The sequence below is a fragment of the Trichosurus vulpecula genome, chromosome 8 (genome assembly GCF_011100635.1).
Source record: "Trichosurus vulpecula isolate mTriVul1 chromosome 8, mTriVul1.pri, whole genome shotgun sequence".
Taxonomy (NCBI): Eukaryota; Metazoa; Chordata; class Mammalia; order Diprotodontia; family Phalangeridae; genus Trichosurus; species Trichosurus vulpecula.
In genome coordinates this window covers 225970532-226114710 of record NC_050580.1, presented here as the reverse complement: position 1 = coordinate 226114710, position 144179 = coordinate 225970532, and the positions used below count along the sequence as shown (strand labels likewise).

Sequence of the window (144179 nt, the reverse complement as noted above, 5' to 3'; positions counted from 1 at the left end):
AGGTCTACTTACAGGAGGTATCCAGGAGCACAGGGAAGAAGAAACTCACTTTTTTTCGAAAAAAGATGAATGCAGCTGATGTGTCAAGGTAGTATCAAAATCTAGGGAAATTTCAGCCTGGGGCAGGAAGATGGGAGCTACCTGGATTTCAGTGTTTGTTACTTCAAGAAAGCCTTGAAAAATATTGAGCAATTTTCCCCCATTTCCAGATCTTCTGGGAGAAACAGTTCTCACTGTAGAAAGACTCAGGTGGTCATTTCTATCCCAGAGACTGGAGAAACTGCAGAGGGGGACTGGAAGGGTTAAGACCACAAATTCTCCAGCTCCAAAGTGCCATTAGAGTGCCTGTTGAGTGTCATAGGAAATCTGTTTTTGTCCTCCTGTAGACTCTCAGAAAAATGTACAGGTGGATATTTCTTTTACCTCCAGAACCAAATCCTATGCCCTTTCTATTCTTACTGCTGATGCTGCTTCATTTCCAGCCCCAGTTACATTATGCCTAAGAAAACAGGTGGTGACTGACTATTGCTTATGTATTGTATAATTTCAGGCACATGAATACAGTTGGCCTGCAGCTGGAAGTTACCAGGTTTCTACATCGGTGTGAGAGCGCTGGGACCTCCCAGATTACAGCGCTGCCCCTGCCAACCCTGTTTGGAAACAATAACATGAAAATGGATGTTGCCTGTAAAGTATGTGCTAGTTTTTACAGCCTATGCCTAACAGAATAAACCATTCACACATGTCATAAGATCATAGACCTGAAGATGGAAGGAACCGTACAAAGGGCACGTAGTACGGCCTGCTCATCCTCTACATGAGGAAACGAAGGAAAAGTGACTTGTTCAGGGTCATGCAGTTTGTCGCTGACAGAACTGAGATCTGATTCCAGCTCTGACTTCAAATTCAGTACCCTTTCTGTGCTCCATGCTGATTTGCTTGAATAACTGGCCCTTCCAGCCATGTCACTGATTTCCTTTCCCTTCTAGGTAATGCTAGGAGGAAAAAATGTGGAAGATGGCTTTGGGATAGCATTTCGTGTCCTACAGGTACGACTTGGATTATAATGGGTTTGTACCAAGGGGGCACAGTACCTAAACCCAGCCCTGCAAGAGTCATAGGGAGTTATAGGGAACCTCAAAAGTCATCTGAGCCACCCCAGGCCTGAACAGCAATCCTTTCTGCAATATGTCTGACAAATGCTCAGCACCCTACACTTGAAGACTGTCAGTGAAGGGAACCCCGCCTTTCACACCTTCTCTTTTGTCCTCAAGTCTACCGCAGCATCTTCTCACTCTACCCTCTCAGCCGGGAATCTCACATCATGTTTTCCTGAAAAGATTGAAACCATGTGTTGTGTTGGCAATCAAAATGGGCTCTTAGCATTTAGTTCAACCAAGTGCCCTTGAAGTGCCTTTATTTCCTTGATTAAATTAGGAGTCCTTGATGACCTCCTTGCCTCAAGGGAAGGCCTAGTTTACATGGATTTGAGTGACATGTTTATGACATCTTAGTTCATGGTGGTTTAAGTCGCCTCTTTGCAACAATTTTAGGTCACATGGGTGAATTGCATGTGTGACTCACCCTTGACCCTGAAAAAGATATAAAACCAGGGGTTGGCTTTCTCTTTTTCGGAGCTCTGACCCACAGCAGTGGTGAAGCATGTGACTCTGGGCCATCCATTGTTATGAGCTCCCAGGCTGAACTCAGATGTTGGTAACTATGAATTGTATTTGGTCTGTCTATGTTTGTAATTTGTTTGTATTTGCTCTGAAGTTCAGGGTGCTGGCTTTTTCCCCTGAACTAAGTGAATGGTATTTGTATGCTGAATTAAAGTAAACTTGTCAACCCCTTAACGTTGCTTTCCTTAGTAAAGCAGATCAAAAGAACGTGGGCTTTTGCAGCGTTCTGTGAGCTGGTTGTTGTTGATTTTACACCCCCCACAGCAGCTGCTAGCCGGATTGTTGAAACGTGTCAAGAGGTTTTCTTCCCCTCCTTCTCATCTCACATCACTCAGACATCTTCCTCCACCATTTTTTCCTTTAATCTTAGCTGAAGACCTTAGACCTTCTTCTTGTCAAGAAAAAACCTTTCTGTATGCACCCTTGATGGCCTCCCTTCCCAACCTCCCCAGAAAATTATCCCCACTATCATCTCTTTCTCCTCCCTCTTTCTCGCTCTCCCTCCCCCCTCCCATCTGCTATTTCCGTGTTGCTTACAAACATGCACATGTTTTCCCCATCCATAAAAGATCCTCACTTGTGCTAACCATCCCCAGTAGATATCATTAGTAGTAACTAATCTACTTGGGAAAGCTGTTTGCACCATGCTGTGCTTCTCCTTTCCGTCTTTTCTACGTCCTCTGCAATCTGGTTTTTGGCCTTGTCCAAATAAAAATGTGCTCTCCAAAGTTACCAACGATTACTTCCAAATCTAGTGGCTGTTTCTCAATCCTGATCCTCCTTGACCTCTCTGTCGTATATGAGACTGTCAGTCACCTCCTTGGGTAGCTCTCCTCTACAGGTTTTTCTGATATTACTCTCTATTTGTTCTCCTATCTGTCCAATCATTCCTTCTCAATCTTCTTGGCTAGTTCTTCATCATATTATGCCCACTAACCATGCGTGTCCTCCAAGGCTCCATATCCAGCTTGCTTCTCTTTGTGACCCAATCGTATGTCTCTCAGGGCCCTCATCAGCTCCTATGGGTTCAACTACATTCCATATGGATGACTTCTATATCTACATATTCAGTCTTGGTCTCTCTACCAAACTTCAGTCCCACATCTCTACCTTCTTTTTGGACATCTCAAACTGAATATTTCATGGGCGTCTCAAACCAAAATGTCCAAAGCAGAACTCGTTCTTTTCCCCAAAACCTTCCCCTCTTCCAAACTTCCCTATTGCTCTTGAGGACACCACACATCCTTCCAGTTACTCAGGCTCACAACTGTGGAGTCATCCTTGACTCCTCACTCTACCTCTGCACGTCCAGTCTTTTGCCAAATATTGTCATTTCTACTATCATAATATCTCTTGTATGCATCCCTTTCTCCCCATTAACATAGCTACTAACCCAATTCAGAACATCATCACTCATCCTGGTCATTGCCATCTACTTCTGCCTTTTCTCCATACCTCAAGTCTCCGCCCCAGTCCAGTACATCCTCCACTCATCTGCCAACATGATTTTTCTGAAGTGCAGGTCTGACCTTTTCACCTCCCTGCCAAGAAGCCCCAGTAGCTCTAGCTCTCTTCCAGAATTATATGTGCACTCATTTGACATTTAAAACCTCTTATAGCTCCCTTATGCTTTACTCCCTTCCATGCATTCCTCAGTCCAGCTAGACTGACCTACTTGTGGCTTCCTAGACAGGGTGCTCCATCTCCCACCTCTATGCCTTTGTTTTTTCTGTGCCCGTCCCCCCAACCCCACTCCCAAGTGCTCTCCTTCCTCAGTTCTCTGCCTATTGATTTGTTTGGTTTCCCCAAAGACTCAGCTCAAACCCCACCTTCTAGAGGAAACCTTTCCTGAGTCACTACCCCCATACACACACCACTTATGCCTTCCTCTTTTAGATTGCTTTCTATCTATTCTATCTATATCTTGTGTGTTCCTAGATACTTACATGTTGTCCTCCCTATTAGAATATAGGCTTCTCGAAATTAAAGATTCCTTTTTTGCCTTTCTTTGTGCCTCTAGAGGTTAGCACAGTTTCTGGCACATCATAAGGGCTTAATCAATGCTTGTTGACTGATTGTTGCCTGACCATCACCCAAAGTAGCCCATTCTACTCTGGCCAGCTGTCACTATGAGGAAAATTTTTCTTAACTCAAGCTTAAATCTATCTCTCTGCTACTTCTACTCATTCTCCTTAGTTCCACCCTCCTTGCAGAATAAGTTCAGAATAAGTCCCTCCTTAAGATATTTGAAAACACCTATCTAGCTAGGTGTCATCTAGGTAGTACAGTAGATAGAGTGCCAGGCCTAAAGTCAGGAAGACTCATCTTTCTGAGTTCCAATCCAGTCTCAGATGCTTACGAGTCGTGTGACCCTGTTTCCTCATCTATAAAATGGGCTGGAGAAGGAACTGGCAAACCACTCCAGCGTCTGTACCAAGAAAACCCCAATTGGGGTCAGAAAGAATCAGACATGACTACAAAAATAATAGAACAGTGATTGCCCGTCCAGACTAAACAATCCAACCAGTCCTCCAGTGTTGTCGACTTCAGGCCTCACAGCATCCTCACTGCTCTGTCGTCCTCAAAGCACAGCTGTGTGCCTAGAATGCAGCCCAGTATACCCGATGTGGTCTGACCAGAGCAAAGCAATAGTAATCATAACAATAAAAGAAGAGCTGGCATTTACATGGTACATTTAGGTTTGTAAAGCACTTTACACAGGGGATCTCTTCTGATCTTCACAACAGTGCCTCAAGGGTAGATGCTGTTATTATCCCTATCTTACAGATGAGGAAACTGAACCTGAAAGGTAAAGGATAAGTGCCTTGCCCAGGTTCACAAACCTCTAGCTCAGGTTTGCACAATCTTCGGCTCTCGGGCCTCTTGCAGAACACCAGAGGATTTCGGGCAGCCCGTGAAACATGTAGAGGAAAATGTCCTCCACATTTTTTGGCCCCCCCGGGCACACCAAAGGATTCAGCATGTTGCCCAAAATCCTTTGGTGTGCCTGCGGGCCAAAGGTTATGCAGGCCTGCTCTAACTTTACGTCATTCTTTCAAATAATATCCCTCCCTTAATACAGTCCAAGATTACATTAGCTTTTTAGGGTCCCATGTCATACTATGGACTTCTCCTGATTTTGCGTCTCAGGAAAAACCCTAGATCTTTTTCATCAGAACCTAGGCACACCTCTCACATCCTGTGCTTGTAGAATTGATTCTGTGAGCTTATGCCTAGTGTTTCACATTTGTCTCTATTAAATTTCATCTTCTTACATTCTTCCCATCATTATAGCCAGTAAAGATCTTTTTGGATCCCTACTATCATCCATCATGTTGAATATCCCTCTCAGCTTTGTGCCACCTGCAGATTTGATTAAGCATGTGATCTATGTCTTCATCCAAGGTAGAGTTAAGAATGGACAGGTTATATAGTATAAGGTGTGGATCTGTACCTAGTTTCTGCAAAACTCCTTCCCAGTTTTCCCAGTAGTTTTTGTCAAATAGTGAGCTTTTGACCCAAAAGTTTGGATCTTTGTATTTATGAAACACAAGATGATTATGGTCTTTTACTACTGTGTATTGTGTACCTAATCTATGCCACTGGTCCACCGCTGTATTTCTTAGCCAGTAACAGTTCATTTAGATGATTGCCACTTTGTAATACAGTTTGAGATTTGATATGGCTTAGGCCACTTTCCTTCACATTTTTTTCCATTAATTCCCTTGATATTCTTGACCTTTTGTTCTTCCAGATGAATTTTGTTATTATTTATTCTAGGCCTATGAAATAATTTTTTGGTAGTTTGGTATGGTACTGTATAAGTATATTAATTTAGGTAGAATTGGCATTTCTGTTATATTGGCTTGCCCTACCTAGGAGGAGTTGATATTTTTCCAGTTGTTTAGATCTGACTTTATTTGTGTGAAAAGTGTTTTCTAATTGTGTTCATACAGTTCCTGGGTTTGTCTTGGCAGGTAGACTCCCAAATATTGTCTATAGTTATTTTAAATAGAATTTCTCTTTCTAACTCTTGCTGCTGAACTTTGTTGGTGATATGTAGAAATGCTGATGATTTGTGTGGGTTTATATTATATCCTGAAACTTTGCTGAAGTTGTTCATTATTTCCTAGTTTTTTTAGTTGATTCTCTGGGATTCTGCAGTTCTACCATCATATCATCTGCAAAGAGTGTTAGTTTTATTTCCTCATTGCCTATTCTAATTCCTTCCATTTCTTTTTCTTCATATATTGCTAATAGCTAGCATTTCTAGTGTAATGTTGAATAGTACATAATTTTTTTAACAGATCCCTAGGGCCCTTATGTATACCCACCAATTTGATACAAAGCTGTTAATGATTATTCTTTAGGTCTAGTCATTCAGCCAATTCAGTGTATACCTAATTGTACTATCATCTAACCTAATTGTGCTCACCCACATCTTTTCTTCAAGAGCTTCCTATCACAGGAGAGGCAGGATTATGTTTGTAGTGCCTTGTTTGAGCTGAAGCAGAAAAACACCCTTGGTGGAGATAACTATGTAAGCCCCTCATATCAGAAAGTCATCTGTCTGAGACAGCAGTAGCTAAAGGCTACTTCCTAATGAGAGACAGTGATTCCTTAAAGACTAAGTGAGGTGGTCCTGGCTTGAGAATTCTGTTAGATAGTGACCCTGGGAAGAAGGCAGAGCATTCCTTTTAGGCCCTAAGCTTGGAGTACATACAGAATTTTAAGGAGATGCTGCCTAAATGCCAGCTTACCTCTGTGGGTACACATATTTTAACTAGTGTTTAAAAAACCTAAGATCCATATCTACTGCTTGTCCAAGGAGTTATAATCACAACTTGTAGCCAGTCAGGACTCTTCAAATCATGTTCTGGGAAGCCTTTCTGTTATAGCTTGAATGGTTACAAAGCACTTCCTGGAATCAGTGTTTCCTCATCCTGTTATACATGTCCTCTGACATCCCAAATCCTTTACTCTCATTTTTTTCTAGGACTTCAAGCTGGATGCTCCTGCCACTTATTGTAAAGCCGCCCAGCAACTAGTAAAAAGAGAGAAATACAATGAGATACGCCAACTACTCAAGTGTGTGAATGAGTCTGGTGTGGCAGCCAAGAGTGATGGTGATACCATCCTCCTTAGTTGTCTGGAGAAATTTGGGAGTATCCCATCCCAGGTAACATTCTTCTCACCCACTTCTCTCTACAATGTCCTAATGTCTTATTCTTTACTCTCTGCTTGCTTTGAATGCTCTTAATGCCTTTGAGGATGCCCTTGTTTCTCTAAACCCTTTACAGTGATGGCCTTCTTGTAATAGGATCCCTCCATGTAAAAACTGCTAGTGCAGCACCTAAGTAGAACTGGGATACCATTAGGTCCTCTCCTCTTGGAAACAGAATTCTGCTAGTCTTATGCCTTGGTAATCTTGTGTTGTTTTTATAAGTTCTAGGAGAAGCCGCAAATCTCTGTAGCTACTTTGGATTGCCCTGGACATGTCCTTGGAGCCAGCAAAAAGTTTTGTGTCTCCCCAAGGTGCCAAAGGGGACAATGTCCTGGCACTAGGCCTTCATGAAGAAAGTGGCTGCTTTAGTATGACTTTGTAAATAGTCATTTTTATAACCACAGAACAGTGTGTTTTTTGTGTGATCAATTCAGAGAGGCAACATAGTGTAGTCAGAAAGGCCTGGGCTCTGGTACTGCCTCTTACCCATTCCTGCTCTGTGGTCCTGAGCAAGTCTCAGTATTCCAGGCAATTCTGTAAGGTACAGATGTATTGCCAATCTGCATCAATGGAGAGAGTTTCCATATAGGGAGCTCCTTACATTGATGAAATTTTAGATCTCAACTAAATTATTTTAAAAGTCTAGTCATGCATCAGAGCAAGAGCCCAAAACTTCTGGATGGACTAGGCCTTTTCTGGTCCAGAGAAAAGTAAATTAAACTATTTCACTGCCTCTTACGTCCTGGTGTCCCGTAAGAGCGTACGTGGTATTTTGATTTTGTCCTGAGCAACTGATTGACCTTAAACAAGGCAAGACAGTACCTTCTCTTAAGCACTGTTGAAGAAATAGGGCCTTCTTTGAGCCTTAAATTAAAAATTCTCTAAAGTGATTCTATTTAGTAGTCTTTGGGGCATGGTTGTTAATCTTGAAGTTAGTCAAAGCCCACCATTCTTTTTTTTTTTTTTAATTCATTGACAAACATTGTTTAAAGAATTTTTCCTATAATGATCATCCCGTTGGGGTAAAAAGATTACCTTTTCCATTCATGAAGACTAAGCACAGTTTTTTTAGGAACCATTCTTTCTTCCTGTATCTCCCAAATTGCCCAGAATTGGTGTTACCAGTTATTTCCCTTTTAGCTACCCTTTATAATTGAATCTGAGTTAGGAAAGAAGAGCTAGAAAGGCATTCCCAGTCCTAGTATCAGAATTGCTTAGCTGAGAAGAAAACAGACTCTTCCTCCACCTCCCCCCACCTTATGATATCTGTATTTTCCTTCTTCACAGGAGTTAGATGGCCTAATCCAGGCAATACACAGTGATGACAACAAGGTGAGCAGAGAAACCCCCTGCCTCCCCAAATCCCTCTGGATGGAATCATCCTTAAACCTGAGTTTTCTGAATTTCTGGCCCAAGTTGATTAGAAGCACTTTAAGCTCAATGTCGTCTTCCTTACCCCTGGTCATAACATGATAGGAGCTGGAAAGGACCTTAGCTGCCCAGTCCAAACCTGTCTTTTATATCTGAAGAAAGTCATACTCAAAGAGGTTCATAGATTTGCCCAAGTTCACGGTCACCCAGGTTGTACAACAGAGACAGGATTTAACCCAGGTCGGTTCTCTAATTCCAAATGATCTTCCACCCCTACTGTGTATATCTCCTTGTCCCTCTCTTGTTTATCTCTGTTAGCTAAGTACTGATGGGTTTAGTAATAGGGAGTGGGGACAGAGAACACTTTACTATATGAGACTGCCTTATTCTGCCTCATCCCTGACACAGATATATTTGGGACTCTAAGGAATTCCTAATCTTGTGTTTTTATATTGAGACCTATTTCTGAAGAGCCTTCTTCAGTCTCTCAGTCAGCTAATTGAATCTAGTTCCAAAAAAGTTTCCTGTGTCCCCTTACTCATAATGAAGGAGTACCTTCTTGGATATGAAAGAAAACTCCCTACCTCCATCCATTCTGATTACTCCTCATTCCCTAAAGTGGGTTTCTTCCCTTAAGAACATTGGAGACAAGCATGGAATAGCTAGAAATTAGTGGACTTTTTCTCCTCACCTTGGTCAGTATGAAGTTGGGTGCCTATTTGTGTGGGTAGCAGAGAACTCTTGTTGCTAATGAGGCATTCCTCCAAAATCTCCCTAGCCACTAAGGAAGTGAGCTAGATTGTATCCTGCCTTGGCCCAATGCAGCACAACCATTTTGTCTTGGTTTATCCATCAGTCCCTTGTGAGCAAAGTTGATATTCAGAGAGCTGCCTCCTGATCTCACAAACTGTGATCAGGATGATGTTACAGGTAATTTATAGGATAATTTCCCATCAAAGGATGCTCAGTATTCCCTCATTTATTCCCTTAACATCCTGGTGAAATAAAGAAAAGTGGTATTCTAAGTTACTTTCCTAAGTTGAGGAGATAGGATTGTGTGGAGGTGGAAGAGGTTGCCGTGTACATGACAAATGATTTTCCCACACTCTAGAGTGGCAAAGCCAAAGCCACAACTGCTGTGCTGACTGTTCTGTCTGATAGACTTCACCCCCTACCTTCCAATTCTTTTTGGTATTACACAGGCTCTTAATAGGTCCATTGAGGACAACACTCATAGTTCTTGATCACTGGTCTTCCATCAACCCTCGGGATGTAATTTCCTCATGAAAAGGGGCAATGTGATCATTAGCATGTATTGAATACTTGGGTAGCGATGATTCTAAGGCATCAGGGAGCCTGACTTTGGAGAAAAATGCCCCTTTTCTCTTGGGAATTTTATTTATGTTGCTTTTAATATATGTTTAAAGTATTTTGACATTAACAGATAGTAATGATGTGATTCTAGAAGACCGCTCATGGGTTGAATCATTAGCATTCCAAAGGAAGTGAGCAAACCTAGTAATCTAATAATGCTTGAGGTCAGGACTTGTCAGTTATTTCTGTTTTACAAATCAGCTAAAAGTTAGAGGCATTCTTCAGACAACAAATTGGTGGACAGGGCAAAAGGGAGCACAGAGGGTTTTGACATTGCCAGAAAGAGAAGTGTCTCCTTTTGAAGCTACTGTGCTACAGAAAAGCTCTGCGTAAAGATGCTGCCTCTTGGAAGGCATTGTCACTAGAGAGGCTAATCTTAGATCTAGAAAGGCAGTCCTGTCAGCCTGATCAATGAATGGCAAGGGAGCTGGTCATTGCCAACCAGGTGTAGCAGCAAGCACCCTATATGGCTAGTAGGCTCAGAGCCAGAAGGCATCACAACCCTCCTGACACAGTGCCTAATTAGCTTAGTACTAAAAGGTGTGAAAGCCTTTCTGCAAGCAAGCCTCCCCCTAAACAAGCTCCTCCTTAGGCAAGTTTCTCCCCCAGTGGGCTCTATGTGACTCAGGATGTATCATAGCTGTGATTGAAGCATGTGGTCACATAGGCTTATTAATGGACAGGGAAGATCTGCCTATTCCATTAACATTACACAATGTGGGCAGAGGCAAAGGAAAGGGATCAGACTCTGTGTGATCTATAAGCTGTTTGCCAAACTATTCTGTAACTGTCTTTTTAGTTGGGATTAGAAACTTGGAACTCATTCTTTCTAACCTCCTTAGTTTCTTGGTGAAAGTTCCTTTTGAAAATCTATAACTGTTTTTTTAGGAAGACTCAATAACCCAAAGTAGGTTTTTCCCATAAGTCGGACAGTATAGAGAGAGGAGATCATTGTGCCCTAGTGGGTAGGCCTCATGGTCTAAGAAGTGACCCCTAAGCAGTAAGGTTGGTAAGAATGCAGGCCAAGGGGACAGTGTGATTGGGGAGGGATGGTGCCAGTGGACATGCTAAGTCCGGTCCGAGGCAGTCTTGTGGCACTGGTCTCAAGATACAGAAAGAGAGAGGATTGGCACAGTTTTGGACACCAGAGCCTCTTCGTTTGCAGGTGCTTTTGATTTAAAAAATGATAAACTGGACTCCCCACTGACCACCAGATCTTACTAATGGACTTTATTTTCTCCCTCCTGCACATGTGACTCCAAGGTTCTGGCCTATCTGATGTGCAGCAAGCTGCGTTCTGCCTACCTGATAGCAGTGAAGCAAGAACACTCCCGGGCCACAGACCTCGTCCAGCAGGTGCAGCAGGCAGCCCAGAATAGCGGGGACGAAGTGGTCCAGGATATCTGTGCCCAGTGGCTTCTCACCTCCCGTACTAGGTGTCCCCGTGGCTTCAGTTCTAGGAAGTGACTGTTGGGCAGGGCAGCCCCTGAGAAGCTAGGCAGCAAGAAATAGTAGCCCTGCTTTGTACATTTTCCCAAAGCACGGCTCTTACGTGACTCTGTCCTCAGTTTTGAATGAGTGGAGTTGAAAGCCCACTTGCCCTCTTCACAGAGGACAGGTCTCTTCACACAAGTGCCATGTATTTGTGGGTATGGGTGTCCTGATGGCCACTTCTTTCTACCTCACATTGTGTGAGTGAGTGAGTGAGTGAGTGAGCGAGTGTGTGTGTGTGCGCGCACGCGCGCGCCCAGGCTTTTTTGAACAAACTAAACTCTCTTCCAGTGAGAAGAGGCACTTTAATTTTGCCTTTTTGCCAATCTTGAAACTCTCCTTGTGTGCTTTAGTTCTTAACCCAGTACATCCTCTTTGTACACAGTCCCATTGGTGCAGAAATGTTTTTGTATTGTCTCAGCTGGAATGATTTTACAAAGGATTACAAAGGATTACAAAGCACTGCAAGAAAGTTTACTCTGCTTCCCTTCCAGTCCTTCTATGAGATTCACAGACTTTATTTTGAGGATCATGTTTATTGCAAAATAAAATTGATTTTTTTTCCATAGGATGCTCTTCTGTCATGAGCACAAGTTGTTAACATGAAGCTTTGGAAGTTTATGGAGTAGGAAAAGGATTCTCATGGTCCTTGGATCTGAGAATTGTGGCAATGAATGTCAGTATCCAGACATGCCACTCATCTGCCTGACAGTTCATGATGGGGGCAGGAAGTGCATATCAGTGCTAGGCCAGCATACTAGAAAGGAAACAAACCCTTTTTACTAGATGTTATGCTAAGTCTGAAAGCACAGTACTGCCTTTCACAAATCAGGGATTAACACTTCTGAAGGAAGGAATTCACAGGCCTTTGTGAGTTCCACAATTTAGAACACTCTTTTTAGCAAGGATAATTAGGTAAGAGAGCACCATTCCCCTCTTAGGGTAGAGGAAGAAAAACAGCAGCCTGGGATTGGACATCTGCTTTGACCAAATAGAGCGACATTTCATTTCCGATGCCAGAAAATGCAGCTTCGCACCTTCAGATAGGGTTGGGGAGCCATGAGGACTGGTATCCCCCTTTCACCCCACTTCCTGGCATCTCTTCATAGCCAATGTATGGGGTACCCTGACCAGCAGGGAGTTTGCCTGTTTCTTCCCTATGTTGTAACAGTGAAAATAATCAAGGATTTATAAACAAAGTACTTATTTCTTCTTGAGTCTCTGGGGGGAAAAGTCAGAAGATGGAGGAAGAAAAGGGAAAAAGATAGAGAAAAATCACTCAGTACAAAGCTGCTGCCCCTTTTTTTTTTTAATGCTTTCCCTAAGATTAAAAAAAATTAGATTCCAAATAAAAACATGGCTTCAGTAAGTAGAGCCTATGGTACCTACTGACTTGGGTCCAAAAATGGCATTTCAGTCAAGACTACCTATTCTCCAGCTCCTAAAGAGGCTTCTTGCCAGCTGGAACTCAGTCTGGTCATCTCATTTGGGGCAGAGGTGGGCGTAGGTGATGTTCCACACTCAGGTGGATGTGGTGTTCAGAGGATCCATGTGTTTTCCTTCTGAACCGCCTTTTAGAAATTAAACTAACATCTGCTTTGGTTGTCTTTCAGACACTGCTTCTATCTAGTTAGAGGAAATGTTAGACCTTTTGCAGAAGACTTCAAAGAGGATGAGCAATTTGTCCTTCCCTTTTATTAAAGAATGAGCTCTTTCCATGAAGCCAGTGGTACATCCCACTAGAGATGTTTCTATCCCCTTCAAACTCTTATCTCTTTGCACTGAACCATATGCACTTTACACTAATGAGTTACAGATTTTACTGCCCAGTCCTGGGTTTTAAACTCACACTGTCCCCCTCTAGTGACTAATTAAACCAGACGGTGGGTGGCCCAGTATTCGAAAGGGCTAAGGATTTTTGAGCACGATGTGGGATCTCCAGTGAGAAAGTACATTCTTATGTGTTGTGTTTTTACAAACTAATCACAATAAAGTGTCTGCCTCTTATGTGTCTTTCTGTTCTCTATTTCCCCCTTTTGATGCATACTTGGAGAAGAAGGTCCAGTGACCTCTGGCTCTTGGACCATCGTTGAATAATTCTTATCATAGAATATTAGATCCAAAAGGAGAATTGCTTTCTCCAACCTCAGCAGGTAAGGAAACAATCCCAGAGTCACTGATGGCCAAGGCTGGAACCCAAGCCTGTTTACCTCTGCCATTATTCTTTCCACTATACTATTGTGCCTCTCATGATTAATACCATTTCCATTATGACTGCACCCAGGTGATGTGCTGGCTCCACGCTGCCACCCTTATCTGCTCCCCACCAGCCAGCCCCAAAACTCAGTTGGCCCAAGGGCAGCCTCCTGTGGTATGGATTCTAGATTTGTTTCCAGCATTCAGGATTTCGATAAGAAGCTTATAGAGGCTGAAGCATACTGACAAATCTTGGTAGATTAGCTTAAGTTCTTTGATAACAAGCTACAAAACTGCAAAGACGGTGAACAGAAAAAGAAAACACTCAGATCATAAATGACTGCAGAATCAATTAAATACTGCCTTGTGCTGTTACCAGCTGCCAAGGACTAGAATCATGAAGAAAAGCATGCACCCCTGTAGGTGCAGTATGTCAACCTAGTCCCTTGGAACCAGTGATCCACTCACTGCCTATCCAGACTACCTTACCTTCAGAATCTGCTCAGTTATATAGCAACAAAGATTAGTTCTATGATCCTCCTAAATTCCAACAAAGCAGCACCTCTCTAAAGTTCTCAAGAGATTCCTCTAGGTCTGCCTCAGTCTTGACACACAGCAGTTCAGAGAATAGTTTTAAACGCACCAATACCGCAGATTCCTGTATTTCTTCCACATCTAATAGAATGAGTGATACTGACCCCTCTGACTCCCATAATGACTGAGATGACAACAGAGGGGCTGGTTCTGTCGAAAAGCAAAAGAACATCATCATGCATCTTATCTGAGGATAGGCTAGGAACAGATCTTAGCAAGGTAACTCTCCCAACGTTTATTCTCAAAGGAAGATTGCTTTTGGAAATATATGCTGACTTTTTTTCACCCATCTGGATTTGTTTGTGAGCATCAGTGATCAGAAGGATCTAAAGGACCAAATAGTACAGGTCATACAGTGGTGTCTTTATGCCTTCTATGCAGGAAGGATAGAAACTGTCTCTAAAGAGATTTACAATTCCATTTTGGATGAGATCTTTCAAGGCCATTGTACACTGCCCACGGAGAATGAAGAGAATGCAGAGTCAATGTCAGAAGGTCCTGTGCTTTGGGCTTCCAAAAACTGCATTGGTTGTAGCAGAACAAGTTTCCCATCACCCATTTCAACTTCTTATGTCAAATTGCTTTAGCAAGAGGACCTAGTTCAATACGTATATGGAAATCCAAATTCTTGAAGATCTCCATTGGCATACCTGACATAGGTCTAAGTTGTGTCTCATCTAGTTTATGATGAGCCTTATGTTCTCAACTTTCCCATGGTTATAGAAGGTTTATTCTCTTGTGCCTTCAGTGAAGCTAGGAGGAGAATGCAATATTAACAGCTCCAAGACCAGCTATAGTACAAACATTATCACCAAAAAAAAAAAAAAAACTATAGGTAATAGGGGCAAGAAGCACCATGTCATAGCTGAAATTTTCCCTCCAAATTAAAAGAATAGCTCAGTCGAAGGGGAGTGAGATACTGTGGACATGAAATATAAAACGGGAAAGAATACAATATTGATAGGAAGAAAATGCCTATAATCAAGAAAGTGCAAAAGTAAGTTACAACATCACACCTTTCAGATTAGCTAACATGAAAAAACAGGAAAAGTATAAATGTTGAAGATGTGAGAAAATTGGAACACTGATAGATTGTTGGTGGAGTTGTGAACTGATCCAACCGTTCCTGAGAATAATTTGGAACTATGCCCAAAGGGTTATAAAAATATGCATACCCTTTGACCCAGCAATACCACTTCTAGGTCTGTATCCCAAAGAGATCATAAAAGTGGGGGAAAAAGACCCACATGTACAAAAATATAGCAACTCTTTTTACGGTGGCCAAGAATTGGAGAAATTGAGAGGATGCCCATGGCTGAACAAGTTGTGGTATATGAATGCAATGGAATATTATTGTTCCATAAGAAATGATGAGCAGGCGGAATTCAGAAAAACCTGGAAAGATGCATATCAACTGATGCTAGATGAAGTGAGCAGAACCAAGAGAACATTGTACACAGTAACAACAACATTGTGTGATGACTTTGATAGACCTAGCTCTTCTTAGCAATGCAAAGATACAAGACAACTCCAAAAGACTCATGATGGAAAATGCTGTCAACATCCAGAGAAAGAATTATGGAGACTGAATGCAGATCAAAACATACTATTTGCTCTTTTTTGTTTGTTTCCTCTTTCTCATGGTTCCTGTCATTGGTTCTAATTCTTCTTTACAACATGACTAATGTGAAAATATGTTTAATGTGAATGTATGTGTCGAGCCCTGTATCAGATTGCATGCTGTCTTGGAGTGGGGGAGGGAAGAAAGGGGAGAAAATTTGGAATTCAAAATCTTACAGAAATGAATGTTGAAAACTAAGCATTATTTTTTTTTAAATTGCCGTAACTGCTTAGTAAGATCAGAGGATTTTGAGCTAGAAGAAATCTTAGAAACCATTTTTTCTATTTTTTTTTGTTTGTTTTGGCAGGGCAATTGGGGTTAAGTGACTTGCCCAAGGTCACACAGCTAAGTACATGTGTCAAGTATCTGAGGTCAAATTTGAACTCAGGTCTTCCTGACTCCAGGGCTGAAGCTTTACTCACTGTGCCACCCAGCTGCCCCAAAACCATTTTTTCTAATCCTCAGTTTAGAGATGTAGAAACTAAGGACCCCAGAGAGATTAATTTGTCCATGGTCTCATAGTAAATTCTCTGACTCCTACTCCACTATACCACAAAAGCAGACCTTGAAAAATAATTCGCATAGAGTCACTGATAATTAAAATCCATCAGAGGCTAAACTAACCATTCTGGAAGGCAATTTAAAATTATGCTAACAAAGTGACTAAAATGCCTGTGCCCTTTGACCCAGAAATCCCACTGCTAATGCCCATGTAGCTACATATATGTCCAGATAAATGCCCATATACTGCAAAAGAACCACAGCAGCATTTTTTTGGCAGTAACAGAACTAGAAACAAAGTAGATGCCCTTTGATTGGAGAATGACTAAATAAATTTTGGTCCATGAATGTAATAGAATATCATGGCACCGTATGAAATAGAATTCAGAGCAGCTGATAACAAAAGGAAGCAGAAACTAGAAAACAGTACACACAAGTGCCACAACAATGTAAATGGAAAGGACACCAAGAGAAAATGAAACTGCTGTACAATTAAACTTGGTCCCAAAGACAGGATGAGAGAATTCATCTCCCTGCCTACTTTGCAGGGGAGGAACACTATGAATGTTGAATAATGCACATCCTGTTAAACTCAGCTGATTTATATTGGTTCGTCTGGCTATTGCTTCTCCCTCTGGTCTTAAAAAAAAATTGTTACAAGAAATGACTCTCTAGAGGGGAGAGGAGTAGATATATTTGGAAATGAAAGTGATGAAAAAACAAAAGCTAGCCATTTTTAAAAATCCGTCAGAGGGGTGGAAGACAAACACAAAAGCTGAATCTAGGTCAGACATCTTGTGATGCTTAGAAACTTGAGAAACTCAGAGGTAACTTAAGATCTTGTCTGGACATCTATCACACTCGCCACATGGGTTCCAAACCATTTCTTCTCTCAAGCCCCTTCCATCACTCCTCCCTCTCAGCAAAGGTTTCATCTCACACTTCACAGAAAAGCCTGAAGCTGTCTGTTGCACACCCTCTTTTCCCCAGTTCTAAACTTGCAAATGACTTCAACCTCCAGGATCTCGACTTTTGTGCAGTCCCTCAGAAAGAAGATACACCTTTTGCGAGTGCCGGCTCCCCTCCTTACACCCTTAATTCCGTCCCAGGAGGCTCCTTCCCCTCCTGAATGCTCACTCCTCACTGGCTCTCCAGGACACCTCAATCAGTTTTCCTACCTATCTAAAAAAACAGATATTTGATATGGTTTCCTTTGCTGCTGCCAAAGTCATATTCCTAAAGTAAAAGTCTAATCTTGACCATCTCCTCAAAAAGCTCCTGTGGGTCCCTACTGCCTCAGGATAAACAAGCAAACTCCTCTGGCATTTAAAGCCCTTCACAATCTGCCTTCAGCCTACCATTCAGGATTAATTACACATTACTCCTTTCCCTCACTCTATGACCGACTAAACTCATCCACTGGCTGTTCCTGGTACACGATGTTCTATCTCCCTTCTTCATTCCTTTGTATGACTGTCCATCCATGCCTGCAATTCCCTAAGCTCCCTTTGAAGCTCTCTTTAAATACCACCTGCCTATATGGCCTTTCCTGATTACCCCTGCTAGGAACCCCACCGCCACCACACACACACACTACTCAGGATTTACTTTGCATATATTTTGTATTTAGTCCCCCAAGTGAAGGTAACCTACCTGAGGATAAAGACTATTTTATCTTTACCTTTTCAATCACAGTGATCAGCACATAGTAGGTGCGTGTTTGCTTGCTTTGATGTCCCCTATTAATTAACGTACTTGAGAAATCTTTCCTGGAGTCCTGGACCCTCATCTCTTTCTCTGCCAAGAAAATCCCAAATGGGCTCACTAAGTGTCAGACACAACAATGAAGAAGGAAGCTAGGAGCTGGAAATGAGGAGAGAGAACGTTCCAGGAATGGAGGACAGCCAGAGAAAAGGCCTAATCATGAGAATAGAGACTCAAGCCAATGACATTAGAGAAAAATAATGGTGCCCTTAGAACCCAGAGGGGGAGATGTAGCTTTTAAAGGCCGAGGCATCAAATACTTCAGAGTATGGCCGTAACCAGATTAAAATGTAATTGGGAAAATTTAACAAAATAAGTAAAAATACAATAAAACAGATAATACTACATTTTAACATTAGGTCAATATACCAACTGCAGGGATCCCTATGTATAGATTATCGGCCTCCATTTCTATTTGAGTTAGACACCACTGTTCTAGAGGACCTGACCCATCATAGTAAGTGTGAGTTCAGATAATCAGTCTTTATAAAGGCTACACAAAGTAGTTGCTTTAGTGACATAGAATATCATTCTCAACAAAGAGTACAAGAATACATAGTGATGATGACTTCCCACAGTTCTTCCTATTGCTCTGAAAAGGCATACTTGGTGACCTCCAGGGCCTACAGGAGACCTTAATATACTCCTCAAGGGACCTCTCCTTACCGAATGATCCCAACCCAAGGCATGAAGCTATGCCTTAGATTATCCACATGGGGGATATTGGGACAGCTATGTGCTCTTTGTTATCTAACCCTCCCATAATCTAATTCAACCCACTTTTGGAAAAACCCAGACACAAACTATATGTTTGATTCCCATGAGTACCCTGGATTAAAACTCTGAGATTGGGACAAGGCCAAGCTTCCAGGACTGGATCCTGTGTGTGGGGTCTATGTGAATCTGAAATCACAGCCACAGGTTACACATCCTTCATACAGCTGCCACAGTTGGGTGATGCAGTCAGTGGATTGGAGTACTGGGCCTAGAGTCAAGAAGATTTGAATTCAAATTCAGCCTCAAATACTTGCTAGATATGTGTCTTTGGGCAGGCCCCTCATACCTCTACTCACCTCAATTTCCTCAGCTGTAAGATGGAGATGATAATAGGAACTACCTCCCAAAGTTGTTGTGAGAAACAAATGAGGTAATACGCAGAGAGCATGGAGCATGATACGCAGCACACAGTAGGTACCATACGAATGCTTTTGTGGGTAAGTTATTTTTCAGTCATGTCCAACTCTTCACGACCCATTTGGGGTTTTCTTGGCAAAGACCCTGGAGTGGTTGGCCATTTCCTTCTCCAGTCCATTTTACAGATGAGGAAACTGAGGCAAACAGGGTTGGGTGACATAGCTAGTAAGTGTCTGAGGCCAGATTTGAACTTAGGTCTTCCTGACTCCAGGCCTGGCACTGCACCACCTAGCTGCCCCCATAGGAATGCCAGTTTTTTCTCGTTGATTGTTGTTGTCATCTGCACTAATGTAGAGGCCTGACCATGTACCTCTCTCATTGAAAAACTTTCAGTGGCCTCTTACTGCCTCAAGGATAAAATACAAACCTCTGACAACCATCTCACTATGTCCCACTGTCCTGGACTTAGAATAGCTAACAATAATAATAATAATAACAGCTAGAACTTCAACGTTTGCAAAATGCTTTAGAAGGGTCACTTTATCCTCACAAAGACCGTGTGAAGTAGGTGGTATTATCCCCGTTTTACAGATGAGGAAACTGAGGCTAAGAGCATTAATTGGTTTACCTAAGGTCACACAGAGACAGGATTTGAACTCGTCTTCCTGACCCCAGATCCAGCACTCTATCCACTGCGTCATCTCACCATCCCTACTACTCTCCTTCACATCCAGCCAAACTGGACTGCTAAGCTATTGCTGCTCTCCTCCTGCCCTCATGCATCCATATATTCTCCTCCACATGCCTAGAACACACTCATCCTCATTTCCAGCCATTGAAAGCCTTCCTTTTTCTTTCAAGACTCAACTAAGATGGGCGTGTTTGGCTATTTATCGGTGCCTCCCTGAAGCACTGCCTGTGATTCCAACAGTGTCCCACCAACTGAAAGTTTTCTTTCCTCCCTCAAAAGTTCTTAAAGAACTTTTAGTGAATCTCTCCTTTGCCTCCAGCACATTCTATTTTGCATTATATTTTTGCGTGTATAGTTCCTTACCCCACATTACTTTTTTAAAACCTTGCACATATTTTATATGTGCTTATTTACAATTATATACATATTTACATGTTGTCTCCCCTCATGGAATGTAAGCAGTTTGAGTTCTGGTACTGTTATTGTATTTATGTCTTTGTAACTCTGATGTTTATTACAGAGTCTGGCCCGCAGTAGTCACTGAAATGCCTACTGATTGATTGATGCCGTATCCCTGGTACTAGATTATGCAATCTGAGCTTCATCAAAGGATGGATAACTCCAAAGACTTGGTGCCATAGAGACTCTCCGCCCCGCTCCCCCAAGATAGGACTAAGAAACAGTGTGTTTCCACTAAGCGATATACCTGCCAAGACAATCTATGACTAGACAATATCTCACACGTGGTACCTTGTACTTAGTAAGCCTTTATTAATATGTTGACCTAGTTAAGGAATATATACTTCATACATTTATTTGCTAGATGGCACTGGGCCTAGAGTCAGGAAGACCTGGATTCAAATTTGGCCTCTGTCACTTACTAACTGTGTGACTCTGGGCAAGTCACTTAGTATCTGTTTGCCTCTGTTCCCTCAACTGTAAAAAACTGGGGCTTTTTTTAGAGGTAGGATCATAATAGCACCTACCTCCCAGGATTGCTGTGAGGATCAAACAAGGTAATATTTGTAAAGTGCTTAGCACAGTGCCTGGTAGGTATTTAATAAATGCTTTTTCCCTTCCCCCTTACCTTCCTTTTTGTGATTCTGCATTTTTTCCCCTTCAGTTTTGTTTTTCCTTCAGTTTTCTAGGGAAAATTCCTTTGGGAAAATACCCACTTTGTCTCAGTTGAATTTAATGGAAAAGGATATTTTGCCCTCAGTTATGAATAGCTAGAGACAACAACATCTCCCACGAAGGCAGACATGGTAGTATGGAACAAAGAGAGAGAAGGGAAGGATGAGGCATAGGGGAACCAAGGAAGAGCTGTGATTGTTGTTCCCTTGCCACCTGGGTATTTTTCTCTCAGCTCCTAATAGTTGGTGGTGTTTGGAGGCCTGCCTATGACACTTGGAGATGGACTAAGAAACAGTATCTCGGGTCATACTAGTATGTGGAGAAGAAAGATCAACAGATTGGGCCACGACTCGGGGCATCAAGATTTGCAGAGTACTTTGGGCAAGTCTCTTCTGGAGTTACTACCTTGAGCTGAAGGCTGGTACTCTGTCCTACAGGAAGAAGAGGACCTCTACTCCCCCAGACAAGCAGTACTCTGGCTGAACAGGCTGTGCCTCAAGCCTTCCCACAAATCTGTGGGAATGACAGCCTATGATTCCAAGTTGAGTCTCTTCCAGAAGAAAACTGGGGAAAGGATGGGCAGTGTGGGTGTTTTGTATAATATGGAAATTGTGAATATTGACAACCTTGCTTTTCTTGAGGGTGGAGCTGTATGATGACAGCTGGTAGATTTAGGGTTCATCCTGCTGTGTGAAGGGTAGAACCTATCCAAGGGGGAATTTTCTCCATTAAATAACCTGCCTGTGGTTCCCGAAGCACCAGGACAAGCATTTACCGGTAGGTAGTTGCATTTTGATCTAAAGTGCTTTTCTGTTTGGATTCCAGGTATACACAACATAGGCTTTGGGGTAAATTTCTTTCTCTGAAAAACCACTTACCTACCTCATGACACAGAGTCATATAACTTCAGAGAATCAAGGGAACTTGGAGGTCATCAAATAGTATCTCTCTGGAACTGCCCCTAGGAATACTCTTTTCTTTATGTGTTCTCTATTTTCTCTCTGCCCTCAGACTTTGTTCTCAGGCTCTTCCCTAATCCCAGCACTTCTGATTAAACATTCTAGATATCTTCTGAACAGGTCTGCCTGTGTTTTGCTCATCAGCTCTTCTCACTAGCTCTGCCTCCAGCTCAACACTGCCATTTTCCCCTTCCCTTTTTCCTGTCCTCTCTCATTCCTATACAGCACTGTCCCCAGGACACCTAGCCCAGATATGTCATATCTGAGCAAAGTCATCACATTCTGATATAACCAATCCCTATCCTTTTATGGGAAATGCCTAGTCTTCTCTTTTAGCACCAAAAATCCTGAAGATCTCACAATGACATTTTAGCAGAGAAATCAAATCACTTTCATGGAAGAGGACTTGATGTCACAAGGTTTCCATGGAATTGTCTCCAGGCTAGAGTCAGGACAATGTGGCTTCCTTTTAATACTTGGCTAAGAGGTTAGACACTGCTGTCGTCAGGCTATTATGAAGGTCTAGAAGGGCATTAATTTGGAAGTCTGTGGTCTCTAGGTTGTCAGATCTGATCTGCCTGGGATGATACAGTTGGCCACCCCCTTATGGGGCTGTAACATCTCCTTTCTTCTACATCTTGCCTACAAAAGCAGGAAGGTAAGGATCTGGTCATGCTTGAGCCGAAGCCATGATGAAAGTTTAGATAACCTAGATCAGGGAAGTATCTGGGTTTGACTGTTCTACTAAGACCCATGCTATCTACTGGAAGTCTCTTGTCTTAATCCGTGGGAGAGGGCAAGAGCTGTGTGATTTAGACCACTGCCAACATGGGTTTTTACTCTGAATCATCAATTATTAGTATCTGACGGGACCCTAGAGACCCATTCACAGACGAGAAGACTTCTGTCTTAATGCTCCTAAAGGTATGTGGATCTGCACACATGCTAGGTCTCCTGGGAGCCTAAGGATCCCAGTTTCAGTAGTGTTAAGAATGGGCGGAGGGATTCAAGTCCTGACTCTGAAACATGCTGTCTAACCCTAGGCAAGTGGCTTCTCAGTGCCCCCAGTCAACTTCCAAGACTGCAGATAGACCAGCAAATGCTGGTTCTGCACTGATGAAGGGAGTTAGTTTCCTCATAGATTCTCCAGTTGGACGAAATCACAGATCAATGGTGAAATAAAAATAAAGAGGGCACATTGGATGTGAAGCCAGAAGGCCCAATCTCCCCATAACAACCTCTTTTCCATGACCTTAATTTCTGAGAAACAGCAACAGAAAAGCAGAGATGTAGAACTTATTTGATCTTTATTCCAAAAATTGAGGAGAAAAAACAAACAAACAACCAAAACCCTTATAAAAGGAAACTATCCCCATGCCTAGAGATGGGAAAAACTGTCTTTCTGGCAGCAATGCGAGGTGGTTCAGAGGAAGCAGCCAAAGGGGAATCCAGATTTAGGGAGGATTTTCTAGAGGGTGCCCTGATATCATTGACCATGGTCTCCTGCTAGTTTGAGAGGTATAACTCTAGGCCCCTTTCAATTCATCTGAGGCCAAGTAAAGGATGCTTCTAAAATGGAAGACTAACCAGCTGCAACCAAGTAGGATGAGTGTGGAAACCAATGTTAACTTCCCTGGAAGCCCTTCAGCGACTGGTATTTGTGAGCAGGGGCCTGCCCTTTACCAGATAAAGCACTGGTGCTACTCACCACACCCTTTGGTAAGAAGATTATGTAAATGTGAATGTCTACCCAAAAGAGCCAAGATGGCAAGAGGGCAAAGAGGACAAAGGTTCTCAGACAGGTGACGGAGGTGGAATAGAGGAGGAATGTGTCCACAGGCCACAGTTGATCCTTCCCATGTCAATGTGCCTTCTCCTTTGGGAATTGTTCCTGGCTGTTTGGGCTCAAATAGTCCAGGCTAAAAATATGAAGTCACCTTCTCTTCTGCCACCACGTATTCCCACTAGATGCCTAGGAGTTCACAGCTGACATCCCATAGGCGCTTGGCTGTTTTGTTGTTGCAACCCTTTGGTGACACCCATGCTTTCCTGCAATCGCTGGTTGAGAGAGAAGATGTTTAGAGTATGAGAGAGAAGTGTGGAGGTCCAGCTTATGGTACCCGACCCAGACACATGTCCAGTGAGATTTCTATTTTCTCTGTGGACAGTGCTATTCTTAGCAAGGTTAATTGGTAAGAACAGAGCACATATCAGGATGGACCAGAAAGAACAGTGACTCTGGACTCGGGAAGATCTGGGTTCATAAAGTAGATGTCCTCTGAGGTCCCTTTTAGCCCTAGATCCAGGCTGCTATGACTGACCTTCACCCAATGCTTTGTATTACATGCAAATAAACAAATCAGAAAAGAAACTAACAAGGAACCACAAGGCTGAAGGGGAAAACACAAACTGGCACTGACATATAGCTAGTCAATCTAGTGAATCCACTTGCTGAACCCTGATGAGTAAATGACCGAGCCCAGTGTGGCAGGGGGTGACTCAATGGCATGGAAAGTACCCCAGCTATTTCTGAATTGTGCTTCCACCCCTGTCATCAGTTTGCTAGGGAAACAGCCCTACGGCACCTGGCCAACAGGTCCTATAAGTACTTGACCAATGGGTGACCCTATCTGGAGCTGCCTAATTCCCCTTCATTTTACAAATGAGGAAACTGAGGTCCAGAAAGGACAAATGACTTGTCTCGGGTCACATAAGTAGTAGATGACCAAGCTGAGATTTGAACCCAGTTCCTCTGACATCAAATCCAGTATTCTTTCCACTGTGACAAAGAGCTGTCGCTTCCTCCCCAGAGTTTACAGCCTTCATGTCCTCCATACAAACAGTCAGGCTAACACCCACCTAAAATATCTGCCACTCTGAGACTCGATACCCTCAGCCAAAGCACAATGGAGGCTTGTCTGAGCTCCTTCTCGGGTTGACTTCAGGAAAGGGGTAAACAGACGCCACAGCAGACACATGAGGAACGAGTGACGCGTCAATTCAGATCGGACGATGCCTGGGTGGACGGCGTATGTGGTGACACCAGTCCCTGCGACACAAAGGACAGGGGTTATACGGGAAGAGGATTCATGAAACAAGACCCTACAGAGGGACAATGATGAAAAGGGACGATGCACACGAATGATGGCAAGGTTTGATAGAAGCTACCTCCCACCAGAGTATAGACTGATAAATAATCTCTCCCTCCCAACAGACAGAATCACTGACTCTATCCTATAATCATTTAGAACCTAGGTGGTGCAGTGGACACAGTGCTAGGCCTGGAGTCAGGCAGACCTGAGGTTAAATCCAGCCTTGGACATTTACTAGCCATGTGACCCTGGGTAAGTCACTTAACCCTGTTTGCCTTAGTTTCCACGATGGGGATAATAATAGCACCTCCTTCCCAGGATTGTTGTAAGGATCAAATAATATACATACACACACACACACACACACACACACACACACACATATATACAAATATATTTATACTTTGATCCTTATAACATTCGATCCACATATGTGTACATATATGTATATATATACATACATATATATACATATATGTGTATATTCTTGTAAAGCCCTTAGCAGAGTGCCTGCCACATAGCAGGAGCTTCATAAATGCTTGTTCCCTTCCCCAAGACCTACAGAAAGTCAGAGTCAGAATTTTCTCAAACTTCAGAGAATCTTAGAATTTTAGAGTTGGAAGCAACTTTAGAGACCGTATAACATCTAGACCCTTCATTTTACAGATAAAGAAACTGGACCCACAGAGTTTAACTGGCTTGTGGAAATTCACAGAGTTAGTAAGTAATCAAGACAGGACTTAAACTACGGGTCTCCAGTATATCTTTCCAGGACTCCACCCTACTACCTTACTCCTATTAGATTTTAAACAATTTAGGAGCAAGGACCGTCTTCTACTGTGGTACTTGGCGTCAGGAAGACACTAAAATCCTGCTCGTGATACTTACTATCTACGGGACTTTGGGAAAGTCACTTAACCTCTGAGTCTGAGTGTCTTCGTCTGTAAAATAGAAATGCTACGCCTGTAAAACCTTCGTGTAATGTGATGTAAAACCCACATCACAAAATAGTTTTAAGGTTCCAGTGAGACAATGCATGTAAAGTGTTTTCCAAACTTTAACGCGTTATCACTGTATAAATGTTAGGTTGTAGCAGTCGTAGTCATAGTCGTAGTAGTAATAAAAATGGTGCTAGCAGTACTAGTAGTAGTAACAGAAATACTAGTAGCAGTAATTAGCAGTCTATTTATGCCCAGCATTCAACACATATTCAGGGAAATGTTCTTGTCTGGTTTTTCTTTTCTTTTTTTTCTTGGGCATTGGGGGTGAGGCGAGGGTAACATGGGGAAGGTTGTTCTGGGAAGGGAGGGCAGCATACCGAGCTCCGACTTCATTCGAATGAGGCCTCCCACTGTGGAGCATCTTTCCTACTTTTTCGATGCTTACTCCTGCCATTTTTTTCTTAAATTTGAATACGCACCTTCTACCCCCATGTCCCAGGTCTAGGCTTACCTTTTAGCCGATAAGCCAATTCGCGGGTAAAAAGCACATTGGCCAGCTTGCTATGGCAGTAAGCAAACAGACGATTGTAGTACTTTTCCCCTTCCAGGTTACGGAAGTAAATACTGCCCAAATGGTGAACCACTGAAGATAAGTTCACCACACGGGATGGAGCTGACTCTTTCAGTCTCTCCAAAAGCAGGTGAGTCAGAAGGAAGTGGCCTATGAGCAGAACAGAATGATGGAGAAAGCTATGAAGATAAAAGCAGCTGTCCAAGAATGGGAAATGAGAAGCTGAACTGCCTAGATATACTTGAGAGTAAAAAGAAAGCTGGATGTTGAGCCAGGAGAGAACCAGATTCAGATCCTGACTCTTCACATTTATCAATTGTACAATCTCCCTGCCTCAAGTCCTGGGGTGGGCTGGAGCCAGCTTGAACCAGTTGTTAAATTTTCAGTGTGAGCACTTAAACCTCGGAAATCAGCAAATGCCACAAATCAGGGTTATGTTGATTATCCAGATTTAAGAAAGTGATAGAGAAAATGTTAATAATGCAGATTAAAGTTAAATGTATACATTTAAGCTGTGCATACATTTTGTTTTAATTGGGTTTTTCCTGGAGAGCTGGTTGTTAAACATTTACCAGCAGACCACTGAGTCAAGATTCTCCCTATTCTAATCCATCTTCCATACAGCTGCCAAAGTGATTTTTCTTAAGCATTCAAGTCTGACCACGTCACTCCTATACCTAATAAACTCTAACAGTTCCCTATTGTTTCTATAAACTCCTAAGGATGGCTTACAAAGCCCTTAACCATCTGCCCCAACCTATCTTTCCAGCCTCATTATATATTCCTCCCCTTCCTATATTCTGCAGTCCAGCTACCTTTTCCTCACATGTGATACCTCATCTCCTACCTCCATGCCCTTGTACCAGCAGCCCTCACGCTTAGAATGCCCTCACTCCTCACCTCTGCTTCATAGAATCCTTACTTCCTTCAAGTCTCAGTTTAAGCCCCATCTTCTACATGAAGCTTTTCCTGATTTGCCCAAGTCTTAGTGCCCTCTCTCCATAACTACCTCATATTCATTTTAAAATTCATTCTGTGTGTGTACAGATGTATATACATGTATATATACATGTTTTTACCTACATATATATGCTTCATAATAATAAGAATCATTTTTTGCTTTTATATATCCAGTGCCTATCACAGTACTTAGCACCTATTAGGCACTTAATAAATGCTTGTTTATTTATTTACTGATTGACCTTTGGTATGATCTTTCCAGCTTTATTATACATTACTACCTTACATGTATCCTAAGGTGCCATCAAAGTGGCCTTCTTACTCTTTCTCATATATAGTACTCTGTTTCCCATCTCCATGCTTTTGCACTGTCTGTGCCCTATGCCTGGCATGCACCCCCTCCTCACTGCCAGCTCTTAGAATCTCTAGTCTCCTTCAAGTTCAACTGCCACTTTCTACATGAAAACTTGATTGATTCCTGCCCCTGTCTACCCTCCCTCCCACCCCCAGATGCTAGTACCTTTATATCTATTTTGTATATAATTATATGTGTATATATTGTTTCCACCAATGGAATATAAGCCCCTGGATGGTTGGAAATTTTTTACTTTTATCAGTGTATCTCAAGCACCTAACACTGACCTATACCTGGCAAACAGTAAGTACTTAATAAATGTTTATCGACTAATTGGTCAAAGTCACTTTGACGTGAGCCCAAGTTTCCTCATCTGTAAAACGCGGATGATGCTGCTTTCAATACCCATCTAATAGGGCTCTTGTGCAGAAGGCTTTCTGCAAACTTTAGAATGCTATACCAACGTTATTGCTACCCTGCCCCACTGTTAAAGGAGGAGATCAGAGAACAAGTCCACGAGGGAATTTTTACCATGAGGCAAGCAGTCTTTCCCTTTTCCTCAAACCAATGGACAAGGATAAGGCCACGCAATTTTTTCACTTCTCCTGTCCCTCTCTGTAACAACCTCTTGATAATTCCATCACCTTTGCTCCTATCCAATCAGAAGCAGAGAACACTAACAGCCTTTGCCTCTCTCTCTCCGGCCATGATTACACATGTGTGGACCCTAGCCATAGACAAGAAGGATAAAAGAGGGCAGAGGACACACAGGCCTCGTAGGGCCCTAGACCGAGAGTTGGAAGTCATCTGTGAGGTCACCCAGTTCAACCCCCTCACATAAAGGGACACAGACAAGGGAACAGGCCCGGAGAGTTTAGGTGACTTGCCCAAGTCCATTCAGGTATCAAGTAGCAGGTTGTTGTGCAGTCATGTCTAACTCTTTCGGGACCCCTTTTGGAAGGTTTTCTTGGCAGAGATACTGGAGTGGTTTGCATTTCCTTTTCCAGGTCATTTGACAGATGAGGAAACTGAGGCAAAGAGGGTTAAGTGATTTGCCCAAGGTCACACACCTCAGGAAAATGAGTCTTCCTGACTTCAGGCCTGGTACTTTATCCACCAAGCCATCTTGCTACCCCATCAAATAGCAGGGCTGGGATGCAAACCTAAGGGCCCTCCCTCCAAATTCAACACTCTTGCCAAGAGCTCCCACACCGTCCATTAGCACAACAGCCTTGACCTCTCTTCCTGACTGGCTTTTCAACCTACGAGGCTGTCCAATATTCTTGAGCGTTCTCTCTGGACTTGACCTATAACCTGCTCTGCCTTTAGCCTGATCTTTCTAGCCATACCTGGCTTCCCAGGCCTGACCTTGCTCAATATGTCCTGCTCTAATGCCACCCCCACACTAGACTGACACTATTCACCCCAGTATCTCCTGAAATTCCTGGTTTATACGGAGGAAAAATCCCATCTTAGAGAACAGGTCAGGACAGAGACATGAATCAGCATTAATCAATCTGCTTGATATCAGTTTGTCCATTTTATTGTGACCCTGATTCAATGTGCCATAGCCCTATATAGTCCTTTCCCTGCCACAGAGCTATTGAGAATTCATAGAGCTGGCTTTGGGGCATCCCCACATGGAGAATAGTGAGGAGTATGCTGAGAACCTTAAAGGGTCCACAGTTAGGCTGATGCTTATAAGCTACCCTGAGGCCATGCAGTACAGTCATAATATTCTCTTAACTCTGGTCATTAATTGGTGGAACAGACACGTTAGGAAGTTGACTCCTGAGTATTTGTGTTGAATATGGAGCAGTTATTGAATGAGTACCAAAAATGAGAGTAGAATATTAGTGTAAGGATGAGAGAGGGAGAGAGAGAATGATTTAGGGAATGACATGAATGTGTACAAAGCACATGCATCTGTGGAAGTATTCATATGTAGATGCCTGGGCAGTGTAAAGGTGATCTGTCTGGGTGTAAATCCCCAGTGGGTTCCGGTTTGTCCCAGGGATGAATCTTGATTCGTTGGAGGAGCATGGGAAGAGTGAGAATCACTTCCAGCTTATGTGTTCAATATATAAAACTGAGTGCACATTAGTGTTAATACCTTCCCATATCACAATCCTAGCATTTGGGGAAAAGAGTTCTGCCAGATGCTACGGCTGGATGTCATGGTTCTAAGCCCTTAGCATTATCCATACAGGAGAAGAGAATGCTGTGGAAGCGTGAGTGTGAGCTACGGGTTCCAGTCACAACTGGCCCATGCTCCAGGTACACCTGGGTACACCTAGGTACAGCAAAGGGAGGTAATATAAATGGCCTCATTTCTCTGGATGTGAGCTTGAGAACAGGAAGAGCATGAATGGGTCAACATTCACCACGGGAAAACGACTTACCCAAGTGGTTGACTCCAAAGTGGGTCTCAAAGCCATCTGCCGTCTTGGAGTAGGGACACATCATCACCCCTGCATTATTAATTAGTATGTGGAGCTGTTTTTCTTCTGGCAAAACACAATAAAAGCAGAATGAGCCATGAGTGAGGGGGACCCATACCAGCCTGCCACAATCCTCACTTTTAAGACCCTGGGCACCTGCCCTATGCCTTTATTCATGACTATACAATGTTGGTTCCACAGAGGATTCACTCAATCCAATCTAATCCAATACACCTACTATGTGCCTGGCACTGTGCTAAGTGCTAGATATACTTCCCTGCCCCCAAGAAACTTACCATCTAATTGGAGGAGACAACGCACAGTAGGAAACATGAAAGTGTGCTCATTGACAGTTACAAATATTGGAGTAACCTTCCCCACCAGTGACTGTCTAGGTGCCACATCATCTAGGACCCTTCATCTAGAATTGTGCTCCCCGCCCCCAAGTCTCGCTCATGAACCTTTTTGAATAGCAGGTGAAACCTGGTTATCCATCTTCCACGATCCCAAAGTGCAGTGCCAGCTGATACGCCCCACCTAGTATGGCCACAAAATGTTGTTGGCTCACTGACCATCAAATAATAAAGGACAATGTAGGGCCTCTGCAACACTGGTTCCACACCTTTATGTCATCATTCAAGCCCAGGCAAGGAGCCTAGCATTTCCCATATTCCCATAAGTGAAGCTAGAGGAAAGTAAGGGGCCCCACCCAGTTTGTCTGGCTATCCTTCTCCTGCCTCCGAATCCTGCCCTGCAGGTTCTAGTAGCAGAACCAGTTAGGTGGGGACTCAGTGCTGATGCAAGGGGAAGATCTCTGGGTGGACCAGTCACTCCTACAACCTGTATCCTTTCTTCTCTAGTTTACATCTTGGGGGTTAAGGACTAGCTTTCTTTCTTAAGCAAAGAACCTCACACCCAAATCACTCTGGCTGTCACTGATTGGTCAACAATAGGTCCCAAGCCTCACTTGGTCATTGTTTGGGCCCTGATTGGCTCAGAGGGAATGTAAATAGCAATTGTTTCTGTTTTGGACAGAAACCCTGAGGGTCTTTCCCTCCCAGATAGTTATTGGGTTGTTTTTTTTTTTTAAACTAGGTAAAAGAGACCATTCTTTGCCTCATTTCTTACCTTAGCCTTAATCACTGAATGGACTTTACCTCAGTCAAACTGAGACCTGAGAAAGACCTCAAATTAAAAAGGCCAAAAGGTCCCTTACTGTATCTGGGGCCATCTCTGGTCTTCCTGATCTATATCTTGCCACTGGACCCAGATGGCTCCAGAGAAGAGAGTGAGTCTGGTGACTTTGTACAGCCCTCCCTCATTAAATCCAGTTCACTTGCAAGTCTTGGCATCACTTTCCTGATGTCATGATCCTCTTCAAGAATGAAGGACAAACAACAACCCTGCTCCCTCATCACCTGCAAGGAATCCTTCGGCAAATGCTCGGATTGACTTGGTGTCAGACAAGTCCAGCTTCCGAACGAACACCTGCTGGTTTTTTGTTGCAGCCCGGATCTCACTGGCTGCCGACTCTCCTTTTAGTATATCCCGGCAGGCAATATATACTCTGGCTCCTAGGCAGAGGAAAGAGGAAAAAAACAAGTTAGAGCTGAGTACTCTCAAAGGGGATAAGTGGACTATGTTCTTCAACATAATGGTGACAATTTTATCATCTTAGGGTTTTCAGGAACCTGTGCACTCAGGTCTGTTAACATAAACATGATTCCAGGCTATGTTTAGTCTTTTGAATGCTGCACTTATGGGAAGGAGAGGAGAAATACACAGATGTTGAATGTATGTTTCTGGTAAGAGATAGTAAAACTATATAAATGTACTAGTAATTATGCCCATCATGCTTGTGAGAAAGGGCAATAGGGAGAGGTTTTCAGAGGGAGACATTAAAACAAGTGGTCTCACTCAATTTAAACCTCCCAGTTCTGAATCATTATAGTAGAGCCATAGAATTCTATTTCTAGAAGAGACTTTCAAGATTATCTAGACTACAGATTCCCATTAAGTTGTCCCCAACTTTTATGGTTTTCGACAATGGTCTAAGGCAAAGGTGTCAAACTTAAATATAAACTGGGGCCACTAAATTATACATAAGGATCCCTGAAAAACTCCTATTGACTTTGAAAACTACATATTAACATTATCTATGTTCTCTTGCATTTTCATTTATTTTATGAAATATTTCCTAACTACATTTCCCAATTACAGCCTCACTCATGATCTTGGACACAATGTGACTCGGGTCCTATGTTTGATACTTTTAAAATTATTTATTGGTGCCATAAAACTGTAAAAAATTGTAAAGAATATTATCAGTAATATATTAAATCACCCTGGAGATTCATAACACATTTGTTTTGCTTGAAAGGGACTTTACGAAACAAAAAATGTTGAGAAGCACTGACTTAGTCTAACCCATCTATTTTACAAATGAGGAAATTTATTAAACATGTTCTTGAACTCCTAGCCACATGCCTCCAAAACAAGAGTAGCTAACAGCAAAAATAGGTGAAATAGGAGGAAGTGGGGGACAGTAACAGGAAAAAAGACAAAAACTGGGAGAGCACGGACTCGCCTCTACGAGCAAGATCTTTGGCTGTCTCCTTTCCGATGCCTGTGTTGGCTCCGGTGACCACAACTACCTTTCCAGGAAGCTCCACAGTTGATGTACAAACTCCGCCAGCAAAGTACTTCCTACAGATACAAGAGGAAAGGTTATTAACACTCATTTTCTTTCTCAGTCCCTATCTGACTTGCTTAAGAAATGACTATAGATTTCTTCCATTCTTTCTGTATGCAATCACCATGACACAGAGAACATGCTCCTTAACCTTAATTGCCTTCTTTAGGTCAATATGTTACTTTTGGCTCAGCAAGGCAATCTGTTGGAATTCCTTGCTAGAAGGTGATACATACCTATGAACAAGAGAATCATCTGGGCAAAGGGGATGAGGACTTTGTTTGATTTGTCTTGTTTGCACTTTTCCTTCGTTATTGTTCCTTATGCTTATAATGATTGATATTAAAAAGAAAATGTACTAAAATGTTTTTAAGTTAAATCAGAAGAAAGTTGCCTGACTAGGAACAGAGACCGTGAAAACTCAAAAAGAAGTCCATGAGGTAGCAGAGGACATAGAGTCACAGGAACCTGAGTTAGAAGTGACTTTAAAGGACATTTGGCCAGATCTGTTGAGCAGGAATCGTCTGCGCATCGCTGAGATATTTATGGTTATCCCTGAGGTCCTTTAAAAGTAGGTTCCCTTCTTTATCAATATTCTATAAATAATACACATCATGCCAAGTATAATAATACACTTAACAAGCCTTAGCTGAAAAATCTAATCTGCCCAGGACCGTTGGAAAAAATTTTGAGCAGTATGCTCAGTGGTCAGACTTTGACCATCCTCTGTAGGAATACTCTGCTCTGGCCACCTCTCTATTTCTCCGTGGGTCCAGGAGGCTAGCCATCTCAAGTACAATGCTGTTATTCCACTACAGTGGTAATTCCAACACTTTATAAATACTTGTCAACTGACTGACAGAACTCGAGACCAGAGCTCCTCCCTATTGCCCATAGCTGCTCATTCATGGTTCAAATGAAAGTGGAATATCAAGGCCCTAAAGGGATGCTTTGGCTTCAAAATGGGATGTGGTTGTTCCTTCTCTTTAGACTTTTCAATTATTGACAATCCCCAGATTTTCTCTTTAGAACAAGCAGCCCTTGACATCTACAACAGAGAAATCACAGAACAGAATGAGAAACTAGGTTTGTCGAGATATGGGGAGTTTCAAAGGAAACAAGAGTTTATTCATTTCTTCCCCAGAATTCCCCTAAGCATTCACTAATTAATCCCTCAGCAATCATGACCCATGTCATTCAAAAGTGCCATCTGGACTAGGGATGCTTAGTAGACAGGGAGGCATGCATCATTAAGAGTAATCAATACAGTTAGATTCCAACAGCAAGTTATCTACTAAAGTCATCCACTCTTCTTACCAGTCCCTAAAGGATTCAAAATCACCCATCCTCCACTTGCATGATGCACTTGGCAAATTGGTTTTATCTCCTTTCTCATCTTTCAGGGTGGTTGGTATCCATAACCACTGCCTTCCTGTAGTTTCTGCCCCCACTCATTTCTCCCAGTCTGGCTCCATCTCTTTTCCCTCTCTCAACAGAAGTGGCCCCTGATTCAGGAATAAGTAAAGATTTCTAGTGAGTCAATGAATGAACACAGACCTGATGTAGGGAATTGCCCCGAACAGGAAGGAAAGGAAGGAGGTGAGCAGCACCAAAGTGCTTATCATTTTTCCAACCTGCTGCTCCTGCTCTCACTTCTCTCAGGTTCTTTCTTGGCCGTCTGCTTTCTCTGCTACTCCCAGCAGACTGGATCTGAGCCTGACTCAGAATCGGATTTAAATTTGTGAGCTGTGAGAGCATGGCCTGCTGGGAGATGTAGTCTAATTTCTAACTGCTGAAATGGTACTGGGAGGACCGGTCAAAACCTTCAGGGAAGGGAATATGGGGAAACTGGAGAAACTTCTTTGCAGCTCACGCATCCCACCACATTCCCTAAGTTAGGATGGTTCCTTTTTTTTAACCCCTCTCTCTGGGTCTTATCTTGAAAGGTAACTTTAAAAAAAGCTTTAACAATAGATTGATCACTGATATTTATATAGCACTTACTATGTGACAGGCACTGCGCTAAGCACTATTATCTCAATTATTATCTTATTTGATCCTCACAACAACCCTAGGAGGTGGCAACTATTACCATCCTCATTTTACAGATAAGGAAACTGAGGCAAGCAAAGGTTAAGTGACTTGCCTAGGGTCATACAGCTAGTAAGTGTCTGAGGCTGGATTTGAATTCAGGTCTTTCTGACTCCAGGTCTGGTGCTCGATAAATAGATAAAACATTTATTAAGTCCTTACTATGTCCCAGGCACTGTGCGAATCAATGGGAGTACAAATACAAGCAAAAATTGAGTGTCTCTCATCAAGGAGCTTACAGTTTAAAGGGAGAAAGATGACATAAAAGGGGATGTTATTTGAAATACAGTAGAATGAAAACAGTGTTACATATTTACACATTAATTCTTCTTTACAGAATCATAGAGCTGGAAGGGATCCTAGCTAGGGGTTCTCTGCTCCACTTAATCTCTGAACAGAAATCTCTTCTACCCTATTTGAATAGTGACTGCTTTCATCTTCTGCTTGTTTTTCTAAGAGCATTATGTGGGGAAATCAGAAGAAATGCGCAAAAATAATAATAATACCTCATATTTTATAGCACTTTCCCTTCCATCTCTGTGCCTAGATTCCACTTCTTTGTTAACTCTTAGAGAAGAGTTCCTTCAAAGGTGGCCTCCTAGATCAGGTCCTCCTCCCATCCCAAATTACTTTGTCTTTACTTATCTTTATGAACATTTTTTCCCTTAATAGAACATAAACTTTTTTAAATAGTATTTTTTCTAATTACTTGTCCAGACAATTTTTAGCATTCATTTTTACATTTTGAGTTCCAAAATTTTTCTCCCTCGCTCTTCCTAAAATGGTAGGCAATTTGATTTAGGTTATACACGTGCTATCACGTAAAACGTATTTCCATGTTAGTTAGTTATGCTTCAATCTGCATTCAGAGTCCATCAGTTCTTTATCTGGATGTGGATAGCATTTTCCTTTGTGAGTCCTTGGATCATTGTGTTACTGAGGAGAGCTGAGACATTCATAGTGGACCACCACACGGTGCTGCCGATATTGTGTGCAATGTTTTCCTGATTCTGCTCTTTTCACTTTGTTTCAGTTCATAAAAGTCTTTACAAGTTTTTCTGTTCACCATTCCTTACTGCACAATGGTGTTATATTACATTCATATAGTACAGCTTGTTCAGTCATTCCCCAATTGATGGACATTCCTCAATTTCAAGTATTTCTCAACACGAAAAGGGCTGCTATAAATAATTTTGCACATATAAGTTCTTTTCTTTTTAAGGGCAGTGACCATTTCCATTTTGTCTTTATATTCAAAGTACTTAGTAGAGTGCCTGCTGTATTAATAAATGATGAATGAATGAATGAGTAACTCAAAGAAATAGTATCATAGGATTTAGACCTGGAAGGAACTTTAGTTCCTAGCCCTTCATTTCATAGTTGAAGAAACTAAGGCATACAAGCACTCTCTCCTCATTTTACCAATGAAGAAATTGAGGCTCAGAAAGAGTGACCAAAACAAGGTCACAATGGTAGTCAATGGCAGAGCTTGGTCTTGAGTATGGTTCACCTGGCATTTAGTGCATTTTCCTAAAGAGTGCAGTTTTGCTCCATACTACCCTAGCTGCATGTTGACATTCCTTTTTTGTGTTGTTACGGAGAAGGAGGGAAGCAAAAAGAAAGCTAACAAACTCCTTGTCAGCTAAGAGAAATAACATTTTAGAGTTACCTGCCCACTCTGAGTCTGTCTTTTCCAGTCAGAAATGGTAGTAGTGGGTGAAGTGAAAAAAGAGTATTAAATAGGTGAAGAAAGGAGCCAGTAAGAGAACAGTGGGGTTAGGAGGAAGAGAAGGGAGGATGTACACAGGGTCAGAGGTGCCAAAGGTCAGAGCAGCCACTACAGCAGTTCTGCCGCACCCCAGCAGAGCAAAGACAGTCATAAGGGACTAAAGGGATGAAGAAGGAGGTAGCTGTCACCCTGGGTGAAATCATGTCCCCATACTAAAATCTACAGTGGCTTCTGATTGTTTTCTATATTGAATCCCATCTCCTCTGATCATGATTCAATGGAACCCAGGAACAGGATAGTCCAAGAGAAACACATTGCAGTATCATGAAGTAATAGGTGAAAGGGATATAAAACATCCCAGTCATCTCGTGTTTAGGTTTTATGATAACATCCTGAAGAGGAAACACAGAAATAACTTGACAAAATTGGTATTAAACATGATCTTCACAACGCAAATACCCTATTGGTTTGGTAGAATTCTTTTTCTCAAGTGAAAAAAAAATGATATCAAAAGGAAAATGTTTCTCAACCCAGTATTGGGACGTTCTCATATTGGTATTACAACATAAGGAGGACAAGCATCATCACTTTCGTCATTACCAAAAAGCATATGCCTACTTACTCATAGTGGTACTAGACCCTAAAGAGCCCTTACCAAATCCCAGCCCCCAAAGCAGCTTACAATAAAAGCCAGATAACACTAAGGCAAAGGGCAAGGATGACTTCACATTACTCCCACTCTTTCACCACCCTCTCCCCAACCCTACCCTACAGTCCAAACAAACTAGCCTACTTTATGTAACCTGTTATCACAGGACCAATAAATCAATACTTGCCATGATGTTGGGTTTCTGTTATCCTATAACCCCTTCTCACAATGGACTTGTTACCTAGAATTTTCATAACTTCTGAACCAGTCTTCCTGGATATTGCTTGATGGAGGATACATATACCCACACTCACATATATGGAACATATATATGTGTGGGTGGGTGTGGGTGAGTGGATGTGTATGTATATATATGTGTGTATAGGTATAAGTGTATATGCATATATACATACATACTACATATATATGATATACATAACGAAATTGGTAAGGAGAAGCCTTTTGTCTTTAATATTAGAATCCTGAAGAAATCCTCCTCCCTCATTCCTGTCTAGGTTGGCTTTGTATATAGAATTTGTATATAGAATCCAACGGGAAAACTATAACTTCTTGAGCAATTAACCTCAATGTAGTTCTCCCTGTCGTTGATCAAACTAGTTAGAAACAATTTGTTTCCCACTTACATATGAGATTTATATCAATTTCATTATTTGTTGTATAGCCCCAAAATACTGGAGAAATTTTCCTGTGTTTCCAAAACTGCAACAACATTCAGCTCAAGAGAAGCAGTTCTCTTAGCACACAGATTCTTTTTTCTTTTATGATTTTCCTTTTTTTTTATTATGGACTTGACAGACATCAACAGACCTAATCATTCCCACATACAATGAAAAGCAAAAGCTTTAAGTCCTTTGGGTCCTTTGGGTCAGTTTTCTCAACAGTCCGAACCGCTGGAGGTGCAACTGGTCCTTTTACTTGGGTATGGTGTGTCCAACCTCTTTCCAGAGTCTGCATGTGCATGTGTGGGTGTCTGAGGTTAGCAGGATCTGGAACAGCCCTTTCCAGCTGGGAATGAGTTTATCCTCTTTCCAAAATATGATCAGAACCCAGTGTCCTGGTTTGTACCTCTGAACTACGAATCCCAGAGGTGGGAGTTTGAGCAATTAACCCTTTAAGCTGTAAAGAATGCTTGTGCCTTGTCAGGGAAGATATATATTCTCTCAGAAACTTATCTTTCTGGTCACACAGTGGGTCCTAACTCCCCTTACCTCTGCCAGCGTAGGGTTGTCCAAAAAGGAGCTCATAAGGGGAGAGTCCCTTGTCCCTTTGAGGCTTGGTTCAAACTCTGAGGAGGGCTAAGGGTAGACATTTAGTCCAGGGTAGCTGGCTCTCTAAGGCCAATTTAGCGAGTTGTTTCTTAATCTCCTGATTCATCTTTCGACTTTGCCAGACGAGGGAGGCCGCCAAGGAGTATGGAACTCCCAGGTAATATCCAAGGCCTTGAGCCAAGGACTGCAGTATTTTAGCTGTAAAATGGGTCCCTTGGTCCAAATCTGTGGGGAGCCAGCTATATCCTGTTTAGGCCTCTTAGACCTCTGCAAGGCAGGGTCAATTGAAAATGGGCCTATACACGGCAAGGCCAGTTTCAGGATAAGAAGACGTGGCAAAGAAAACCTGCCTTTGTAGCTGACTATCTATATGGGAGATGACAGAAATGTTTCAGTCTGGTTATCTATATGCAAGAGAACATAAATGTTTCAATTTGGTTAGCCTTGAGTAAAAATAGTGTCTCACTTCTAGGAACAAGGAGATAAAAAACTTTATCAATGCTTTATTGTACTTTTCTTTGAAGTCAGGATGACTCAGTAATTAACCTGTATAAAATACTGTCAGTAACTCCATTAAAATCAGTCTATAGCTTGACTATACGACTCGCCTAGCCCCATGTCTTTGTCTTTTTGTGTCAATTGCTTCATCATATATTCACGCCACTGCGGGTACACGAATCAATCCATTCTACCATCCCATACCTTTGAATTATCTGCTCCAGCATGACCTTACTGACCGCCCGGAGCAGTGAGCCCCAGGTAAAGGAAAGGCCTCTACCCAGGAGGTCAAGTGGTCCACTATGACCAGCAGGTATTTAAGGCAACCTATAGGGGGCAGCTCAGTGAAGTCCACCTGCATGCTGTGGAAAGGTCTGAGACCCAGGGGCCTGCCTCCTGCCGGAGCCTGACAGAACAGACTTGTTTGTCCTTTGACACACAAGGCCCCCGTCTACCAGCTGTCATGCTAGAGTGTAAAGGCCAGGCGGTACATACTGGGTCAGGACCACATCATGCAGGTTTTGGACATCCCAACAGCTGCCTTGTTGTAGGTGTTGCAGGACTTGCCTCGTACTTGCTTTAGTCAGGACCTCTCTTCCATCTGGGAGTAGCCACCGGCCCTCTTGTTCCCGGGCTTCTAAGGTCAGTACCTTCTGCATTTCTTCCTCAGTAAAGGAAGGAGAAGGGAGATTCGGAGGAAAAGAGGGGATTGAGACCAATAACTGGTCTGATAACTCAGATTCCATTATTCCTGCCTTCCGTGCTTCCTCATGGGCAAAGCCATAGCCCCTGACTTCAAAGGATTGCCCAGTTTAATGACCACCTAAGTGGATTATTGCTGTATTACCAGGCAGCAGTAGGTTCCCTAGTTGCATGATTAAGGTGGTATGGGCTAGCTCTTTCCCCTTTACTGTTAATCATTCCCCTTCTGCCACTCTAAAGGAACCATCTATAAATAAGTTTATCCCCTCAGGGATAGGGGACTCTTGTAGATTCCCCTCCCCCCCACCCCCCGGGGGGCTAGTGAACTAGCTCCTGGACATAGCTTACAAGGGGTCCCAGCAACTTGACACAATAGTGAGATTTAACATGGACCCCAAGGCGGGTCCATGCTACATACATACATGTACATAGTAGTAGCAGCAGTAATAGTGGTGTTAATGACAGTAGTGGTAGTAAAGGCAGTAACGCTGGTGCCCCTTCACCTGCTGCCCTGCATGCATACAGGAAGTCTGTTCCGTATGGGCAGAACCAACCTGGTAAGACTTTACACAAATCTGTTCTTTTCACATATGGTAATCAATTAACCATTTTAGGTTTTAGCACTAAAACAATAATCAACAAAATAACCAAACCGTCCTTTACTAAAAGTAAAGAAAATATTTCCTATTCTCAGAAACAGCTTACAATTTATTCTGATATTATTATTAATTCCTAAGTACTAAACAATTCTTAAATTTGATCATAAAACCTCTTCTACTCAATTAAAAATAAAGAAAACTAAACATACCTCTGTAAACACTTGATTTAGACAATGACTCCCGTAGCTCAGTTAAGTCTCACAAATTTCATAAACGACAGCAAAACAATTTTTAACCGAAAATCCCCTTTAAATAGAAACAAAACTTGATACAATTGTTTATCAAATGATGCAACAAAGGAAATTTTTAGAAATACAACAATAACATAAACAATTATCATCTATTTAAACTTTTAAAACCAAAACCAATTAATTACCACTCTGGGGGCTTTACTTTTAGTCGGATGTGTTCTGAAGTTGCCTTACAACAGAGAATTATTCATTTCATCACCACAGACATAAACTTCACATCGAAGAAAATCCACATAAAGTTAATGAATAGGAAGCAATTATGTTCAACTTGAAACAGTTTACATTCACATAGAGATAGCATTCATTTCATGCCAAGCATTGTGCCAAGTATTTTCACAATCATGTGACTCCTATAATATCCCTGGGAGTAAATTCCACCACCATCTCCTTACTGAACAGCGAACTAAACTAAATAGAGCTTTCTTGGAGCCATATAATTAATACATTTCTTAATGCCAAATATGTACTTTCATGTCCACATTTTTTTTAAAGTTTTACAAAGTTTTTGGAATCACCTGTTGTAATCAGGTCAGTTTAAAATGTGCTAGACTAGCATTCCAACTACTTCTTTTTGGCCCTGGTAAAAAGCAAACCTAAAGAATTTGAATCAATGATGACAAAATATGATCAGCTTTCCCTCCAGGTAGACAACTCTAGAGTTTGACAATTAATTAAACAGTAATAATCATAACTCACAATAACCAATATCTTTACCATAGCCAGTGTCTACATTAGATTTAATAGAACCCACCCACGGATATAGGCCAAAAGGTGGGTGGGTACAATTCCTTCCATCTCTCTATAACCTTATTTATTGGTCTTTAAATTAGGCTATCCGTCTTTCACTCTAAGCCTCCTGCTTAAGATCATTGTTTACTAAACTTGCTTTAGTGCCAAATAGTAAAATAAACTCTAACCTTTCTTAAGCTTTAATTTGGGAGTGCCACATTACACTTCTATATTTTTAAAACAACCGGAATGAATTCAATTTCTTTCCGGTTTTGGGTCTGTTTCATAAAAATTTTCTCTTTTAGGTAAGGTAATGGTTAAAGGCTTATTTAGCCTGCCTCCCTTTGATCTGAGGGGAAAAGATTCACCCCCCTTCCTCCTTAGCGGCTTTTCTCCTACATTCAACAACTTGGCCGAAGTTGGAATGCAGCAGAGGAAGAGAATATTTTCCAAGAACTCTTTAAGAGTTTCCAAACCTTGTTTACTCTTCCCTTTGGGTTGACTTTGATTAAAGCCCCTTCAAAACTATATAATCTAGACAATAAAATACTTCTCTCTCTCGTCTCTGCCACCTACATGCTCCTCTAAGGAGACTGGAGTCAGAGACAGAGAGACAGAGATAGTGGATGTTACGGGGTGTCAGATCACACACTCACTCCACACAGAAACAAACACAGAAACGGGTACAAACAAAGGGTGACAAGATGGATCCAAGAAGCTAATTTATTTAAAATTTTGGGGTCCCCTTTTCCAAATATATTTTGGCTAAAACTATATTTAACCATTTTCTTCCTATCCTTTTTCCCTTATGCTTTGGCAATTCATTCCAATTTTATTTCTGCAATCGATTGCCTAGAGGACTATACATAGGTACCTCACACTTATGCTCTGACTGCACAATTTTAGACTGCTCTTTCCCCATCCTCAGGGGTTTTACGGGAGTCGTCACTGAGGTCCCTGAGTCAAAAAAGACTCAGCCAAAACTTCCGAGGAAGGTCACCTTTCCCCCTCAGTCACCTGTGAAGCCTACTCAGCGGGCATCCTTTCACTGAGGTATTAACTCCACCCTTTGGTCTGTGGACTACCAGAAGTTCACTGCAATGCCAATTACCTCCAGACCCCTCCCTCACCCCCAGAACTTACCTCCGCCTTGTATGCATACAAGTTTCCTGACACTCACTCACTGGCCGGCCGGAATTTCGGTCTAACATACGTAAGCTGAATTATTGTCAGAGTTTTAATTAGCAGTCTGCCTTACCGAGTCCCTCTCTCCGATTGTTTCCCTTGGCCAGGCAGCTCCACTACCTTTGGGTCCGAAACCTCCGGGGAATCCCAGTGCATACTAGGTTGTGGCTCCAATAAAAGGGGTCTGCCTCAGTCGAGGGTACTCCCAGGTTTCAGCACAAAAACTGTGTGGGACAATAATTTTCCCGAAATGAAATAGCAATCAAAGGCCTCTCAAGGTAAAGAGAGAGGCTTTATTTGCAAGTCTCCAGTGAGAATTGGGCATCACCTACTCCAGTGGGGACTGGGGTAGGGAGGCCCCTTACAAAAAGCAGGCAGGCATTTACATACCAGAAAAACCCAACAAAAACAATTCAGAGAAAAACCTTTTTTTAATGCCTGGACCTCCATCTCTATTGGTGGAGACAAATGGCCTCACATTCTACTATACATTTTTCAGTTAGTTTCCATATTTGGCTAAAAGAGATAGAGATAGCAGTTGCAAAGTTTGTAATCATGTGTGTGTGCAGGATGTGGGTGTATCTGACTATATGGCTTTTCTCTTCAGAGAGCCTTCATGTGGGTGCAGGCTTAAGGTGGGGGTGGGGGCGGATTCAAATCTTTATGATTTAGGGTAACAAGTCTTAAGCTCTATAGAGACTAAAGTATTAGGTATCTTTTCCCCTTAAATGAGAAACTTCCAGCCGTTCCACTCAGAAGCATTATACATTGTGATGCAATAAAGCAGGAAACTAAAACATATCATTCACAACAAAACAAAACATATCATTCAGTGTCATCCCCCAAAATACTTGTTTACAATACACCATGATCCACCCTTAGGTCCCAGCAAGTAACAATCTTCTTCAGTGAATACAAAGTATCAAAGTAAAGTATTTCTTGAGCATGGGTCCTTTTACACACACACTGCTTTGCAGGCTTCCTCCCAGTACCCTGTCAGGCACGGGCATACTTTAGTTAGTAAAGTCCCAAAGCAAACAAACAAACAAAAAAGTCCCAATAAAGTTCTTTTGGGGATATGTCCTCCCCACACTGTTGCTGCAGGCTTCCTCTTGGCACCCAAAGTCCCAACTCAAAGAAAAAGTCCAAATAAAGTTCTGTTGTGAGTCTTTCCTCCTCATACTGTTCCACTTGCCACTTCCAAGTCCTGAGGGGGAGCTGGGCAGTAAAGCCAACAAGGTGGGGTCCAAGGCACTTCCCCGACCCCACCATAAACAAATCCTCCCCTTCCTCCTGGTCCCAAACAGGCCCAGGGGGAGGCTGCAAAAAGGCACACTTATCTCCTTGCTATAAACTTTCCATCTTGCCCCAGGGCTTAATCCCAAGCCCCTGGGTTCCTGGTCCTCCAGCTCTGGCTGGTCTCTCCTGGCTTCTGCCAGAATCCAGATCTAGATGTAGGCTGTTCTCCATCTTTGCGCTCACCTCACCAAAGTCGGCTAGAAGGCAGCTCACTGCTCTCACCTTTCCAAAGTTCTCGTGCAGGCAGTCCTCTGCTCTGTCTGGGTCAATATGTTGGCAGCCACCGTCCGCTTCTTCTCTCTCCTCACCAGCTGCTCCCGCCAAATCTGCAGGAAGGCCATTCTCTGATTTTTCTCTCAAGTCTGTATGAAGGCAGTTCTCTGCTCCTGTTTCAAAACTCTGAATACAATACAATCGCGAAGCATTCACCCTTTCAGCACAATCCCCCAGAGCCAGGCTTATCAGCTCAAGCCCTGGGAAGGAGGGATTGTCTCCTGCTCTGGGCCCTACTTCCACGGGCCTGTTTTCCTTCAGGGCTTTGTTGCTCCTGGGGCTCCACAGAAACATAGTCACCCCAAGTACAAAGAGCAATCCAAAAACTGGGAAACATTCAACCAACCCAGTACCCCAAAACATCATACTTTCCTTTTAAAATGCAGATCCCGCCACGGCTATGCCATTTGTTTCAACAATTTGGCTAGCAGCTACTGTGGCAGTGTAAAACCAACAACAACCAGCACACAGAATGCTGCAAGCCCAAGTTCTTTTGATCTGCTTTACTAAGGAAAGCAATGCTAAGGGGTTAACAATCTTACTTTAATCCAATATACAAATATCATTTACTCAGCTCAGGGGGAAAAACCATCACCCTGAGCTTCACAGCAAATACAAACAAATTACAAACATCAACAGACAGACCTTGTCTGATTCAAATCTCAATGCATAGTTACCAGAGTTTAACAAAGTCCAAACATCTGGGTTTACAAGCTGGAGGGCTCTTAACTACAGCTGCCCAGAGTCTCCACATCAGCACTCCGCCAAGAGTGAGAGCCCTAAGCAAATCATTCTGTTCTCTCTTTTTATACACTCTTTAGCCATCATCAAACATCTGAGCGACCAGAACTCAGGCTCCTACTATTGGCTCTGGTCTTAGGACCCTGAGGGTGTCATGCCCACACAGGCTTAGCACCTGGTAGGTAGGGGGTTTAGCACCTAGTAAGACTCAATCAGAGACACTTAATTAATCATTTTAAAATAGTAAGAAAGTCCCACCTTAATTTACATTATACTAGCTGGCCTCAAAGCCAGGAAGACCTGAATTGAAGCCTTGTCTCTGACACATACAGGTTGTGTGAACTCAGTGCTCGGGAAGCAAAGAAGTTGCCCAACTGCATAGATGAAGAGAGTTTCCTTACCAGAGTCCCCTGTACCAATGAATCTAAGCCTTGTTCCTATCCCTTTATAACACACAAAACAAATCTTAAACAAGTGTAGCTTCTTCTTCATCCTGCACCCCTGGGTGGGTTTGGTCTTACTGGCTTATTGGTCTTCTGAAGGTCAGCTCTAAGATGCTACACAAGAACAGAGAGATGTGATTCCTGATTGGCTAACAGAATTCTGGGAGAGAGAAGATGGGAAGAGGAAGCATGAGGCAAGAAAAAGCAAGGTGTGGATTTTAAATCTTGAATGGAAGACAATCATTCCCTTATCCCCCACCAAGCTGCACCATGTGGGGAAAAAGGTGGCACTCCAACTAGTTCCTTGAATCCCAGGTCTTGTACTATCAAAGACTACTAAAGGTGGACTCTTTGGCTGAAGTAGTTCCCTTCCTGGTTGAGCTGAGATTTTATCTTGTTCTATATAACAGAGCCCCCTAATTTTGAAGTATAGGTGATTAAAAGTATTCCTTCACCTAAATTAATCTGTATGGTTCTCCCAACTATCCTTGTGCATGCTTGTCTTGGCAAATATGTTTTCTCATTATTCCTGACTATATTTTGTGTGATAAGCGTATGGGGGGAGGAGTTGCTAAACTAGTTGAGATTAAACTAACAAGTATTCAGTGGAACTATTTTCCACCTTCTTCCCCCATACTTACATGGCAGGAAAAACAATGACCAGGGAAATAGTTTTTAAATCCTAAACCCCCAAATAATCATAATAGTGTTACTTAGTGATTTCAGTCAGGTGTTTCACTCTCTGTGACCCCATATGGGTTTTCTTGGCAAAGATACTGGAGGGGCTTGCCATTTCTTTCTCTAGCTCATTTTATGGATGAGGAACTGAGGCAAACAGAGTTAAGTGACTTGCCTAAGGTCACACAGGTAGCAAGGGTCTGAATCAAGATTTGAACTTGTGAAGATGAGTCTTCCTGACTCCAAGCCCAGGATTCTAACCACTGCATCACCCAGCTAGTAGCATTTATGTATGGATCTTTAAGATTTGCAAAGCACTTTACATATCTTAACTCATTTGTTCATATTTCCAATACCTGATGTTTAATATGTTCCCAAAGTGGGCAATACCGGCCCCTAGGGGGCGCTGGAACACTTCAGGAGGGTGGTAGTAGTTCGAAATGATGCAAATTTCAGAAAGACTATTAAAGGGCTAAAGAAAGCTGAGTGGTTTTGTCTTTTTTTTTTTTTAGGGGGCAGTAGGCCAAATAAGTTTGGGAACCTCTGAAGAAGTATAATTCCAAGTCTAATACTCCTTTAGCTACGAGACTGAGGGACTGAGTACCCAAATCCAGTCTCTTTGGAAATGCGAGATGGGGCAACTCCATATTTGTCTCTATATCCCTGCTATAAGTGGGCTGCCCAGGGGTTTGTTATATATTGTTGTTGTTGGTGGTGGTGGTCCTTTGGTCTCGAAAAGACTCAGTGGCATCACAGGTTGATGTTTTGACTTGGGCATGAATTGGATTTAAGTGAGGCAGAGTTGCACAAAGTTGTCAACTTCACTCTCTCTTCTAGAGTCATTGAAGTCCAGTGGCAAGACATAACATCAGTGAGAGCTGTATTACATTAATTATCATAGAATCATAGATTTAGAGGTGAAAGGGAAGGGAAGGGATTAAGTATTTACATAGTGCCTACTATATGCTAGCATATTATTTCATTTTATCCTCACAACAATCCTACAAGGTAGGAAAGGGACTTTCAAGATGGATCAGTCAACCCATTTATTTTACTCTTGAGATGCAGAGCAATCTAAGTGACCAACCTAAGATCATACAGGTAGTAGGGAGTGGCAGAGACAGGATTTAACTTCGAATCTTGTATGTTTTCCGGTATACTATACTGCCTCAAAAAAAGTGAAGAGGAAAACAAGAGAAATAGGTCCCCTCAAATCTTTAAATCTCTTAGGACCTGGGACCAAAGGCAAGAGAACAGAACAGCACAGTGTCGCTGCCTCATTTGTGAGTGGCTGCCCAATCCTGCTCCAGGAAACTCCTTCATCTCCAGGGATCATGGGAGACCTAAGATATGTAGTGGACAGAGTGCTAGGCCTGGAGTCAGGAACATCAGAGTTCAAATCTGGTCTTAGACACTTACTAGCTGTGTGACCCTGGGGAAGTCCTGCCACCTTCTTTGCCTCAGTTTCCTCATCTGTAAAAGGAGCTAGAGAAAGAAATGATAAACCACACCAGTATCTTCGACAAGAAAACCCCAAATGGGGTCACAAAGTATTAGACATGACTGATCAACAACAATAAAAACACTTCAGGCAGACTCTGAAAGGGGTCTGACCATTGGGAAATCTTTGCAGGTTTTCATGTTCATAAGGGCATAGTAACATGGACTTAGTGAAGGGCATAACATCTGCCAGAAAACTGCCTACTCTTGCTCTTCAGCAAAGGGTTGTGACCTTCACCCACAGATTCCCTTCCCTAGTCAAAGGAGGAGTTGGGTGCTCAGCCTTTTGGGCCAAAGGTGTAGGGGCAGGAAGGAGGTGAGGCTCCCTTACTCCTGGCACCTAGGTCTATTGCTTGCTGCATCCCTCCTCCAGCACACTCCCATTCTGCCTACCCAGAAAGAGTTACAACAAATTCATCTCATTAGACTTAACTCTTGTTGACTTAGGTTTTCTTTTTTTTTTTTTAAGTGAATGTATGTTCAAATCTGGTCTCCAACACTTAGCTATGTGACCCTGGGCAAGTCACTTAACCCTATTTGCCTCAGTTTCCTTATGAGCTAGAGAAGGAAATGGCAAACCGCTCCAATATCTTTGCCAAGAAAACCTGAAATGAGGTCGTGAAGTGTTGGACATGACTGAATAATGACTCAACAACCACATTTATATAGAAGCTGACCTAAAAAATATTCAATAATTTGTGGTGTTTGCTTTATGAACTTCCAGAGGACATGACCCACAGTTTGGAAAACTCTTTCTCTATGGGATATTGTTTTAAAAAAAAAAAACCAGAAGAAAAAAATCAAAACTAGAACAAGGGTTCAAACACTAACAATTTGGTTTATTTATAGTATTGGAAATTCTGAGGACTGTTAATGCACCTTCATGAAGGTCAGGGTATTGATCTCCACCAAAGAGTAAAGAGTTTCCGTACCAATGGACTTTGGGACTAAAGTTACATGTAGAGAATCCACCCCATATGTTCACGTAGACTATTTGTGCCCAACCTGTGGTAGAACATTCTGGGCTTGTATAAGGCTGATCAACCCCCGTCAGACACACTGAAACTTGACTCTAGCATAGCGATGTCATTTTGGTCTTCTTCAAGAACAAAGGACAATAACCAACCAACCGACCTGTTTGTGTTCCCATTAATTGAGAAATTGCTTAGCATATTTTGATAGATCAATGTGATGAGATATTACTGCACCATAAGAAATGTCTGGACAATTTGCTCAAGGTCTACATTTTCTGCTTGGGCTCAGACTCCAGGAGGTGGTCATCTTCTCCTTCAGGAAGCTGTTTCAAAGATCACCTCCTGCTGAAAATCAGCACTCAGACCCAAGAGCTCCTGACCTCTTGAGGCAGTCACTAGGATTGCTATTTGGTCACCTGTGCTCAGGCAAAGAAACCCAAAGCACAAAAGATAATCAGAGATTTGAGGTCCAATCTCAGGGACATCTACACAGGCACATATACCTGCTGCCGTGTACCCATATTTCACAGTGGGAGGGAGGTGTAGAGGAAAGAAATCCTTTTCTCCCTTGATGAGAAGTTCAAGGAAAGATTTTGGAGTCCAAAGCCACGTGTTCAGAAGAGAAAGAAGAGAGGAAGAGTTGAAACTGCCTTTCCCTTTAAAGTCTATTCAGTTGGGGGTAAGGGAGAGAGTTAGAACTGAAAATAAAATTAAACATTTGTCATTTTCATCTTTTAAAATCTAATTTTTCATAAGTTTATGTTTGAAAAATCTAGAAAAGAAAAACGAAATGCTGACTACACAGAACAATTATGCCTTTAAAAACACACATGTCAAATTGCTTGCCTCCTCTATGGGGGTGGGGAGAAGGGAGAGAGGGAATTGGGAACTTAAAATTGAAAAAAGGATGTTAAAATTGTTTTTACATGTAATTGGGGGAAATAAAATATTAAATTTAAGTTAAAAATAAAAACAAATGATTTGTATATCAGACTGTTGCAGGATTCAAATGAAGTAAGTGAAAGCACTCAGCAATCGATAGTGATCAGTGGGTATTGCATCCATTAATTTGTAAGCTCCTTGAGGGCAGGGACTGTCTTTTGTCTTTCTTTGTATACCCAACAAATGCTCTTAATAAATGTTTATTGATTTGAATTGAAGATCCATGTCAAACCAATGAAAAATTTTTAATAGACATGTCACTAGAAACTGTAATCAATCCAACTTAATCTTGAGCTTTCTGACTTTGAATGATATAGGGATTAAATTCAATATTTTTCCACTCAAGAAACAAATTAGTTAAGTGTTTGCTACAGACAATGGAGAGGCTGTATGGTATCGTGGAAAGAATGCTAGGCTTTGAGGTGGAAGGCCTGGATTCAAACCCTGCCTCTGAAATTTCTCTGGGACCAAGGGCAAATTGCCGACCCTCAGTTTCCTCATCTATAAAAGGCAGATGGTAATAAATAACACCGACTTATTGTGAAAGTCCAGTGAAATAATGTTTGGAAAACACTTGACAAACTATATAAATGGCAGCTTTTTACTACAGAGCACTGTCCTTGAAACACAGACCACTCTTCCCCTCTCCCCCAAGTTATAGAATAATGAGGATGGTCAAGATAACTTTTTGGGGGATTGATTAGTTGTGTCTGACTCTCTGTGACCTGTGACCCCATTTGGAGTTTTCTTGGCCAAGATACTAGAGTGGTTTGCCATTTCTTTCTCTACCTCATTTACAGATGAGGAAACTGAGGCAAACAGGGTGGAGGGGAGAAGGAAGGAGAGAATTTGGAACTCAGAATTTTAAAAAATGTTAAAAATTGTTTTTACATGTAATTAGAGAAAAATAAAATATTAAACTATATATAAACTAATATAAAACTATAAAATAAAATATAAAATAAGCTAATATAAAAATTAAAAATAAAGTTTAAAATTTTTTTTAAAGTTTAAAAAAAAGTCTTTCAGTCAGTGATCTCATCAGCTCCCATGTATTCAATTATCATCTTATGCAACTGATTCCAGTAAGTATTTTTTCAACCCTAATCTCTCTCCTGATCTCCGGTCATACATTTCCAACTGCCTATTAGACATCTCCAACTAGCTGTCTCATAAATATTTCAAACCCAACATCTCCAAAACTAAATTTATCTTCTCATCTAAACCCTCCTCTCTTCTTAACTTCCTTTCTACTGTCAAGGGCACCGCCATCCTCCGAGTCACCCAAGCTTTTGAAGCCCTTTATAATCTGACTTCTTCCTGCCCTTCTAGTCTTCTTACACTTTACTCCCCTCCATGTACCCTGCAGTCCAGTGACACCGGCCTCCTTGCAGTTTTTTGCACAAGATACTTCATCTCCCAAATATGGGCATTTTCCTTAACTGTTCCCCATAGTTGGAATTTTCTCTCTTCTTATCTCTGCCTCTGGGCTTCTCAAGTCGTCCTTCTTAATCTTAATGCCTTCCCTCTGAGATTATCTCCAACTTATCATATATGCATACATATGTATATATATACATTTATCCTATATATATATATTCATTTATCCTAAGATTATCTTCCATTTATCATAAATATGTTAAGCAGCATGTATATGTGTTTGTTTTTTAAATAGGCCCTATATTAAGCACTGGGGATACAAAGAAAAGATATGTGTATATATATACATACATACACACATACATGAAAATCTTGTTTGTACATAGTTGTCTGTTGTGCCGTTAGACTGTGAGCCCTTTGAGAGCAGGGACTGTATTTTGTTTCTCTGTATATCCCCAGTGTTAGACACAGGGCCTGGAAGTACTAGGCACTTAATAAAGATTTGTTTACTTGAATCAGTTTATCGTAGGGGAACATAAGAATCATGGAACTTGAGAGTTGGAAGGAAAGCCAGAATCTAACCTACATATATACTCAACCAAGAATCAGAGGTCATCCAGTCTTTGCTTAAAGACCTCCAGTTAAAAAAAAAAAAAGAGTTCCAGTACTTTCTAAGACATCACATTCCACTTTAGTATGCTTTGATCATTAGGAAATTTTACCTGATCTAAGTGTAGAAAGGCAGCATGGCATTAGTGAATAGAGAGCCAGCCTCCAAGCCAGAAAGTCCTGGATTTAATTCCTGCCTGGGATCACACTGGACAAATCCTCTTAGTGTTCTAGGTCAGTGGTGTCAGACCCAAAGAGAAAAGAGGCCACAACCATTAAACCTCATGTAAGGATCCCTGTGAGCCGTACATTGTCTTTTAAAACCACATAAAAACATTATCTATGTTCTATTGTATTTTTATTTTGTTAAATATTTCCCAGTTACATTTTAATCTGGTCCTGGCACACAATCAGGACTGTTTCAGCCTGGTCCTAATGTCTGGCATCTATTCTAGGTAATTTTTCTAAAATAAGGGAAGTGCCCTTGAACTGGAAGCAAATTAAAAACCTCCTTTTTAGTTTCTCTAGAAATATTAAGAAATAATTTTTTTCCCTCTAAAACATTCTCCAGAATCCTTGGAAAAGATGGAACAAAAGATTGACTTAGAAAGTCAGAACAAAAGGGGAAAGAAATGGGTGTGGTCCAAGAGGAATGAGATAGTGACTTGATTATTCAGTACAGGAATGTTGATCCAGACTGAACCAGGTATTTAATTCAAGATTCCTATCCATAAATGTTAACTGAAATTTTGGGGCAGAGTCATGCTGGTGGACATGGAGACAATCCCAGTCTGGACATCTCTCTCCAAGCTAGAGATGGCTTGTATATAGATAAAATGATAAATAAAATTGTTTGGGAAAGAGAAGCAAAAAAACATAGATTTTGGATTTTGTTTTCATTAAGAAATATTTTTCATTAAAAATTTTAGATTCTTTAAAAAAAAAATTTAGATTTTTTTCATTGGTATTAGTAATATTGTTTCTTGGACACCAGCACAGATCACATTATCCACGGCTTTTCATTTTATGCATCTCTTGTCCATGTGTTCCCATAAATCCTGTAGGTCATCTGGCATGCTAGGTGGAGGCTTGGGGGGGCGTGCCTTTAGATCTCTTGACATTGCATGGATACACAGCAATGGAGCATAATGGTGATCCACTGGTGATGCCCCATTCTCACTACCTGACTATCCCACTATGTTTCCTAATCATACATCTCACCATTAATGGTAAATCTTGTATTCTTAGCTTTGATCCAACATTCTAGCCTGACAAGTTTTTTTCTGGATCCTGTCCCTTACCCAGTGTATGTTTACTATTTGTCCAAGATTTTTATCATCTGTAAATCCGACAGGTATATTATCTTTGCCTTTATCCAGGTCACTGATATAAATGTTAAAAAAACAGAAACAAAACATGTGACCAGGCACAGATTCCTGAGGCATTCAGGCACTGGATGATTCCTTCTGCAATGACATATAACCATTAACAACTATTCTTAGGGACTAACCATTCAACCATTTTTAAATCTACCAAATTGTTTCAACAATCTGGCTAGCAGCTGTTGTGGGGGTGAAAAACCAACACAAGCCCAACAACAAGAATGCTGCCAGCATAGGTTCTTTTGATCTGCTTTACTAAGGAAAGCAACGTTAAGGGGTTAACAAGCTTATTTTAATCCAGCATACAGACATCATTCACTTAGTTCAGGGGAAAAATCCAGCACCCCAAACTTCAGAGCAAAATATAAACAAATTACAAACATCAACAGACAGACCTTGCCTATTTCAAATCCCAATACATAGTTACCAGAGTTTAACAAAGTCCCAACATCCAGGTTACGAGCTGGTGGGCTGTTAGCTACAGCTGCCCGGAGTCTGCACATCAGAGAGCCACCAAGAGTGACAGCCCTGAGGAAATAGCTCTGTCTTCTCCTTTTATACAGTTTCAGGAGTCATCAAACATCATCTGATCAACTAGAACATAGGCTTCTATGATTGGCTCTTGAGTTAGCTCCCCTTAGTACCTGGGAGCTTCACACCCACATAGGCCTAGCACCTAGTAGGGGTTTGGGCCTGGGGTTTAGCACCTAGTAAGACTCAATGAAATACACTGAATTAATCAAAGGAAACAAAAGCCAAACTCTTCAAGGCCACTTGGTTGAACTGAGTGCTAAGAGCCCATTTTGTATGCCAACACACAAATCTAACCCACCTCTCTCCATTTTTTACCCCATAGGAATAGCATGAGAAATGTTGTCAGATGCTTTGCTAAACTTTTTTATAGCATTCTCTGAGTTACCAGTTTAGCAACCTTATCAAAAAAAGAAATAAAGTTAATCTGATGTGGCTTTTTAATTTATTTTCCAGTTATTGAGCGTGTATTTTTTTCCTCTATGACCTCCCCCAGCTTACTGGAAAGAAAAAGAAAAATAAAACCCTCATAACTAACAAGTATAAGGAAGCAAAACAAAGTCACATAATGGCTATGTCCAAAAATGTGTCTCTTTTTAAAAAAAAAAATGATACATTGGCATCTGTTCTTAATGAAGAATGATGATGGTGATGACCTGCTCTGGTTCCTGGCAGCCCACATTCTAATGATGAACTTCTATGAATTTAGCTGGACTGTTTATTAGGCCACAGACTATTCCTCTTCAGGCCCTTTCTTAAAACCTTTCCAACTTGGTAGGAGCTACCTGAGCTTGTACTGCAGTGGCAAAGCCTACAAGAATCTGTGATTGTGCTTTGATGAGGCATCATAATAGGATTTTATGGTAGGTTACATATTCATAGCCCATAATTTTACTAGTAAAACATACTTCAGAATATTATAGTCAAATCAGAGCTTATTTAGTGCTGCAGCTCCCAATAGTTCTTGTTCTAGCTTACTATAAAAGCCATGGGGAAAAAGAGTGAGAAGGAAGGACATGGAATGAGGTTATCTACTTTCTCTGGGAAAAGAGCCACTCCTCTCCACAACCACATCCCCTGCTTGGAGGTGGGGAGTTGTCAAATGAGATAAAATTTTATAAAGCACTTAACACAGTGTCTGGCACATAGTAGGTGCTTAATAAATGCTTTTCCCCTTTCCCCCATCTCTACCTACAGAAGCTGGGATAGGATGGGAGAGAGTAGAAATTGATAGAGCTTCCATTAATCCTCAATAGAGGAGTGACCCCATTAGTAACCAAGATAATGGGGCTAAGTCCAACCTACCTTCCTGACTGGCTCCTTAAGGGCAGGGACTGTCTTTTGCCCTTTTTTTGGTTTCCTCAGCACTTAACACAGAGCCTAGCCCTTAGTAGGCACTTAATAAATGCTGATTGATTACTTGATTGAGAAGCACAGTAATACAAGCACCTTTCAGGGGACTGGCTTTGTCTTCTTTGGGCGCAGGTACCAGCAAGTTTTTCCTTCCTTTTTTTTCCCTCATAAATTTCTCTATACAGGAAATTGTATCCTTCTTGCGAAAGTACTACTTCTATTCCTGTTAGAGCTTTTTTCAGAAAGAAGGTACAATATCTGGATCTCTGCAATATATGGATCAAGGGAGAAATTAGAAAATAAGGAAAGAGAACTTTGTCATGGGATGAGAAAATTTAGCATAATAATAGCCCAGCCTTCAACATAATCCTCATTATCTATAGACCTAAATTTATATTGTTTTTCAAGTACATGGTAATCTAAGGCCTTTCCTTAAATAGAAGTCTTACTCAACCTTTCTCATTGGATAGATAAGAATCTTTGGAAACAGAAACCATGGTATAGTATATAGCAGTTCTTGAAGTGTGGCCCGCAGACCCCTTGAGGTCTCCAAGATCCTTTCTGGGTGTCCTCAAGGTGAAAACTAGTAATAATACCAAGATGTTATTTGCATACTTAAAAACTCCCTTTTCCAACTGTCTATCTATGTGAGGCCAGATTTTCTTCAGGTATTTCAACCAAAACACCATATCACAACAGACTGAGTGTAGAAGCAGATAAAAGAATCCAGCTGTCTACTGTTAAGCCAGACATGAAAGAGATTTGCAAAAAAATATGTAAAACAAAAACACTAATTTTTTTTTGGAAAATATAGTTATTTTCATTAAAAATGTTATTTAAGATACAATAGATTTATTATTGTTACTTTAAAATAAATATTTTAAAATTTAAATACTGATAGATATAACCCACATAAACAAAAGCTCTTTGAGTTCTTCCATAATTTTTAAGAGTATAAAGTACTTTTTAAGAATATAGAGGGATCATGAGACTGAAAACTTGGAGAACTGCCAATATAGTGGCCTCGAAGTCAGGCAGGCTACCTAGAGACTCTCTGCCTGTGGGAAAATCGTTCAAATTCCCCAAGTGGCGACAAAGGCAAAGACTATATACCTAGTGGAATGATTACTGAAATGCATTGGTGGAGGAAATTTCCTCACCAGGACTTTCTACATCAATCAAAGCACAAGTTCAGTCAAAAAACAATACAGAATAAATAGCATTTCTTTTTATTTGTCGTGGGCCATTCCATATAAGTTAAAAACCAGTGTTAATTCAGTTGCTGTACCATAGTGCCTCATACAACAGAAAAACCCCCTCGGCAGCAGCAACAAATCCATTTTCTAGGCCAGGATGATGACAATAAGGAAAGAGATGACAAATGCTTAAATATGAAGAATCATAACTAGCATCATAATTGTTCCTCTTCAAAGCTAAAGATCTGAGACATCAGTACAGGATAAATAACATCCAAATTCCAGGAAGTCACCATACTCTGCATAGTTGAGGCAAACACTTCTGAATTCCCATGTTTTATTTTGTAAACATTAATGTTATAAAAAGCTAAATTCCATAAATAGCAGTTCTACCTTCCCTACATAATCCCAATGGAAAACAAATGCTTTAAAATAATAATTACTATTATAATAGCCAATATTTACATACCACTCTATGCCAAGCAATACTCTGCTGCACACTTTCCAATTATTATCTCATTAGATACTTAACACCCTGGGAGGTAGGTGCCATTATTATCCCCATTTTACACATGAAGAAACTGAGGTTAAATGACTTGACCAAGTTCCCACAGCTAACAAGTGGCTGAGGCTGGATTTGAACTCATCTTCCTGACTCTGGATCCGACACCTAGCTGCCTGGAAATTGAATAAAATGGTGCATAATCTCAGTATGACTTAATGTGGGTCATAGGAAATGATTTTTTGCAGTATGAAGGTGCTTTCCCCAGCTATACTAGTGCCGGCTGGGACTGCCATTTTAGTTTATCCTCTGTCTTACAGACAGGTTTTCTTCCATTCCTTATAGCCCTCCACTTTAACCCCACAATCGGCCCTATCTCCTACCATTCATTCAACTTCTAATAATCTCCCTCCCCAGCCTTTTCTAGGCTGCCCACTTCCCTACCATCTGCATGAAGATACACCTGAAAGAAGATCCAGTCATTTAACTGATTTGAAATCCTCAGTGACACAGAAGAGCAAAACTACAAAGAAAAATAGCCTGTCGTAGGTATGAAGATCGAATGACATTTGTTCCTCCTCTCACTCGTATTATCTGTTGTGTATCAATGTCTCCAGGCTGCTCAAAGGAAAGAGCCAAAGTGAAGTCTAGATTTAATAAAGATTTTCCTGAATGAGTCTAGGCATCAGTCTTGGATTGGTTTTGCCAAAGGGGGAACCTGGTTATGGTCTTGATGAAGGATCTCCAGACCAAGTTTACAGAACTATTCTCCCAACGATCAGCTCGGTAGGAACTAGATACTACCCAATAATGGTCAAAGAGGGCTAACTTTCAGTATAATCCTTCCCTCTCCATAGTTTGGTCCCATTCACCTAGAGGTGAATAAAAGGAAAGAATTATAAGCACATGTAATATTGGGGTCTTACTGTCCTGTAATATTACTGATGGCCCTGGAAGTGACAGGGACGAGGCATACAAATAAAAGATACTTAGAAAGACCTGGCAGTGCATTGGGTTATTACCCTGAAGTCAGGCAGGCAAATGTATCATCAGTGGAAGGATTGTGCTCCCTTTCAACCAGCCTTGTAGAAACCCTTTTGGCACATTACAACTGAGCAGTCTAAAGCTACTCTTTGGTGATGGGCTATTCCCATCTACCAGTCCTGCTGGATCCCCAGCAGATCACAGCTGACATCCCATAACCGCCTTGCCGTTGTCATGTTCCGTCCCCGGGAAGAAATCCATGCAGGACTGCATTCGCTAGAGGAGAAAAGAGAGGGGCTGATGTCACTGACAGTGCACATGAAGCAGAGTTGTTTGGTCCGTACTCTGGACAAGACATAGCAATAATAAATAGCTAACATTTATATGGTGCTCTGTAATTATAATTTCACTCAATCCTCTCAACAACCCCGGGAGGTAGGTAGGTGCTATTATTATCCCCCCTCACTTTACAGATGAGGAAACCAAGGCAAACAAAGGTTAAATGATTTGCCCAGGGTCACATAGCTAGTAAGTATCTGAGGCCCGATCTGAACTCAGGTCTTCCTGACGCCACACCCAGTGCTCTATCCACTGCACCACCCTACCTACTGTAGTAGAAAGAGCAATGCATTGGGTTTCACAGGACTTGAATTCAAATCCTAGTTTGAGTCCTGAAACAAGCCCAGAGGATTGAAGATGAAACATACCACCCACTTCCTGCCAGAGAGGTGATAAGCTTAAAATACAAGAGGACACATAAATTTCTGGACACGGCCAATGTGTAAATTTATTTTGCTACACTATATATATTCATTATGAGGAACTTACCTTATCTATTTATTTATGAAAAATTGTCCCAATGGGGTGGTGAGGGAGGGATTAGACAAAATCTTGTTTCTTTTACATATGTCATGTCACCTCTCTAGCACTCAGTTTTCTCATGGGTAAAATGAGGGGGTTGGATAAAATGACCTAAGGTCCTTTCCAGGTCTAACATTTTTTGACTGTTGGATGGTAGTTGAAAAGGTAGTCTGCTCTCAGAAACAGACTTTTACATTTACCTCTTGGTAGTGGTTGGCACAGTATACATTGTCACTATCTACTGATCAACGACTAATAAGCCTTATTCATGTGCCAGGCACTATGTTCGGTACTGCAGATACAAAAATGAAAACCATCTTTGTGTTCAAGGAGCTTCCATCCTCTCAGAAGAGACAACGTATTCATTTAAGAAAATAAAAAATATATATAGAAAGTCATTACAAGGTGATTTGAAGGGGAGGGTTAAACACAAGCATTTGGGGAAATCAGAAAAGGCCTCACGTAGGGGGTGGTCCTCAAGCGGAACTCTGAAAGACATGAGAGACTTTAAAAGAAAGAGGTATAGGGGAGTGTGTTCTAGGCATGGGGTACTGTCAGTGAGAAGGGAGACAGAATTGTTGTGTAAAGAACAGAAAGGTGGGTTTGCTTGGCCACGGAGTGCATGAAGGGGATTTATATATAATAATTAGATTTTGAGCTGCTTGAGAGCAGCTTTTCTGTGTATCCCTAATGCTTAGCACAACACCTAGCACAGAGAGGGTGCTTAATAAATGCTTTTTTGCTTGCTCGCCAATAATCCTGGAAAGGTAGACGGGAGCCGTCCTTGAAATGCCAAACAAAGGAGTTTGATCCTAAAGGCAACGGAACTTATTCGACAAGTAACTGCAAAGGTTAGACCTGTGTAAAGCATGGATTTGGAGGGGGGGAGGTGAGGTGGAGAGACTGAAGGCAAAGAAGCTGGTCAAGAGCCTATTGCAGTAGCTCATGTGAGAAGTAAGGAGGGTCTTCTGAATGACAATAGTGGTGATATTGTTATAGAGAAAAGGAGATGAATGATAAAAACACTGGAGGTAGAATTGATAAGCCTTGGCAATAATTGGATCTAAATATATTATCTAGAGTATAAGCTCTATGAGGGCAAGGGCTGTGTCTTATTTATTTTCATTACACGTCCTTGTGCCTAACACAGCATGCCAGAGGTACCTGATAAATGCTTGTTGAATTTAATTGCGGCAGTCTGACCCGCAAAATCAGACCAAAATTAAAAGTCCATTGAACTGAAAAGGTCCAAAGACCGTCTTTGTCTCAATTACAAGAAGGCTTTGCTCCTAAGCCGACGGAAATAAAGATTTATCTATTTTCTTTTAAAAACAGTTTATAGAAAAGGATATTTGGAAGCCTGTTCTAGTGTGTAAGTGGCTGGAACCCTAAATCTCTTTACTCAATGTAAATGCCCATACTGCTTATAGCCATGAGCTCTCAGCTAAACCAGGCCTCTGGGAAAACTGGCAACTCCATAGATGTATGGGAGAACTCTGAGGGGAGATGTTGGAATACAGCTTAGATTCATAGGAACACTGGAGCTGAATTACCCAGTCCAGTGACTCTCAAAGTGTTGTTGGAGGACCCCTTGGGATCCTTAAGACCTTTCAGGGAATCTGCAACATCAAAATCATTTTCATAATAATATTGTAACAGGAAAAATCAATAATTCCTTGAGCACTTTGCTTTGCTAATCATCTAACAGCTACAATCATCTTAGGATAAGAAGGAACTGTGTGATTTATGGTAAGAATATAGTCCCAGGTGAAAACCTCTGTAACAAACTGTGATGTAGTCCTAGAGGAACACTCCTGGGGTTAACTGACTCGGGTGTTCTTGCTGTATATGAATGCAAGTTTGCTTGTGTTGACTGACCTTAGGAGTGTGAGTGCCTGTGTTAGTTAGCTTTAGGAGTATAAGTATAATCATTATAAAATGTAATAATAATAAAATCTTTATATGAATCTTTATATTAAAATAGTGAAGAAACAAAGCCCTATGGCTTATTAGGACACCAGGCCTTATGGGAAAACTTTACATCATAGAGCCCTGCAACCTTGTAAAGGACAGTTGCACAGGACAAGACTGAGCCATGCGTAAATCAAGAGAACATAAATAACCATGATTTTTGTAACTCGTGGTCTCAGATCATACTGGGCACACTGTACACAACCACCTTTGTTTCTCTTAATAAAGGTTGGTTTCTTCACCCAGAAAGGCTTGCCACTTTCTTTTTTTTATTACTAAGATATTATTTGGCTATTAAAATATTCCTCCCTTTTCCAGCTCTCTATTTGTACAAGGCTGAATTTTCTTCAACCAAAACAACAGATTGAATGCGGAAGCAGATATGAGAATACAACTGTGTTTTACTAAGTCAGTCATTAGAGATTTGCAACAACCATACATACATACATACACACGCATATATATACATATATATGTAAAACCATGTCATACAGATATATACACATATACATATATATGTAAAACCATGTCATTCTCTCAATTTTTTGTTTTAGAGAATGTTTTCATAAAAAATGTCATTTATGCTAATGTGTAATATATTTATTATTATTTTAAAAGAACGAATAAATAATTTTAAAATTATCCATTTTAATTTCGAATATGGTTTCATTGTAACTTAATTTCAATAGTGGGCAGCTAGGTGGCACAACGGATAGTGTGCTGGGCCTGGAGTCAAGAAGACTCATCTTTATGAGTTCAAATCTGGCCTCAGACACTTATTAGCTGTGTGACACTGAGCAAGTCACTTAACCCTGTTTGCCTCAGTTTCTCATCTACAAAATGAGCTGGAGAGGAGATAGTAAACTACTCCAGTATCTCTGCCAAGGCATCCCCAAATGGGGTCACAAAGAGTCAGACACAACTGAAACAAATGAACAAAAACAAAAATACCAGTAGCTAATAATCCACATAATCAAAATCTCTTTGAGGACCTCAATAATCTTTAAGAGTACAAAGGGGTTCTGGGACCAAAAAGTCTGAGAACTGCTGACCTAGTCCAGTGTCCTCAGAGATGAAGAAATTAATGAGGCCTACAAGTGATCTGCCCAATGCCCTGCCTTTGGGCAGGGATATCTAAGGGGGTGGCTAGCTGCCGATAAAGCCCTTGTTCAAGTCTGCATCTCCAGTGTGATTTGCTGAGGAAAAACAGCCCCATCAAATGAACCGTGATACAAGAGGCAGCTGTGTTCAGTGGATAGAGCTCTAGGCCTGGAGTCAGGAAGACCTGAGTTCAAATCCAGACTTGGACACTTCCTAGTTGTGTGACCCAGGGCAAGTCACTTAACCTCTGATTGCCTGACTACATCCACTAGATCCACTGGAGAAGGAAATGGTAGCCACTCCAATATCTTTGCCAAGAACACCCCATGGACAGTATTGGTATACTATGGTCCACAGAGTCACAAAGGAGTAGGACACCACTGAATGACTGAACAACAACAAGGTTGAGGATGTCAACAAGGTAGTACCTTAGCGGGGGGCTAGAATTCAGGTCTATTTAGTCCAGCGCATTTTCCTCTGCATCACAATTAAGATGCAGAAGATCCAAGCCACTAACAGTTCAAATATGACTTGGTAAAAGAAATATGATGGACAAGCCATTTCAGGGACTACCCAGCTCTATCAATATGCAAAAAAATTATCATTAATATTTATAAATAACATGAAAATCATTGAATAATTTATATTTCCATCAAAATATTAAAACTCTGGATATGTTGCCATACAACTGACATCCTTTGAGGGAAAAACTTTACCTCTATAAGCCAAATTATACCTGAAATGTTTGCCACTCAGAGGTTCAAGGCCCTCGGTCAAGGCACAGTACAGGCTGGTCTGAGCTCCCTCTTGTGGGGTCTTAATGAAGGAAGAGAAGAGCTTCCATATCAGTTTCATGAAAGTTGAATGCCGAGTCAGTTCAGAGTGGACAGTTCCAGGGTGTACAGAATATGTAGTAACCCCTGTACCTAGAATTAGAAGACAGGAGTTATAGGAAGCCATATGTAAGAACTGAAAATCTCGATGAGGGCAAAGAAGGTGGAAGAACTCTCAGCATGTAGGTTTCCCATCACTGGATTATTACCAGCACCATCTCAGAAGTCTAGGGCGTAAGGCAGGCTCCTGAGAGATATCAGTGGGACTCATCTTTACACAGAACAGGCCTGGAAACCAGCTGCTCTACTTTACTTGGAGATGGTGAGAGTCCAAGCTTCCACCTTGACCAATGAAGATCCAGTCCCCGAATACCTCAGGTTGTGGGTCCCTATCTATTTTCCAGCTGGCCGCTGAACGAGAGAGGCTTGAGGGAGCAGCAGGCCAGGCCCAAATTGCAGTACTCTTTATCCTATACATTTTGGAAAGAGAGATTCTGCCTAGGTGAAGAGAGAGGAAAGACAAGTTTCCCTATTGCTGTCCTCCACCTTCTGCGCCACTACTTCCATTCTTCTGCAGGCCTACCTTTTAGTCTTCGAGCTAACTCCTGGGTAAAAAGCACATTGGCCAGCTTGCTGTGGCAGTAGGCAAGGCTCCGGTTATAATACTTCTCGCCATGTAGGTTGTAAAAATGGATCCTGCCCAGGTGGAAAGCCAAGGAAGACACATTCACCACCCTTGATGGGGCTGATTCCTTCAGCCTCCCCAGCAGCAGGTAGGTCAGAAGAAAATGACCTGCAAAGGGATGCAGAAAAGGAGAAAATTCAGAGGCAATGATAGCAGGGGGCCAATTAAAGAAAATGGGACGCTCAGGCCAAGTTAGTCATTTTATCTCACCACCAGCATTTATTTACGTAGCGTTCTAAGGTTCACAAAGTGCTTTATGTACATTGTCTCATCTGATCCTCACCAAGAACTTGGAAGATTGGTACTTAAAGGTAATATCCTCATTACAGATGAGAGAACTAAGTTTCTGACTTGCCTGATGTTTCCAACTAGTAAGCTGGGTCAGAAGTGGAATTTTAACCTTCTAAATCCAAGTTTAGTATGGTTTCCTCTGTGCCATGCTGTCTTTTTAAAGAAAAATTAGGACTATCCCCAAAGATATGTGTGGAATAGCTGGGCTTGAGGACAGGGAACAAATGTATCGGCCCAGGTGGAGTACCAGACTCCAGTCCTTCAAACAAACAGTGGGTCAAATCTTTTTATGTATGGCTTGGATAAGGTGGCCTCAGAAGTCAGATGCCAGAGAGCAGGTTCCATTCAACAGGAACAGCCTGAGACAAGGGATTTTTTCCTTTGACAGGTTTAAAACATGGGTTCTCTGACATGGACCTGGTGATAGGGATTATTGCTGAAGCAACCCTAGGTGTCAAAGCAATGTGGTAATTGTGAAAATCCTAAGCAAAACCAAACCTAAATCAGAGAATTGTACGAGCGACTTAGTGATATCTTCAGCTTTCTAGTTACATCAGGTTTCTTACCTAAGTGATTGACTCCCATATGCATCTCAAATCCATCAGCTGTCTTAGAGTAGGGGCACATCATCACTCCTGCATTGTTGATCAGGATGTGAAGCTGTTTTTCTTCTGCAAAGCATAGGGGAGAAGATGAGGACTTTAGGGAGTTTGGCAGCAGCTGGCCAAGGTTACCCATGGCCTAGATACCTGCCTGGCCTACCTGCATATAATTAGCCATGGAAAAAAAGAGACTCAAGAATCAAGTGTTTCCTTTCCTTTCACTTGCATAGGTCACATTCAATCAATAATCAATCCTGTATCCTACTGGATGTCAGACTTTATGTTAACTCCATATGCTACAAAGGAGATAGATTTGCATGCAGCATGCATGAAATTCACAGATACAGGTGACCTTCAGACCTTTAAGAGAAGAATCAGAAGTCATCCCAGTGAGAATGGCTTCCAGGGGACAGAAGAGACTTGACATACCTACTGGTGATTCAAGATTAGAGCCCAATTCAAGTTATTCCTCCAGCTTACTGTTCCTTAAATGCATGCTTTTTTTTTTTTTTAGAACAGGATAGATCTGATAGGAGCCACATAGTGAGCGTGCTATTCCCACCCTTACTTCTTGCCCCGTCTTTGACCCTAATTGCCTAGTTTGACTCACCTGCCAGGAAGGCCTCAGCAAAGGCTCGGATTGAATTGGTGTCAGACAGGTCCAGCTTCCGCACCATCACCTGCTGGTTCCCTGTCTTAGCCCGGATCTCATTGGCTGCCAACTCCCCCTTTTGCAAATCCCTACAAGCAATATATACTCGAGCTCCTAAGAGTAAAGATGTAAATAAGTTCAATTTTTGTGCATAGTACAATTTTAATTTGATTTTGAAAACAAATCTAATGGTGATGCCTCTGATGGGCTTAGAGGAGGTTCTTAAATAGTTGGAAGTGGCATCATCTCATAAGCCCTATACACTATACACACAACCCCCTATCCCTAATCCTTCATCAAGGAGAGAAGGGAATCATCGGCTGAGGTCCAGAATATGCGGGAAGGCTAAGAGGGGAAAAGTTAAGTCATCCTGTCTTGGGGACGGGGAGATGTCCCACTCAGTTCAATTCCCACCAGGTATGGGAGTCCCATGGCACTGAGAGTAGGGGCAACAGGGCAACGCTAAATAGTAACTGAATAATTCTAAGGTAAGCAACAGAGATAGGAAAAGAGAGGAGAGGACCAGAGTCCAGGATGGGTATAAGCGGGAGTAAAATGAGAGGGTATGACAACAGGGATTCTCAAAAGGACGACTAGCTCAGACCAATCTGACTGACCAGGATGAACTCAATAATGCTTAACATTGGTCTTTAATGTTTCCAGGAGGAATCATTAGCCCTACTTTACAGAGAAGGTAGCTAGGCACGAAGCATCAGAACTATACTCAGGAAATGACTAACATTCATAGCCTGGTAAAGCGTGGTAGTAGGCATACGGTCAGAACTCAATGGGGCAACTGAAACACAGATTCCAAGAATATTCGTAAATTCTGAGTCATAGGCACCTAAAATGAAGAGTGAAAGACAGAATACAACAAATAATAAGAGAAAGGAAATGGTAGAAGCTGAAGGGGACTGGAGGAATATAAACTTGCCTCTCTGAGCAAGGTCTTTGGCTGTCTCCTTCCCAATGCCCGTGTTGGCTCCAGTGACTATTGCTACCTTTCCAGGAAGCTGCACAGTTGATGTACAAACTCCTTTGGAAACTGCTTTCCTACAGAGGGAGAAGAAAATAATCCATATTTTTTTTCCAGTGAGCTTCCCACCTCAGCCTGGGTTTCTTGTGCTTCGAGTCTCCACGGCTCAAGACTAGAATTTGCTTTGATTTTTTTCCATTGCAGTGGCTCTCAGATAATAAACAACCTTTGTTATCCTGTTAAAGATTTTTTGAGGGTGGGCTTTTTTATGGAGGGGAAAATTGGAGGATGGTACAGAGGCAAGTGGCCTTAGTGCTCCCAGTTAAGTGAATTGCATGTATTTCATATTGGTAGTAGAGGTGCCTACACGGCTCAGTGGATAACGCATTGGGCCTGGAGTCAGTAAGACCTGAGTTCAAATCCAGCCTTAGATACTTAACAGCTATGTGACTCTGTACAAGTCACTTAACCTCTGTTTACCTTAATCCACTGGAGAAAGAAATGGCAAACCACACAATTATCTTTGCCAAGGAAACCCCATGGACAGTAAGTATTAGCATTCTGTGACCCATGGGGTCAGAAAGAGTCAGACCAACTAAACAACAAAGCATGCTGGTAGTAGCAATGCTGTAGAGGTGGGCAGGAAACTCCTTTAACTCTTTTATAGCTTAAGAACTATGACTAGAAAAAAAATGGAACCCAAGTGGGTGCCCATCAATTGGGGAATTGTGGTATAGGATTGTGATGGAATGTTATTGTGCTATAAGAAATGAGCAGAATGCTTTCAGAAAAACCTGAGAAGTCTTATATGAACTGATACAAAGTGAAGTGAACAGTGTAATAATCATAGCACACTGTAATAATAAACACAGCAATATTGTCATAATAATCAACTGTGAAAGACTTAACTACTCTGATCAAGACAATGACCCAAAACAATTCCAAAGAACCCACGATGAAAGATGCTATCGACCTCCAGAGAGAGACTGATGAACACTGAGTACAGATTGAAGCATACTTTTTTAACTTTTTTCCTGGGTTTTTTGATGTTTTATTTTGCAAATGGCTAATATGGAAATATGTTTTGCATGACTTCACATGTATAATCAAGGGTGGAGGAGGGGTGAAAGGCAGGGAGAGAATTTGGAATCCAAAATTTTTAAAAAATTAATGTTAAAAAATTTTTAAATGTAATTTGGAAATATTTAATGAAATAAATAAAATGTACTTTTAAAAAGAAGTAACAAACATGAACAAAAACATAGAAAGAAGTATATGAACTGATGCAGAGTAAAGAAAGTAAAACATGGTGGAGGTTTACAATAATGTAAACAGACAGCCAAAATTGGGTTCACTGGAAAGACCATCTTGGTCCTAGAGAACAGGCTTCGAAGGATACTTTACACCTAAGCAGAGAGTTTGAAGTACCCTGGGTATAGCATGTCTTGTAAGTTGTTTAACTTTTTCTTTATTACAAGTGAGGATTCATTATGGAGGCATATTGGGGAAATAACTGTGATGTGAAAATGAAATTAATTTTTTTTAATTTTAAAATTGCAATAAAAAAAAGAGCTCAGGTCAGAACCTCAGTTAGCAGGGCACTAGGCTTCAGTTTCAACAATTGTATTCTGTCTTTTGTATCCCTGACACAGCATTTGAAACATAGTAGGAGATCACAAGCCTTGTTCTGTAGAAAGATTACATCTCTGTTTGTTCCATCCTGGGCATGCTTAACTTTAGGGACTGAAACACCAGAGTGCTATGAGAAATGAAGGGAGAGGACCTGTTCTCTGTAAAGTGGTTTTTTTGTTTTGTTTTTTTTTTTAATCAGCTCATTGAATAGGGAAAGGAGTTTGTTACAACCCTAAACGGTGTCTAGGAGTAAGTGTATATGTTATATTTGTATTGTGTTTTAAGCTTTATAAAGCACTTCCCAACCCTTGAAGTAGGCAGTATAAGTATTACCCCACTTTTTGCAGTTATGACTCAGAGAGTTTAGCTGCCTCACCCAGGGTCACACAGCTTAAGGCAGCACCAGGCTTCAATCCCAGGGATCTCACAGCTGTGTTTCAAACCCTAAAGTTAAGAGTGTTTATCTGCCTTTTTTCTTTGTTTAGATCTGTGGTTTCACCAGTTTCATCAAATTACCTCTACCAATGCTAATCTGTAACTCTTGAGAAATTTAAAAGGTAAGAGCCTGTGACATTGAATTTAAGGAATTTTCCCATTGTCACAAAACTATGTGCCAGAGGCCAAACCTGAACCCAAGTCTCTCAAATCTAAGGAGCCAGACTGTGAGAGAGAGAGAGAGAGAGAGAGAGAGAGAGAGAGAGAGAGAGAGATAAGAGGAGGAGGAGGAGGAGAGCCGGGGAGAGGGAAAAGGAGGAGGAGAATATAGGAAGTTGTTGAGTATCACCAAATATGTCCTCAAGTTCTATTTCATGCCATTAGTTGCCCACCATCTTTTGATCCTCCATAATCATTCTTGGTTAATCATTTAGACTGGGTCAAACCCTGGACACATAGCTAACTAACCCTCTTTGTTTAGAGGAAGTTTGTGTCCTCCCCTACAATAAAATTCTTCAGGAAGATTTAATTGGCCTTTGGTTTGGAGTAAATGGAGTCCCTCAAAAAAACAAGCAGTTATGTTTCTGGGTCCTTATGGGAGGAGATGCAATGCAAGAAGTTAACACATGTCCTCCTGAGTGTTACTATCACATCTATGAACTTTTTTACTTAACTCTGAGACTAAGAGAGCAACTGAGTATTTTTTTTTCCTAGTTCAAACTCCCAGTGAATAATGGAATGGGTCACAGCTCTTTGGAGCCTAGATCTTTCTCTGAGATTGTAAGTATACCAAAGGTCAACAGAGGATAACAAGCAAAATGTAACAAGAACAGATAACAAAGTGATTTTGCAATTTATTGGAGGGGACTACGGTCTGGGAAGAAAATGTGCTCTCTCCACCTGAAGCCCTTGGTTAAGAATGTTTATCTCAATTTTTTTTGTGGGGGGGGGGCATCTAGATCTATGATTTCATCAAATTACTCCTACAAAAGAAAACAGCTTTGTAGATGTTTTGTTAGGACTAAGGGGGACATAGGCTATTTTCTGCATTGTATCTTCTCCCATGAGGACTCTTCAAAATCACAATTGCTCAGATCGAGCCAAGCACCTCTTTGCAGGGACCCGCTGACTCCAAACCGGGAGTAAATTAAACCTCCTGGATGAAGGGGATGCCCTGATCTCCTAGAACTCTGGCCATTTCCAGGGGATCAGCGGTTTCTTAAGGCCACTATAGTACATACTGCTCCCCTCCAAGCATAGCCTTCCTTTGCATTTGGCTAGGACCACCCTTTACAAGAAAGCACCAATCAGGCTCAGCTCTTCAGCACCTCCACTTAGGAGTTTCATCCTTCCTGTGCAGGGAGAGCTCTCACCTAACTTTAAGGAGAAGAAGATGGCCTGAAGGAGAGGTGGGGAAGAAGACAGCTAACAGAAGAGCCGGTCTATCAGCTGTCACTCACCTGATATAGGGAGCTGCCAAGATCAGGAGGAAAACGAGCAAAGCCAACAAGGCCAGGGTCCCAAGCATCTTTTCCTAAATTTGCAGCCACCTGAGCCCTGCTCAAGGATGCTGCCGAAGCCTCAGCTGTAGCGGACCCCAAATACTATGGCTGACTCTCTGTGGGCACACCCCATTTAAATTGCAATAAGTTCAATTGGGAAAGAAAGCAAAGGCTTCTGGGCAATGTAGTTTAATTTAGACTTCCTGGAAGGCCCTGGAATGAGATTACTGCTACAGGATTTTTCTAGTAAATCCCATGCCAGAGGTCTTTACCTGCTTACCTGGGGAGGCAAAGGATAAATTGGCTTTTTGAGCATATTAGGGTATAATTGTCCAACTGGGTTTCTTATGGAAAAAAAAGTTTTATCAGTTTCATTTGTCTGTGCTTTAATTACATATAATTTAAATCACTCAACCTCCATGACCCTCAGTTTCCTCACCTGTAAAATACCCTCCCCCCATCCCAGGGTTGTCATGAGGATCAAACAAAATAATAATTGTAAATCGCTTAGTACAGTGCCGAACACATAATAAGCACTATATAAATGTTAGCTGTTATTATCTTTGGTCCAGCAAGGTGGCACAGTGGATAAAGTGCCAGAGCCAGAGTCAGGAGGACCTGAGTTCAAATACAACTTCAGACATTTATTAGCTGTGTGACCCCGGGTAAGTCCCTCTAAAGAGGTTTTGGGGTATAGGTTTGGGGTGCTGATACCCCGAGAGTGTCAAGGCAGAGTTCACACATTCCAGACATCTTTCAGTCAAGAGGCAGTTTATTGGGGATGAATTTAGAGCTTATATAGAAAAGGGGCATGGGAAAGGAATGCCAGGGATACTAATTAGTTAATGCCATGGGTTCAGGTGTCTTTGGGAATTATGGATGGGAAAGTATAGGAAGTCTACCCGACAGTGAGGGGGTTGTCAGAGGTATGGACCTAGGGGATCTATCCTTGGGCCAGCAGGGACAAAAATCTTTGGGCCTGGCACCCCTCTACCTGTTCTGATAAGAGAATGTGTTCTGCAACAAGAGAAAATGTTCTCACGGGACAGGGGCTTGATGGGGTGCTTGTGCTCGGACCCTGATTCTAACATCACATTTCCCCTTAGCCTCTGCCTGGGTGCCTGTGCCTTCGGCAGAATTCCAATTTCAGAACACATCTACTTCTCAAACATATTCTTTCCTAGGCAGCCTCTCTAGCTAAAGGGCAGTGTGCCCCAAAATTATCTCTGCTTCTTTCTCAGTAAGCAGCTATGCCCAATTATAGATTGATTCAGGATGCTGATAACTGATTATACACTGAGTCTAACACGTATCCTAGACATAGTCAAATCTATACTCCCTTACATTAATCTTGACTAACAAGGCACTTGATGGAATCTAACCAGTATCTCCAGCTACCCCTGAACTCCTGGAGACTTAGAGATGTTTCACAGGCAAAACCACACCTCCTCCTGGTCCCCCGAGGGCTATTTCCCTGTGAACTCTGGGTAAGATACCTGCACAGTAGGTACTAAAAGTGCATGTTCCTTTAAGAACTGACCAACCCCTAATCACGCCCTGACCACTCCCTAATCCCACCCTAACACACCTGATTGACAGGTTTCATCCCTAAATCTTGTACTTAAAACTTTCCCAGTAGCCCTGTATGGTTGCAGGTTCCCTAAGAACTCTTGCCCACCTTATTTACTTAAAGCGTAATAAATCTTTGCCTCCTTGACTGAAAGAATGCTTGGGTCCGCGAATTCATTCCAGGCAGCCTTGCCTTGGGAATTTTGGTTTGGGATTTCTACATTCCTGGGTTCATTTCTCCCTCTACAAGCGTACTGAGAAATTGGGAGACTTCTTGTCACACAGAACATATTTCCATATTAGTCGTGTTGTAAAAGAAAGCACAGAACGTGTCCCTCCCACCCCCACCTCCCCCAAAACCAAGAAAAACAAAAAAGTTATGCTTCGATCTGTATTCAGACTGGAGGTGGACAGCATTTTTCATCACAAGTCCTTCAGAATTGTCTTGGATCATTGTACTGCTGAGAATAGCCAAGTCCTTCACAGTTGATCATCATAGAATAGTGTTATTTTTATGTACAATGTTCTCCTGGTTCTGTCCATGTAAGTCTTTCCAGGTTTTTCTGAGAGCATCTTGCCCATTATTTTATAGCACAATAGTATTCCATCACAATCATATACTACAGTTTGTTCAGCCATTCTCCAGTCGATGGGCACCACCTCAATTTCTAATTCTTTGCCATGAGAAAAAGAGCTGCTATAAGCATTTTTGTACATATAAATCCTTTAGCTTTTTGTTTTTGTTTTTTTATCTCTTTGGGATATACCCAGTAGTGGTATTGCTGGGTTAAAGGCTATGCATGGTTTTACAATCCTTTGGGCATAGTTCCAAATTGCTCTCCAGAATGGCTGTATCAGTCCACAACTCTACCAACAGTGTATCAGTGTCTCAATTTCCCCACATCCCCTCAACATTTGTTATTTTCCTTTCATATAGTATTGGCCAATCTGATAGGTATGGGGTGGTACTTCAGAATTGTTTTAATTTTCATTCTTCTAATCCATAGTAATTTAGAACATTTTTTATATCACTATGGATAGCTTTGATTACCTTATCTGAAAATTGCCTGTTTATAGTCTTTAACCATTTATCAATTGGGGAATAGATTTTATTTTTATAAATTTGAGAAAGGAGGCTTTTATCATAGAAGCATTATAAAATTTTTTTCACAGTTATGATTAATAACTATTTTCCTCCATCCTGTTTACCCATTTATCCTATTCTCTCTCTCCTTTCACTTTGCCCATCTTCAAAAGTGTTTTGCTTTTGACTACCACCTCCCCCAATCTACCCTCCCTCCTAGCAGCACCCCTCTACTTTTCTCTCATCCTCTTCCTCTCCTACTTTCCTGTAGGGTAAGATAGATTTCTATACCCAAATGAGTGTGTATGTTACCAAGTGAAAACGTATAGAGAGAGAAGAGAAGAGAGGCCAGGATAGAGCTTTGGGTAATGTCCCATCCAAGATTAGTGTGCAAGACATGTATGAATACAGCTATTCCAATGAAATTATTGGCAGTGGCATAAAAATAAATTCCAAATCACTCTGCAAAGCTTTTTAAGAACATCTTTCTTTTTCCTTTTGTCAAATTGCAATATAAATATGTATCTTTTTTGGAGGGGGGAAAGGCAGGGCAATTGGGGTTAAGTGACTTGCCCAGGGTCATACAGCTTGTGTGTGAAGTGTCTAAGGCCGGATTTGAACTCAGGTCCTCCCGACTCCAGGGCTGGTGCTCAACTCACTGTAACACCTAGCTGCCCCAATATAAATATTTTTAATAAAAAATTATTTCCTAATAGTTCTGAGATTGTTTAGACAGTATTGATACCTATCTTGTGCTTAAAAAGTCTCTTGGAGACTTTTAAATACAGTATATGGCTAAAAGATTGGCTAACTAGGTTGCCAACCCGAAGCAAATTATGACTGACCATAAGAAATGAAACCTGTTGATCCTGATGGCTAAAATACCAATGTGAATTTAAAAGAATGTAACTTTATCATATAAATCAGTTGAAAATTAAACTTAATTTATTACATGCCAAGTGTGATGATGGAGTTCTACTTGCTAAAGAAGGATTTTCTGAGGGTTTTTAAGCCTGCAATGAAGTTTTTTTTGTTGACCAGATTTAAATTAACTCAAGCAAATTAAATTAACTAAGCAAACACTCAAACTAATACAAATTATTATTTTTTTGTACATCTGAAACATTAAATTCACTTTTGCCCTAAGTCATGTGGGGGAAATGGCCTGCTTCAAAAAAAAAAGAACTAAAGGCTTATTTACATATTATCAGAATTTAAAGGAAAGTGTAAATACTTTTTAAGATATTTTTTTCATTGAATAAAAAGATGAAAAATACCTATTGTCCAGACTATACTAGGCAGTTGGATGGCCAGTTCATGGAGTTAATATATCAATACATATGTTTGGGAGAGGTACTGTAGCTGGATCATGAATTGGGATGAGATCTGAGTAGGAGGAAAGAGGATTGGATTCCATTCCAGAAACTGCAGTGCTTTTAATGTTCCCAAATTGCTTCCTGGCACAAGACCTATCTTTCATCTTCTCGTTCAGGTATGGAATAGATAGTTTTATTCCCACGCAGGAAGGGAACTTTTAAGTCACTAAGTAGGCTTTGGCACATTTTCTTAAGGTCAGGTCTCCTGCGTTGCTTCTCAGGTTTCTAGGGTACCCTGAGGGTTGGAAAGAGTCTTTTTCCTATTGCCATGGTTAACAACCCCTACTGGAGACATCCCTGCATTGTTAGGGGCCAGTGGCTAGCATCCAAGTTCTATTTAGCCACTGAACATCAATTAATTTTTATAAAGTCATAGTTACTTTAAAGGTATAGCAAGGACAAATGTTGAAATATCTTCCCCAGTGCTTTAAGGCATACTCTCCTTTACACAACCTTGGTATCTATGGAAGGAAGTGAAAAACTTAGCTCAAACTGCTGTATCTTTCCACTGGACTGGGGTCCCAAATCCCGAAGATCATCAGGTCTTTGTCCCTCAGGACATTATCCTGAACTAGTGTGTTGGTAAACAAAATGAGCTCTTAGCACTCAGTTCAACCAAGTGCCCTTGAAGAGTTTGGCCTTTGTTTACTTGGTTAGATTTGGGAGTCCTTGGTGGCCTCCTTGCCTCAGGGGAGGGCCTATTTTACACACGAGTTTGAGTGACATGTTTGGGACATCAGAGGCTTTTAGTTCATGTGGGTTTAAGTCACCTCTTTGTGACCATTCTAGGTCACGTGGGTGAGTCGCATGTGTGACTCACCCTTGACCCTGAAAAAGATATAAAACCAGGGGTTGGCTTTCTCTTTTTCGGAGCTCTTACCCACAGCCATGGTGGTACTCGTGACTCTGGGCCAGCCCTTGTTATGAGTTCCAGGGCTGAACTTAGATGTTGGCAACTAAGAATTCTATTTGGTCTGTCTGTCAATGTTTGTAATTTGTTTGTATTTGCTTTGAAGTTCAGGGTGCTGGCTTTTTCCCCTGAACTAAGTGAATGGTATTTGTATGCTGAATTAAAGTAAGCTTTTCAACCCCTTAACGTTGCTTTCCTTAGTGAAGCAGATAAAAAGAACCTGGGCTTTTGCATCATGCTGGTAGTGTGCTTGTTGTTGGGCTTATGTTGGTCTTTCACCCCCACAACAGCTGCTAGCCAGATTATTGAAACAACTAGCTGTAAAAATTGGCCAGGATTCTGACTACTGGATTGCTGTGGCCTGCTCTCTAGACCTCTGAAACTCCTAAAGTGGGAGATGTCACTCTCTTCACCTAAAAATGGAAAAAATAAATGAAAAAGCTAAGGATGAAGGCCATTTTTTCTCATGGCCACACAAATGAAGCCTTGGAGGTGGTAAGGCTTCTCTCCTTATGGCACAGTCTCTCACCATGAGTGGAGGAGTCAGCAAATGAAGCCAAATGAGCAGAAGAGCCTAAGACTCATCTTTTCAGCACATGTTCTCTCAGCAATGCTATATGATTGTAAATCTTGGCACAGCTAGGAATTAAAGTTGTGCATGACTCAAAGGATTCAAGCAAGCTGTAGTATATTTCCAATGATAACATATATTCAAGAAGTGACATAAGGGGCATGACTCAAAAAACCAATGTCTGATAGGGCAAGGAAATGGGCTGATCCTGTGGGAAGAGTATAGGATAACAGATAGATAGCCAAAGGTTATTGTAAAAAAGACCTAGAAGAAAACCTCCAGAAAGTGTTGGACCTTTCATGTAAGATCTATTGAAGAATACGAAAAAGAATAACAGAAGATGAAAAGGCATGGATGGGTTACATTCTGTATTGGAGAGAGGAGAATACCTAGCTTGAGTGGGTGCATCACAGATTCCTTGAAGTATACATTAAGTATAATCACATGGCTAAGAACTGGAAATCAATGGGATGCCTATCAATTAGGGAATGGCTAAACAAGCTGTGGTATATGATTGTAATGGAATATTATTGTGCTGTAAGAAATGACAAGCAGGATGATTTCAGAAAAACCTCGAAAAACTTTTGTGAACTGATGCACAGTGAAGCGATGAGATCTAGGAGAATATTGTACCTAGTAACAGCAATATTGTTCAATGAAGAACTTCGAATAACTTAGCTATTCTCAGCAATACAACGATCCAAGACAATCAATCCCAAAGGACTGATGATGAAGCATACTATCCACCTTCAGGGAAAGAACTGATAGATTGAATACAGACTGAAGCATGATGTTTTTCTTTCATTTTTTTCTTTTATTCACATCTTCTTGTACAAAGTTACTAATAAGGAAACGTTTTACCTAATTGCACATGTATAACCTATATCTGATTGCTTACCTTCTCAGGGAGGGGGGATTGGAGCAATGGAGAGAGGGATAGAATCTGGAACTCAAAACTTTAAATAAAAATGTTTAAAAATTAAAAAGTATAACCATCTGTTCATAACGGAATAAGCTTAAATGCTAGGTCCCTGAGCTTCTAGAAAAGGTTCCTTTAACCTTTAACATATCTCTATATATCTATATCTATATCTATATCTGTTTTACTCCTCTGCATCATGCTGTTCTATATACTTCAGTAGATGATTATGAAATGGTTGCTTAATTGAAGTAAAATTATAAAATTGCAAAACAGTGCACAGGTCTCCTTATGGAAGGATGTTTATTCTGGGATACCTAGATCATAGAAGCTGCTTGGACAACATGCTTGGTCTTGGTGGTAGGTGGTGGGGTCCAATGTGCTCTGGTCCATAATGCTTAGCACTAACACTTATTGCCTGATGAAAATGTTATGCTGAGTCAATTGTACCAGTAGACAGCTAAATGGCTCAGTGTCTAGAGCTGTACCTGGAGTCAGGAAGACCTGAGTAGAAGTACTGCCTCAGACACTTACTAGCTGTATGACTGTAATGGTAATTTAAATTTGAAGATCCTTCCCACCCATTAATAGGCCCATGTGACCTGCTTATGTCATAGAAAGCCTAAGTCACATGTGGTGAGAGGAGCTTGCTGAACAAGAGGAACAGGAAAGGGTGGAGCAGGAAATGCTCAGAGCTGTTAGAGCTGAGGGAGAGAGATGATGTGTGCTAGCTGTGTTGTGAGTGTGTCTGTGGGAAGGCCCCAGCAGGGGGGTGGGAATGGTTTTGAGATGGAATCATTCTCTGCTGTGATAATGTGTATTAATTTCTTTGCTGTTATGATGGACTCAACTTATTGGTTTTGGGATCTGGTTCTCTGATGTCTGAATAAATGGTTTACTTTTTCTACCTTCTATATGGAGAGTCTGTTATATTTTTCAATACAGAATTACATAGGCATGTTTACAATTGTCATCTATATTGTGATTATTGCCTTGCTAATAGTGACCTGGGTCAAGTTGCTTAACCTCTGCCTCAGTTTCCTCAACTGTAAAATAGGGGTAATAGTAGCACCTAGCACCCAGGGTTGTTGTTGTGAGGATAGCTGCAAAGCAATTAATGCAGTGTTTGGTGCTCAATATTTGTTTTTTTCCTTCCTTCCTAGCATCTTAATAAGAAGCAGCTTGGTGCAGTAAAAAGAAAAAAAGAAAGTCCCTGTTTGTTGATGTTTGTAATTTCTGTTTGTATTTGCCTTGAAGTTCAAGGGGCTGATCTTTTCCCCCTGGACTGTGAATGATATTTGTATGTTCAATTAAACTGAGATTGTTAACCCCTTAATGTTACTTTCCTTAGTAAAGCAGATCAAAACAACCTGTGTTGGCAGCATTCTTGCTGTTGGGCTTGTATTGGTCTTTCACCCCCACAGTAGCTATTAGCCAAATTGTTGCAACAAATGGCATAGTCGTGGCAGGATCTGCAGATTAAAAGGAAAGTATGGCATTTTGGGGTGCTGGGGTGGTTGAATGTTTCCCAGTTTTTGGATTGCTCTCTGTACTTGAAGTGACTATGGTTCTGTGGAGCTCCAGAGCAACAAAGGCCCGAAGGAAAACAGGCCAGTGGAAGTGCTGGAGGCGGAAGTGCTGGGAGTGGTTTCCTGGGGGCCCACAGCACGGGCCCTGGGAGGTAATCCCTCCTTCTGAGGGCTTGAGTTGATAGGCCTGGCTCTGGAAGACTGTGCTGAAAGACTGAATGTCTTGAGACTAGATTGTACGACAAGTTTTGAAAGAGGAGTGGAGAATGACCTTCCTGTAGAATCAACAGGAGCAGGAATTGCTGGTGAGGAGAAAGAAGAAGCAGAAGATGGTGGCAAGGAAAACTGCCTGCGTGAGAAGTTTGAAAAGGTGAGAGTTGTGAGCTGCCTGAATCAGGATTCTGGCAGAAGCCAAGAGCAGCCAGCTGGAGCTGGACCAGCAGCTTAGGAACCTGGAGTTCAGCTCTGCCCTCAGGGACATTAGTCTACTAAAGGATATATCATATCTATATAACTATATAGAAGATACATATAGATATACACTTGCAAAGAAGCTTCAGTGGGGAGGCACTAGAAATTGAAGGAATCAGGCAAGGCTTCATGTTGGAACACATGTGCTTGCAAGGGCATGCTTTAATTAGCAATTCAAATTCTGCTTCAGAGAGCACAACTCCAAAGGGTTGGCCATATTGTCAAATGCAAAATGTATGCTTGCCAAAAAGACTATTTTATGGAGAACTCACACAGGGCAAGCCTTCACATGGTGATCAGAAGAAGAGATACAAGGACACTCTCAAGGTCTCTCTTCAGAAATTTGGAATTGATTGTGTGACATGGGAGAAACTGGCACAGCACTGCTCAGTATAGTGTGCCCACATGAGAGAATGTACTGTGCTCTATGAGCAAAGCAGAACTGAAACAGCTCAAAGGAAACACAAGATGCGCAAATTTAGAGTATCCACCCCAAATGTTCACATGAACTATTTAACCGATCTGTGGTAGAGCATTCCGAGCTCTTATTGGTCTGATCAGTCATAGCTGGACACATTGAAGTTTGACTCTAACATAGTGATGTCATTTTGGTCCTCTTCAAGAAGGAAGGACAACAGCCAACCAGTAATAGGTTCTAAAAACTGGACTGAGGATTTTACTTATAAAATTGAATTCATAATTCTAAAGAAATTTTTAAATCATCTTTTTCCTGTTTGGAGGTCTCTGATTGTCCTTCATTTTGAAAAAAGGATAGCAATGTTATGGGGGTGATGTCATGACAAGCATGAATTGGATTTATGTGAGGCAGAGTTGCACAAAGTTGTCAGACTCATTCTCTCTTCCAGAATCATCAAAGTCCAGTGGCAAAACAAAAGTCCAGATGACTGGCAATGGCCTGAGATGCAGTGGATAATCTTGACATCCTGGATGTCTGACCAAGTTCTAAGTGCTCCACAGTACCTGCTTCTTCTATCGTCATGGCTATTGGAACAAACTGTTCTCATCTGCCCATTCTGCCTGGGGATGTTCTCACAGAAGACAGAAGGGTTCATTTTCCAAGTCAGGCCCTCATAGATCCTTAAAAAAATTTTTTTTATGCTTTATTTTCACCAATTACAGATTAAAACAATTTTTTAACTTGTGTATTTTTTTTTTAAAGTTTAAGTTCCAAATTCTATCCCTCTTTCTCTTCTTCCTACCCACCCCTCCCCCAAGACGGTAATCAATTAGATATAGGTTAGACATATGCAATCATGTAGTTATTATGTACAAGAAGTGAAGGAAAAAAGGAAAGAAAAAATAGCAATGCTTCAGTCTGTACTCAAACAATATCAATTCTTTTTGTTCTCTTTTTTATTTGATATTTTTTAGTTTTCAGCATTGATTTCCACAAGATTTTGAGTTACAAATTTTCTCTCCATTTCTACCCTCTCCCCCACTCCAAGATGGCATATATTCTGACTGCCCTGTTCCCCAATCAGACCTCCCTTCTATCACCGCCCCCCCCTCCCTTCCCCTCCCTATCCTTTTTCCCATTACTTTTTTATAGGGCAAGATAGCTTTCTTTTTTTCTTTAATTTTTATTTTTAGTTTACAACACACTGTTCTACATAATTTTGAGTTCCAGATTTTCTTCCCTCCCTCCCCCTCTCCCTCCCCAAGACAGCATGGAATCCCATATAACTTCCACGTATAACTTCACATTGAATTAATTTACACACTAGTCAAGTTGTGGAGAAGAATTATGACCAATGGAATAAATCATGAGAAAGAAGAAACAGAACCAAAAAAAAAACACAACCCAAAAACAAAAACAAAAGAGAAAAAAAAGGGTGAGAAAAAGGTGAGCATGAAGTATGCCTCAATCTGCATTCATACCTCATAGTTCTTTCTCTGGATGTAGATAGCATTCTCCATCGTGAGTCCTTTGGAGTTGTCTTTGTACCTTGTGTTGCTGAGACGAGCAAAGTCTGTCAGGGTTGGTCCTCACAGAATCCATATATCTGTGGTTGTGTATAATGTTCTCCTGGCTCAGCTCTGCTCACTCAGCATTATGTCGTGTAGGTTTTTCCAGGTCCGTACCATCCCCATTTCTTATAGCACAATAGTATTCCATTACCTTCATATACCACAGCTTGTTCAGCCATTCCCCAATTGATGAGCATCCCTTTGATTTCCAATTCTTAGCTACCACAAAAAGAGCATTTCCCTGTTGCATGCAAAAACAACCTTTTTTTTTTTTGAGCATCTGCTTTTAAAACTTTGAGTTCCAAATTCTTTCCCCTCCTCCCTCCCCACCCACTCTCCCTAAGAAGGCAAGCAATTCAACACAGGCCACACATGTATCATTATGCAAAACACTCCCATAAATTGTCATGTTGTGAAAGACTAACTATATTTTCCTCCCTCCTATCCTGTGCCCCTTTATTCAGCTTTCTCTCTTGACCCTGTCCTTTTTCAAAAGTATTTGCTTTTGATTGCATCTTCCCCCTATCTGTCCTCCCTTCTATTGTCCCCCTTTTTTATCCCCTTCCTCCTACTTTCATGTGGGGTAAGATACCCAACTGATTGTGTATATGGCATTCCCTCCTCAAGTCAAATTGGATGAGAGCAAGATTCACTCATTCCCCCTCCCCTGCTCCTTTTTCCCTTCCAACAGAACTGCTTTTTCTTGCCACTTTTATGTGAGATAATTTATCCCATTCTATCTCCCTTTCTCCCTCTCTCAATATATTTCTCTCTCATCCCTTAATTTGATTTTTTTAGATATCATCCCTTCATATTCAACTCACTCTGTGCCCTCTGTCTCTCTGTCTCTGTCTCTCTGTCTCTCTCTCTCTCTCTCTCTCTCTCTCTATATATATATATATATATATATATGTATATTCCCTTCAACTACCCTAATATTGAGGTCTCATGAGTTACACACATCATCTTTCCATGTAGGAATGTAAACAAAACAGTTCCACTTTAGTAAGTCCCTTATGATTTCTCTTTCTTGTTTACCTTTTCATGCTTCTCTTGATTCTTGTGTTTGAAAGTCAAATTTTCTATTCAAGTTCTGATCTTTTCACTGAGAAAGCTTGAAAGTCCTCTATTTTGTCAAAAATCCATATTTTTGCCTTAGAGCATTATATTCAGTTTTGCTGGGTAGGTGATTCTTGGTTTTAATCCTAGCTCCATTGACCTCCGGAATATCATATTCCAAGCCCTTTGATCGCTTAATGTAGAAGCTGCTAGATCTTGTGTTATCCTGATTGTGTTTCCACAATACTCAAATTTTTTCTTTCTGGCTGCTTGCAGTATTTTCTCCTTGATCTGGGAGCTCTGGAATTTGGCAACAATATTCCTAGGAGTTTTCTTTTTGGGATCTTTTTCAGGAGGCAATGGGTGGATTCTTTCAATTTCTATTTTACCCTCTGGTTCTAGAATATCAGGGCAGTTCTCTCTGATAATTTCTTGAAAGATGATATCTAGGCTCTTTTTTTGAACATGGCTTTCAGGTAGTCCAATAATTTTTAAATTATCTCTCCTGGATCTATTTTCCAGGTCAGTGGTTTTTCCAATGAGATATTTCACATTGTCTTCCATTTTTTCATTCCTTTGGTTCTGTTTTATGATATCTTGATTTCTCATAAAGTTACTAGCTTCCACTTGCTCCAATCTAATTTTTAGGGTAGTATTTTCTTCAGTGGTCTTTTGGACCTCCTTTTCCATTTGGCTAATTCTGCCTTTCAAGGCATTCTTCTCCTCATTGACTTTTTGGAGCTCTTTTGCCATTTGAGTTAGTCCAATTTTTAAGGTGTTATTTTCTTCAGTATCAAAAGATCCTGTGCTGGCAGCCAAATTGTTGCTACATGTGTTTATGCCGAGACCCATCTCATGGTCTCCAGCTACCTTTCTTGTCAGCAGCTTAACTCCTCAAAGAAGAAAATTGTGACAAAAGTGGGGAAGTGGGCAGGCTGTACCAGTTGAACACCTGCAGACTGAACTGTCAAAGTCTATGGGCTACAGGTGTGTTTTGGCATAGAGAGCAACTGAGTCATTCAGTAGGGATTTTATCAGATCCTGTTGACCAGTTATTCTGCCACCATGGTAACCAAATGGAAGACCTGGATATATCACTCCCTTGTGAAGCTTGCCATGACTGACATCGTTGTAGCAAATGAAGCAATCCTTGACTGGCTTCACATACCCAGTTAAGCTTGAAAAGGACCCCAACACCAATGTTTGGTTTTGGGGGCACTTATTTGTTTAACCCTATCACTTAAATCCAATTCACTTGCAAGTCATGACATCACCTTCCTGATGTTATCATTGGTCCTCTTTGAGGATAAAGGACAAACAACAGTAACACCTAGTCTTAAGCACTGAATGGGTATTATTACCTCTGACAAACTGAGACCCGAGAAAGACTTTAGCTTAAAAAGGCCAAGGTCTCCTATTGCATCCTGGGCCATCTCCAGTTGTGCAGATCTATATCTTGCCACTGGACCCAGATGGCTCTGGAGTAAAAGGTAAAGCTGGTGACTTTGCACAGCCTCCCCTCACTTAATTCCAATTTACTTGCAAATCATGACATCACCTTCCTGATGTCATTGGTCCTCAAGAACGAAGGACCAACAATTATATATTTGCTGTTTTCATTTTATCACTAGCTTTACACCCTTGAGGTTGAGAGAATAGAGAGCATAACACTTATGTATGTCTGACCCAACATGCCAGCTAGGTCTTTAACTGAACCAACTGCTGAATATGTGCACATGTCCCTTTGGTCTTGGGGAAAGGGATGTCCCTGGTGGGCGAGGGGTCAGACATCCAGGACTTGTGTCCTTCTGTTTGCAATCAAAAAGGCAAACTTAAACAAAATACCAAATTGTATTGCTATAGATTGGAAAATGACTCCTGATCAGTCGCTTTTAACTGGGAAACTATCACTAACCCTTAAAATTTTTGACCCTCCTATAGTAGCAATTTAGACTTGAATATCTTTCCCACCCATTAATAGGCCATGTGACCTGCCATGTGTCACAGGAAGCTCAAGATATATGTGGTGGGAGGAGCTTCCTGACAGGAAAATCATGTGTGTGTGTGTGTGCGCGCGTGTGTGTGTGTGTATGAGAGACAGAGAGAGACAGAGAGATGTTATGGCTGCTAATGGCTGCCTTCGTGATGGTTAGAACTGAACAGGCTGACTTAGTTGTATTGTGAGTTGGTTTTGGGGAAGACCCCAGCAGACGTTCGGAGAGGTTTTGGGATGGCGAGGCTCCATGGGGTGTTATGGTGTGTGGAATGTTTTACTGCTCTGCTAGATTGGATAAATGGCTTGCTGGATATGGTTCACTGGTATTTGAATAAATGGTTTACTTCTTCTACCTTCTATGTGGAGAGTCTATACTTTGCTATACAGAACTATAAAGGCATTTTGACAGTTATCATCTACGTTGTTATCATTGCTTTACTATTACATCTCCTCAAAGCCCCTTCTTGAGCTTGCTTGGTGTTGTCAGGCCACTATTTTGTAAGCAAAGTGGGGGGAAAAGTCAAGGGAATGGCTAAACTATTGGCTCCCAAATCTCTCATAGCCAAAGTATCTGTGGGTTTTCTCTTGTGTACCCTCAAAGGGAATGCGTATTGTTTTGTGTTTATAGGATCTCCCTTGGTGCAAAAGACTAATTCACGAGCCAAATACCAAATTGCGAGTAGGTTTCTTGCAGATGGTGGGATTTTAGCCAAGACTTGAAGGAAGTCAGGAGGCAGAGTGAGGAGGGAACATTCATGTAAAGGAACAGGGTTGGGATATGGAATGGCATTTTAGGGAAATGGAATGTCATGTTCAAGGAACAAACAGCAAGTAGGCCAGTGCGTGGTGAGGAGTAATTGTGTAAAAAGGCTAGAAAGTCAGGAAAGGGCCAGGCTGTGAAAGGCTTTAAATGACAATAAGGACATATATTTGATTTTGAAGGTAACAGGGAGCCACTGTAGTTTAGAGAATATTGAGCTAGGTGGTACAGTGGATAAAACATAGGCCCTAGAGTCAGGAAGACCTGAATTCAAATCTGGCCTCAGATGCTTACTAGCTGTGTGACCCTGGGCAAGTAAATTCACCCAGCTTGCCTCAGTTTCCTCATCGGTAAAATCAGCTGGAGAAGGAAATGGCAAACCATCTTTACTAAGAAGACCCCAGACTCAGATATGATTGAAAAAAATGACTTAACAACAAAACAACATTATCTCATTTAAGACATAGAACAGTTTATAATATGATATCAATATGGTCAAAATGAACAATTTTCTTTTTTTTTTTTTTTTTTTTTTTTGCTTTTTGGCAGGGCAATTGGGGTTAAGTGACTTACCCAAGGTCACACAGTTAGTACATGTGTCAAGTGTCTGAGGCCGGATTTTGAACTCAGGTCCTTCTGACTCCAGGGCCGGTGTTCTACTCACTGCGCCACCTAGCTGCCCCAAAAGTGAACAATTCTGAAGGCTCTTATAAACTACTGAAAAATTAAATGAGCAGAACCACAATAATTTTAGACAAAAATACTGTAAAAACAACTTTGAAAGCCATAAGAATTATGATTAATACAATGACCCTTCATGATTGCAGAAGAGGGATGATGAAATATACTATTAGAGAGAGGTGATGGAGGAGACAATTTGATATAGAGAGTAGAGAAATTTACAATTGTTTAATTGATAATACATAATTGTTACAAAAACTTTTTTTACTTTTTTATAATAGGGTACAGAGTAGAAGAGACAATGGGTTACTGTTAAAATAAATTTTTATTGATGGTTTCTTTTCCTTAAGTCATCATATCTATCCTTCATATCCTTTCCCCTCCCCTTCCCAGGGAGCCATCCTCTATGTAAGAAATAGTTTTTTAAGGAAGAAAAATCAGTACCACTGATTGATAACACTGAAAAAAATCAGAAAACATGTGCAATGTATAACACCTTTGGACGTCCCATGGGAGTGTCTTCTCATGTTTCTTCATTCCAGTATACCTGATCTGCCTAATTTCATTAATTTACTTTTGATTTTTTTTGGTGTGTTACATGCATTTTCTTTTTTTACAGATTTTTAACTTATTTTATTAACTATTTCCCAATTACATTCTTACATTTATTTTTTATCTTTTTTTCCTCAATTACATGTAAAACAAAAAATTCTAATGTTATACCAAGAGCAAGTGAGACACATCACAGAGTATAAGTTTTAAATGGAGAATTTATTAGCCGGCGTCCATTCAGGGGCAATTAACAGCCCAAATCAAAACGGCTCCGGGTTGGGGTGAAGAAGTAGTATTTATACAAAAAAATCTAGGTACAGTGGTTAATTATCTCTTGAAACTTACATATGTTATTTTTAGCAGGCTCGGCAAGCCTTTGTTACTTCACTCTTATGACCATGATACATGAAGAGGAACCTCCTGAAGAGATTGTAAATACAGCATGTCAGATAGCTGACAAAGTGTCAACTGAATTACAACCCAGGATCTGTGTCCAATTTGCCATACATCCTGCAACATGACTCATGAGATAAGAATGAGGAACAGTCACATAATTCAAGAGAATGTCTGGGGCTGAGGCCTTCATCCTTCAAGGCCACAGGCAGACCAAGGGAAGCTCCAGTTGGGTTTGTTGACACAAGATAGAGACATCTCTCAGCCCGCTCAGGAAACAAACAGAGATTGTTAGCATCAGGCCCCTCCATGGCCAAGCAGTCCATACTTCCCAGAATAGTCTGGGGGGGGGGGGCGGGGGGTGTGCCAAGGACACCGCTGAACGCCAAATGGCAGGAACTAAGTCTGTTTTTCTTATGCAAACTCGGGTTTTTTTAGTTAGGGGCTGGGGGCAGGGTTTTTTTTTTTTTTAGCAATAGCTGGCTGCTCAGGTATCACACTAACATTGTTTTAAAAAAATGTTTTGAGTTCCATCTTCTTTTCCTCCCCTCCCCTTGTCAGAAGGCAAGCAATTTGATATAGATTATACGTGTGCAGTCACTCAAAATATTTGCACATTAGACATATTGCAAAGGAAAATTGCAGACCAAGAAACCCCAAGAATAACAGTGAAAATGTATGTTGCATGCACTTTCAGACGAGGTCCCTGTATTATGAGTTTTACCTGTTCTACTTTGTTAAGAGACCTCTAACGAGCCAGGAGTAACCTCTAATTTCAAGGTAAAAACAAAACATCGATAAAAAAGAAAGACTTTCTAGGATTAGGAAAACCACCTTGGTTGCTATGTGGAGTTATTGACTCTGCCTCCTGGAGTATCGTATTTCCCCATGTATAAGAGTCTCCCATGCATAAGACCCACCTTAATTTTGGGGCCTGAAATTTGAAAAAAAAATGTATTGCATAAAGTTATTGAACTCAAGTTTTATTCATCCGCTCATAGCTTTCAGGCATCTTTTGGGCAAGTCTGGTGCGTGTATGCACCCTTTAGAACTGAAAGCAGAAATGAAGCTGATGGGGAACTTTATAGTTTTCCTTTGCTTAATGTAACCGAGATAGCTTACACTGAGAAAAATCAGGAAGAAACAGAGAATAAGCTAAAAGATGGAGTTGTGACTGATGACCTGGTATCTTTAATAAGGTCCTTTAGAAACAAAAATGGTACAGAAATGATAAGATCTAATCTTTTGCTAGAAACCATGGACATCTCACCCTTGGGGAAGGATGAAAAAGAAAATATTGTCCAGATTTTTCCAGGAGGTGTAATAAGTCAAGCATCCTTAATGGGAACCAGGCTTAGAAATAGAAGTAATACAAATCTGCAAAGATCTGCTAATCTTAGCAAAGATGACCCATCCACTGCTGCCTCCAGGACTACTGTTGTAACAGCAAAAAAATCCAAACACTGGAAGCAAGTTAATACTACTCTTTTAGCAAAGAAAAGGGGAAAACTGAGGACTGCTAGCATCAAACCCTCAGAGCTGATGTTGAAAACTATAGCATCCCAGAGAATCATCTTCTAAAATCTGCTCAAGAGCAACATGACAACTTCAAAGCTAGTATTTTATCAGCAAAAGAAACCCAGTCAGAGCCTTTGCTTAGAGAAGGAAGCACTCTGTTAAATAATACAAACCAGACTGGAGAAAATGATGCTTTATCAGGCAATGAAATTTGGTCCAAGAGATTAAGTAATAGCCAGGAGGAACCTGACTCACAGGAAAGACGAACTCTTGGCTCTAGAAGAAGATACACCCTAAAAGAGACCAAACCATCCACCAGAAGTTCAAAGCAGAATAACAGCAACCAGACAGCAAAAAGGAACATCAAAGCCTAGAAGAAACCAAGAAAATAGAAGATACTCATTTTGCAAAGAGTAAAATATAATTTTAAGGCAACTATATACCCCACCTATCAAGGAGATAGAATTGTTATAGAAGTGAAAAAATGAGGATAGAAAAATTTGAACAAACATTTAGTTAAGTGAAAATATGTTGATGTCATTGAATAGTGTGATTATTGCTTGTCACAAATTTTCAAGTTATTCTGTAAATAAGGCAATGCATAACACATACGTTCCAGGCAATGATCTCCTTACGTGCTTAATTTTGCCAAGCCAATTTTTAGGTTTATGGCAAGATCAAAGGTTCATTTTTTTTTTAAGCAAATGTACTTTTTTTCAACAAATGTTTTTCTTCATAACCTTCTGTTTCATGAACCTGAAGCACCAATTGTGTCCTCCTTTGAAATCAGTAACTTCTTTTTCATCAGCAATTCTTCTTGCCTCATGCTGAACCATCTTTATGGACGCAGGAATTCCAGTTGCCCTTTGCTCTTCAATCCATAGCCTCAATTCCCTCTCTAAATCAGGCCATTTTGCTGACTTGCCTCTCATGGCCTTCTTCCCATAGCCAGTCTCAGCTTGTTTTCTCAGTTGGAGGAGGACCAAACTTACGTTCAGCAGCATGATTTCCCACTCACTTTTGCAAAGTGCAAACTTTTAACTTGAATTCAGCACTGTATGAAAATCTTTTCTGAGCCATTTCTGGGCAGACTGTGGCAAAACCTAACAATGAGCACAAAGACAACAAGCGCGGAAAAAGCGGGAAATGCAAGTAAAAAAAATCTATAACCAGTGTATAACGCACACACAGTTTTTAGACCCCAAATTTTTCGGAAAAGAGTGCATCTTATATTTGGGGAAATACGGTAAATGCCTTCCAGGCCTGAGTTGCCTCACCGGTAAAAGAGGAATCACCAGACCTTCAGCTCTTACAAACCAGCCAGTAGCTGGAGACCTCTAACCCTACGACCAAAAAAAATAGAAGCAGGTGGTGTCACTGACACGTGACTATGCGTGATGACGCACAGTGCCTCCGGGGACCTCCAAGGCCTCCCAGAGCTTCCGTATCTCGGGACTGTCACGAGTCGCTCACGTGGAACTACAACTCCCTGAATGCACTGCGAAACCAGAGCTTTCCTGCGGACCCTTTTTTTTCCTCTCTCTTCACCGCCTAGGGCGGCGGGTGACTAGCGCTCACCAACGTGTGACAGCTTAGTCGTCTCAAATATGGCGCCCAAATCACAGCTCGGCTCAGGGAGGGGGGAAGGCAGATAGGGTGACTTCGGCTTCTCTCTTCCTTACGCGTAAACGTTTTAGGTTTCTCATCCGGCATATCTCGGTTGGCCCCCCCCCCCTCCCCCGCATCCCCCGCCTCCGTGGGAGGGTGGGACTTCGTGGCGGGATTTCCGGCTCTGAAGGACCCCGCGGCTTCAGTCCCCCGGAAGCGCCTCGCTTTACGCTGGGGCTATAGCCGCACTAGTCGGGGGGCAATGGAGACCAGATACACGGGTTGAACGGGACGCTGGGCTAGAAGCGGGCCCCTGGGCCCGGGACCTCGGCCCTACTGGTGTGGGGGAAGCTCGCCCTACACCATGGCGGCTGCCGTGTCCTCGGAGCCATTCGAGAAGCTGCACGAGATCTTCCGCGGGCTCTACGATGACCTGCGAGGGGTCCCCGACAGGCTCCTGGGGATCGGGGGGACCGGTGAGTCCTCGGGGCGGGGGCGGGTGTCCGGGGATCGCGGGGCGCCAGGGGCCCCGCCCCCCTTCTCTCACGTTTCCCCATTGCTTCCGGGGCTTGCGTCACAAAATCACGGATTTTGGGGGGAAAGGCCTTGGGGGGCTACCTCGTTTTCCCTACTCCAGCCCAACCTGTCATCGTTTATTAAGTGCCTTTGTGCTTCTTTATTAAGTGCCTGCTAAGCGTTATATGCCAGGCCCTGCGTAAACTCTGGGATTATAATTAATAAAAAGAAAGCTAGTTCCTGCCTTTAAGGTGCTTACCAGTCAGCTGCCAAAACGACCTTCCTAAAGCACAAGTCCGACGACGTCATTTCTCCCCCCCCCCAAAAAAAAACCACCCCAAACTCCAGAGGCTCCTGTTATCTCCAGGGTCAAACATCAAATCCTCAAAGCCTTTCATAACCTGCCCACCCGCACTACTTTTCCAGTCTTTTTGTATTTTGCACCCCCGCCACGTACTTGGATCCAGTGACACTGATGGTCTGGCTGTTCCTTGAATAAATACACTTTCGTCTCCGTACTCCAGGCATTTTCACTAGCTGTCCCCCGTGCCTGGAGTGCCCTCCCTCTTCATCTCCTGACTTTCTTCAAATTCCACCTTCTACCACAGGAAGCTTTCCCCTGTACATCTTAATTCTATTCTCTTCCTTCTGTTGGTTGTGTTTAGTTTACCCAGATGGTATATAGCTGTGTGTAATTGTTTGCACCCTGTCTGGGGGAGTAGGAGCTGATTTTTGCCTTTCTTTGTATTTCCAGGGTCTGGCACATAGTAGGTGCTTGATAAATGTTTATTGAGTGAATCCACTCTAACATAGCCCAAAGATCATGGTCACCTACCTACCAATCCTTTTTCTTGAAGATCTCCAATGAGGGGCCGGAGGTTGACCGTTGCATGTTTGTACACTGTTCGGGAGGAGGTTTTTTCCTCCATTAAGTCAAACCTAAATCTTCCTCTTGGCCGTTCCTCTTCATTCAGCTCTGTGGGAACAAGCAAAATTAATCTCATCTCATTTCACCTCACAGCTCCTTTTTGATTCTTCTCTCAGCTATATTCCTATGTTGTTCCAACAATTCAAGTATGTCACGTCATGTCTTTGAGCATTAATTAAGTGCCTACTATGTGCCAGATATTGTGCTGAGCCCTGTGCCTTACAAAGAAAGGCAAGAAACAAACCAGGTGTCCAAGAAACTCACAGTCTACCGGGGGTGACATTCTAACAGCAAACGAGATATGCGTGATAAACTGGAAATACTCTCAGAGGGAAGTCACTAGCATTATTAAAGGGCATGAGAAAGGCTTCTTGGAACCTTTCGTTTTGTTGGTTGCCCTCCTCCTGAAGCAGTTTGCTTTACATCATGATAGCCTTCCAATCTGGTGCATGGAAAGAAATGAGATATTCTGCATGTGGTCTGACTACAGGTGACCGCCACCTCCCTAGTTTGTGCCTCTGAATGTAGCTTCCTTTGTGTTGCTTAGTGGGGGCAGCTGACTAGTACTGGTGATGATGTGCTTCTCCCCCAGTTTTCTTTTTAGTTGGGACACCTGTCTGAGCCTTCTCTAGTCTATTTCAGTGCTAATGTCTCAAAAGTTCAACTGCTGCATGTTTCTGGGAGCTTATCTTCAGATACAGCTCCTCTTAGACTCTTTCTCCTGACTAAGCATGCCCGTATTGTTGAACTGACTCAATTATGTCAAGTCAGCAGTCTTCTATGTGCCAGGTAAGCTCTCCTCACCATCTGAGCTGTTCCTTGCCTGGAAGCAACACTAGAGAAAGTTGGCTTAATTTAATTGAATAAATATGATCAAATCAAATAATACTTGTAAAGCTCTTTGCAGACCTTAAAGCACTGTATAAATGTTAGATGCCATTAGTAGTAGGCACTGTGCTTAAGCCACAACGTGGGGAATTTGGGTCAGAAGTTATTTGAGTTAGGGATAAGTTAGTAAGGGAATTTGAGGAATGTCTTGTTTTTCAGGATCAAAACAATAGATTTTCAACTCTAGTATGACCCTCTAATTCTAATCCTTGTGGGATCAAGGTGTTTCACTTTTTAAGGAGGAAATAGTATTCCTTTTCACTTAAGAGATCATAAATGAGCCACAATATTAATGAGAAAAACAGCATGCGTTTTTGATTGTCTTTCCTCTAAAGTCTACTTTGTGATTCATTTTAGAAATAAGAAGTATGTTCTCTGTGCTTAGGGGTGCCTGTTGTAACGTGCACCAGTTGAGAAGAGATTTCTCATCTGGTGCTAAGTGATGCAGAGGTACAGCTTTCTTTGAAAACCAGAAAACTCAATAGATTACGTCTACCTCATTCTCAACCTGTTCACCTCTACCTAGTCCTTTCTTTATCATGGCCAAAGGAAGGAGACAGGTTAGGAAAACTGTCTCAGAGAAACCCAGTGTCTACTCAAATTGTGCTGTGCCCAGTCAGTTCCATCTTTATCATTTAGGCCTTTCCCTGGCCACTGAGACCATTTCTTAACCGTTTAAAATATTTTTTTCTATATGTGTGAAGTATTAGGTACCATGCAATGTACACGTCATAATCTTTACCTTTACCTTGTATTCTGTAGTTTAAGTTCTAAAGCAATACAGTGTATACATTAAAGACTGTGACAAGGTATTTTTGAACCTAAGGAACTCTCTTCGTCCTGCATTCTTCCTGGACTGGAGGTACATGGCACTACAAATACCAGACTACATAGAGTTAGGATTCTTTCAGATTCTTCTCACAGGCTTCATTGTGGGCATAGGAAGACTTGCCAAATGTATTACCACCTAGTCTTCTTTTGTTCATTTATTCATTCAGTCTTACGATGTGTAAAACATTTATTGCTTCCTGACTCCATTCCTTTAAATCAGACAATTTTCTGCTCTTCTGGAGCTTGTGTTATATCCCAGGGTGGAGGAGTGCTTTGATAACAGTGAGATTTTAAGCATGGGCGAGTGTTGCATGAAAAAGCATTTAAGTGCTTATTTAGGCATGGAGATATAAACACAAAAATGAAACAATCCTTTCCATGAGGAAAATTACATTCTAATAAGGAGATGCAGTGCACATCTGTGAACAGTGTACAGAGATGGGAGAATTGTTAAGAATTGTTAATGGAACTGTGGGGCAGTAACAATGGGTATATTGGTCTGATTACTGTTCCCAGAGCAAGAATAAGAAGTCAGAGTTTTCTAATCATACATTTCCTTATGGAGGGTATTATACCTTATACCACTTCACACACAGATAATTACTGGAAATACGTTTCAGACTCCCTGTGTGTCTTTCCTTTGCCCTTTTGGACGCCAAGAACTTTGATTATTGTGGCATTCCCATATTTGCATCCATGCCGGATGACCAAGAAGACATCAGTATTTTTTAGAATATATTTTTATTTTGTTAAATATTTTACAATTACATGTAAAAAAATTAACATTCATTTTAAAAACATTTTGAGTTCTAAATTTTCTCCCCTCTTTCCCCTCTCCTCTCCTTGAGAAAGCAAGCAATTTGATGTCACTTATAGATGTGAAGTCATGCAAAATATATTTCCATATTAGCCATGTTGCAAAAGAAACCAGACAAAAACCCCCCCAAAAAGTAAAGTTTAAAAAGTGTGCTTCAGGCAGGATTCAGAGATTTATCAGTTCTCTCTCTAGAGGTAGATAGCATTTTTCTTTATAGGTCTTTTGGAATTGGAGGTTATTAGTATTAATAAAGATAAGTTTTTTTGTGTTGGAAAGCAACTTGAGATCATTGATAGTACTGCCCCTAGTTACTAAATGCATTCAAATTTGCTTTCTCCTATTTTGGGCCCAAGTTCCTTGTCCATAATATCTTCTGTCCTGTGTGCGTACTCATGCCTCTGGGTGCATATTATAGTATGGAAAATTTAATCCTTTTGGTTTTTCTTGTATGGGTTAGTTCTTAGGCTGATCTCTTTTTTGTAATCATAGAAATTCCTCATGTTCAGGGGCTTGACCAACCTGTCAAGGTACAAACCAGAACAACTGAAACTTCTCATCTATCTACAAGGAATATCCTTTTAGATGTAGTAGTTGCACTTATCCAGGAATTTTGTATTTTAATTATGCATGAGAGATTTCTTGTTGGAGAGCCTTTAAAGGCTGAAAAAATGGTAAGTGTGTTTTTGTAATCAGTAAATAACAACAATGAAAAAATACATGCCATAGAGCAAGGCTGCTTAAACTTTTTCCAGCCTTCATAGGCATTCATGGCCTGAGGGCATATGCTGTGCAAACTGTGCATGCTTTGTGTTCCGAACCAAGGCTACATCACTGTGGGTCACAACGTGGACAAATGCTTCCAGAAACACTTAGGATTCATTACGCATTTGATTTTTAATTAATTGTTGGTCATTGCATATTCAGAAACCTTTTACTGTTGCCAAATTCTTTGAGACCCCCACATTCAGTTGTGACTCCATGTAGGGTTGTGACCCACAGTTTAAGAAGCACTGCGCATAGAGGATTTTTTGAAGGGGTCTCCAGATAAAAAATCTACATGTGTTCAGAAGTCAATGAGGAAATCTGTTCTTTAGAACTCACTGTTCATACCCCATAACCAACTGTTAGTGCTTATTCTCCTTCTCTGCTATCTGGAATCTGACTAATGAGATCTCAAATCTCGGTTTCCTCACGGAGAGAAGGGAAGGATGGTTCATATTTTCTCATGTAAAAAAGAAAATTGAGCCAGAAGGATAGATATAACTGTATAGAAACTTGTTATGCAGTATGTATTTCACTAAGGCTAGAAGACAGGTTATGCAGAAGAGAGGCTGTATTCCAGGATCTGTTGATCTCAAGAAGTAATGATATCTGATACTTGTGACAACTTATTTTGAAGTAGTTTGTCTCATGAGAGAATCTATAAGTGTAAGCATTTATTTTACTCTTGATAGCTAGGAATGCTGCAATCATATCTACACTGATACCAAGAAAACCTAGTTGAAAAGTTGTAGTTAGTAAATTGGGGTTAATCTGGCCCTCAGGTCCGCATTGGCTTCATTTTTGTCAAAAGATTCTACTAGAGTAGAAACAAGATGAATTTGACGCACCTTACCTTTGTTTTCTACTTAAAAAATAAACCCAGCTTCTGTTTTTCTCAGTGGTGTACAGTGAGAAGTGGTATGTTTTTCTTGAGCCAAAGAGTTGTTTGCTGCATTTAGTTTGGGAGAATGAATATGAAGATTAATGAAAAGCATGGGCAAAGTGTATGTTGAACTAGTGTCTTTTAATTCTTAAATTTGACAGTATGTTTCAGATATTCAGATATTAGGATTTTTTGAGTGCCTGCCATGTGCAAAGCTTCTATAGTAAACACTATGGTAGGGTTTTGAGATGAATAGCAAATCTCTGGTCCTTGTCTTTAAGAAGTTTACTCTCAAATTGGAATACAGAATACATAAATGTGAATGAAGAGAAAAGTAACTGCAAATGTGACTCTAAAACAGATAGACCAGCTTTTAAAAAGCAGAATAAATGCATACAGATTTGTGCAGTCTTCCATATGGGGACTAATTTATGCTACATAAGAAAAACAGTAACTCTGTAGCCATACCTTGCCTTTGACCAAAAATTATCTTAGCCAGCTTGATAGTATTGGTCTCTCTGCCTCAACTCTCTCTTTAGACTCTGGTGCTAAAAGTGATATTCTTAAAGCACAAGTCTGATGTCATTCCCCTGCCCAGTTAACTCCACCAGCTCCCTTTTATCTCTAGTATCAAATAATAACTCTTTTTTGTCATTTAAAACCCTTTACAACATACGTAAAAGCTACCTTTCCAGGCGTATTACATAATACTTCCCTTTCTGGATCCCACAGTCTAGCCAAGCTGGCCTTACTGTTACTGTTCCTTATAGAAGCCACTAACTCCCATCTCTGTGGCTTCACCCTTGCTGTTCCCCATGTTTGCACTGCTCTCCATCATCATCTCTGCTTCTTTGTCCCTATCTTGTTTTAGGGGCCAGCTCAAGCCCTACCTCCACATGAAATCTTTCTTATACTTTTCCTTCCCCACCTCCAAAGGGTTTGGGGGCTTACCCCCAAAATCACCTTGTACATAATTTATACTTAGGTAGTCTCTTCCTATAGAATATATGTTCTTAAGGGTAGGGACTATTTCATCTTTGTCATCAATGCCTGGCATAACAGGGTCTTAGTAAATTCTTGTTGATTGATTATTCATTTTATTTTCCAGATGTCGGTTATTAATGACCATTTTGAAAAATCAAATCCACCTTGATGGAAGCTATCTCCACCATTGAGGAGAGAAAAAAACAACACAATGTTCTTCAAGAGCTAGATGTTTTTAAAAGGCTGTTTTTTTAAGTATTGAGTTTATTTGGAAGAAGATGATACTGCCTTTCTTCCCTCCATCACACTGTTGTTGTGAGGATCAAATGAGTTAATGTAAAAATGCTATACTAATATTTATTGGTTGTTACTGTTATTACCATAGAATTACCATAGGTTAGCAGAGAATAGAGGGAAAGGAGAGTGAGTGGCATGTGTTAACGGTCATGGAAACATACTGGAGCATTTCAAACATGTCTTTCTCTCTTTTCCAGAAGAGAAAAAGAAGTTAATCAGAGATTTTGATGAGAAGCAACAGGAAGCAAATGAAACGGTGAGATCTGGGGAATAAGGGACTTCTTTTACTAGTATATGGCTTCTCCAGAAGCAGTGCCAAGATCTGACCCTGTGGCTGCATTCCTTTAAGGACCTTAATTTTTAATATCATCTGTACTAAATGGTGGGGCAAATGTTGGTGATGAGTGCTGTAGAGAAGAGATGGATGGCATCTGTGGATAAGAAAGGCTTGGGGGTAGAGCTGAATAATTATGTTTTCATGGTAAGGGGAGCTGCTCTAAAATGGATCTATCCTAATCTTATTTTAAGAGTTTTTGTGCAGGTAAAGTAATGGAATCAAAGGAGGCTTTTGGGTCATCCTCACTTGATAGTCATTTCTCTCTTAAAGTGTATGCTATACATCTATTTTTAATAACTTAGAAAGGGAACTGAGAAAAGACGCCTAGGGAAGTGGCGTGCACACTTTGATCAGAGGTTAGATAACTAGGACTCCAGAGTTGCATTTAGCTACTTTGGTAGTAATTATATTAACCAGCATTTATCTAATGCTTTAAAGTCTGCAAAGCACTTTACACATATTTCTTTTGATCCTCACAGCAACCTTTATAAGGTAGTTACTAAAGGTTATCTTTAGCTTGATTATTTTTTTCTTTCTTAAAAAATTAATTTTTTCTCTTCCTTCTCTCCAGTGGACAAAAATTTAAAAAACAAAATCTTCAGAACAAATATTTAGCTCATATTTTATGGAAGAGGAACCTGAGGCTGAAAAGGGTTAAGTGGTCACCTTAGTGTCACAGGTGGGATTTAAACCCAGGTTTTCACTCCTCAAGGCTGGAGTACTCACTGAAAACAAGTGGTCAATTGATCCTGTGAGTTAGAGAGGTGGTTATATAGGTAGAAACTAGTTGTTGGGTTACAGTTCCTACCAAGGGGATCAGATGCTTGATCATACAGGAACTGTGACACTGAGGAGAATGCCTACTGCCTCTGCTTGAAGAGCTGAATGCATAGCAGGTGCTCAGTATTTGTGGATCTGTGGCTAGTAAATGTTGAATAATGATTGATCTTGGGTTATGACCAACCTTACAACTTGGAGAGAAACTGTTGCGGCAGCTGCAGATTCTGAGAGGGGCCTGCTTCCCCTGCTTCTGTCTATGTCTAAATGTGAGTTGTTAATATTCCTGACTTGACAGTTGGCAGAGATGGAAGAGGAGCTACGCTATGCCCCCCTGTCTTTTCGCAATCCCATGATGGCCAAGCTTCGAAGCTACCGCAGAGACCTGGCCAAGCTCCAGCGGGAGGTGAGGAGCACTCCACTGACAGCGCCACCTGGGGGCCGAGGAGACAGCAGATATGGGGCATATGCCGTAGAGAATGAGCACATGGTAAGTTCCTGCATTATGAGTACATTTATAATTAGGTTTATTTTTGCTTTTACTTTGTCTGAGATCATGATTGCTACCCCTGCCTTTTTTACCTCACCTGATGAATAATAGGTACTGCTCCAGTTCCTTATTTTTACTGCTCTAGTGTGTTTCTGTCTTTCAAGTATGTCTCTTGTAAATAACATTGTTAGATTCTGATTTCTAATCCATTCTGCTATCTACTTCCATTTGATGGGTGAGTTCACACCATTCACCTTCACAAGTTACGATTATTATACATTTCTCTTTGTCCTATTTTTACCCTGTTTATCCTTTTTACTGTCCCTCCTGAAGTCTGTTTTACTTCTGACCATTACCTCCTTTAACCTGCCCTCCCTTCCATCGGCCTCTCTCCCCTTCTCTTACCTCTTTCCCACCTACTTCCCTGTAGTGTAAGATAGATTTCTATACCCAACTGAGTGTGTACATTATTCCTCCTTTGAGCCAATTCCGATGAGAATAAGGTGCAGTCATTGCATTCCACCCCCGTACCCTCATGCGTCCATTGTAAAAGCTCTTTCTTTCGTACTTCTTTAATGTAAGATCATCCCACCATAGTCATCTCACACCCATCTGTCTTTGTATACTCCTTCCTGTTGCCCTAATAATGATAAAATTCTTAGAAGTTACAAATATCATTTCCCATTTCCCCTTACTGATTTCCATATGATTTCTCTTTCATGTTTACCTTTTTATACTTCTCTTGAATCTAGTATTTGAAAGTCAGATTTTCTATTCAGCTCTGGTCTTTTTATCAGGAATGTCTGAAAGTCCTTTGTTTCATTAAATAGCCATTTTTTTCCCCCAAAGGATTATACTCAGTTTTGCTGGATAGGTCATTCTTGGTTGTAATCCTAGTTCCTTTGCCTTCCGAAATACCATATTCCAAGCCTCTAGTCCTTTGATGTGGAAGCTTGTGTGATATTGACTGGAGCACCACAATATTGAATGGTTTCTTTCTGGCTGCTTGCAATAATTTCTTAAGTGAATTTCTGTACCCTTTTTCTGGTTGCCCAGTTTTTAATTGTGAGCTCTTTGGTAGATTTTTGTGCCTCTTTTACCATTTGGCCAGTTCTTTTTTTAAGGTGTTATTTTCTTCAGTATTTTTTGTGCCTCTTTTACCAAGCTGTTATTTCTCTTTTCATAGTTTTCTTGTATCACTCTCATTTCCTTTCTCAGTTTTCCTCTTTCTCACTTGATTTTAAAATCCTTTCTGAGCTCTTTCAGGAATTTTGGTCCCAGCTTTGCTGCTGTCTAAGTATGTGACCCTGAACAAAACACTTTCTGGACTTACTTTCTTTATCTGTAAAAGTTAGGGGTTGAAATCTATGACCCAAACTTTAGGTCTCTTCATATTAAATTTTATGATAATTATATGAGAAATCTGAGGAGTAGAGGAGGTGGATGGATGTTCCAAGTCAAGAAGGATGAAATTAAATTCACTGAGACACAGGTTAGGAAGAGGTTGCAAAGATGGGAAGGCGTGACAAGGTGGAGGTTTAGAGTCAAAGTAAGTTAATTATAGATGACCAATTAATCATAAATCAGAAGAATAATGTGGTTTTAAATAAAATAAGCCAACTTTAGGCTTAGAATAATAGAAGGAGGGACTTCAGACCTTCCAGTCCACACCCCTCATTTTACATAGGAGGAAACTTCAGCCCAGAGAAGCTGTGACTTGCTCAGGATTACATAGGAGGCAGAATTTGAATTCAGGTCCTCTTATTCTGGAGCCAGTGCTCTTTCTATATTTCACTTGGCCATAGTGCTGGGAACTGTTTGATCAGTGAAAGACAGTTGTTTTAATATATGAGTGAATTGCTATAGGCTTCCTAGGATGCTGCCTTTCTTTGATTATTAACATATAGGATAGAATAAAAGGCTTTCACTAGCCCTGTTTTTTCTAGTGGCATTGTTTTGTAACTGTAAATTGTTTATGCTGACCTAGAAAAATAGGCTTTTAAAATTTGTTATATGGGGTGGCTTCCTGGGGAGGGGAGGCATGCTGGAAGAAATTCTGTAGTTTTGAAAAACAAAACGTGTCAAAACTTTTATTTAAAAAGTATGTTTTTTGTACTTAGGCTACCTTATGTTAGGGAGTGTAAATGGGACTTAGCTTTAATGGGGATTTAGAGAATTAGGAATTAGGTCTGCTGGGACAACAGAAGCTGCCATTCAGCTTGAGAGATCATCAGTTTAATTCTTAGAAGTTTATGCTGCCTGAGATGGAATCACCGAGAGTGTAACTGCACAGGTTTTCCCCCAAGAATGTACTAAATGGCTCCTTTATGTGCTGAAAAACAAGGACAACAATTTAAACAAACATGCAGGGCAGATGGATTAGCACTGGAATTCCCAGTAGCTTGTTAGGTGCAAATCTCATAAGCTAGTTAGCCTGTTGAGCTCATTTTTTAGAACAGGTTCTAGTGCAGGTGTGGGGAACCTGTGGCCTTGAGGCCACTTGAGGCCCTCTAGGTCCTCAAGTATGGCCCTTTGACTGAGTCCAAACTTCACAGAACAAACCTACAACATTGAAACCAGCCTAGCTCCCATTGGGAGGGTTTCTAGGTGATAGGCCTTTAAAAATAGGAAAAATCTTCACTTTTTTGAAGTGAAACTTCACTTGTTTCCCACTCAACCAAAACAGTAGGAGAAGATAAGAGTTGAGAGCAATGTGTCTGTGTACTACATCCTGGATTCTTTTTCCCAACTGAAAAATTGTCCCCTTGCCTCTTTTCCCAATAAATGTTACGAAGAAAACAACTAGAGTACCTGATTCTTTTCCATTTTTTGGTCAGAATTGGCTGCAATCTCAAAGAGTGTTACTTCTGCAAGGCACTGACAGCCTGAACCGAGCCACTCAGAGCATTGAACGCTCCCACCGGATTGCCACTGAGACAGATCAGATTGGTTCTGAGATAATTGAAGAACTAGGAGACCAAAGAGACCAGCTGGAACGCACAAAGAGCCGAGTAAGTTCTGTTGGGGAAGAGAGCAGGGGCAAGTTAAGAGGTGAGTGAGGTCTCTTTCATAAGAGTCTATGCTCTGTTATGACTTAGGAACATACAAAAGCCAGAAACTACATTAGGTCTGAGTTCAGGAATTTGGTACAGATTTTGGTATAAATTTGGTACAGATTTTCTTTTCTGTGAGCCTGTCTGGAGTTAGAATTCTTAGCAAGGTGAACTAGATTACCTTTTAAGGTAGATGCTTTCTCTTCAATATATGTATCATGTTTTATTTTGGTTTCTGCATTTATTGGAAGAGGAGATTGGACCTGCAATTTTCATTGTTATGTATGCTGTTTGCCTCATTAGACTGTGATTTCCTTGAGAATAGGGATCTTTTACCATCCTTTGTATCCCTAGCACTTAGTGCCTGGCACATAGTAGGCATTTAATAAATGCTTGTTGACTTGACCAGAAGGTTAGAACACTGTGAAGTTATATGACTAACTTCCCCAGATTTCATTGGCTTCAAGGCCAGCTCTGTATTCCCTATGCTACATTAGTGCTTATTGAAAAATGTCACAGGACTAGTATTTCTTTTACTGATTTCTCTATCTTCCTTTTCTGTTGGGAGAGACCTCAAAGTCACTTGACAGGAAAGGGTTTGTTTCTTTTCCCATTCTTGAAGGTCAGGTTACTCTTTTATTTCATTGACCCAGACCATAGTTGCCCTGTAATTTTTAGCTTGGGATACTTCCCATGCAGTGTCAATGATTAGACGTAGAAGTAGCCCCATCTTCTTTTACTATTAGCTATGAAGACTAGAATCATAAGTAACCTTGCAGACCTATAGGAAGAATTTGACCTTGGGCTTGTCTGGTAGGCAGCTCAAGTCCAGAAAGGTTTTGAAGAATGAAAACGTTCTTTATTTTCTACAGTCCCACTTCAAATTATTTGATTTGATGCCATAAGAATAAAAAGGTGGTAATAGCAGAACTTAATAAAACTGATGAGATCTGACCAAAGAGTGATTAGTCAGAACTGGGAAGGGAGATTGTGGCTGGTTGGAGTTTGGGGCAGCTCTCTCCAACCTGATAACAGCTTGTTTTAAAGAATGGAGGAGCCTCCTTTTTGTCAGTGCTGTTTGCTCTTTCTCTGAGATTGACAGCAAATCTTGATCAAGGGTCTCTTAAAAGAAGCTACTGGAAAAAAGACTGGTTGTCTACAGTTTAAGTTCTAGTCTTACCAAGTGGAATAGTTGGATTTGAAAGGTGGGGAATGAGAAAGGGGGATCAGTCTACCATGGCTGGGTAGGAGCAGATGGCTGAAGATGATTCATCTCTAAGGGCTCCCTCCTCATGACTTTCCTAGGCTTCCTTGAGGAACACTAGAGAGACACCAATGTTTCCTTCAACTTGGTGACTTGACAGTGGACAACATGAATTGGTGGGAAAAACATTAGATTTAGAGGCGAAGGACTTGGATTTAAATAGTAACCTTGTCACCTTTCTACATTTGTTAAAAAGTCACTTAATTTTTTTTTCTCGCCTATAAAATAAGGACATTGGACCAGATGATCTCTAAGATCCTTCCTAGCCCTAAATCCTCTGACAAATATTGCTCAGATTTGGACAGACTTTCCAGGTTTCAAAAAGAAAATTGGACAAATTCAATTCCTGTCAGAATTTGAGGGTTTTTTTTAAAAGGAATAGTTTGTAAACACTTAAAGGGAAGAAGAGGTGGTTACTAAGAGCCAGCCATGTAGAACATATTCATTTCCTGTTCTGACAAGTTATAGCAAGGATTCCAGCAGATTCTCATCAAAGGATTATTTTTGCCTCTGTTCTAAAGACATTTCCATCAGTGTTGCTGAGGAAGATGTAGATACATTAGATTTTTACAAATTTCATGTGAAGCTAGGAAAACACATTGAGGGATAGAATTGGAATCAAAAATATCTTGATACACTAACATAATTGGCTAGAACTTAAAAGTTCCAGTAAAAGAATACTGGGCAGGCTTTTTGTGTCAATCAGGTTCAAGGAAGCATCAGATAGAGCAACTTGTTCCTCTGTTCTCTAAAGGAGGGAGTGATAGTCTAGTGCAGGGCTGTCCAGAATGTGGACTGTGGGCAGTCCACACTGCGATTTATGCGGCCCACCTACAAGCATAGAAATCTACATAAATGCTTTAGTAAACGAAGTCGAGCTACTGCAAAGCTCCCACTAAAATGGCAAATCAAAATATATTGTCTATCGTTTCAGTAAAAACCTAAGGTCAGACAGCCCTGGTCTAGCGTAGAATTTCTTAAACTTTCTCCACTCAGGACCCCTTTTTGTTTAGGCAGCATTCATTGAAGGTGAGTGGCCTGAGGGCATGGCATGGGCAGTGCAAAGTACATGCTGTGTTCAGAAACAAGGCTTTGGTGAAGTTGTTCGATGCAGGATGGGCAGGAGCTGCCTGAAACACCTCGGATTTATTACGTTTGATTCGTAATTTGTAATTTTTGGTCATTGTGCTTTCAGAAACCTTTCATCATTGCTTAATTTTTCTCAACCCCATATGGGGTCTCAACCCACAGTTTAAGAAGTGCTGGTTGACCTGTGCTTTGGCCGGACTGCATCTAGAAGAGTGCCTAAGGGTACATTGACAAACCTGGCATACATCCCAAGGAAGGGGGACAGGAATGGTGAAGAGCCTGGAAAACTGTCATAGCATCAGTTAAAGGACCCGAGGTTATTTAAGCTAGAGAAAAGAAACGAACTTTGGTCCGTTTCTTACCTTATACACTCAGCAGGATCTCTCAGCTATCACAGAGTCAGTTTTTTTTATTTAATCTACAATTGGAAGATAACTTGGTTTACCTTTTTTTTTTCCCAGCTGGTGAATACAAATGAAAACTTGAGCAGAAGCCGAAAGATCTTGCGTTCGATGTCTAGAAAGTGAGTTGAGTTTAAAACTGGAGTGTTAATACTAGTTATATTTACATTACACTTTCCTATTTCTGTCATTATTAATAAATTCATCATGACATTTATCTCCAGGAAACAATGTGCAATGGAAAGATCTTTGAACCTAAATTCAAACCCTATTTTGCCATTAACTTGTGTTACCTTGTGCAGATCACTTAACCTTAGTGTCCTCATCTGAGAAAATTAGGGTTGGGCTAGGTTACTTCAAAGGACCATTCCAGCTCTGAATCCCCAGACTGTCAACAAACTTTTGGAAGCTCTTTGATGGAAACGTAGCTGACTGTAGCATGGCAGATGAGGTGATTCAGTTCATTCTTTCTTTTCGAATTAGACTGTATAAAAATACACTAAGCCATTCTTTTCCTTTACAAAAATATCAGCAGTGTGTAGGAATATTCTTTTTTTGCCCTGAACTATGTGATCATCTAGAGCAATGGTCTCTAAACCTTTTTTGATCCTGTATCTCCATCAGTACTTGTACACTTTATATTTAATCACCCCCCATGGATCTGTTTACTTATGAAATATAATTTTGTACACTATAAAATTTACTTCAAAAATACAAGTGTTTAAAGGATGAAGAAGTGTAAGTCAGTAGGAAGGCAGCCACAGGAGTCAGACCTGCATGTTAGGGAAGGAAGAAAAAAATCCCTTTAGTAGCTGTTCAGAATTATTTGAGACCAGGACACCAATTTGGAGGGTACTATAGTAGGTTTCAGGGATAAAGAGCTAACCTAGGTTGGTGGCTCTGTCAGTAGAGACAAAAGAACATATGGGAGAGATGAAGTAGAAACAAGATTTAGCAACTGATTAAATATGTAGGGTGAGGAAAAGTGAGGACTTTCCTAGTGGCAGCTTTGCAGGACCTACATAAGCAGTTAAGCTATGCCTTACCCAGCTCAGGAGGGAGGAAAAAATAAGGATAGATGTTTGATAGTAAGCGCCACATGTGGCTATTGTTGCATCTTTCCATTCCGGCCTCTAATTTTGAAGATTGGTTTTTAAAGAAATTATCTGCTAACAGTTATTAGTGGATGCCTCCACCAGCACATGACCTGATCTAGGGATGTCCGCAGCGTGTAAGCAGTTGCAAGTTGATTTTTTTTTTAGTTCTTGAGTTAAATGCGGATGAGAAAGATAAAAGTGGGCACAATGAGATTCAGAGAGGTATATAATGTTCCCAACACCAGTTAGAGCAGTCTAAATTTAGAATACAAAGTATTATTAGACGGACAAGAAATGTTTAACTGGTGAATAGTAAGCATCTTGTGGAACAACCAGACATCTGAGAGAACAACGACAAGATTTCCCACTTGTGATAACTAAAATCAAGGGTAGGAAGGAGATGGAAGAAAACTCAAGCTACCCTAGTGATCCATCTTGGAGAGAGAAGTGTCGCTACTCTGTCACATAGTGTGTAGCCGGTGGTAGTGTGCTTGATTATAGAAAACATACCCAGCACACACAGTAGATTTCCCAACCAGTTGAAATAAGTTTTATCCCCATTTTACACTATACTTGGTCATCCATAGCCAGTGACAGAGAGGAGAGATGACAGATTTGACTTAGGATAGTGTTCATTCCGCTACAACACAGTGCGTTTCCATCCTTCCAGTAGGGGCTTACAAGTCCTAATACTGTTCCTTTACCTTTTTCCATTTGTAGAGTGGCAACCAATAAACTGTTGCTTTCCGTGATTATCCTTCTGGAGCTGGTCATCTTGGGAGGCCTAGTCTATTACAAGTTCTTTCGAAAACAATGAAAATCCCTGCCACCTCTTTACTCTCCTTGTGGATCTCTAAATCAAAGAGCTAAAGAACCAACTTCACTGCTATGGGCTGGCAGTTTAAGCGCTCAGACTGTGTAAGAGGGAAGGCAGACAGCAACTGGAAATGTGAAATAATAGTAACAAGGCTGGGGTGCTATACCAAGGTAACAAATGCTGTGTTTATTCTTTAAATTTATAGAGCATTCTAATATATTAACTCACAATGAACTAAATAAAGCCGGTTACAGAATACAGTAACATTGGTCACCCAAAATGAGGGATTTTTTTTTAAACAATTGGGAGAAAAATGCTCTCATGAGGGCAGTATTGACATCGCCAATTTTAATATCCCTTTAAGTGCCTCCGTAGAATTCTGGAATGCCCATTGTGGAAAAAATACTGACTCCCTAAATTCGAACACGTTCTTCACTGTCCGATTCATCTGGTGAACTGGGAGTGGGAAGATGGTCATAACCATCGTGCTGTCCTTCCCTCTTCTGGCCGAAGCTTGAGGCGATCACATCCACGGCCAGCCCAGCTGTGGCCTTCACTTCCTCTGAAGTAGCCAAGAGAGGATTGATTTCAACTAGATCCAGGGCCGACAGCAAACCTGTGGGAGCAGAGCCACACAAACTATATGAGATGATCCTCCTACCAAAGAGGTCAGTCAATAGGACTGGGAAAGAAAGGTAGCCAGCCTTGAACTGCTCATTTCAGGGGTGGAACTACATCTTAATGGTTTAGCTGCTATGTTTTATATACCTCTACTGGAATATAACTTTTGCTTTAGAAAGTAAAAGTGGAATTGGAATGACTAAGCATTTCTCTCTATTTTCTTTACTGGCTGTATTTCAGCCAGCTGGAGGGTGGCTGAGCAGACCAGAGAAAAATCGGAGAGGAATGTACTTGTGAAGTTGCTAACCTAGTCAGATGCCTAGTATGGTGCTTGTTTCTAAAGATTACCTAGTCTAACCTTACTCTCCTTTTTGAAAGGCCTGTAGCCCTTCTACTTCATCTTAAAACGTGCTGCCATTAACATTACCATGAGAAAAGAAATTTAAAAGTATCTGATGAAACACTTGGGATTATGAAATGAATATTAGTTAGCCAGGATGATACAGCCATCTGTCACACTGTTTGGTGGACTAAGTTTTTTTGTTCAGTGCTTTCTACAAGAACATGCATCTCTAGCCCTTCAGTGACAAGGAAACCCATAGAAAGGTTTCTGCATATGCCTGCCTAAAAGAGAGTGTTCTCTTTTGCACCCCAGGTAGCCCTATTTGTGCCTTCTACAGCTTCCTCGCTATCCCCCTGAAATAAGAGGCTATTGGCCACTCTTAATTTCTTGATCTTTAAAAAAAAAGATAATAAAATTAAAATCCTCAGACAAACCTTAATATGACCTTTCCTTTTCTAGATGATTAAGCTCAAACCTGTTTCCATTACTCTAATTAATCACTCAAGGTGGTTTCTGTTTTTGCCATATACAAAAAGCTTTAATTTTTCCCAGCCCTTTTCACCAAGGATTTTACCTTCTATACTTTTTGCATTGAGGACAAGAATCAGTGCAGAGACAACAGATAGTATCCCCATTTTCCCTTGTACTATGAGGAAGCTCAACTTCCATTCTTTATAATTATGACTGAGAGGGAAAATAGTCAAAGCTAGAGATCACTGAGAGGGTGGGGTGTAGTGGGTGGAACTTGACAAGTTTGTTTCTCTAAAGATTGCTATTGTCTGACTGGTAATACCATAGAAATGCTTTCTTCCTCATTAGGAAGACTTCAACTAGTTCTCTGGCTTTTCTTCCTTGCCTGATCACTGAGGAAAGTCTAGAACTAGAGAAATGCTTCCTCCCTGATTACAGTGTTCCATTGTTTGTGTTGGCCTTCTACAGTTTATATTTGATTAGACCAAGAAACCTGCCCAGACCTCAAAATGTTGTCAACACAGGTGGTGGGGTCAACAAAACTTGAGAGAAGCATTTATTGCTGAGTAAATGGGGTTTGTAGTAGGATACTTATTTCCATCAAAGAAGACAGAGTTTTAATGAGGAATTCTTTCAGCTGGCTAGGAATCCATTTTCAGTTGATGTGTCTAAGAAACATCTGAGGAAGGCTTTTTTTTTTTCCAATTTTGGGGATGGAGGAAAGATAGGGGGATTATCAGAACAGTGAGAACAGTGATGCTGTAGGGGCTCAGGTTACTATTAAATTTCTATGTTAAGTCCCTAAGTCTTTAAAGCCATTTTATAAGTTGAGCAGGATGATGCTGATGCAACATGTATGAATGTAAGTTAGTAGCCCTTCTGATATATTACAGTGTGTATCAAAGTCTGTAACATGGAACACTGAGCAAATATCCTGCAGGTAAGAGTTCAAACAGATTTTTATGCACTTAGTTCCCTACATACCTGTATTATGTATCTCCTCTGTAATGTACATGCCTTCCCGATAAGTCAGCCCGCCTGCAACTGGAGTTCCTGTTGCTGGAGCCAGTGAAGGGTCAAAAGCATCAATATCAAAGCTTAGATGAATTGGTCTTTGTTTTCTAGACAGAAATGGAAAGCATTTATCATTTAAGTTATACTTTGATCCACATCTGTCTAGTAGTTCTGTAGCAACCTGTTGTATCCAGGAATTCGGCCTCCTGAACCTGCAGGTTTGAAATGATTCCTTTTCCTGGAAGTTATTGTAGGGATCTATTTTCAGACTTTAAGGATGTAAACTGTCTTAAGACAATCTTGACTTATTCTGTATGCCTGGAACAGAAAGACCTCAGGTCATCTTACTACCTTACAGAAGAACCTAATGCTATTGGAACTGTCCACAAAAAGAATTCTTTACTTCCATTGAATGTGTGACCCTGATGAGCCCTCTACCCCAGTGATGTAAATTAAATTGGATTAATCTGGATTAGTTTCTGTTGCTAACCAGACACAATAGCATGATTTGACTCTGACTTTAACTTACTCACCATATCTTAATACCCACTCCTTTTCTGGTTCAAGCATCAGTTGATCCCATCTATCTAATGGCTGAAATTGAAATGTGAGCATGATGCATTTGAAGTGCTCAAATTTCCTTTTTTGTGATGTAGCATAATATTAGATGGCAACCCACTTAATAATGAAGACCTAGTATTAGTGGAAAAGGCTGTCTTGGAAATCTTGAATCTGATCCCAAGTACCTTTCTAGAATCCTTCCTCAACTTCAAAAAACTCAATGAAACTGCTTTCAAGGGAAATTTAGAATGCCTATCTATTGCGTTTTTTTTTTTAAAACAAATAGCTGTAATGGCTGTTATGAGAATAAATTCTATATTGGACAGGCATAAAATTCTAGTCTTATAGGTCTTTCTCTTATACTTGAAGCAGCCTCTAATACCAGATAGAAATGAACTGATATCCCAGTTGACAGGTTGAAGACTGGACTACAATGTACAAATCCTTGCACCATTACCCCCTGGGACATTAGTATCCAAACACTTCATTATAGTTGCTTACTTGCTGATCAGTCGATCAAATGTCTGTTCCATGACCTTCTGGATTCCAAGGCGGTCAATGTCCCTCATTGAAAAGTACAAGATGTCATATTTTTTAAGAATAAAACTGGTGAGGCAAAGAAAAGAAATAATTGAGTTAATGATTTGGTTTTAACTCATGCATATTCAGGAATTCCAAAGTAGCTATTCATTCCCAATATAGTTCACATTTAAAGATGACTCCCTACCTATCAAAACATACCACAGCAACTTTCCAAATGGGAGACAATCATTAGTGAAAGGTGACCAACCTTGTGAGGAAAGCCATTTATTGCAAGTTTTGAGGGAGACCCATGTTAAAATGAATTACTTTGATTTTTGTTACATTTGTCTTTTTGTACATCCTTGTTTGGAGGGAGGGAAAACTAGTTACCTAGCCAAGTGATTCAGCATGATGGAGTAGAAAGAACACTAGGATTTAGAATCTAGAAGAACTTGAATGGATCTGTTCTGGACAATGGCTGTGTGACCAGGGTGCTTAGATTCCCAAACTAAAAATGGAACTAACTTTTAGACTGCTCATCACCTCATAGGGTTATTGTGAAGAAAGTTATTTATAATGTGTAAACATTTAAGAGATAAATGTGAATTAAAATTTGTAGTAATAGAGCACTCAAAAATCCACCAGCCAGGAAGAATTTCTGGTTGGCCTAGAGAGCCTACAACATGTAGACTGAGGTGAATGAGTTTGATCCGGAACCTTCAGGTAGGGGAGTTGAATATGTGCTTGAAAGGAAGAGACCATGAGGTTCTGACGAAGAAGGAACTGGAATGGTTAGCTGTAGTTAAGGACTGAGATGAGAAGCTTAGGTGTTAGTCTAGTTAAGGATAGATTTTAAAAAAAAGAAAAAGAAAATGCCCCCCTACCTATCCTATTCTGGTATTACATTATTTCCATTTTTGCATATGCTCTTTTCCTTTACAAAAAGCCTTAGAAAACACACATGTGGTCTAGAGCAGAAGTGTCAGACTCAAGTTACAAAACTCTTGGAGCACCAGATAAAAATTAGGAAATGTTCAACAAAATAAATTAAAATACAGTGCAATGTAAGTAAAGTTAATTTTGGGGTTTTTAGGTCCATATGTGACTTGTGGAGGTACAACATAGAAAGGGAAGAAGGAAGTAGATTCTAAGACAGGCATCAAGAATAGCAGCTTCTTTGCAGTAGTGGGGAGATTAGGGTTTGGGTAGGATTTCTGAACTGAAAGGACAAAGCTCAAAACAAGGAAGATCCAGAACCTCAAGAGCTAAAGGCACAGTCCCCCTGGATCATCTCCAAAAGGAGGAGCTGGTGCCTGGGACACTTGTCAGAGAGTCAAATGAGGCCTAATGGCCGTGACAGTCATTTACAAATCTTACTGTTCAGCAGGATCCACATCCCTTAGGCCAATATACACAATATCTGGGGATGAGAGGCAGGGCTTGATCCAGGAGAATCCTGGGAGTGATGGTACCTAAGTGAAAGGGGGGGGGGGGAGAAAAACTTAAGCTTTGTTTACTATAAGAACCCTCCTAATGCTAAGCATATCACTCTTTCCATTTCAGAATAGAGCTGTCAGTCAAGGAGGAGTACAGTAATTTCTAGAACCCTGTCATATGCTTAATGATATAGCTCTACCTTTAATAAACTCACAGGGGAAAAAGCTGGATTGGGGAGGGGAGAGTGAGTCAAGTGCTAAATAGCCAAGAATTCTTGAACGGGGTGGGCTGTTAATAAAAGTCCTACTTTGATTTTTGTGGCAGCCTGCATACCGTTAGTCACTCCCACTGAAAGTCAGGAAATTTCCCAATCTTGAAGAAAATCAGGAAGATGGAAATTTACTTTGAGCAGGACTGTAAGAGGTAGCTCTGTTGGCCCCAAACACTCTGATCATTTTAAAAGTGTAGGTATGATTCCAAACAGGAAAATAATGTCATTTCTACTGCGCTCACAGGACAGCTTTTGCTATCTACTTTTTACCCCTGTCGTTCACTGAATGTGAGCAAAACAGTTTGGGACATGCTGACCTGGAAAAATACTGCAAAGGGCAGCCACTTGCTGTAAATAGTTGCTAAAAACAGCAGTATAGTTTTCCAAAAGGGAATAACATCTTCTCTTGCTTGGAGGGGAGCCTCAGTTTTTCATTAACTAATCTAAGTAGTGTAAGGACTGCTGATGAAGTCCTTCTCTGCTGCATGGTACAGGACTGTTTACAGATCAGTGAAGTGAAGCATAACTGGGGCTGTTTCAAGTTGCTGACAACAAGAGCTTGAGCCTGCTATGAGCAGTCCTCATATTATACTGTTCTGCCACTTGCCCTAATTTGAGCCAGAGTTTTAACACTACTTTTAATACACACCTGAGCTATTCAACAGGGGCAAGGAAGGTACCTCGTAAAGGCAGAAGTGGCAATGAGGAGAAGCCACAAACGATATCGCAGTACAGTTCAGAAGGCAATGAACACCCAACGCTACAGTGAGGGTAACCTTTGCTGTCTACATTGCCATAGAAATGCCAGGTTCCAACTTCCCTGTTCACAGAGCTGCATCCTTAAGGCAAATGGTTCTCTAGTAACAGAAAGGCTTGTGGTGACTGTGGGAGCAACATTCTTTCCTTCCCTACTCAGGATGGGAAACATCTAACACACCATACTCATCTCATCCTCTACAACTGCCTCCCAGAGCCTGGATAATTAGTGCTGTGTTTACCTATTTGAGCGAGCATCCAACACTCTGGTAATCAGTTCAGCGCACTGACCTTGTCCTGCAGTTCTCTGAGAAGGAAGGAGACTGGCTGTCCATGCAGACACCCAGATGAAGTGGTAAGGGGTGTGTTGATGTCAGCATGAGCGTCAACCCAGATAACGCATAAGTCTGGGCAGTGCCGGACATGGCCACTAATGGATCCAATTGCCGTACTGCAAAGAAGAAATGTAGTAAATATCATAATAAAATGCCTCTAAATCTCACATTCTGTACTTTGGACAAAAATTGAAAACTGACGAGGTTGGGTTTGGATAATGCAAAACAAGTGATGAAAAGGAATATTACAGTGACTAACATGGGATAGTTATGAACCAGAACCCCTTAACAGGTCAGGAGTGTATCACAGCGGCTCACATTAGGAGTGATACAGTCTGGTGCAGAGTGAAGTAAGTGGACCCAAGAAAACAGCACATACAATGATTATAACAACGTAAATGGACAGAACAAGATAATCAGAAGTGAATGTTGCAGATTTATAAAGGAACAAGCTTGGCTACAAAGAAGAGACATAAGAAGCCACCCCATACCATTTCATTTGTAGAGATGGGAGGTCCACAGTTGTGGTATATTCTACATACATTTTCAGACTTTTTCTATGTGTTGACTGGTTTTGCTAATTTTTTCTCCTTTCTTTAAAGAATATTTCATGTCATATGGGATGACTTAATAGGAGAGGGAGAAATTCCGGTAATAAAAAAAATCAATAAAATTTTATTTTTTGTGTAAGTGATAGAGGCGTTCACTTATTTCATAACTAAGTAGACTCCATGTGTGTGTTTGTGTGTATGTCTGTATTTGTATATATAAATTCCAGATGGTGATGTAACACTTTGCTGGTTCAAACTATCAAACATTTGTTAATTTAGGAAATTCAAAAATTTGAAGCCTACAGCTTCTTAAATAAGATAAAAATAAAATACCTTAGACTATCCTAGAAGTTTAGAAGGAACCAAAAAAAAAGTTTTGCTCATTTTTCTTTTGTTACAAAAGAGAAATACTGGGAAATTACTGATTTTTTGAAAAAGGCACCAAAATGAAACACTCTTTAAAAAAAGAAACTAAAGATGACAAAAATTAGCATTCATTATTACCAAGGCCACTGATTTTTTAAAAAATAATTAAAAAAACTGTATTTTGTGACATTTTACATTGGATTTACATGTTATCCAGATACCAAAAGTACTCCTCATGCCTATTCCTTTCAGTGTTCAGTGTTTCCTGGATGTGATGAAAACCCTGGAAAAGTAACCTATCTACCAACCTGGAAAAAAGAGAAAACAATGCAATACTAGTTGGGTCCAGTCTGTAGGATCACAATCAATGAGATTCATCACTGTTAAACCCAGCGATGAATTGTATGAGCTCAAAGAACGGCATGTAAAGCAGTAAGCTCTTTGAGGGTAGAGACTGTCCTCTTTTTTATCTCAACCTTTCCCTTCTCCCCAGCTTAGCACATTACCTCATACAGAGCAGGCTCTAAATACACGCTGGTTGAATTTCAAGCATTTTATAGTAGGTAGAACACCAGATCTGTCACTTATAACAAACAGTGTATAAAAATATACATAATGTCTACTATAATGTAAAGCTAAATGTCAGCCAAGCTCATGAGCTGGAATAAACAATCTTGGTTTGGGAAGATCTGATAATGAAATAATGTCCCTTAGTATACAAGTGTGAAATGTAATCATTTGGCAGGTGGGGGAGCTGGACTGGTTGCCTGCTAAGGTATGTTGTACACTATAAAAAGTGATGCAAAGAATAAAGAGAAATTTTATAAGGTGAGTGAAAGGATACAAAGTAAGCACAACCAGAACAGTTTACAAAATAACTCCAGTAACTGTGAAGGGAAACAGCCTTGAGAGAAGACCAATAGTGAAACATTCCTCCTACCTCAGGACAGAAGTGCTTATTTTCAGGCATGACCAACATGTTGACTTCTGTTCTGGATGATATTTGTTACCAGGCAAAAGTCTTATTTTCTCAGGTGGAAATCGTGGTAACTGATGGTGACAGAAATGGCCTTGTGGAAGTTTTTTTGATAAAAGGATAGTTCAGTGGATGGGGACAGTCTATGTTAAAGGGGAGTGGTGGTGTCAAAGCAAAAGGTTAACAAAATTTAAGGGGGGGTAACCGAGAACCTTTTCCTTCTCTCCCCACCAAAGCTTTCTTTTACCTGCTGCTAACAAGTTAGCAATTTGAGATTCACCTTATCTTTTGTTCCCCTTTTCCCCCTCCAAACTCCCCTAGCTTTCCTAGAATAGGTGACAAATGGAGAATGTTAAAGAATCCATGAAGTAGTCTTAATAACTATTGCAACACAGGTAGCTAGCAGAAGGGCAGAATAAAAACAGGGCAGAATAAAAACTATGGATGGAAGCTGAGTGATTGTTTGGGTGGTGACTAAAAAGACAGGGAGAACCGCCCACTGGACACAGCACTGAGCTGTGAGGTACGATTCTTGACTTCTAGTTGCTTCACCACTACCTCGATGTCCGATCTGTGTGTTTAATTTCTAACTGGAAAATCTAAAAATCCCATTAACTTCAACAAGCACTTTAAGCATTCACCATACTCTAGTCTACTGTCCCCATTCTTATTTGGGAAGCCTACCCATCTTCTCTCAGGCTCTAACACACACAAACTTGTACCTTTTCTAAATCCCTACTTAGGAACTACATCTTGACTTTTATGCATGAGTATGAATTCATCCTATAAGATTCTTTGAACCAAATCCCACATCTTTCATCCCTCACTGCTTGGCAAGTGGGTGCACAGTAAATGGTGGCTAATTGATGAATAAGAATGCTAACAATCAGCCCCTCAAAGGCCTGAACCAACATTCAAAACTTAGCAGAAACACCAATTATGTAGGACTGACAGTTGCACTTAACCTCCTCCCCAGTGTGAGAGCACACTGAACTAAGGCATCAGTTATGTTATCAAACATTAACATTAATACAATGTTCTAGAAGTTTTGGGTCTCAATTTAATCTAAGACCTATTCAGTCTTCCTTAATAGAAGACTTGATCGATTCTCAGTTTCCTAATCGTCAGTCTAAAATTGGGGAGATCCCTAGGCCTTACAGCCCCAAGATTCTCTGACTTCACTTATGAAGTACTTTTATTTTACCTTTATACAATTAAAGCCTATAAATAGTAAGGATTATAAAGTAAAGCATATAAATTATAAAGATACATTATCTCAATCTCCACCACAATCCTGTGAGGTAGTTTATTCTTCATAAGAAAACTGACAAGTAATTTGCCCAAAGTCACATGTATGGATATGCAGGCTAAGCTAAGGGACAAAAGGGACACCCCTACATGCCGCTCACCTGTGGTCTCCTCCCATAGTGAGGCAACGGTGACCAGAAGACACAGCCCTGCTAACCGCCTCCGCCAGCTCCTGGTTGGCCAGGCCTACTGAGCGAGGATTCACGATCAGATTGTTGTAGAGTGCATCATCAGTCACAGGAGTGAAACGCAGATCTCCTATGTCATTTACCCGGCAACCTGAGAGCCAAGGAAAGGAGGAAAGGATGGTTAATTGTGCATTCTCTACTGGCACTTCCGAAAGTTAGGGTCACAGACGATAAAATTACTATTCCTGTATTATTGCATTTCTCGAGTTTTTTTTTTTCCATAGAACTGCAAAGGAACTGAAAGACCTGGCTCTACCAGGAGCTATTTAAATGGCCTGAGGCTCAGTTTCCTCGGCTCTAAGATGAGGAAATTGTACTAGATTTCTAAGGTCACTCCCAGATCCAGGTCCTATGATCTTCTAGTGAGTTTCTAAATGGAAGAATGCTGCTTCTAAAAAGTGTTTTAAGATTTAATCTGGCAAAGTTGACCGTGTACTTTATGAAACTTTATCTTTTACAGGGAATATATTGTATGTTCTACATATCTCTTTTTCAAGGGAGATCAAAGATCATTTCAGTCTTTGGGAGTGATGATGAAAGGATCAAATATTGCTGTGATAATGGGAAGATTATTTGCATTTTATACACTCTTCTCCTTTTAACCAAGGAAGCTGTTCCTTTGAGTATTTCAAAGGTCACCTTACATCTCACCTGCAAATTCTGACATGATAGGCTGACTTCCACAACTGCAAACTACTACTTTCCCTTCCTTAAAAGGGCCATTTATACATGTTAATCACATAAGTTCCCCTCTACTTCATAATACAGTCAAAACCAACAAGCTTTCAGTCTGAAAGCTATTTCTACTCTGATGCAGCATAATATTTGCAAAAGAATGAATACAGATTTCTCTATAGAGAGAAGGCAAATTCTTAACACAAATATTAGCAACTGATTACAGTGGCATTTTTGAATTTTAAGTATGTAAAACACCTATTTTCTAGAGTTCATTTTCTTCCCAAATAATTAGCCCAAATCTCCAAGTCAAGATCTTATAACCTATGTACACTCTAAGGAAAAAATGGCCCCCGATAGAAAGGTTGGGAATGTGACCCTATCAGCTTTTACAGCTGAAGAGAGGATTTTGTCCAGTGATCTATTTATTAGCTGCATACCAGGGACACTGACAGACTATCCCCATCTTTGTGGCTTTAGTCTAGTAGGAGGACAAGACAAATGTGTAACTATAAGATACAATGATGCACTTAGTGAGCTGAAAACAAGTTATGTCAGTGAATTTTAAGGGGAAAGGACATACTACAGAAGGCTTGGAGGAGGCAGCATCTAAACTGGGATTAAAAGGATGGGTGCAAATTAAACAGGCAAAGGGAACAAAGAAGAGGGAAAGAACTTAACAGCTGTGTTGGGCTAAAGGAAAAGAAGAGACTTGTCCAATTTGGTTGAGGTGTAGAGGATATAAGGAGCAGCAATAGGCAGGGTGTGGAAGGCTGGGTGGTACCAGGCAGAGAAGATGCTGAATGCCAAGCTAAGGAGCTTGAATTTTTAATCAAGAAGCAAGAGGGAGCCACTGAACAGTTTTTGGTTTTTCACTTGAGGCCTGATAAAACCATATGGCTCAAGGGACATTATTCTGGCAGTGGTATGAAAAGGACAGAGAGGGGGCAGCTAGGTGGCGCAGTGAGTAGAGTACCAGCCCTGGAGTCAGGAGGACCTGAGTTCAAATGTGGCATCAGACATTTGACACACTTACTAGTTATGTGACCTTGGGCAAGTCACTTAACCCCAACTGCCCTGCTTTCCCCCCTGCAAAAAAAAAAAAAAAGGATGGAGAGGAGAATGAAGGTGTTAGGAGACTACTGCAACAATGCAGGTAGGTAGTAATAAGCATTGAAATGTAGAAGTGGGAATAAAGAGAAAGGGATGAATGTAACAGCTTTTCAACACACAGAACTGGTAGAACTTAATAACTAATCAAATTTGTTTTTCATTTGTTTTCAGTAGTGTCCATTTCCTCATGACTCCATTTAGAGTTTCTTGGCAAAGATACATTTTCTTCAACAGCTCATTTTACAGAGGCAAACAGAGTTAAGTGACTTGCCCAAGGTCACACAGCTAGTATCTGAGGCCAGATTTGAACACCAGTATTCCTGACTCCAGACCCAGTGCTCTATCTGCTGCACCACCTAGCAGACCCTATTGGAGAGGTGAAAAAGGATTACATGGAATACTATTGTTCCACAAGAAATGCTGAACATGCGGATTTCAGAAAAACCTGGGAAGACTTTCATGAACTGATGCTGAATGAAGTGAGCAGAACCAGGAGAACATTATACACAGTAACAGCAACACTGTGTGATGACCTTAGCCCTTCTCAGTAATGCAATAATTTAAGACAATTCTAAAGGACTCATGATGGAAAATGCTATCCACATCTAGAGAAAGAACTATGGAGTCTGAATGCAGATCAAAGCATACTATTTTTTCTCTTTTTCTTCTCTCATAGTTTTTCCCTGTTCTGATTCTTGTTCTGATTCTTTCACAACATAACTAATGTGGCAATATGGTTAATGTGATTGTACATCTATTGCCTATAGCAGGTTGCATGCTGTCTTGGGGAGAGGGAAATATTTAGAACTCAAAATCTTATAAAAGTGAATACTGAAAAATAAAAATAAAGATTTTTTTTGTTTAAAAAGAGAGAGGACTACAGACAAACTGCATACTCCCAAAATCCTAAACATGGGATATTGGGTGAATGGTGTTTCACTAGTGAAGTCAGAAAGAAAACCAGCTTTAAAGAGAAAAATAAACTCACAATTTCAGACTTACTGAAGTCCTTGAGGGAAATCATTCTATCCATTACATACTGTTAGTAGTTAAAGATGTAGGCCTGGAGCTCAGGGGAGAAGTCAGGACTAGAGATAAAGATTTCAGAGTGGTCTGCATAAAGGTGACATTTAATTTCATAGGAGTGAATGTGACTGTTGAAGGAGAAAAGCCAGGCTGTTCTAGTTGAAGGTGAGATGTGTTTGAAACTGAGCAGGTAGGGGAAGATAGGTTCAAGATAAACTCTAGACATTAGGCCTGAAGCAGCCAGAGGATGAGTTGCTCCACTGTGGTGACGGGCCTGTCGTAGGTAATCCCTTTGGGATACACAGAAGTTATTCATACCAAAAGCACAAGACAAGCCCAGTTACTGAATTTAAGAGGATCGCCATTTCCCTCACTACTTGCTGTATCTTAAATTACAGTGACCCACAAGATCCTGGCAGCCTTATAACTTCTAACACCCAACTCTGATCTTTTAGACCAACTAGAAGTTACTTTTGACCTTGATGGAAAGTAGTTGGGGACAAAAATACTTCAGAGGGAAAGGAATCAAAGTTCCCATTCACCCTGGTAATTCTCTAATTTTCAGGATCAATAAAAACTCAGACAAGAACCAATGATGAGCTTAAACTATAAAAATTAACTTTGAAATATCTTTTAAGGAATCAATGAGAATAAGGTATCAAAAGCATTTTTTTCTAAATGATTGCACTTCTGATTTAAGGGAATACTATTGCTTTCAAATTTTCAGTCACTACCAAGTGTCTCAGTAAATTAAGAAAAGCATATTTTTCAGACCAGCAAATAAGGAACTGAAAACAAGATTGAGAGCTGTTTAGTAGTCAACTTGCAGAGAAAAATGTTTGGAGAACGTGGGGGAGCTTCTAGTAAATGGAAACTTCTGTGCAGTCTATGGCTTTAGTTTAGAGCTTGACAACAATGAGAAGCCCAGTGAATCTTGGGGAAAACCAAAAAACTAAGTGGGTATAGAAGGAAAGTGAACCAGGGTACATGTTTCCCAATTCCCTCTTTCCACTTAAAATAATGATACTTCTGTCTATCCTAAGGCACTAGGTTTTGGTTACCTTGCTAAAATAAGGGTAAGGAAGGCAGAATTCAGAATTGCCCATTTCCGTTTCTGGCTCCCCAAAAGCTTACCAGCTGAAGTTTCTCCAGGAATCATATACCATTATCTAATGGGTCCCCTCAGGGCTTCTAATCCAAAATTCACTCCTATTCCCCACCTCCTACATCTTGCCTAAGCATCTTTCCTCAAAAAAGAGGGGAAATAAACATGCTTATTTCCTTAGATTAATAGGTAAGGTTGATTATCCACCCCAGGTGTTTCTTTGTTGCTTCATTCCATCTCCCTCCCCAAGTGATTATAGGCTCCAATGGGGCTCGCTAAAACTACCCCTTTTTATACATCTTTTAAGACTGTATGGATCACCAGCAGAACTCCTATTCCTAATTTTTAAGAAACACAAAGAAGGATCCCAGTTCAATCAATCAACACATATTAAGTACCTACTACTGAGTCAGACTTTGTGCTAAGGCAAAAAGAGGCAGAAGGCAGTCTCTGCCTTCAGGGAGTTTATAATCTGTTATGGGAGACTACATGCAAATACATACAAAAACAGGCTATATTCAAGATAAGCAGGTATTAATTAGCAGAAGGAAGGCACTAGAATTAAGAGGGCTTGGGAAAAGTTTCCAGTAAAAGATGTTATTTTAAGTGGGACTTAAAGGAAGGTATGAAGACCTAGCAAAGGAGGGAGAACATTCCAGGCATGGGGAACAGCGAGAGAAAAAACCTGGAGCCAAGAGATAGAGTGTTTTGTTTGTGGAACAGCCAGGCCAGAGTCACTGGAACTTACCCATCAGGGGTGTAAGAAGGTATAAGAAGACTGGAAAGGGATAGGTTAGGGCTAGGGCTGGAAAGGGCTCTGAATGACACGAAGAGCATTTTGTATTTGATCCTGGAGTCAACATGGAGCTACTGAAGTTTACTGTGGGGGTGGGGTGGGTAGTGTGACATAGTAAGACTTAAGCTTTAGGAATATTGTTTTAGTGGCTGAATAAAAGCTGAACTGCAGTGGGAAGAGACTTGAGGCAGGCATAGCCACCCAGCAGGCTATTGCAGTTGCTAGTCAGGCATTTAAAAGTCACAGAGCTGTGCAACATTTCCAGTGGGCAAATCCACAGCTAATTACAAATAAAAATCTCTGATCGGTTGTGTTTTTGAACAAGCAGTAGAGATAATGGCCGTAGAAAACTGCAAAAAACCCTATCAAAGTTGCAGCTAAAATAACTGATGAGCAACAAGGCTGAAATGTTAGACTGGATCTAAACTAGGAATACAGTGTGTTAATCCATGTTACTCACAAAGCTGGCTGAACTTTCCTTTTCACCCCAGACAATCTGAATTAGTTTAATAAATACCCTCTGAAAGAGACAGTATATCACAGGATTTTTATAAATGCTAAATAAAGAAATTTGTCACCACTAATAAAACAAAGTAGTACGTATTCTATGTAGTAATGTAACACTCCTTTAAAATGTATAGATTTCAGAGCCAAGTGGTTTAGAGTGCTCAGAAATTTGCTATTGGCCTGAATAAACCAAACTTAACCAGTATAATAAATCAAGTCACATTAACTAGGCATATTAATATTCTTTCCCCAAGAAAGACTCCCTAGGTCCTAGTTCCACAACATTTGCTTCTCTCCCCCACTTGGCTCCTGTGTTGCCTCCAAATACCAGGAATAGACATGAGTTGTTGCTTTTAGCCATGAAGATGCTGGACTAAGGTTATGGTTCAACAGACAGAGCACTGAGCCTGGAGTCAAAGGCTTCACATCTTGGCTCTGCCCTCTCTGGAGTACAGGGAAAGCCACTTCACCTCAGTTTCCTCATCTATAAGCTAGAGAGTTTGGACTTATCTCCAAGGTTCCTTCCAGCCGAAGTTATGACCCTGGTCTTTGAGGCTTTATAAAGGGAGGAGATGCCACGTCCACATGCTGGACTGCACAGGCCTTGTGTTAAATGAGGGTAGTGTAGTGCAAGGGGGATAAAGAACTGGCTAGGAGGGCGTGGACTCAAGTCCCACCTCTGACATACACTGGCCATGGGACTCTGGGCAAGTCACTTCCCTCTTGGGTGTTGCAAGCCTCTGGAAGTGCAAAGAAGGAGCTGACCTGTATCAGTACAAGGAGTTTCCTCATCTGACAGCACTTATAGTCCTATAACAGTGAAATTACTGGTCGAGTCCTAAACTTATCCATATATAGATTCAAATTGCATAGGTACATTTCAGGCATGCATATGGATAGACAGAAATAGAGATGAACAGTGATTAATGCTAAGTGGTGGCTTATACTATAAGACACTCTTCAGGTAGAAAAAAAATAAACTCCAAAGCAAAAGAATCAAAGCAAAAGAATCAAATCACAGTCAAGATTTGATAATGATAACAACTAGTATTTACACAGTGCTAAAGGTTTATTAAGTGCTTTACATCTGTTTTCCTTTGATCTTAACAATAATCCTGTAAGGTGGGTGCAATTATCCGTTTTACAGATAAGGAAACTGAATACACAGCAGAGTGAAGAGGCTTGCCCAGGTTCCCATAGCTAGTTAAGTGTCTAAGGTAGAATTTCAAGTCAGATCTTCCTAATTCCAAATCAAACACCTTAAGGTTTTTCTGTTATTTAGTTCAGTGGAATTACAGACTATAGCTAAATGAATACTTCCTAGTAGGAAGGTTCTTCTTCTAGGAGGGCTTATGCTTTCAGCACCTCCTTCCCCCATGTAAGCCACTGCTGACCTGGGTACTATCAACCAAGTATTTGTTAAGCTCCTATGTGCCAGAGCCTAGAGAACTACAAAGAACAAATCTAACAAATCTAACAACACCTAGGATATGAAAAGACAAAGCAGATGGAGGGTGGGGAGGAGGGGGTAGGAGTGGGTAGTGGCATAGACCAAGAAAGGCCTCCTGGAGAAGGTAGTCTTTGAGTTGAGGCAATCTTTAAAAGGGTAAGGAGTAAGTGCGTTCCAGGAACTGGATGATTAGAAATGAAGAGGCCGCCAGTGGCTGGAAAAAGCCAAGAAGGGGTTGGAGTTGGAAATGAGGTGTAAAGGAGCTGTAAATGTCAAACCTCCAGAGGACTTTGGGTTTTATCCTAAAGGAGAGAGGAATGTGAGTGGGGTGACAGGCTCAGACCTGTTCTAGAAAACTCATTTTGAAGCTAGGTGGAGACAGGGAGACCTTTTTTTTTTTTTTTAGAAGTTACTGTAATAGTAGAGGCCAGATGTGATGGAGGCCTTAACTAGGTTATGTGGCCAGGTGAGTGGAAAGAAGGGCATGTATGTGAAAGATTTTAATAAGGAATTCAAAAAGTGGGATCTGGAGAGAGAGATAGTGAGTTCACTTTTGAACATAAGTTTAAGATACTTTTAGGACATCAAGTTTGAAACAGTATATCCATCCCATGGCCAGCGTAGGTGGTCGTAAATTAAATTTGAGAAAACCAGTTGCAGTTGAGTGATTAAGTTGGAATTTAAATTGTATAGGTTTTAGAAGACAGTGGGAGGTTAAAAAAAGGAGACTTATTGAAACTTTTTTTAATGCACAAAAGACAAACAAGAAAACAGGCAAGCTTTAAAGTTTCTGAATTTATTATTCAGTAACTTAGGTGGCAACTAGGTACTGCACTGGACAGAGCTTAGAGCCAGGAGAACCCAGGTTCAAATACGACCTCCTAACTCACTGCATAACTCCTGGGCAAGTCACTTAACTGCTGTCTGCCTTAGATTGGTAGGAGATTTTTGGAAGATCAAATGAAACAATACTCAAAGTATACAATTCCTGGCACAAAATAGGCTTGTTTCCTTCTTCTTTAGTATGTATGTAACACATTTGAGGTTGTGTATAATTCTCTTTCTGTTCTACTTTGCATATGGAAATGTTCATTTGATGCTTAAGTTGAAAATAAAAATAAAATTTATAAATTTTAAAAGACAAGAGAAAGAGCCTGGAGACAATGTGTATAGATATTTAGCTTTTTCCAAGGAGTTTGGCTGAGAAGGGGACACAGGACAATGTTTGTGGGAACAGCAGGCTCTAGAGGATTTAAGGAGTGGCAGTGTTTTGCTGGCCATGTTTGTAGGCAGCAGGTAGGGAGGATGATAGCAGGGGCAAACTGTGGTTAAAGAGAAGGGATAGAATCAAGAGTGCGTGGCCTTAGCAAGGAAAAGGTCCCCTTCAGAGAATCAAATGGCCTTGTTTTTTTCAGTTGAGATAAAGTCCTTGGATGAGGTGGTGTTGGGAAAGGTTTGGAGAAGGAAGAGGTTACCAGTATTTTTCAGCCACTCTGGTGAGAGGAATAGAGAATCATGGAGGAAAAGAACATTGCCTTGATGGCATCAAGAGACCAGTTGGGATTAGATAAATATTTATTTGTAGAGAACCTAGGTAGCATGAGAAAAAAGTATAGGAGTTTAGCTGGTTAACTAATGAGTAGAGATTAGGAAGAAAGGAGACTGTGTGTGTGTGTGTGTGTGTGTGTGTGTGTGTGTGTGTGTGTTTGTGTTTATATATAGGGCTGGGGTGATGGCCTGGGACAGTAATGAGGTTCAGAGAGCACAAATAGGTTTAGGAGAGGGACTTCTAGCTAAAGTGACTGCCTGAATGGGCAGCAGACTGCCTCCCCAACATAAGCCTGAAATTTGTACCAGACTGAATAATCAGCAAGAAATTAAATAAGGAACTACAATAAATGTAGTTTCTCAGAGAAGCTACATCTTCTATACCAGAATTGCACACACACAAAATTTTAGCTAGCAGCCCACAGACAATTGGAAAGGGGGTAGCCAGCAAAGCCTACCCAAGCAAAAAAGTCTATACATTCCCAGCACAGAAGAGCCAAGAGCCTGCAGAGCTGTCTAGAAGCAGCAGGAGCAGAAGGAGCACCAGAAAAGTCTCCAGGGTGGTTGTAAACCTACAGTGGGGCCCATGGAAACGCAGAGAAACAGCAATGACCAGCATTAAGGCCAGCTTGGAGTATGACACACTGGGACTCCAGTATTTCTCGAATCTTGTCCTAAGATGCCACAGGGGGCCATGAAGAGCCAGTGCTCTGAACCTCAAAGGTCCACCAAGAAGGCCTAACCTTGGGAGAAGCAGGTCAACCTGAAATCTAAGTGACCTATGTGAAGACCAAACAGGTCCAACCATTTCATCTAAAAGCACAGCAAGGGGTGGAGCTTGGCTCTGGCCCAAAGCCCAGTTGAGAAACTAAAGTTGGAGAGATCAGTAAGTGAATCAAATTCCAACCAGTATAAAAAATTGTTGCTAATCCAGAGATTCTCCCTTAAGAGGATATCAACTACTTGACCACAAGCAGAGACTCAAAGGGGAAAAAAATGAATTCTTCACAAGGACTACAAAATGAAGCAAGGAGATTTTTAAAAAAGGAATAAAGCTCTTGAGAAAAGTATTAGAATAGCTTAGAAATGATAAAAGCTTATCCAAGTCCTAGAAGACTAGAACGCAGCAAATAGAAATGAGTGACTCCATGAGATGATAGGAAATATTAGAACAAAAGATAAACAAAAACTACCCAGATCTATTATAACCAGAGGGCAAAGTAAATATATATAGAATCCACTAATGTTTTATGATTCTGTGAAATTTTCTTGAAAGAATTCTGATCCAGCCATTCTGGAAAGCAATATAAATTACTAAAGTGTGGTATAGCTAAGTGGTAAAATTGATAGAGCCTTAAGTCAGGAAGACAGGAGTTCAAATTCCACCTTAGGTACTTGCCCAGAGAGAAGTCACTTCACCTTTGTTAGCCTTGGTTTCCTCAACTGTAAACAGGGATAATAACAGCACCTACCTGGCAGGGATGTTGTGAATTAAATGAGATAATATTTGTAAAGAGCAGTGCCTGGTGTTGTAGAAGGCATTATATAAAAGCTTATCCCTTTCCCTCTCACCTGAAAAGTTGATACCCTTTAATGTTGAAATCTTACTACTAGGGATACAACCCAAAGAGATTAAAGATATAAAGGTTCCATGTGCACTGGTATATTCACAACTCTAATATCAAATAACTACCACAGAAACAAAGTAAATGTTCATCAGTTAAGTAATGGACAGACTGATATAACGGAATAGTTCTACACCATTTGAGACAATGAATATGAAAAATTCAGGCACTTATATGAAATGAAGCAAAGTGAAATGAGGTTAAGAACCAGGAAAATAATATACACATTGATTATAGTAATGTAAATAGAACAAAATACTGAATGCTCTAATTATGACCAAGTCTGGCACCTAGGTGGTACAGCAGATAGAGTGCAGGACCTGGAGTCATTTTCCTGAGTTCAAATCTGGCCTCTGCATTTACTAGCCATGTGACCCTAGGCAAATCACTTAACCCTGTTTGCCTCAGTTTCCTCATCTGTAAAATGGCAAGAAAACCCCAAAAAGGGTCATAAAAAGTTGGACACAATTGAAAAACAACTGAACAAAACTGGCCCCAAAGAAAATGCACACCTCTGTATGTGTGTGTGTGTGTGTGTATCTGTACACACACGTAGATATACAGATATACACAGCCACACCTATCTTGCTAAACTACTGCTTTGTTCTTTTTCATTCTTTGTTACAAGGCATGGCGCTGTGAGCAAGAAATATATTTAGAAATGAAGATAGTGTAAAAACCAAAAGATATAAAAGAAAGTAAAATCACTCCTGGAAAAAATCAATTCATTCTCTATAAAACAACACACCCAACTCTGACTCATTTCTTAAGTCAGAAGCAAGCAAATAAGTTTGTTTACCCTCCTTTTCCTAATTCAGCAAGTCTCTTCCATGTTAGAGAAAGGTACTCTTTCTCTCTCTTTGCCTCCCTTGCATAATTATAACTAGGACCCTGTTACATTTGGGGTAGGGCAATTTTAGAAAATTATATAATTTATTTATTTTCAGTTTTCAACATTCACTTCCACAAGATATTGAATTCCAAATTTTCTCCCCATCTCTCCCCTACCCCACCCCAGGACAGAGTGTACCCTGACCACCCTTTCCCCCAATCTGCCCACCCTTCTATCACCCCACCTGCTCCCATCCCCCTCCCATCTATTTTCCTGTAGGACAAGATCGATTTCTGTACCCCATTGCCTGTACATCTTATTTCCCAGTTGCATGCAAAAACAATTTTTAACATTCATTTTAAAGTTTTGAGTTCCACATTCTCTCCCTTCCTTCCTCCCTTTCCTCACCGAGGAAGCAAGCAATTCAATACAGGTCATACATGTATAGCTATGCAAAACACATTTCCATAAGTCATGTTGTGAAAGACAAACCATATTTCCCTCTATCCTGTCCTATCCTCCATTTATTCCATTCTCTCCCTTGACCTGTGTCTCCCCACAAAAGTGTTTGCTTCTGTTAACCCCTTCCCCCAATCTGCCTACCCTTCTATTATCCCTCTCTCTTATCCCCACCCTTGCTTTCCTGCAGGGTAAAATAGATTTACATACCCAACTTAGTGTGTGTTATTTCCCTCCTTAAGCCAAATCCAATGAGAGTTAGGCTCACTTATTCCTTCTTCCCCCTCTTCCCCTCCATCGTAAAAGCTTTCTTGCCTCTTTTATGTGAGATGATTTACTACATTCTACCTCTCCCTTTCTCTTTCTCCCAGTACATTCCTCTCAACACCATTTTATTTTTTAGATATCATCCCTTCTATTCAGCTCACCCTGTGCCCTCTGTATACGTATAATATACATGCACATACACACATACATATACACATACATACATACATACACACAAGGTAGCGCAATTTTAGTACCAAGTATCTGCTCATTTCCTGCATAGGAGGGTAAAGATATCACTTCCAAACTGCATAAATAATTATATCAGTCATACACACAAGAGCACTGACCTTCTGAGAGTTTATATTGATGTTTATACTGATGAATTAAACTTAAAGACTGTGGTAAATATTTGTCTCCGAGTATCTGTTCTATCTGAGGGAGGGAGAGGCAACTGCCTGTATAGGATGATTAGAAGGATCCTGTCTGAAATCCCCAAAATTAGTTCTTTGGGGTTAAGGCATCAAAATTCCTTGATAAAATGCAAATCAATTACTTGGTAAAGATAATTTAGAGCTACAGGATTATTTAGACCAGGGCTTCTTAATCTCTGGGTCCATGAATTCGTTTTCTTTTATGATAAATATATTTCAGTATGATAGGTTTCCTTTGTAATTCTATTTTATTTTAGTCATTTAAAAACAGACCAATTCAGTCTTTTAAAGATGCAAATGAGGAATCCTGCCCAGAATTTTTGTAATAGAAAAGAACTGGAAATAAAGTGGGTACTCATCAGATGGAATAGCTAATCAAATTATTGTACTTGAATATAATGGGATATTACTGTGCTATAAGAAAAGATGGATGTGAAGAATTCAAAGAAGCTCCGGAAGACTTGTATAAATTGATGCTACCAAAATAAATAGAACCAGGAGAACAATTTTGGAAACGAACACAGTAATATAAAGGGAAACCACTGAAAGGACTCAGAAAACTGATTAATCAGGAAACTGATGATAGATCATGCTTCCCACCTCTTGGCAGAGAGGTAGTAGACAAAGTAGAGCAGGAAGCATGCATTTTCAGGTATGACTAATGTTTTGCTTTCTTTTGCTTTGCTTGACTATACTTGTTATTTGGGAGGGTGTAGGTCACTGGGAAGAGACAATAATGTGTTAAAAAAAAAAGCCAACAAGAGCCCCAAATTTAAAAAAAAAAAAACAAGAAAGGAATTCAGCAAAGAAACTGTGCCTTTATGGCAGGGTGGCAAAAAGTCACCAAAAGTGACAAAATCACATTCTACAAATTTCCCCATGGCTAGACTTGCATAAAGTTGAAGGAACTGAACCAGACAGTCAGGAAGTGGTGTAATCATGGTAGAGAAAAGAGTCAATGTTATGTTATAGAATATTCAATGAATAAGACAAAGAAAAATTGGTTCTGGATATATTAATTCAAGCCACAGCCACATCAGGTCCTTGGTTTTTTTGTTTGTTTGTTTCAACAACTTGATTTTGTCAATGAAGATAGCCATTTGGGTTTTTTTTTTTGAGATATGAGAGGATGGGGGGGTACATTCCCTTGCAGGTATTTAAGAACTGACCAAGAAAAATATTACCTTCAGTCTGGGAAGCCTAGAATAAAAATGGTTAAGAGGATATCAAAACTTCAATAAGTGAAGAAATGGTAAGAGAATTCAGTCTTCCTCAATGACCTTTTCATGCTTGTGAAGACAATGCCAATGAAGGACTTTACCACCAGAGGTCTTAAAGCATATGTTAGATGAATATTAGTCCTGAATATCATAGATGGGAATCAATACTTAAGGTTGGATTATAAGATATCTTAGATATCTTCAACTTAGATTCTAAGATTCTATTAAGTTGATGGAGCTGCTAGTCAACATAAACATGTCAACTGCAGAGGAGAAATAATCGTCTTCAGGTCGCGACAAATATTATCACAAAAACAATTGTCACAACCTGAACCCAATGAAGGACATGCTTATGTTCAGACTACCAGCTCTACCAACTTCAAAGGATCCTAGAATTTAACTGGAAGACATGTAAGAGATCCCACAAACAAGAAATAGCAATTTTAGTTGGCACAGGAAAGAGCCTCCTCAGCCTTTGAGATGAAAGACAGGCTTGCTTCTCATCATAAGAAATCTATAATGCTGAGAAATTTCAAAATCATAAATCCACTAAGTGCAAATGCTAGTCTAGAATCCATTTCTAATAAGTCATTGAACATCTCATGAAGTAGATATATTATCAGTTACAAGGGTGGCTATTATCAAAACTTGCTTAGCTGATTTCAGGGAAGGTGCTTTGTATGATTTGCAGAGGGAATTAAAATTGTTTAGGTGATTGTTAGCAAGTGTCAAGTCAGAATAAAAGTGTCATCTATGATTTTTCTTAAAATCTAGGTGCCAATACACACTTTTTAGGGAACCAAAGAATTAGACAAAGTAGATGCTCATAGATTGGGAAATGGTTAAACAAGCTGTGGTGTATGACTACAATAGAATATTACTATATCAGAAGAAATAATGAACTTGAAAAATTCAGAAAAGCAAGAGAAGACTTATATGAACTGCTGCAGAACAAAGTACACCAAACATGTATGGAAAACAGCATGCACAAAATGACAACTAACAATGTAAACCGGAAAAACGGCAATAAAAAAGTAACTGAATAGTGTAATTATGATAACAAAGGTTGGTCCCAAAGATGATAACTGGGCCTAGAAGACTTAAGATCTCATTGGTGTAGGGAACTCCCAGTGAGGAACTCCATCTACCAAGGCGAGTTGGCACCTTTTCTGCAACTTCGTTTTAGAGAGAGGCCTAGAAAACTGAGAAGTGGGGTACTATGGGTGTTAAACACTGTATGTAGCATCAGATTCAGTTGGTATTGGTTAGTTTTGCTAAACCGCCTGCCCTTCTCTCCCTCCTCCTCTCTGGCTCTCAAGCTCAGGGAAGGAGGAGAATGTATTTGAAAATGAAGGTAATGTAAAAATAAAAGATGTGCCAACAGTCTCAATAGCCTTCCCAGACCAAAATATCCAAACTGGATGCCTTGGGCGAGTCATTTAATATTTATGATAATAACAACTAATACTGGTATAGTGCTTACTATGTGCCAGGCCCCATGCTGAGCACTTTCTGATATCTCATTTGATTCTCACAAAAATCCTAAGAAGTAATTGCTATTAGTACCGCCATTTTAAAGATGAGGAAACTGAGGCAAACAGTGGTTAAGTTACTTGCCAGGGTCACGCTAGAAAGTGTCTTAGGCCAAATCTGAAATCAAATCTTCCTGCATCTAGGCCCGGCATTCTATCCACTGTGCTACTTAGCTACTATGATATATAGCTGGATGGATCCATCAGTACACGCATCTTGAACAGGCACTGAAATGGACCCAGGAAAGAGCAGAGGGAGTAGAACAAGCTCAAATGCCTTTAGGAAACTGCACAGTACTTTATCAACCTCAAACTTCTCCCTGAACCAAAAGCCCACAATTTTTAAATGCTTTAAGTTTTGATGGATTTTGTTTGTTTTTATACCACGATGTCCCGAGATACTAACCCACCCAGAGAACCATCCCTTATAAGAAAAAATAAGACCAAAAGCAGTTCAGCAAAACTTACTAACACATCAACACCGTGTTTCATACCCATAGCCCTTCTTCACCTCTGCAAAGAGGGAAGGAAATAGTCTCCTGTCTCTTCTTCAGCTTTGATTTTGTTGTTATTCATCTTGCCTTTGTCAATGTTGTGCCCATTGTGTGTACTCTTGTACTTACAAGCCCTTTCTCCCATCATCCTCCAAACTTCTTCATATTCTTCATACTCATTTCTTACTGTACAGTAGTAGTCCATTACATTCTCGTGCCACAATTTGTTTAAGCATTGCCTAATCTATGAGTCATATTTTTTTTAACTATTCTTCCTGTGATGCTGCACAAAGAATCTCAGTTTCCACACGGGGTCACCCGTGGCATTAGAAAGGTAGCCTATTACCAATGAGAAACTGAGCAGGAGAAGAATATCAAAGATCTATGACCAGAAAAGAAGGTGGCCTAATCACGTATTGAGATCGAATAGAACCTCTGCAGAAGACTTATAAAACAGACATGGACCCAGCGTCACATAGTTTGAGAGGGCATAGATGGTTCAGTCTATACCTTTTGAAGTACTGAAGTTCCTCATGGGTTCAATGTGAGGAAAACACTTGGTAAACTGTCGAAAGCCATATAAACTTGACCTGTCATTGGATCAAAGGATACCAAAGCAGAAAGGATCTCGGAGCTAATCTAGTCCAACCTTCTTAGAGTCCTGAGAAAATTATTTAAGTGAGCTCCAAAATGGAAGAAACTGAGGCACAGGGAATTAGCTCAAGGTGGAGGTCCCATGTCGCACAACTACAAATTCACAGAATGCCTCTAATGTTCAGCCTAGACAGTTTTCTCTGTAAGGTATGCACAAGGCAATAATATTTCCTACTATCTACGTCCTGTTAGAATTTTGGCCCTAATTGTGTCACATCAACTTGGGAAACAAGACTCTAACCTATTCTTGGGAATATCAGTCTTGATTAATTACAGTATTCAGACTTGGAAAACGAAACTAAGAATCTATATAACCAGTCACCTCTTTCTACAATGTGAGCTTATTACTATTAATAATATTTATGGGTATTCATTGTAATCAAAGAGATGGGATGGTTTGTGACTAAAATAATGAGAATTCTGATGATAAAAATACTCACAGGTTAATTAGATCCTGTCCCCCCCTTCACAAACCTTGCTAAAAGATTTATTATCTGTACATATATATGTGTACACACACACACACACACACACACACACACACGCACACATACAGAGAGTATATCTATAGAGATAGATAGTTTCGACAACCAAAACATAGAGGTTCAAGGCAGAAGGCCAAGTACATGGGCCTGAAGGAAAGCTGCAGAGGAAAGGGCATTTTTATTCTTTGCCACTATAACCTAAGGAGATAAAGTTTTCAAAGAAACTTGGGTAGTTTTGTTTGTATACAGATGGGAGATAAGAAAAAAGACACACATCACAATCGTATCTACCTTCTCCAACCCCCAAACCCATCCAGAGTTCTCCCTTGTACAAAGGTGAGCAATCCTGCAGAGCTGCCCAACAGCAACTCTGTCTGGCTCCGTCACATTCCACTTCTGCGGATGTCTGCCCTATGGATTCAGTGATGGGACACTGCCTTTAGTCTTGGGCTCACTCGCCTTCTGTACTGTTTTTATTTAGAGCATTGTGGTGCTTGCATATATGGTTCTCCATATGGAACACGTTTTCAAGGAAAGAATTCCAAATATGAAAGAGCAGTGAGAGCCTCATTTCTAACACCATACTTTCCAACTCCAAAACTACTTTAAGACGTTGATAACTTCAAAGAGTGAACAAAGTTTAGTCCTTTCAGGAGCCCAGAGATAACCAAAATAAAAATACCAAGAGCAGAAAAACAAAAGCTACAAAGTGCCAAGATTAACCCTAAAGCAAAATAGTAGGAAATGGGCCTGTCTTTGGTGTTCCTTCTCTTTTTTCTGCACCATTCTCTATCACTTAAGAAGGCAGGGATCCAATTAATTAATTTAATAAGGATTCTTTTCCACAAGGACACCATCCTCCCTGAAGGCACAGAGCACTAAGTCCTCAGCTGTAGTATAAAATATCAAGAAATAAAATTATGACGGGGTCCTACTCTAAACTCCTTGGTCTTGCTTGATCAATAAACTTCCCTTGACTAGAAGACTTAATTAAGTTCAGGGAAGGATACTGAGTCCTTAAAAATAAGATTCAAATTTTATCATTTATGCAGACCAAACTAAGAGTGTCAATGTATTTTTAAAAGAATTTATTGATTTCTTTTTACATTGCCTAATTCCCTCCTCTCCACCCCATTTCTCCTCTCCTTTCCTGAGACACTCCATAAAACAAGAACTCTTTCCTTTAAAAGATGAGGAAGGGGGAAAAAATCAGTAAAATCAATGAATATATTGAAAAAAAATAGGACAATACGGGATGTCCATAGACTCCCCTTCCCACCACCTCTGCAAAGAAGTGGGGGTGGAGTGGGGAGGTGTCACTGTTCTCTTGGCTCTATTCATGTCACTCAGCATCTGTTCATTTAAGTGTTTCTATCATTTTCTGTATTCATAATTCATTGTTTCTTATAGTACAATCATATTCTATTATATTCATGTACCACAATTTGTTTAGCCATTCCGCAACTGATGGTTATCTATTTTGTTTCCAGTTTTTAATACCATAAAAAATGTTGCCATACTGATTCTGTTGTACATGGGGCCTCTTTCTTTTTATCAGTGATTTCCTTGGAGTATATGCCTAGTAGTATATGCCTCTGGATAAAAGATACGGAAATTTTAGTCACTTTATTTGTATAATTATAAGCTGCTTTTGCTCTTCCAATCTTTTGTTGTCTTTGCCAATTTGCCGGGTGTATGGCAAAATCACATTTCTCTTATTACAGTCTAGACAGGAGGTGAGGAAGGCCTAAATTTGGATGGTTGGCTGTGTTAGAGGAAAGGACATATACGAAGGATGTTGTGAAGGTAGAAAAAACAAAATTTGGCAACCAATTAGATAGGTAAGGTAAAAATAGGGAGTCAAGAGTGATTCCAAGGTTGGTGACCTGAGTGATTTGAAGGATGGTAGTGTTCTTAAGAGTAATAGGAAGGTTCAAAAGATAGGAGGGTTTTAGGGAAAAGATGATGAGTGATTTTTGACCAGATGAGTTTGAGATGCCTACAAGGACATCCATTTCAAGATGTTTAAAGGAAGTTGGTGATACACAATTGAAAGTAAGAAGAAAGACTAGGCCTGGGAATCATCTATACAGAACCCCATGACAAGATTACCAAGTGATATAATTGAGTGGGAAAAAAATAAAGAGCCTAGGGATAGAGTCTTCGTTGATACCCACAGTCAATAAGCTTGGATGAAGAACCTGCAAAGTAAATGGTTCAGGAAGATATTCCTCCAAAGTTGGGCGCTGATGTTGCTATTCTTCTCTTTAAGCACATTAAAACTTCTAAACTTAAGCTACGTCCCTTTGTTTTACTTTGGGGTAGAACGGTCTTCTGGTTTAAGATTACTATAGAATGTAAGTGGAAATTGCTGGACTCAGAGAATTCCAACTGGTAGGGAAAACTTTGCCAGTTATTTTCTAAGCAAGAACAATTGTATATTAATAAATCTGTCAGACTTTGACTGAAGGGCTGAGTAGAGCTTTCCTTTCATTGTAAGCTATCTTCAGATAGTAGGCGGAAGCTTGAGTGGATTCAATGGGAGAATAGCTGAGGGATTGTGTACTCAATTTATTCTTTGTATCAGGATTTTATAGAAGAGAATCAAAATGGAAAAACAACTAAAGAGAGAACAGAGTGAAGGAATTAGGGACCTTCCTTAACATCGTTACTTATCAGAAAAGATTTTCTTCCCAAGAAAAATACTGAATGCTCAGGGGAAGGAAGAAAAAAAAGAGCCAAATGGATGGGATTTCAATGGAAGTAAGGCAAACTCCGGAAGACAGTGCAAACACAAACCTCCATTCCTACATACCCAGAGACCTATTAATCCAATCAGCCTTGAGTTCTCTGGATGAAAAAAATTACATAAATCCTAAAAATATGTCAAATAATGAACAAATTTTATTTTAAATGGGCCATCTTATGTACTCAGAGACAATACTTTTTGAATTTTCATAAAGGGACAGTTTAGTGCAAGACTGCTACTTTGTCATAAACATCTGGGATCACTCTCCAGAGAGACCACTGATACTTACTTGCAGTTGACTAACCTAGCAAGTAGTTCAAGTATCAGTAAGTCAAAAGGAGCCTTGTTGCTAAAGAACAATTTAGGGAGAGGAATCAATGACTCAATTCCCTGGTTTCTTCAAAACCATAAATGAAAGTTCATACCCAGTTGAACATCAGATATTTGAAGAACCCAATTTAAGACTCAAAATCTCCCTTTTATTCTGAGGATAGGTCCAGATAGGGCCAGATACCTATATCATAGGATTGGAAAATCCAAGGGCTTTCCAGGCACAGAAAATGAGGCAAAAAAAAAAAGCATGCCAATCAGTGTACAAATGCATATGTTCTAAGAAGGTTACAGAATGAGCGCCCAACTAAATTTCAGCCTCTAAGTGCAGGACCTGAAACACCTGTCCATTAACTTTCCCTGAAGACACATCACTATCTGAAGCAAATGCAAGGCACTAGAACGAATTTGGAAAAAGTATTGTCCTTGTCAAGAAAAATATCCTCAGTAGCAGAAACAATAATTGAAGAAAAGCTGTGGCTGCTATGAGAACAAGAGGATTTGAGCTTGTATATGACCCTTTTAGTAGCAAATCAGCCCTTGAATACTTGAGGTTGTACCCTGAAGGGACTGAATGGTCATAGAAACATTAAAAGCTGAGGTCCAAAAACTGGAAAATGACAAGGACTTTTCAAACAGGAACAAAGACTAGTTGCTGCAGTGGCTAGAATGATGGACTTGAAGCCAGAAAGGCCCAAATTCAAAAGCAGATTCAAGACCCTTACTTCCTGTGTGTCCCCGGGCAAATGCCCTCCCAGACTCTTAGAAGTTGTGAGGATCAAACGAGATAACATATGTAAACTACTTTGCAAACCTTAAAGTGCTATGTAAATGCTAGTTATGACAAAATCACTTAACACTTAAAACTAAAAGTAAATACAATTCCCTAACACGCATCTGCTAGGCAACAAAAGAAATTCTCATCTTTTTTAAATGGAGCTATTCTCTCCCCTACTTCAGACACTCACATCTTTCTTACAGATAAAACTTCAGTTCTTTAGTCAACAGTTGTCACAGAAACAAGCCAGATTCTTTGGTCTCATCCAGGAAGATAGATAGCACCGTTAGTGTCTGATAAAGCACCAGTGATAAAGGGAGCCTAGAGTGCCACTAAAAGACACGTGATTTTGTTAGTGTTGGGAGTGCCCAGTGAAAGTTCTACCAGGGCAAATCCTTAATCCTTTTAGACAGTTGCCTGGGGCCAATGAAAGGTTAAGTGAATAGCCAAGAATCAGAAGGTCAGTATATACCAGTGGCAGGAAGCTCAGTGTCAGTGACTCCAAAACTAGTTCTCCAACTACTCATTTCTATACTCCTATTGTCTTAAAAATAGATGTCTTGATTGAAGTGAAAGCCAAGTACTGAGACTTGCAAGCTACCATAATTACAAAGGCAGAGACTTAAAATTTAAGTTATCTGATATAGTTACAGTTCTCCCTCAGAGAATTCCCATATTCTAAAATGGAAACCCTCATCAAAAAGTTGCTGTAGCTGTTATGACTAACCAACACCAGCAAGAGGGACAAGGACCAGATTGAAGCAACATTTTTTTTCCTCACTTTATTTTTCTTGAGCTTTTTTTAATCTTATGTTTCTTTCACAACATGACTATTGTGGAATTGCTTGCCTTCTCAATGTGGGGCAGGGGGCTAAGAAGGGAGAGAACTACTCAAAATTTTAAAAACAAATGTTAAAAACTGTTGTTTACATGTAACTGGGGAAAAATTAAATACTAAATAAATACAAAAAAAAAAGGGACAAGGACCCTGAGTCTACCAGGGCAATGCCTCTTTAAGTGGGTCCTTTGGGCTCTTTGTGCCATCTGAAATGAATAGATCCATGAGAGGATGTACCAAGAACCTTCCGCTATTCTACTGAGAAAAGAAAAACAACTTTGGATAGTTATTCAAAAAAGCAGAAAATTTAAATTGTTCATGGCAACACTGGGTACCTGAGGCATCAGGGTTGGAGAAAACAGGCCCAAGTTGGAAAAAATTGCTTTCCATGGGATGTCATTTTCATATATTTAGACGGAGAGCTCCTTGGTATTTTTTTTTTGAGGGAAGGATATAGTGCCTGCTGTGTTCCAGGCACTGTCATAAGTGCTTTTTTATCTATTTTATCCTCCCAACAACCCTGGGAGGCAGGTGCTATTAGTATCTCCATTTAACAGTTAAGGAAACTGAGGCAAATGGAGGTTCAACGACTTATGCAGTGTGTGGAACGAGTGAAGACCTCTCATAAAAGAGGACAAATTAAATAAATAGAAATAGGTAGGATAGTGAGTCCCATTTCTCTACTTATTTTCCTTTCTGTAAAGCCATTTCTCTACTTAGATGTTTTCCCCTCCATAAGCTAAGCTAGTGACCGTAAGGCCCCCGAGGTTAAGAACAGACACAGGATGCTCGCATCCTGTGTATTTACCTAATGCCGAGAGGCCTGAAAGAAAGAAGGGTTGAGGTGAATAAGTCAGCAACCATAAAATCCTCTGAAAGTAAGGATAGGACACAGGATGCTCACCCCCTGTGTATTGACCCCAGGATAAGGGACCCTCAGCTCAGCAGAAAAACGGATGAAAAGCCGGAAAGCCAGGTGCAATGAAGACGTGCAAGACCAGTTAGGTATGAATGATGGAAGACAAGGTGCAAGGGTGCTGGGGATATCCGTCACAGATGTATGGGTGATGGGAAAGGCTAGTTTGCCACAGATGTGAAGATGAAGTAACCAACATCTGGCTTCTGCCTGTCACAGATAACTAAACCATTTGTTCATTGTTATTGTCATTAAGATAGATTTATCATTTCAGATTGATTGGAGAATGGGATAAGAATAGTGGGAAGGTTATGTCCATCACCTGCTTCTCAAAAATAACCATACTGTTTGTTCCTTGCCATTGTCCCTAGGATAGATTTATCGTGTCCAGATTGTACCCTCAAAGCTTACATCTGCAAGCTGAGAGGAAGGAGGTTGGGAGGGGGAACTGCGGTTAGGGACCTATATAAACACCCCAATTTTCTGTGTCCAGTGCGCTCTGACACTGAGAGGACCCCCAGTCCTTTTGGTGTCCGAGTTGCCCTTTCCCGCAGGATCGTAATAAATTTTCCTTTCTACTTTCACCTTGAGATGCCTGTTTTTAATTCTTGGATTCGTAAAATGCATCCCAAACAGCAGGATCACACAGCCAGGAACTGACAGAAGTCAAATTTGAACCGAGGTCTTCCTGATTCCAGGTCCTGTGCTCTATCCACTATGCCACCTAGCTGTCTTTTTATTTAGTGCCTTGTAGGCTTTGGATGACATTAGCATTGCTTGGTAATATTATATGATTCCAACTATTACAGCTTCTCACTATTTTTGTTCCAGGAAGGCTGGAAGAATTCTGAGGGTTCTGGATTTAGCTACTACAGAATTCCATGTGAGACTGCTGATAGGCTGTACTGGACAAATCAGTAATTAGGTATGTAATGAAAACATAAATCCTATTTAAAAAATGAAAAGGGTAGAACAATAAAAACCGAAATTTCACTATTGGATAGGGATCTCCCTAAGTTGGGGTTCAAAAATGCCAAAATAATAGGAACGTAAAGAATGAATAAAGGAAGTGATATTGTGATACCTGAGTAGCCAGCTATTGCTGGAAAAACCCTGCCCCCAGCCCCTAACTACAAACCCCAGTTTTGCATACTAAAGAGTGGACTCAGACCTTTTGGATTCTAGCAAACGTCCCAGGGCTCTGTGACTTTTCCAAGGAATGTAAGCTAATTACCAGGAAAAGCCTGATGCAAAACGGTCTTCCTTTATCTAACTGAATGGGTTCAGAGATGTCTCTATCCTGTGTCAACAGACTAAGCTGGAGCATCCCTTGGTCCGTCTATGGCCATAAAGGATGAAAGCCTCGGCCTTAGATATTACGTTGAATTATATGACCTCTGCCTTATCTTGAGCTTTTCCTGTGGGAGTTATGGCAAGTTGGAGACAGGGATCCTGGGTTGTACTTTCGTTTGACAGCTATCTACAATCTATTGAGGAGGTTCTTTTGATCATGGTCATAAAAGGTACAGGCGTGCTGAGTCTGTAAAATAATGTTTCAAGAGATAATTAACCACTGTACTCTGTATTCTCTATATAAACTACACTTTCACTTCGCCACTGATTTGGGTTGAAGCCCCAATGGCCGCCGGCTAATAAATTCTCCATTTAAAACTTATACTCTGTGGAGTGCCTCACTCGCTTCTGGTATAACAATATGAAATGTTCCATCCTACTTAATGCAGCAGCCAGAAATGAATCTTCACAAACACCCCCTGTGCAGAAGGAAGAAACCTCTGCCTGTCAGAATAGCCCTCAAGGAAAATTTTTTTTTTTTTAATATACATTATAGCCACTTGGTCCAATTAAAAATTGTGGAACCCTTAAGCAATTAAAAGGTCAATTACCAAAGTAAAAGATTGCTTTCTTCAGTTGAAAATGAGCCTTTTAAAAATATGTAGAAACCAATTTAAAGAGGTAGCATCAGTTTAAGAAAGGAGAAAAGATCTTTCATCCATATAACTGGTAATACTTCAAAAAGAAACCCTAAGTCTGACATAATTTGTCTTTTAAAAACTCTTACTATTTCATGAAGAGACATGAATTCAATTAGATGTTATAATGGGTAAGAGAGTGAAGGAATATAAGCCAAGAAATTTATAGTGATTTAATACAGGAGAGATTGTAACATATATCTCTATATCTATCTCTATCTCTATATCTATAAGAACTTTTAAGTATATGAAGGAATTAGATCTTGATGGTGAGGGACTTTGTTGTCCCTGCTGTTTAGGCACTGAAGGATGGTCTACTTTTAGAATGGCCTCACGCCCTCAGGGTGACTCGGCAGAGTTAGTGCCAAGGTCAGAGCCATTTACAGCTTCAAGTCCATTTCCAGAATCTGTTTTTGCCACCTCCACAATGTATAGCTCACAGAAAACAGTCTACTTCAAAGGACACTAGGGGACCAAAAGAGAGTACCTATCACTCCCCACTGGATAAGCCTAGGACATGAACAAATATTGTCAAAAGAAGAATTTCAATTAACCACTAAGACACAAATAAGAGAAATTCAAATCAAAACAACTCCAAGGTTTTACCTCACATCCAGGAAATTCGCAAATATGAGAAAGGATGGAAATAGTCACTGTTGGAGAAGTGTTAATACATTGTTGGTTAAGCTGTGAATATGGTTCAACTATTTTAAAAGGCAATTTGAAATCATGCTTAAAAATTACTAAAATGTCCATACCCTTTGACTCAAAAATCCTACTGCTTAATAAATACACACAAAGAAGTAAAAAAGAAAGGCCCAGCTATAAGGTTGTGCAGTAAAAAACACTCATTTTAGAAATGCTTAAGATCGTTCAAATTTTATTAGAAGACAGCTAGCCAAGCTGTAGAATAATACTTCTTTTAAAATGTGATTTTTCAAGCCGCAAAGGATTAAGGTGTCCTATTTAGACATCAGCAAAAAGAAAAAAAATACACCTGGTATTTTTGTGGTGGCAAAGAATTGGAAATCAAGGGGATATCCATCAACTGGGGAATGATTAAACAAATTGTGGTATATGAATGTAATGGAATACTATTGTGCTATAAGAAATGAGGAGCAGATGGACTTCATTACAATCTGGAAGAACATATATGAATTGATGCTAAGAGAGGGAAGCAGAACCAGGATACTATTATACATGTTTACAGACACATGGTTATCCGTAAGGACTACCTTGACTCCTGTCTTCAATGCAAGGTTCAAAGACAGCTCCAAAAGACTCATGATGGAAAAAGGTATGCATATTCAGAGAAACAATTACGGAGTCTGAATGCAGATTGAGGCAAACTATTTGCTCTTTTTTCCTTCTTTTTTTGTTTTGCTTCTTTCTCATGATTCATTCCATTGGTTATGATTCTTCTTTACAATTGGACTATTATGTAAATAAATTCAATGTGAAGGTATTTGCAGAACCTACTTGGATTACATGCTGTCTTGGAGGGGAGTGGGGAGGAGAGGGAGGGCAAGAAAATTTGGAACTCAAAAACTTGTGGAGCTGAGTGTTGTAAACTAAAAGTAAAATAAATAAACTTATTAAAAAATACATCTGGGAGATCAGGATGTTAAGTCCAGATTTTCCCCAATTTTGTTGGAATTTAAATATCCCACCATAAAAAAAGACTGAAGGACATAAAATTAATGGTTGCCTAAGGATACTTAGGTTAGTTTTAACAGCTGGACATCTTCCTGAGCTTAAAAGCATAGAATTTCAGAGAAAAAGAGGGGACAATTTTAAAACAGAAATAGCTAAGCTGGCTTCTAGGACACCAACACTTTTTGTGGCAGTAAAGAGCTGGAAATAAAACAAGTACCCATTGATTAGGGGATGGCTAAGCAAGTTGTGGCACATGACTGTAATGGTATATTTGCCATACTGTTAGAAATAGTGAATAATTCAAAGAAGAATGGAATATTTATAGGAACCAATATAAAGTAGGCAGAGTCAGGAAAACAATATACACAAGAACAATGTAAATGGAAAGAACAAAGCAATAAAAATTGAATGACCAAGCCTGGTCCCCAAAGAAGAGACAGGAGACAGCACCCACCTCTGCTTCTTTTTGAAGGTAGGGGACTATGGCATAGAATGCTGCGTATAACATTAAATTTTCATGTTGGTTAGTTTTGAACTTTTTTTTGTTGTGGTTAAAAGGGGTGGCTTTCTAGAAGGGAAAAAGAAACACTGTGAAAATGTAGGTGATATAAAAACAAAAGATACCAAGAAATGATCTCCTGAAAATGAGAGAACAGCCACTGCTGTTTACAGTAACAGAATAAACCCAAGTTAGATACACAAATCAACTTTCCTGACTCAAGAAATTTCTAACTAAGGTTGTAGGAATTCCTTCTCTGGAGTTTTCAAAAAAGAGTTAGATAAGGTTTCTTGGACTGCTGCAAAATCTAGTCTAGAATATAACAAGAGGATTTTGTTATTGTGACTTCTCAGGATCTTTCTTTCACAAGAGTTCAAATCAGTTGGTCAACAAATATTTATTGAGCCCTTATTATGCATATTATACAAGATATGTGTTTTCCTTATTCTGTAGCCATGACATAATTATCGAGATTTCTCCCTCCCTTTGCCTTTTAGGTATCTTCACCTGTCATCAGCAGCTCCAACAACACGTAGAGAGTGAAAGTCAGGAAAGCAGATAAACAACAAGCATTTAAATTATCTGCAACATACATGTAAAGTTGTATGTTAATGAGACCCATTTTGCACCTAGTAAATGGTGAGCCTCTTTCAGAAGTAAGGATCACCTTGCATCTAGTAAAGGAGGTGAGATTTCGAACGACTATTTTCACAAGAAATGACCATAAAAGCATTTACTGAGCATCCGGCAGAAATACCAAACTTCACCCAACCAACTTGATTGCCTCCATACTACTCACTCATTTATTTTTAAAGCCAGGAAAGACTTAATAGTATGAAGACAAACTGGAGAACCCTGAACTCCATAACTATTTGGTAATTATTGGGCAAATTATTGGCCTAATTTGTAGAGATGAAGTTCTGACAAATATTGAATAGCCACCACAAGTTAGGAGCTAGTTCTCTCACTGAGGAGCCCAGACCTATACCATGAAAAACTGTTAAAGGATGAGGACTCTGCTCTTGTCTCCAGCAGGGCCTCAAAAGCCAAGTCCCAAAGAAAGGAGAACTAGAGAGGTAACTAAGGTAATGATTCCTGCTCTTTCTGGGGGAAAAATACAGCATTAGCCCAAGCAAATGAATATAGTTAAGCCTGAAGCTAGAGGCAGCAAAGGCTAGCAGCCCAATGAAGCTGGTCTGGGTGGATCCCATCTCAACCCAATCTCAAAAAAGGAGTTCAAGGAAGAAACACAGAGATGGAGAAGGAAAGATAACCATGAGAAACCTAGGTGGGGTAGTATGATCAAAAGCAGCTACCAGAAGAAATAGGGCCAGGATACTGGGAATGAGGTTTGGGCTGATCAAGTGTCAGGGCTGTGTTGCTGAAATGCCATTGTAGCCTACAGATCCCAAGGTGGTAACTGTATCTTTCTATGCTTGGGCTCTCTCAATTAAGTCTAAAGTCTCTCTCCTTGGAATCAGGGGTACTTGTTTTTCTATAAACAGTGAACTAACAGGCTAGTCTGGGTATACTTGTTCAAAAAGCAGTTGGAAGAATACCATGGAAGGAGGGGATAAAAGAATATAAGATGGTAGAGAGAGATGTTTTTGCCAGAGCCCTATCTTTGGTTGAACTTGGAGGGGGGAAAGAGGAAGGAGGAAGAATGAAGGATCCTTTGATACAACTTCTCACATAAGAGGAGTGTTTATAACAGGAAACTCAACTAGACAGTGAGTCAGGATAAGGTAGGGGGAAGGGGCAATTGGAGTGGTTGAACAATCCAACTCACTCAAACACTTCAATATACTGAAAACTCAGTCGTTACTTGTTGGCAGCTTTGGTAAAAGGACTTATAAGGGAATAAGCTGAAACCTATGGATAAAATTGGAAAATTTCAATTATCCACATTGTTTTCCCATGACTGATACAATAAAATGTCATGACTGATATGTTAGTCACTATTTTCTTTTTTTCTAAATTTTTTTTTACTTTTCTAAACCTTGTCTATTATCATGCATCATCTAGTGACTACTTTTTCATTTTTTGCTAGTTGTTAGGTAATGCTCACATATGTCAATTATTCTAATAATACTAATATACTAATACTAATATGGTATGATTTCCCTATGTTGCCCTGGGAAGGGGTCAGACAATTGTAGGATTTTAAAAAAGGAAATGGGTGTGAGACTATGGTGAGTCATAAGTGGCACTGCTATGACAGCATTGAGCAAGATGAGAGAACTTTTTAGCAAAACACTTAGTTCCTTATCTTTATAAAATCATCTTATTTGACTTGTAGGACAGAAGGCAACACTGCATACATTAACAATTTTGGTTCAGCTCTGCTCCAACTCCCTGGCACCACAAGGTGCTAATAATTAGTATTGTAATATGCTAACTTCAAAGGTTTATTTCGATTGATGCTAAAATGCAATTGAAAGCAACAATAGATTTCAGAGAAAATAACCTGGTTTGCCACATTAGTTTATACCCTACCACCGACTCAAAGCTTTCTCCTCTTTTGAGTCCGGCCAGTTAACCTTATACAGCACAAACACAAACCACAATCACTTACCCAAGTTGGAGAGCCTTTTCAATAACCCTGCCTCTCTTATGGCTGCAGGACCATGTTCTACTCCTCTTCTTTTCTGTCACAAAAACACGTAGATACTGGTGACAAGTTGGGAGTGAAGATACTTTCTGAAAAGTTGTACTTCACACGATCCATTTGTCAGTGAATGCTAGTTAAATTAAGTATTTGGAGCAATAACACCCATTCCCTAAGACTTTATTAGCTCATGAAAATGCTAGGGTATGAGGGTAGAGGACACCAGAATTGGAAAAATCGAGTTAACATCACCACATACTTCACTTTGAAAAGAGCCACAATCAATTTGATTACAGAACTTCAGAGTTAGAGATTTAAGTCCCGTTCATTTTCAAATAAGGAAATCGAGACTAGTCAGAGAGGTAAAACAATTTATTAAAGGTCACAGAGCTAGGATTAGCTCAATCTCCCCATTCCCAAGACCTGCTCTTTCCACTACACCCCGCCCCTACTTCTATCTAAAGGAGAACAAAACAACCCCTCCCTAAGCTAGTAGCACCTTCAAATCTTCTCCACTTACTGACCTTCTCCGTCAATGCCTTCTCCCAATCTAAGACGAATCCCCCTCCCGGCAACCCCCACCCTTAAATCCTCACTAGGTGGTTTTGCTTCCATGCTATCCGATGCTACCCGGGTCTGGGCGGTGGGGGGAACCGCCCATTTCTCCTCTTCCAGCCCCAGTGGGGAAACCATCTCTCTCTTTTCAACCATCCCTAACAAGGGAGATCCTCGTGTTCTCTCTCGCTTTCCTCCGAACTTGGAGCGCGTAAAGCGGAAATTTACCGGCTTCACTGCACTCCTAGGAAGACCCCACGTGCTCCCTCCCGAACCTCTCCCCAAAGGGTGAAACCCTTGAGCTCGGCTTCTCCCCTCCCCCACTCCATCCTCCAGCGGGAAGATCGGTGAGGCTGCCCGCCCAGATGCTCCGCCGGGGAAATGCTGTGCCCTGGTTTCCAGGAAAAGGGGGGAGGAGGTCCTGCCCCCCGCACACTCTGGCGCGAAGTCCCCGGTCTCACCTGCCCTTTGGATAAGGGGGCTCCGATCACGGCCACCGAGTGAACGGATTTCTTGAGCACGGAATGCGCTTGCTTCTGAAGAAGCCTCGAGAGGCTGCTTCTCAGGGACATGACTGACAGCAGACCGGCGGCCCAAAGAGCTAGCTGGAGCACGCAGCAACTCCGTTTTATACCTCCTCGACAAGAACGATTTACCTCGCTTCGGGTACCTCCGCGATCCCGGAGCCGGTAACACCCCGCCCCTTCCCAGACCTCGTCACGGACTCCGCGCACAAAGCCCCGCCCCTCGCGGGCCTCCAGCACGCCTTCCCCACAGTCCCTGCCCACCTCGCGTTCGATTCCACATTCGCTTTGGGTTTACTTCACCCTCCTAATCTGGATTCTCTGCAATTTCCAGTCCCTGACGTCACAAAGGCCAGTAAGTGCTGTAGGCCAATGAAAGAACGGCTGCGGGGAGGTGTGTCTCTTCTAGGAGGGCGGGCGGTTCTATTCCTAGGCCTGGGTGGGAGGGCTCACTGACTCGCGGCTGCCAGGTGGTGTGTTCCACCGCCTTAGCCAGCGTGGCGCGGGCCCTTACCTGCTGAGAAAGAGCTGTGCGGTTTTGTTAGACCGTCACGGTCACGTGACTGAGCCGCTAGTGAGTACCAGCTGCCCAGCTCAGCCACTTCCCTATGCTCCAGGGCTTCAAGATGCAGATAATTGTTAACGATGGAATCTGCCCTTGCCCACCTAAAAGTTCTAT

At 40.7% G+C, this 144179-nt stretch overlaps 5 protein-coding genes and 1 pseudogene across 6 annotated transcripts in view; 3 read left to right on the top strand and 3 right to left on the bottom strand.

Annotated features, from left to right (window-relative positions):
- Positions 1-13149, top strand: part of ZFYVE26 (zinc finger FYVE-type containing 26) — an 82744-nt gene extending 69595 nt beyond the window's left edge. For both annotated transcript variants that reach the window (XM_036769525.1, XM_036769524.1), the window contains exons 36-41: positions 1-88; positions 551-692; positions 990-1049; positions 6679-6861; positions 8194-8238; positions 10915-13149. The exon at positions 1-88 is cut by the window's left edge and continues 112 nt beyond it. In XM_036769525.1, coding sequence (XP_036625420.1) covers positions 1-88; positions 551-692; positions 990-1049; positions 6679-6861; positions 8194-8238; positions 10915-11118 — 722 coding nt within the window. In that variant the 3' untranslated portion in view covers positions 11119-13149. The remainder of the gene's footprint in view (positions 89-550; positions 693-989; positions 1050-6678; positions 6862-8193; positions 8239-10914) is intronic.
- Positions 13150-13515: 366 nt separating this feature from the next.
- On the top strand, positions 13516-17183 carry LOC118829866 (annotated as a pseudogene).
- A 6517-nt stretch (positions 17184-23700) lies between these two features.
- On the bottom strand, positions 23701-34413 carry LOC118829235 (retinol dehydrogenase 12-like). Its single transcript, XM_036736221.1, has 7 exons — positions 34346-34413; positions 32684-32802; positions 31515-31670; positions 30058-30162; positions 26281-26490; positions 24596-24785; positions 23701-23794 (listed from the first exon to the last, which is right to left on the bottom strand). Exons 1-7 carry the CDS (start codon positions 34411-34413, stop codon positions 23701-23703), a joined length of 942 nt encoding a protein of 313 aa, XP_036592116.1.
- A 21474-nt stretch (positions 34414-55887) lies between these two features.
- Positions 55888-69038, bottom strand: LOC118829317 (retinol dehydrogenase 11-like). Its single transcript, XM_036736332.1, has 7 exons — positions 68857-69038; positions 65288-65406; positions 64312-64467; positions 63666-63770; positions 62707-62916; positions 62027-62216; positions 55888-57633 (listed from the first exon to the last, which is right to left on the bottom strand). The coding sequence occupies exons 1-7, from the start codon at positions 68922-68924 to the stop codon at positions 57528-57530; spliced, it is 954 nt and encodes a 317-aa protein (XP_036592227.1). The 5' UTR covers positions 68925-69038; the 3' UTR covers positions 55888-57527.
- An 18693-nt stretch (positions 69039-87731) lies between these two features.
- VTI1B (vesicle transport through interaction with t-SNAREs 1B) lies at positions 87732-104935 on the top strand. The gene is made up of 6 exons (XM_036737165.1): positions 87732-88359; positions 94987-95045; positions 96202-96393; positions 99231-99404; positions 102261-102322; positions 104018-104935. Exons 1-6 carry the CDS (start codon positions 88248-88250, stop codon positions 104112-104114), a joined length of 696 nt encoding a protein of 231 aa, XP_036593060.1. The 5' UTR covers positions 87732-88247; the 3' UTR covers positions 104115-104935.
- Positions 104114-143847, bottom strand: ARG2 (arginase 2). Its single transcript, XM_036737164.1, has 8 exons — positions 143438-143847; positions 142389-142461; positions 113748-113925; positions 110402-110561; positions 109024-109118; positions 107626-107730; positions 106534-106670; positions 104114-104730 (listed from the first exon to the last, which is right to left on the bottom strand). The coding sequence occupies exons 1-8, from the start codon at positions 143546-143548 to the stop codon at positions 104528-104530; spliced, it is 1062 nt and encodes a 353-aa protein (XP_036593059.1). The 5' UTR covers positions 143549-143847; the 3' UTR covers positions 104114-104527.
- Positions 143848-144179: the final 332 nt, after the last annotated feature.

Excerpts from the sequence above, each read along its gene's own strand:
- LOC118829235 (XM_036736221.1), bottom strand. The coding sequence starts at position 34,413 with ATGATAAGCACTTTGGTGCTGCTCACCTCCTTCCTTTCCTTCCTGTTC. Across the intron at positions 32,803-34,345 it reads GGGGCAATTCCCTACATCAG|GAAGTACTTTGCTGGCGGAG; the intron begins GTCTGTGTTCAT and ends TTGTATCTGTAG. Across the intron at positions 24,786-26,280 it reads ATTGGCTTATCGGCTAAAAG|GGACTGGTGTCACCACATAC; the intron begins GTAAGCCTAGAC and ends TTTGTGTCGCAG.
- LOC118829317 (XM_036736332.1), bottom strand. The coding sequence starts at position 68,924 with ATGCTTGGGACCCTGGCCTTGTTGGCTTTGCTCGTTTTCCTCCTGATC. Across the intron at positions 65,407-68,856 it reads TTGGCAGCTCCCTATATCAG|GAAAGCAGTTTCCAAAGGAG; the intron begins GTGAGTGACAGC and ends CTCCCTCTGTAG. Across the intron at positions 62,917-63,665 it reads TATGGGAGTCAATCACTTAG|GTCATTTTCTTCTGACCTAC; the intron begins GTAAGAAACCTG and ends ATCCCTTTGCAG.
- VTI1B (XM_036737165.1), top strand. The coding sequence starts at position 88,248 with ATGGCGGCTGCCGTGTCCTCGGAGCCATTCGAGAAGCTGCACGAGATC. Across the intron at positions 96,394-99,230 it reads CCGTAGAGAATGAGCACATG|AATTGGCTGCAATCTCAAAG; the intron begins GTAAGTTCCTGC and ends TTTTTTGGTCAG. Across the intron at positions 102,323-104,017 it reads TTGCGTTCGATGTCTAGAAA|AGTGGCAACCAATAAACTGT; the intron begins GTGAGTTGAGTT and ends TTCCATTTGTAG.
- ARG2 (XM_036737164.1), bottom strand. The coding sequence starts at position 143,548 with ATGTCCCTGAGAAGCAGCCTCTCGAGGCTTCTTCAGAAGCAAGCGCAT. Across the intron at positions 142,462-143,437 it reads CCCCCTTATCCAAAGGGCAG|AAAAGAAGAGGAGTAGAACA; the intron begins GTGAGACCGGGG and ends TTTTTGTGACAG. Across the intron at positions 106,671-107,625 it reads TTTGATCGACTGATCAGCAA|AAAACAAAGACCAATTCATC; the intron begins GTAAGCAACTAT and ends ATTTCTGTCTAG.